This window comes from Pelodiscus sinensis, chromosome 27, assembly GCF_052426305.1.
Source record: "Pelodiscus sinensis isolate ZL-2025 chromosome 27, ASM5242630v1, whole genome shotgun sequence".
Classification (NCBI taxonomy): domain Eukaryota; kingdom Metazoa; phylum Chordata; order Testudines; family Trionychidae; genus Pelodiscus; species Pelodiscus sinensis.
Window position 1 is genome coordinate 10,900,894 of NC_143078.1, and position 123,088 is coordinate 11,023,981.

The window sequence follows — 123,088 nt, forward strand, 5'->3', positions numbered from 1 at the left end:
AAGAAATATCAGCCAGGATGTAAGTATGGTGCATCTGTGTGCGTACCCTGTGCATGTGAGTATGCAGCGAGTAGGAGGCTTGTACGAGAGTGCATGTGGTTGTGCACACACTTATATGGAATGAGTGTTATCGTAGAATCATAGCACACTAGAACTGGAAGGGACCTCGAGAGGTCATCGAGTCCAGGCCCCTGCCCTCGCAGCAGGACCAAGCACCATCTAGACCATCCCTGACAGGCGTCTGTCTAACCTTGCTCTTAAATATCTCCAGGGATGGAGATTCCACAACCTCCCTGGGCAATTTATTCCAATGTTCAAGCACCCTGAAAGTTAGGAAGTTTTTCCTAATGTCCAAGCTAAAACTCCCTTGCTGCAGTTTAAGTCCATTGCTTCTTGGCCTATCCTCAGAGGCCAAGGAGAACAATCTGTCTCCCTCCTCCTTGTAACACCCTTCTAGGAACTTGAAAACCACTATCATGTCCCCTCTCAGTCTTCTCCTTTCCGAACTAAACAAGCCCAGTTCTTTCAGTCTTCCCTCATAGCTTATGTTCTCTAGACCTTTAATCATTCTTGTGGCTCTTCTTTGGACCTTCTCCAATTTCTCCACATCTTTCTTGAAACGTGGTGCCCAGAACTGGACACAATACTCCAACTGAGGCCTAATCAGTGCTGAGTAGAGCGGAAAAATGACTTCTTGCATCTTGCTCACAACACTCCTATTAATGTTTTGAGTATATAACGTATACGTGTACTAGGGATGTTAAAAAGCAGTTAATTAAGTATGTGTGTAACCACTAAAATCTTAGCTGTTACACGGTGCAGGCTCTGCAGTATAAACCTTGTACTGCAGAGCCCACAGTGCAGGTGGCTCCTTGGCAGCCAGTGAGTGCCGGGAGCCGGCTGCCAGCCTCACTCTCGGGGAGCTGGTTGTGCTGCGGGCTCTGCAATATAAGTTTTATATTACACAGCCTGCTATGCAGGGTGGCAGCCAGCTCCCTGGGAGCCAGTGCGCTCTGGAAGCCAGCTTTTAAGCCAGCTCTCGGTACATTGTGGCTCCCATCTGCTAGCCCTGCTCCCTGGGAGCCTGCTGCTGCCTCTGACATAGAGGCAGCAGTCAGCTCCTGCCTGATATCCCGCTCCGGGCCCTGGATCTGGCTGCCAGCCCACACTGAGAGCTCTGATACAGAACCAGCAGCATGGAGTAGCAGCCAACTCCCCGGGAGTGGGGCCGGGAGCTGATGTGTAACCGTTATGATAAACAATAAGCTCGACTTATCGGTTAACCGTTTCAATGGTTATCCTATTACATACCTAACCTGTACCTGTCCTGTGGGTTGTGTCTATGGAGACAGGCGCAGATGTGTACAACTGCGTATTGTATCCCTGCCTGGGGATTGAGTTCGGTGCACAGTGTACGCCTGTGCATGGGTGAACGTGGATGCGCTGTGCGTGCACGCACGCCGAGGATGTGTAACTGTGTGTGTGCCTGTGTATGTAAACACAGCATCAGTGAGAGTGCTTGCAGCCCCCGACCGTGGCATTCCTGATGTAGTTCAGTTGCAAGGTTAAATAAATATCTGACTGCGCGTCGAGGAAATGAGTCAGAAACGTTGAGAAAGAAGAAACCCAGATCTCCGGAGAGACAGACTCCATGCACGGCCTGTCCCGGCTGTGGACGCACACTCCTGGCATGCCTCCGTCCCATGGGGCCCCCTCGACGTGATTCTTTTCAAACCCCCCACTGGCTCGCCGAGTGGAGTGGACGGGTCAAAAAAACCCTCCTGGCCGCACCTTGAGTGCGCTGGCTGCAAGTCCCTTTATGCTTCCTGGTCTCTGAGCTGCCTGGGGTGGTTGATGTCTCTTCCCACAGCGAAATGCTTAGCTGGGATGTGCCTTTTCTACCTGGGGAAATCCCCGAGACAGGGAAATGCAAATAGGTGATGACAATGGCCTCAAACTTTCTGACCACCCAACGGGAAGTGGGTGAGCAGCTAGTAACAGCCGAATGGCATCCAGGGAAGGAGACACAGCGCCCCAGGGAGGGCTAAAAAAAGACACTACATAAACCAAAACACCCACCAGGGAGGCCCCCAGGGAAGAGAATCGGATGCCAAATCCTTCTGGGGTCCCCGCCGAATCCAGCTGGCTTAGTTTCGCTAATTAGCAGTGTCAATCATGTGCCAAACCAGCTGGCTCCCACAGCCTCTCCTGCCCCAGTGAGGAAAGGGTTCTATTCTTCTGCCAAGCGTATGCCTGGTAGGGGGAAGCTTAGTAGGGGCTCCTTCCGCAGTGTGGGAAAGAAGGGGTTAAAGGTCTTTCTGAGCAGAAGATTGCTATTGCTACAAGCTCCCCAGCAGGATTAAGACTGGAGACGCACATGGCACATAGGATCTGGGTGCTGCTGCTGGTTGTCTCTGCGACCTTGGGCAAAGTCACTTCTGCTCCCTTTTCCGCACCTGTTTCCCCGTCGGTAACGGGAAGACAACACATAGCCTCCCAGTTTTGTCCTCCAGAAGCTCTTCCAGATGGACAGTTCCCCATTTGTGCAAAGGGGGGGGGAGAGAGATTTAGCTCCAGGACGTCACCTGAGAGTCCACGGGCTCTTTTCCCCCTAGAAAAGCGAGGGAAAAACCAGTTGCCAACTGAGCAAGCAAACTCTCCTGCTCTCCCTAGCCTGGCAAAGAAGGGGTTAATGGTGAGGTGCCGGCTGGGTAGGAGAAGACATTTCAAAGATGCTTTGCGAATGATCTCACTGTATAAACAGCTTCTCCCCCCACTCCCCAAATGCGATCTCTTCCCGATACACTAATTACCCAAAGCATAAACCAAAAGAAGAAAGAATGATTATGATGATTTCCCTGCGTGCTGATAGATGTGCAGCGTGGGGAGGGGACAGACACCCTCACTCTCTGCTTGCCTGAAAACAAAGGAGCAGAAGGTTATACTCGGATTTCGCCTTTATTTGTGGTGAGATGAAACCCCCCAGTGCTTTATTTTTGGCTTTCAAGTGGTGGGAGCCGCAGGCTTTGGAGGGTATGTGATCTACCTCCACACACATGCTGGGTGGGCTCATCCTTGGCTCTCAGGCTTCTGATCAACACTGTTCACTTGGCTTCTTTCATCGTGTTCTTAGGAGGGAGCAGCTAGGAGGTCCCTTTCACTGAGGGGGAAACTGAGGCACCGAGCAGTTCTGAGAGAGGCCCCTCTGCAGAAGTGGGGGAAAGGTGACCTGTGGGGATGGAGTTAACAGGGAGTGATGAGCTGAACAGAGTCAATGGAGTGAACTGGCAGGGAAGAGAGTTATTATTGCCCATCAGAGGAGGACGGTTGGGGTTTCATTTCCTGATAGTCGGGATTAAATAATTGGCTCACATCTATATAAGAGGACAACCGCCTTTGCAGGACTACTCTGAGCATTTACCAGCCCTGGCTTACGATTGCTCACCCACCTTTACCAGGGAGAGGATGGGAATGAAAAATCACAAACGAGCATTCACTTGTTCCGCAAAGCACAACCACCTGTCCCAGGAAGTCGAATTTTTGCATGGCAAAGCCCGTAGTGAATTTCAAAGAAAAGGTCCTAAAGAAACTCCCTCAGGATTTACAGAAATGATTCTAAATCCCTATACAGTTTAATGGGGCTGAAACCATGAGAACCTTATGAAGATTTCTCTACAACCCGATGCAATATAATAGAACTTATATTCCGGCTACAGAACCCAGAAAGTTGAGTTAGAAGTATTATCGAGATGCGCTCATGGTCTAGAGCAGTGTTTCTCAACCTTTTTCCAAAAAAGTACCCCTTTTTCAAAAAAAAATTATGAATACCCCCACAACCTACAGTTTTCAGACACACAAATTTTTTTCTACCATTGCAACACATTTGTTTAAATAATTTAATTGTAGCAGGGCAGGCCATGAAATTTTTGGGTGTAAAAAGTATAAAAATAATAAAGTGCTATAACATGTAAAACAAAAATTCAGTTCTCTCCAAATTTCAGTTGTGTTGACATACCCCCCAGACTTCTCTTGAGTACCCCTAAGGTACTCATATCACTGGATGAGAAACACTGGTCTAGAGGGGTTTTCCGTAAGAGAAAGCACGGATTATAATAATATTGTCTTTCATTATTGTATTTACAATCGAAGGCAGGAATAACTGAGGGTAGTGCCTTCCATCCCACACAGCAGAAAACCTCTTTCAGATAATTTAACTTCACACTCCATACAAACTGCGTTGGCAGCTACGGAGTTAAGAGCCCCCGCCAACCATGCTTATAGCCTGTAACTTCTCTCTTTCCCTCTGTGTTTTACAAAAAACACATTATCAAAAAACCTGCTCAGAATCCTCTCAGTCAGTGACACGGAAAATTCACGTCCACCGGAGCTGCCAGGGCAACAACAAATAGCAACAGTAAATACAGCTGCCTGAATTTCACTGGATGGCGCGTTGGCCCACAGGCTGGGGATCAGAGAGGGCATCATGCTTCAACAAGACACACACTGCTTCTAGATTTCAAGAGGACACTCGTCGCTTTCTTGTTACCCTCTTCTAGCCTCCGCAGAGACACTCATGCAACTCCTGTCTTTTCTTCCACTCTCCTCTCAAAGTAATTACATCGGCTTTATTGTTTCCCATCAGCTTTTCTGTTTTCCTTTGAACTACTTCTTCATCTCCTTCTCCTCCATTTAATTCATTCACTCCCGCCTGTTATTATTTACTTGTCAGGTGGGAGCAACTGGTGCCCCCTAAACCCTGTCTAACACCAAGAGGAACAATGATGGTCCCCTTTATAGAGAACTCCCCGTTTTAGTTACCTGGTGTACTCTACTGCAAGGTTAAGACAATGCAGGGCAGCTTGCATTGACCTAGTTGTGGGTGTGTTTATGACTGAATTTCACTCCCACCGATAACATTGTGATGACTACTTAAAAACACCACCTCCCTGCACAGTGTAGAGTCACGGCTGATGCAGTGAGGTTGATGAGGTGTTGGTGTAGATACTGCATTGCTTGTGTTGTTTGTTAGGGTACGTTAACACAGCAACACTATTTTGAAATACCGAGCGCTATTCCGAAATAACTTAGTCCAAGTCTACACAGCAAACAGTTATTGTGAAATAGTGTCAAAATACTGTCAAGCTGGAGGACTTCTTACTCCAACTCCTGTGATCCTCATTGTACAAGGAGTAAAGGAAGCTGGAGGAAGAGCGTTCCATTTCAAAATAAGTGCTGTGTTAGACGCTCCCTATTTCTCAATTGACGTAGCTCAATTTGCGTTGCATATTTCGAATCAAGTCCTGCTGTGTAGATGCACCCTTACTGGCCTTCAGGAGCTGTCCCACAATGCCCCACACACTCCTGGTGAGGACAAGAACTGCCGACACAAGGAACATAGTGTGCACATGCACAAATGATGTAATAACTCTAGCAGCTGCATGCTGATGTTTGGGGTAAGATCAGCCAGCTCCTCCAAGCAGGACAGCATGGAATTGCAAGTGGAGAAAGAACAGGAATGGAGAGCTAGAGGAGAGCATAAACACGGATGAGGTACTAAGGGGATTGTCATCTGGATGGCCAGGGTGCATTCTGCATAGAAAAGCAGGACTTGGAAGAGACTAATTTTGCTTATAACTTTCTCTGTTTAATGTAGACACTCAGAATATTGCTGGCCCAGTAGACACACAATAGTATTTAGCTCTTCTATAGCCCTTTTCATCTGTAGATCTCAAAGAATATTACAAGAGAGGTCTGTATTATTATCCCCATTTTATAGATGGAGAAACTGAGGTATATGAAGAAGCTGTACCTTGCTCAAGATCACTCAGCAGACCATGAAAGAGCTGGAATAGAAGACAGATCTCTTGAGGGCTAGTACAGTGATCTATCCACTAAGCAATGCTGCCAGACTATGCAGCACCTGAAAATTTGGGGCACCACTGGGTCTTAATATCCACCCAGCCATCTCTTCCAGTCTCTGTTCTGCGTCTCTGCTTCCCCCCTTCTCCCAGGGAGAAGATCTAGTTCACTTACAAGTGACAAAGCCTGCTAGACCTATTAGCAGAACATGGAAGCCATGAAACAGCCATTCACGTGATAACAAACCCATCTGACAGGCATTTGCCAGCCCCAGGTATTTAAGGTTCATTTCTGAACTCACTGTGCTAGTCGACAGGATCTTAGTTTAAATTTTGTTTTAAAAAATATTTCATTAGTGTGTTGCTGAAGATTACAGAATCAAGTCTCTAAAAAACCTCATCATTCTCACCCCCACCCTCTGGGCTGCCATTGGGCATAGAGGGTACCAATTTAATAGTACTGGTAGGACCCCATAAATCCTAAAGATGGCCCTGTCTCCCAACCTCACCCTTCAACGCACCTCAGTGCCCATCACACGCTCGTCTACAAGCTGTTGTAAAGCACTGGACAGACTAGGCATTGACAATAACACTGTGCACTTCAAGGGCATCTTTCATCCAAGGATCGCCAGGTGCTTTCCAACCCCTACTTAACTTGGTCTCCTCAGCCCTTTGTGAAGTAGGGACAGTAAATTTCGATAGTCCCAGTTTGCAGCTCAGGTCACTAAGAGAGAGGACGTTTAAGCAACTTCCCTGTGCTCACCTGGCAAATCTGGGACTCAGTTGGGAATAGAAAGTAACCCTTTCAAGTCAAGCTCTTGGGTTTTAAGTGGTTGTCTTCAGAGCAGGTGCAGTGCTGGCGAATTATCCCCCACTGTCCTCCCATCTGAGCTGCAGGGCTGGCTTTTAGCAGTGGAAAGGTTGCTCCATGGCCCGCTCAGATTTGACTTTTCCTTGGGGGCTGCTGTCAAGGGAAAATGTTACTGGCAGCTTTAGGAGAATGCTGAAGGTGCAGCCTGAGCCCTCTCCTCAGATACTAGAGCTTTATTTAAATGCACCCATTTCCCAGTCTGCCATGGAGCCCTAATTGGCAGTGTTAGTACATTTGGCAGGAGGGAAGAACCGCATCAGCCAGGATCCACTGTACTAATTTCTAGCTGTGCCCCTGTCTGCAAAATCGTGACATCACCCAGACAAATCCTTGCCCGTTTGCCACAGTACAGAGGAGACTAAATGGAAAGAGGACTAGGGAGGGAAGCAAAGATTGCAGATGGAACAACAGCACATGATGGGACTCACTTATCAGTACAAGGGGAGAGAGCTGGGATGCAGGACAGACAGAGGAACCCAGAAAATTTTCCAAGGGGCAGAACTTCTTATGCATTATCTGTACTGCAGTAGCATTCCAGGTCACGGAAGATAGCCCCATTGTGCTAACAGCTGTTCAGTCACAGAACCAAAAGATGCCCCCTTGCCTCAAACAGCTTCCAATCTAAGGCACTTCCTTCGGTCTTCCGCTGCATAATTCTCAGAACCACAAGGGGGGCCAACGCATAAGGTTTGCCTTTAGATCTGAACTTTCCAAAAAGGTTTTTTTGGGGGAAAGGGGAAGGGTTGTGTAATGGCCCTAGTGTAATGGTGGTGCACAAGAATCCCGGCTTCCCCTCTGCATCAAGGCTAGTATTTCAGCACACACTCTTGTTCTTCACTGTTTTATCATTAGCTCTTATTCTCTCTTTTGCTTTATTCTTTTCTCCTGTCTCTTGTCTTTATTTGTTTATTTATGTACTTTCCTGGCAAGTGAGTGCCTCTTCCTTTATTGCCTTCTCTTTTTCAGAATTTTACCTTGACACTCTGCCGTGGGGAATGAATTAACTTCTTCTCTACTAATACCGCGCCCCCACTCCCCATCCACTTCTTTAGGGGAAAAAGACAATGATGAGAGGCGCAGTAATCACAGTGGATTGCAAACAAACAAACAAAAACCTCCCTCTTAATGCAATGGAAAGGTACAGAATGCCATGGGCATAAGCAACAAATAACAATGGGCAAAGCGATTGGGTTCCAGATTGCTGATTCTCAATTGACCTGCATTCAATTCAGTGGTTATCTTGAATGGTTACCTGACGGTGATGCATGCCAGCAGAAAGGAAAGTGAGCGTTGGCATTAATTATTTATTATTTGCAGAGACGGCAGGTCACCCCCCAAATTAGGTCACTGTTTTATAGGTGCGGTACGTAAAGCTAATGGCTGCCTGGACGCACTTACAATACACAGGCAAGAACTGGGAGGGGAGACAGAAGCACAAAGAGCCGAAGTAACTTGTCCAAACTCATGCAGCCAATCAGTATCAGAACCAGTGATGGAGCTTAGGTCTCCCGACTCTCAGCCCATGTTCTGTGCCAGACTACTGTGTCTTTCCATGCCTTCCAGTGGAGGATGAGCTAGAAAGGCAGAGAAGGTGCTAAAAATTTGATGTTCGAGGCGATTTGGTAGCAGAGATTTATAAGCCGGTGTGTTAGAGAAGCTTCCAGGAGGGGAGGAAAAAAAGAATTCTTTCAGCTGCTGGGGGGTGTATCTTTCCCGTGAACAGCATAGAGGAGATCTCCTTTTTCCATGCATTAAGAGAGGGAGGGACTTCATCTTTCCAAAGGCATCACAGCGTCCCCATAAAAAGAGTTGTCGTGGTTATGAGGGGCAAGAAGGCAAAAGTTTGCAAAGTGGCTTTAGGCAACCAATCTGAGATGCTTTTACATGGGCCACATTTTCACCAGGGAGGGTGCTGAGCCCCATGTGACACTCAAGGCCCTTTAAGGCTTCTATCATAGAATCATAGAGCTGGAAGAGACCTCAGGAGGTCATCAAGTCCAACCTGCCCAAGGCAGGACCAATCCCAACTAAATCAACCCAGCCAGGGCTTTGTCAAGCCGACACTTAAACACCTCTAGGGATGGAGACTCCACTACTTCCCTAGGTAACCCATTCCAGTGCTTCACCACCCTCCTAGGGAAATAGTTTTTCTAATATCCAACCTGAACCTCTCCCACCACAACTTGAGACCATTGCTCCTTGTTCTGTCATCCGTCACCACTGAGAACAGCCTCTCTCCTTCCTCTTTGGAACCTCCCTTCAGGAAGTTGAAGGCTGCTCTCAAATCCCCCCTCACTCTTCGCTTCTGCAGACTAAACAAACCAAATTCCCTCAGTCTCTCCTCATAGGTTCAAGTGCTTCAGCCCCCTAATCATTTTGGTTTCCCTCTGCTGGACCCTCTCCAATGCGTCCACGTCCTTTCAATATTGAGGGGCCCAGAATTGGACATAATACTCCAGATGTGGCCTCACCAGAGCCCAATAAAGGGAAATAATCACTTCTCTAGATCTGCTGGCAATGCTCCTCTGAATGCAACCTTATATGCCATTAGCCTTCTTGGCTACAAGGGCGCCCTGTTGACTGATATCCAGCTTCTCATCCACTGTAATCCCCAGGTTCTTTTCTGCAGAACTGCTACTTAGCCCGTCGGTCCCCAGCCGGTAACAATGCTTGGAATTCTTCCATCCCAAGTGCAGGACTCTGCATTTGTCCTTCTTGAACCTCATCAGATTTCTTGTGGCCCAATCCTCCAATTTGTCTGTGTCACTCTGGACCCTATCTCTGCCCTTAAACATATCTACCTCTCCCGCTAGATTAGTGTCATCTGAAAACTTGCTGAGGTGCAATCCATCCCCTCATCCAGGTCATTAATAAAGATATTGAACAAAATCGGTCCTAGAACCGAACCTTGGGGCACTCCACTAGAAACTGACCACCATCCTGACATCGAGCCGTTGATCACTAACCGCTGGGCCTGACCTTCTAGCCAGCTTTCTATCCATCTTACCGTCCATTTATCCAATCCACATTTCCTTAACTTGCTGGCAAGAATATTGTGGGAGACCGTATCTAAAGCCTTTCTAAAGTCAAGGCATATCACATCCTTTGACTTTCCCATGTCTACAGAGCCAGTTTCCTCATCATAGAAGATAATCAGATTGGTCAGGCACGACTTGCCCTTTGTGAATCCATGCTGACTATTCCTGATCACTTTCCCGTCTTCCAAGTGCCTCAAAATGGATTCCTTAAGGATCCCTTCTGTGATTTTTCCAGGGATCAAGGTAAGACTGACTGGTCTATAATTCCCTGGATCGTTCTTCTTCCCTTTTTTGAAGATGGGCACTACATTTGCCTTTTTCCAATCATCCGGGATCTCTCCCAATCTCCATGACTTTTCAAAGATAATGGCCAAAGGCTCCTCAATGACATTTGCCAACTCTCTCAGTACCGTCAGATGCATTAAGTCTGGAACTTTTGCAGAGATGGGCCTCCGTGCTAGGCTGATCAAGTCATTGGTCACCTCCGAAAACCTTAACCCGGATTGTCTCTCTCTCTCTCAGTGAAGTGCGATGGCGGAAGTCAGTGCTGGAGAAGTCAGTCATCCCCTCCGAGACTCTAAGCGAACTGGAGGCTGTTTCTCCTTCAAAGAGCAAGCCACAGGTTGGCTAAGGGACATGTCAGGGGACTTACAAGCCGGACTCCCTGAGCAAGGAGAGGTTATCTTTACAGCTCAGTGGACAGGTACCCAAGATGCTAAGGCCTTTGGTACAAGTGAAGGCATCACGCCCTACTGTTGCATGGCAATACTTATCCACGAAAGGCACAGATATAAAATAATAACAGAGAATAGCCATGGGGAAGGGGCGGTGCCAGTCAACACCCCGCCTCTTTGCCCCAAGGGGCAGGAGAGGACCGAGTACCATGGAAGTCAAAGAGAGAGCAAAGCAGGGAAAACTCTGTCCTCATCATATTTACTGAACTGTGCTGAGTTATGACTGGAGGCCAAGCTCTGGCTTCAGGCGATTGCCTAAATCATTTAGGAGCTGACAAGGGAGGGAGGGGGAAGAATGTTCTTGTAATTCTTCAGTCTGAGGTACATTAAGGAGCCATAAGCCATGTCGAGAGCTTGAATTACATTAGAGAGATTATCCTGTTACAGTTCATAATCCTGGATAATATACCATCCTGCGGCACACCTGCCAATGATAAATCTCACCCCGTAATGGGGCAGTCGTGACCCTGGCGGCCCGGCGGACGCTGCTGGCATGGAATGGCAACACCATGCAGACAGATGGAGTCAGGAGGGAGAGTACATGGAAATAACAGCCAGCCAATGGCATCTCTGCCAGGGGAGAATTGGTACCCTCCCGGGCCCTAAATATGCTGAGCAGGCTGCAACTCCCCAAACCCCACAGAGATGCGGCTGCTACCTCCTTGGCCAGAGGGAGCTGTCAGGTGCCATTTTGCCAGGCTGGGCTGAAAGAGGACTCTAGCCATTACTTTCCGTGTGGGGCAGAGGAATACGAACATCACCTCCTCCCCAAACGGCAAGCAATGCTCTGCCCCCTTGCTGAGGGGCTCCGGGGCTCCATAGGTGGCATTGAGAAAGTGCCTCTTGCCCTGCCCTGAGTGAGATGGGGAGACGAGCCGTGAACGTTGACACAGTCTCACGGGGCGCACGAGGTGCCCGGCTTTGGAAAGAGGCACGCCCCGCCCACAGAGGTGCCTGTTCCTCAGGAATTGACCCCTAAATGTGGGGGGGAGGGCAGAATCCTGAATAAGAGGGATGTGCACCCTGAATTAGAACAGATTCCTGCCCTTTCTGAAGATACTAGCCGGGGCTAATCGGCTCCAGCCAAGGCAGGCCCTGAGCTCTCCCAAAATCCCTCCTTACAGCTCATCGGTGACAAAGCGTTGCAGGATCAGGCCCTCAGAGCTGGGCTTAATAGGTGGCACGACAACACTCAGGAGGACGTGGGGAGGGGGCGGCAGGGGGTTAAGAATTTAGTGGTTGCTTTATTGGTGGAGAGCCAAACGTCCCCCCACAGCAGTGACAGTAACGGTGAGACAGGCCAGATGCGTGTGGCGCCTTGGGAATGGGTATTTCCACTCCTCGCCGGCGCCCTAGAAACCAGGGATCGCCAAACTGGAGCCTTCGCCTTCCTGGAAGCCTGCAAGATTTGGATGCCACTGGTTAGTGCCCTGGCTCTCTCCTGTGTGCCCAGAGGGCTCCTGGCTGCCCTCTACTGCTCTGGCTTCCCATTTTCGTTTCTGGTGGATGTTTACGTCTTCCCCTCATTCCCTGGGCACCGTGGAGCAATACCGGATTCTGCCTTCTCATCCTCTGGGACCTCCTTCTGCCAGGCTTAACCCTGGCTGGGGCTCCTTTCCTGGGGGTCTCCATCTCCCTGGCACATTCTCTGACTCTGCCCTCTCCCATTTGCCTGCCTGGGCTCAGTCGTCTCTGGGCCGTGGCCCCATTTCCTAGGGACTGTCGCTTCCCCTGGGCTAACAAGCCGCCTTTGTTCCATGCCTCTCACTCTGCTCCACCCCAACCTGTACTTTGCCCTCATGGCTATAAATCCGGAGCTGCTCTTTGACCCTGGACTGACTGTGCCCACCTCACAGACGACAGATGGGAGTTGTCCCTCCTTTGGAGCCCACTTCTGCCTTTCCCATGTGTGGGCTCTTGCAATTCCTGCATGGACGGGCTCTCTAAACCTTGGCTCCACTGAAGGCAATGAAAGCTTGGCCGTTGACTTTAAAAGAGGCCAGAATTTCCCCTCTGCTCTTTAAACACTAGGGCTACGTCTAGACTGGCATGATTTTCCGGAAATGCTTTTAACGGAAAAGTTTTCTGTTAAAAGCATTTTCAGAAAAGAGCATCTAGATTGGCACGGACGCTTTTCCGCAAAAGCAGTTTTTGTGGAAAAGCATCTGGGGCCAATCTAGACGCGCTTTTGCGCAAAAAAGCCCCGATCGCCATTTTCCCGATTGGGGCTTTTTTGCGGAAAACAAATCTCAGCTGTCTACACTGGCCCTTTTGTGCAAAAGATTTGCGCAAAAGGGAATTTTGCCTGAACGGGAGCAGCATAGTATTTCCGTAGAAAGCACTGATTTCTTACAGTACGAAGTCAGTGCTTTTCCGGAAATTCAAGCGGCCAGTGTAGACAGCTGGCAAGTTTTTCCGGAAAAGTGGCTGATTTTCTGGAAAAACTGGCCAGTCTAGACACAGCCTAGAGGTTCAGCTGGTGTAAACAGGCTGTAACTCCACTGAAGTCGGTGGAGCTATGCTGGTTCAAACCAGCGTTTGAGCTGAAACTGGGGAAGGTGGGGGGGCTGAAAGACAGGGTCACTCAAAGGAATGGGACTCTGTTATCATCTTCATTAGCTCCCCAGTCGCTCTGCAAATCCACCACTTCAGCTCTCTCTGCGCTACACAACTGCACCCCTCTGCTTTTAGGGTTCTACGTGCGGCCAGCAAGACATGTTGTTTACTGTTTCCCATGCTCAGGGTTGCTGGATTCCGCTGGTTTCCACTCCCATAGTTTTCTCCTATCAGTATTACTCCAGTAACATAAAGGTAAAGCCAGGGCATGTTAAGGAAGGCGGGTGCTGATTGCACACAACATCGACCGTGAGATCTGCACACTCCCTTTGCATCCAAGGTGCTGCTACGGTTCAGTCAGCACCCCCCACAAATTCTAGGCACACAAGCTCAGTGAGCAAAATTACCCTGTCCTGGGAGACCGTCCTGGTCAGGGATGGCTTTAGGAAGTGTGGGGCCCAATTCGAACTGTTTTGATGGGGCCCCGGCAGCCGGGATTTTTTTGTTGACCAAAAAAAGAAAAAAAAACACAAAGAAACAAGTCACAGCCCCTTTAAATCCCGAGCTACGGGGGCCAAACCCAGGGGCCGACTCCCGCTCCTGTGGTGCATAGAAATCACCGCCCTCCTCCTCCGGGGCTACCGTCCCCTCCCGCAGCGCTCCCGGCACACTTCCGGGTTTAGGTCGCGGGGCCCTTTTAGGCGCGGGGCCTGATTCGGGGGAATCGGGCGAATCGGCCCAAAAGCTGGCCCTGGTCCTGGTTACGACAGTCTTAGTGGCCCACTGAGAGGAAGGAGGGCCCCTCATGCGGCCCATTCTCTAGCCTAGGTTGCCCATGGCTGTTTTATAATCACCCACTCCCATGCAATGTGGCTCATTTGAATTCTTGGCGGCTAGTAAGCCAGCTTCTGGCCCACACCTAGGTTAAATCCACGGTGCCCCAGTCTGTACCCCGCACTGGAGACAACATGCACCAGCCTGTGCGACCCTCCAGCATACTGATCTGTTTCCACTGATTCCTTACTACAAAGAAAGAGCCTTTATATTGTGTCGAGGATTTGCAGTTTCCCCTATGGCCATGGCGGATACTTGTCACAGCCGCTTCTCTCAGGCATGTGTGTTTTGTTTAAGTGCCTCCAGATAAAGCCCTTTTATCACTTGAAGAGTTCTGTTGCCCTGGTTTCTTACCCTGGCCTGAAGGCCATTTTCCCCCAACCTCTCGTCTTTGACCTCTGGTTCAAGAGAGCTGGACCTCCCTGGTTTAAAGTAGGTCCTGGCAGCAGGTGCTGCCGTGAATGTGGGAAAGACCCAGGCAAAGGGTCCTGCACCACATTTTCACAGGGGATGGTGGAACCCAAGGAAAATGAACTAGCTTGTCCGGGGTAGATTCTTAACCAATTAGGACAGTGGGAGAGGAAGAAATTTAAGGGCAGAGAAGAAACCCAGCCCCGCCTTTGCAATTCTGTTTCCTCCCTTATTTCTTCTGTCCTTCCGTTCCTTTTTGTCTCCCTTTGCTTCCCTTCTTTATCCCTTCCTCATTATTTTCTCTATCCTCCTTTCTCTCTCTTTCCCCCTCCTGTCTCACTCTGCATTTCCCGCCCCCCGCCAGCCTCTCTTCCCCTCTTTTTCTCACCCTTGGTTTGCTTTCCCGCTCCTCTCTCTTTCTCCCCCTGCGGCTTGCCAACTGCCAGCGGATGACATCTCCTTTCATGTTTGGGGCTGAGCAGAGGCTCTGAATGTTCGTTTGATTCCGTTAAGATAATAGCTGGTTCACTGTCAGATGCAGACTGATCAGTTAAAACCTTAATCACTGCCTGTCTACTCACATGGCACTTATTTTTTAAGAGATTAATCCCCTATGCACTGCACCAGCATACATTCAGGGTGGAAAAAAAAGGGTGAGTTTTTATTATTATTTGATGCATTTACTGTTCCTTTTCCTTTTTCATTTCTTTTTTTTTTTTATGGATCCCTTTTAAATCTGACTGCTGAGAAATGCCTGACCTCCCTCCACCCCCCCCCCCCCAATGCCTCCTTCTCGCCATTCCTCTCACCCCTCCCAACAGATGTAAGAGACACCAACGGAAGACCTTGGCTGAACCATTCCCATCCTTGGCTCGCCAAGTTGGAGAGTGGAAATTTGGGTAGGGAGGAAGTGTGGACTAGTGTCTAAGGCACTGGTCGGGACTCAGGAGACCAGGATTCTATTCCTGAGTCTTCCCCCTCTTTGCCTCGGTTTCCCTCCCATCCTTTGGCTTGTCTATTTAGATTCAGTGCAGGGGCTACCTTCTGCTATGTGTTTGTATGGGGCCCCACAAAATGGGGCCTCTAGGCCATACCATAATATTACTAACAACAGCCATGGCCTGCCAAATATCACTCTTTCCTCCAGAAAGCAGGTGAAGGGTGGGAGTCTAAGAGTTAGATGCCCAACTCCAAACCAGATTTGGATTAGGTGCCTTTAACAATTCCAATCTTAGCCCATAGCACAGGGTTGGGCGATAACCCAGAGGCAGTTAGCTCCTGGTGGGCTGCCGACCCTCTATTTATCAGCGCATCCACAGGGATGGCCACTTGCAAGTCCTATTGACTGCGGTTTGTTGTTCCCATCCAATGTGTCCCAGTCCACACCACTTCCTGCAGCTCCTATTGGCCAGGAACGGTAATCGGCAGCCAATGGGAGCAGCAAGCAGCCATACCTGCAGACATGCAGTTAAATAAAGTACCAGTGGCTTACTAACCTGGGGAAACTGCATCCAGCCCATGAATCGCTTATTGCCCACCCCTCCCCTAGCTGCATTAAACTACTTCCCCTAGGAAAGGAGTGTATTCCAGTTTCGGACTAGAACCCAATGGTCCTACGCTGTTGGCAAAGGTTGGTAAAGTAGCAGCCCTGAGTGCTGGGTTACTACAGTCCCAAATCCTGAGGATGGCATCAGACCAGAAATTCCAGTATCTCCCCAGGAATTACCAGGCTAATAACAAGCTTAGCTCTCCTACTGAATTAGGATTTGCGATTTTAATTAAGACCAAATGCCTCATCCGCAATATGGAGAGCGCCCCAGAGCCTCGCCCAGCGAGTTGGCTGCTTTTCAGAAGCCTCAACCCATTAGTAAGACTTTCCACCAGGAGCAAAGAGGAAGAAAATGTGTAAGCACCTGGAGGCAGGTGCAGTGTATTGAAAACTGGGGTGGAATGATAGGCTGCTGCATTCATTTGTAAGTGCTTGCAGGCTAGGAGGATCTGTAGGGAACAGCAGATCAGAGCCTGTCTGCAGCAAGTTAGGGTGAATTGCGCATCTCTGACATAGGGTGCAGCCTGCTTTCTCTCTCTCTGGTTTTAGTTCTTGTGTGTTAAAGGTCTGTATTTTAAGGAATAATAGTGTTGTTATGCTGCACCCTTCTAGCTCTGTTTACTTGCAAGAGTATTTTATGGTTTTATCCCTCATCTCTGTCGGGTATTCCATGAACTTCACAGTTTCAAATAAAATGTTTTTCACCTCTCAGCAAGTTGTGCGGACTGCCCATAGGGTCTGTGCGTCAAGCCAGTGCCTTTCTTTTTCTTGTATCATTGCCAGTAGAGCTCATCAACATTTTCTCAGTGTTGGGGCTTTGTTGAAAATTGTCATTACAAATTTTACTTTTGAGAAAAAGACAAAAAAAAAATCGTGAAAAGTCTGTTGGTTTTCACCTGTTTTTTTCAGCTCCACTCACCACTGAAGGCAAAAGGCTGCTGTTGGCAGGGTTTCAATTCTCACAGGGTATTTCCCGGAGCCCCTCACATTTCCCTCAACATGCTACAAAAACTCTGAAAATAGTTATCAGAGCTCCACTCTGGACAGCTCTGGCTGAATTAATTCTGTCTATCAGTAAATGAGTAAATATTTCAAATTTTCAACAAATCCGTCATACAACTACACATCCTCTAATGGGATATATGCCTTCAAGTGCCAACAATGCCCCTCTGCTATGTATACTGGCCAAACTGGACAGTCTCTGCACCAGAGGATAAATGGACACAAATTAGACATCAGGAATGGTAATACACACATTTTAACTGACCTGGTAACTCAGTCATGGATTTAAAAGTAGCCATTCTTGTACAAAGGAATTTCACCACCCAATTACAGAGAGAGACTGCGGAACTGGAATTCAGCTACAAATTTGACACTGTTACTCTTGGGCTTGAATAAAGACATTAACTGGTTAATGCATTACATAGCCAATTTCCCCTGCCTTTGAAATTTACATTTTCACATCAAAAGCTACATGGGCCACATCCAGCCCACCTAATTAGCTTCATTAACATGGGTCCACCAATTGACAGGTCACTGCTTTTGCTATTATAAACATCTTGGATGCTGTTATTTCCATTCCAACTCATCTGATGAAGTGGGTTTTGCCCACAAAAGCTCATGACCCTATATAGATTTGTTAATCTCGGAGGTGCCACAAAACTATTCATTCTTTTTAATGTTTTTATCCTCCCAGTACATTGGTGAGACAGGGTGCTATTATCTCCATTGCACAGCTGGGGAACTTTGGCACAGAGAGGCTAAATAACATCACCCTGTGAGCTTGGGGCAGAGCAGGTAATTGACCCCAAATCTCTCAAGCCTTAGGCCAGGTTTACAGTTACCCAGAGAGCAGCGCTCTGGAGATCGATCTTTCAGGGTTCCTGTAAGGACCTGCTGAATTAACTGTTGATGGCGCCCTTGCCAGCTCCGGTACTCCACAGGACTGTGAGGAGTAAGGGGAGAGTTTGATTGGAGCACTTAGTGAAGGATCCCTTTAGCTATTCTATAAGCAGTCTTGCTCATCCCCCAAACCTATGAAACATCTGACCAGTGGGAGCATTAATAGTGAGTATTGCAACGTGTTGATCCATAACCTACACATATAGGACTGCTTGGATCCCAGGTAAATTATTATTTTCCTACTGGGTTAGGTTGTTGCAACTAGTGTTTTAGTTTGTAATTCAGCTGAATTAATTGTTCTGGAGACTGGCTGTGCAGAAAAGTCAATTGAGCCTTCAGCTGAAGTCTTTAAATCAAGACTGGAGGTACTTCTAAAAGATGGTTTCACTCAGCCACAGGTACCAATGCAGAACTTCTCTGCTTTATGTTAGGCAAGGGACCAGATTAGAAAGATGCTCACAGTGGTTCCTTTGGGCCTTAAGTAGTCAAGGCTTTTTCTATCCTACACCACTTTTAGCGACAGCATAGTTTCTCTTTGTCAGCTCTTTTGCCGACAAAATACTTCCATTCGCAATGAGCGACATTTGTGCTGTTGGCAGGAGAGCACACCGGCTGACAGCACGCTGCTCATGGCAAAACTTTGGTCTTTTGGAGGCAGGAGGGTCGCATCTCTGAATGACAAAAGTTATATCATTCAATTGACAATGCAGAGGTAGCCAGGGAGAAGCTGGCGGATTTACAAAATGGTTAGCTCTTGCCCTTTTACGGAATTTCTTTTCTTTGTTTAATGATCGTTCATCTGTGTATTCTCCCAAGGAGACTTGAACAGCTGTTCTGTGATAAAAAACTACGCCCTCACCCCAAATATTTCTCCCTGCATGTGCTGGGTTGCTAAAGTCTGCATCAGTGCAGCCTGAAATCTTCTCGACTTCAGCATCCTGAAGAAACCAATCCCTCCCACTATCCCTGCTGCGATTATCTCTATCAAACAAACTGCAACAGGCTCTTCCTTTAGCTGACCATGAAAAACTCTCTAGAGGCATATCAGCTTGACATATGCAGGAAGATCTGCCTTCTAACAAGGTGCCTCTCCAGGCTGTGCTAAGAGACTCTTCAGCAATTAAATAGAGACAAAACCTAGATACCAGATTCAGTTCCCAAACTTCCCCCACTTTCTAGAGCTGCCAAAAGGCCTGGCACCCAAACTGTATCTGTATCTACCAACTCATGTTGTACTGATACAGATATATTCCCTCTCAGGAGTGTCCTTTTTTTTGAAAGTTCAAATATGGTAACCCTATCAAACTTCCCACATCGAAAGGAAGCACAAGCTAAGAAGGTAGCCTTTTATACTGTAGAGTTAGTGTCATGTGATCTCTAATCTCTTAAAACAGGGCAACTCAACACACAGCCCACAGGTGGGAGCCAAAACAAAAAAGTAGCCAATATAATGGCCTTCTGTTGAGATGCGTTTTAGCAGTTAAATTCCTGCAGTATCATTGCTCATTAAAAGTGCTGTCCTATGGGTGGAAATCAGGTAAATATTGCCTTTTATTAATATCAGCAGAACTGACTTAAATGGAGCCTGTATGTTGTGTAGTCTTGCCTTAATCTTTGTATTCATGCCCCTCATTGTGAAAGAAGCTATTTGCATATATTTACATATGTAGTTGCATGTATATGCACCCACGCTTAAGTTACAGCCCTTGGCATGTGTTGTGAGTATCATTGTGGGCCCAGAGGCTTCCAAAGTTGAGTAGTCCTACCTTAGAAGATATATACCCAGACTTCACTCAAGAAGAAAAATAGCAATTGCATCATCTTCATCTCTCTCTTTTAGTCAACCAACGAGGCACTGGTGGTGGCGGCAGAGTGGCAAGATGCTTTGCTACTCTCTTCATGGCTGTGAGCTTGAGTCTGGATCACTCTGGGTAGAGCTGGCAAATGATAATGCAATTAATTATTGATGTTATTGTAACTCAGGCTTTGGTCATAGTCCCACTGCTGGGGAGAAGCTGCATTTTGTATATAAAGCAGGAATTAATAAATAACAGTAACAAACGGGCAATATCTTAGCTGCTTATCTGGCCTCCGCTCCCACCTAACGATGCTTAATTTATTTATCCTTGTGCGCCTGCTATGAAGCAAGGCAGGGCTATTGTCCCTATGTTACAGATGGGAAACTGAGGCACAGAAAGAGTGAATGACTTTCCCCCAGGAGGCCAGTGACAGAGCAAGGAAGTAGACCCAGGACCCTAACCACTAGACAACTGTACTTCCTCTCCGAAGGATTGCAAAGTGCTTTACAAACATTAACAAATGACCCTTCACACAGTACAGTGGATCTCTATTCTATAGATAGATAACTGAAGCACAGAGGGAATAAAGAGCTTGGCTAAGATCATGCAGAGAATCAGCAGCACAGCCAAGATTTGAACCCACTTCTTTTGCACCCAGGATACGACTGCCTGCACTGCTACACCATGTTTCCACGTGCTGCAAAGAGAAATATACAGGGAGTGGCAGCTGAGCCCCCGCGGGTGACATTTCCCACAGGCTGTTGCTGAGGCAAACAATAAAAATGATAAATTCCCGGGTGGAAAATATATGGCACCTTGCTCTTCACTTGTGTAGCTGTGAAGAGCCGGGGGTACATTTTAAAAAGGCCCTTTCCCTCTCAGGGGATAAATCCTCCAGCAAGGAGCAGAGAACAACTAGAAACCTATTGACCCTGGCTGAAATCCCAGAGTCAACAAGTGGTCAAACAGAGGTCAAGAGGCCAGTAAGGACTTTATCTGCCCAGGCCCATCTGCTAGGGAGTAGTCTAGCAGTAAGCCCTGCTAGAAAGGTGCTGTATTGACCAAACTGCTGGCCTGCAGCGCTTCTTCCCCCAGACAGTAGCAATTATCATAATCAAGCAGTTGACTCCAATTACGCCTTCCTCTCATTACAGCGGATGGGGACGGATGCAGCCACAGCAGCACAGGGAAAGTTTGCAGCCACGTCGCCTTTGCAAATCTTAATCTAAAATGACAGGGTGTGACATGGGGGGGCTGGTGACCTTTCCAGCCTTCAGCTGTTCGTGTGGCAACAATTTCCAGCACCAAATTACACCCAGGCAGGGCTTGATTGGAGGCTCCAGCTAGCAGGAGAAGGAAAAGCCATTAAAGGATAGCAACATTCTTCACAACCCTATTTAAATACAATTTACATTCCAGCCTCTATTGTTTGCGCATTGTTAATTGCAGCTTGTACCTTAGTTCATGTTATATTGGAAGGGATTGTTTATTGATGATGATGATGATTATTGTTATTATTATTTTATTTTGCACTGTTGTTTTTCAGAGGGAGGTGTTTTTTCCCCTGGGGGGCTGTTGCTCTCAAAATACAGTTATATTTCCTGGGAGGGAAAACAGATTTAATAGAGTTTAAAGCCAGAAGGGGCCAAGAGATCATTTAGTCAGGCCTGTTGTCTAACACAGGCCAGAGAATTTTCCCAGCTATCCCTGAACTGAACCCAATAACTTGTGTTTGACTAAAGCAGCCTCCAGAAAGGCACCCAGACCCTCAAAAGTACCTTGGTGCCTAACTACTCTTGAGATCAATGGGTGTTAGGTATCCAAGTATTTTCAAGGCTCTGGGGCCTTGTCTTCATCTGATGACTTCAAGAAATGAAGGCTCAACCACTTCTGGCAGTTTAAGCCAATTGTTTATCAAGAACGAATCGTCCGTAATTGGATTTGGGGAGACTGACTGAGGCCAATCTGGATAGAAAGGGCAACTCTACATATTGGATCCAGATTATTCTTTGTATGACAGCAGCACTTCGAGGCCCCATCTGAAATCAGGGCCCCCATGTGCTAGGTACGGTGCATACACATAGTAAGAGATGGTCCCAGTCCTGAAGAATTCAAGCTCCAAATGGAGAGGACAAAGGAAGAATTACTATTCCCATTTTACAGGTGGGAAAACGGAGGCCCATAGAAGCTTTCATTTTGCTAGTGCCGGGGCTAATAGAGGGTTTCCTTCTCCACTGTTGTAGGTTTTGTGCTTACACCAAACTGATGCCCAACTATTCCTGAAAAGAAATAGGGCTTCAATCTCCATCTCTAATAGTGCCATACCTTCCCCCAGTCCTCTGCCAAGGATCTACACTACCCTTTGTGTAGCAATGCTAGCTGGGTAATTTGTGAAGGAAGTTACATTGCCTCTCTGGCTACGTCTACACTGCCTCTTTTTTGCAGAAGAGGCAATGCAAATGAAGCTCTTATTAGCAACTTCTCGTGCTTCCTTTGCATATTCTCTTCCTATGCTTTTTGCGGAGGAGGGTTTTGCGCAAAAAAAGCAGTGTAGATGGGTCCGTTTTGTGCAAAAAAAGCAGTGTAGATGGGTCCGTTTTGCGCAAAAAAAGCAGTGTAGATGGGTCCGTTTTGTGCAAAAAAACCTCTTTTGTGCAAGAACCCTTATTCCTTAAAAAATGAGGTTTACAGGTTCTTGCACAAAAGTGTTTTTTTGCGCAAAACGGACCCGTCTACACTGCTTTTTTTCCCCAAAAAAACTTCTTCTGCAAAAAGCATCGGAAGAGACTATGCAAATGAAGCCCGAGAAGTTGCTAATGAGTGCTTCATTTGCATCACCTCGTCTGCAAAAAAGAGGCAATGTAGATATAACGCCCCTTTCAAATCAGGGTAAAGTTGACTATAGACCTCACAAGGGAAAATTGCATCAGTGTAAGTTATGGTGTAAATGGAAACTGTTTCAAAGTGATGCAAATTGCAATGCAGACGTTCTTATTTCAGTTTAAGAGTAGCTTTGTTTGTTTAAGTTAAATCAAAATAAGCCACTAAAACTGAATTAAGGGCATCCACACAGCATGCTGCACTACTTTAAGTGGGTTTAAAGGCTGATTCCAGTTGTACTCCTGCAATGATCTCCTGGAGGAAAGCCCTAAATCCCATAGACATTATGGGAATAGAAAACAGAGCTATCTTTGCCTGGTGCCAAAGACTAGGCCAAATGAAAACCTGATGTAAGCAGATGCAACACAACTGACTTTAATAGCTGAAAAGCTTCAGAGGGGTAGCTGAGTTAGTCTAACAGGAAAAGCTTAAAAAACAACAGATAGTCTGGTAGCACCTTAAAGACTAACAAAACATGTAGATGGTATCATGAGCTTTCATGGGAACAACCCACTTCTTCAATAGCTGAATTTGGTTCATATCCTTACCTAGGAAGACACTTGGATAAATTAGAACACAAGGTACAAGATGAGAGAGAACGAAGCCCATGGTTTCTAAAGTCTTCTAAGACATAGTCTGCATTAGAAACCTTGCTCTGATGTAATTATATTGATTGAACATGTAGACATGCTCAATCTGTTTTAAATCATGCTTAAACAAGTTGAGCTTAATCCAGTAATTTATGGTATTAACCTGAATCAGTCTGAATATGATTTAAAAGTGTCTACGCTGGGGATTGCCATAGGTGCCCCTCCATTGATTTGTTGCACCAATGAGTGTTTCAGAATCTTTGTATCATTATTCCGATCTTACTGGGAAACTGAGGCACACAGAGACTAAGGGTATGCCTATACTACAAACACGGCAGCTAAACTGCTGCAGCCCTGCTGTGATGGGAGGCATTTTTCTATTTCTAGTAAATCCATTCCCCTCAAGAGGCAGTGGTTAGTTCAACACTGAAGTTTAGGATCACCTAACTATGTTACATAGGTTGTGATTTCCCCCCCCCCCCCCCCAACCCTGAGGGGTAAGACTAAGCCTACTTATATCTTTGGTGTAGACCAGGCTTAAGTGAGTTGCCCAAGGTCACAAATGAAATCTGTGGCAGAGGGGTGATCGAACCCAGATTTTCCTGGCCTGATTCTGACCTAAATGTTGACAATTCACACCATTTGTGATGTTTCTTCTTAAAGCCCTGGCTCCTGGAGTCAGGTGGTTACAAGACGGTCTCAGTTTCTACTTTTAAAAAAAGTTTCTCGCCTTTGTGGTTGTGAAGGAAAGCTTGAAAACATGCCTTCCTAAAGGCTCGAAAACAGAAAAGAATTGTCTTTAAATGTCATGATTTCTTAGAGCTTGGAGGGTCTGACTCGTGATTTCAGAACACGTGTGGCCTGGAAAAATTCAGTGGAGCCTGGCTCTCACGCTACAGCCTCTTTACGCTGCTCAGGCAGCACACAGTGGCTTTGATGGGGATGTGGTGTAAAGAGCCCGTAGTGTGAACAAGAGCAAGTCCCAGTTGACCCCGAGAGAAGGGGGGAAACTACTGCTCCTTCACTCCAGCACGAGGCAGGCCTGAATCAGGTGCAGGCTTGGTAACGCTGCTTGGACACGCTCCCTCAAAAGTGCACTGGTAACTCCTCAACCTGCTGCTGTTCCATAGCCCCCACCGCCAATTATCATGGTGCTCCGCTCCCTTCCCCTCCCCCCCCCCCCCCCCCCCAGCGCCCCTAGTGTCATGTGGGCTCCTCCTTCCCGGCCAATTCCCGTTCTTGTTCAACAAAAAGCAGCACCACAGAAGAATGCGGCGGGTTTGAAAGCCCCCGAGAGCAGGTAGAGCCATCTGTGCAAGGGCTCCTACCTCCTCCAAGAAGGGAAGGAATGGGGAGGGGGGAGGGGAGATCGGTTTACATAAGTACTTTGCCATATGAAGAAATAATTTAGTGGTATTAATAGAGGTTAAAGTTTCCCAGGAATCTAAAACAGGCCCCTCAGCCACAGGTGGGTTCTCTCACTCACAGGGACGGGGAGCCGTAACCTGATTCCCGCGAGCGAAGGAGAGACAGAGGGTGATGGGAGGCAGAGACCTCGCCATAATTTACATTGTGCAAAGAGGGTGTGGTGGGTCCCACTCGCATGCCAGCTGATTTATTGCCGCTGAAGACAGGCCTTGAAACAAAGGCTTTGTTGGAGGGCCAGCATGCTACCCCGGGTCCACAGTCAGGGGCAGAGAGTGGGAGATGTGAAGAAAGGGGATGCTGTTCATAAATGAGATGGAAGTTGGGTCCCCAGTTAGGACTGGGAACTAAAAGCCTGAAAAGAAAGGCTGAGGTTGGAAAGTGCTTTGTGCAAGTCTACACAGCAGAAATACACGTGCCCTGAGCACACGGAGAACACACGCACTGAGCAAATATGGGCACACTGAGTATGCCCACATCCGTGTCCTGAACATGCAAAAAACATATGACACTGAGTTTTCACATGCACAGCATGCACATCTGTTTATATATGCACAGAGCATAGCTCCAAACACTGAGCATGCACAAAACACACCCACATGCACTGAGTGTAACCAGAGCACACGACACCCAGTACACACTCATTTGCACACAGAAAGCCTGCCTGTAAACAGACTGAATAGCTGCAGAACAAATATCCAAACACTGAGGATGCTTAGAACACCCCCCTCCCACCACATGCTAAGCACACACACACTACAGCAAACTCATAGACCAAAATCCAGCTTTGCATTCTTTGGAAGAAGAGCAGGATTCTAAGACTGAACCCCTGCCATGGTTTGTACCCCTCATATTATCTCCCTGGACTTGATCACGATTTTATTAATAAAGTGGAAGGGAGAAAAATAGCTAGAAATTAATGATTATGAATCCTAAATCATATGGTTTAGAACCGTTTATAACACTGAGATTCTAGAACAGGGAGCCTTTTAGAAACACTATGAAGTCTGTAACTTTCAGAAATCTTTCAAAGTTACATGGTTTTCAGCACCTGCCCTCTAAAACCACACAAGGCCACAATTCTGAGCTGACAGCAACTGAGGCGCTCCACTAACTTTGTTTACACTAGCTGAAGATCTGGTCCCTTGACTTCAATGGACCAATACCAATTTAGACAGCTGAGAATCAGACCCTTGGGTTCTAGAACTTAGAACCTTTTTGAACTGGTGGGAATTCCATTCAGGAATTGAGCTAGAGAAAAACAAGAATAATTGCTCGTGTGCTTTTTTTTCCCCTCAGAAAACTTTTTTCCAGACACTTTTTCCAGACATCCAATATAAAATATTAAAAATATTCTTCAGACGCCATAAAACTTACATGTTTCCTGGGTTCTCCTATGACTTATTAAAAAATTGGAGTCTCTCCCTCATGGTCAGAAGAGTGGTTACATAAAAATGGCACCAGCTTATTCAACAGACTGGCTCCCTTTGCTTCTTCCGAGACCTACCTGTTAACTGTGGTGGGAAGAATAATATGCAACCACAGAGTCAGCCCAGCTAGGGAAGAGGGACCCACGATTTAGAAAAGTGACTAGTGACTAAGAGCTTGAGACTTTTCAAATGAGCCCGATTTTCCGAAGGGAGGGCACTCAGCACAGTCTATAAATCAGAGCCTTTTAAGGTGTCTCAATTTGGCAACCCAAAACTAGAAGTGCTTGAAAAATCACTGAAATGTTATTGGTTGTTTTCTGTGTTCCAATCAACCAGTTTTTAGAAAGTGGTACTAAACTTTAAGCATGCCTCAGCTTCACTGTTCGAGTGGGGCCCAGTTCACTCCAGTTCCTGTACGTGTAAATGATTAAGTAAGGTTAATCTGTATTATGGTAGTGCCTGGAAGCCCACTCCAATATCAGGGCCCCATTGGTCTAGGTGCTGCATAGACACAAAATGAAAGACATTCCCATCCCATAAAGCTTGCTGTCTAAATAGACAAGCCAGGCAAAGCGTGTGAGTGGCAAGAAGAAACAGAACACAGAGCAGAGCAAATAGTGTGCCGGTTTGCAAATGCCATGTCACTTCCGCATTTTTTGGGAAGGGGTGGTGTTTGCTCTTTCATTTCAAATACAAAAAGGCTTCTTCGGCTTGTGGTAAAAACCCAGCAAAATCAGACACCAGTTACCAAATAGAATGCCTCCGCAATGCCACCTGTCCATCTCCAGTCAAGGACCAAATGGAGAAGACGATATGTTGGACGGGAAGACAGAGGACAGACAAACACACAGGCAATCTAACAGGACGGTATAAAACCTGAGAAACACAGTCCAGTTGGCTGTCGACTTACCTACCCTTTTATCTATCCATATTTTGTACTTCACTCATCCCAGTGCTATTTTGGGGCCACCTCCTGCTGCAGAATCCACCCTAAGCATCTGCAGTCAGCGCTTTGCTATCAGTTTCACCTCTGATGCATGATGCAGAAGAGGCTCGTGCTCACTTTCCCAGAGCTGTGCTGGCTTTGCAGGACTGACAGGATCAAAACCTCGTCCGTGCTTGAGTAAAGCCAGCCGACGCAGCTCAAAGACATGCAGCGAGCTGGAGATCCTGCTAGTAAGAAGGGTGGCATTTTTACATAGCGGCTCTCCTAGCCTAGAACAGGGTTGGAATCAAAGGGACCTATAATACCCTCCTTGGTTTACTTAAACATCAGTTTGTCTGGGGCGTGAACTTTGCCGGCTGCAGCTTCTGCAAAATGCGTAGCTCTTTTCTTTTCCTCTTTATTTTAAAAAGCTCCCCTTCTCTCTCAGTGGCTGGCCTGCTCTCCAGAGCCTTCCAGAAGCACTGGCGTGTTCTTTAACCCAGGCATGAAACAATTCCACAGCCACCAATTGCGATGTTTCAGATAACATACGGAGAATGTAAATCCCGTCAGCAAGTGCAACAGCCATAAAAGGCTAAAATGGATTCCTGCGGATTAGAAATAAAACACAGAAAGGGCCCTGTTCTCTCCGTTTCCCCACCCCTCGCCCCCCCCCCCTTTCTCGCCCTCCCCACCACCTTCCCCGTTAAAAAATCTGTTGGAAATGTGAGGGTTATGGGTTTTTTTTCCATCAACTTAAAAGAAAAATAAAATACATTCCAGGAAAAGGACTGCTGCTAAGAAAACTAAAACCAGAAAATGCTTAAAGATGTTTTAATGACTTAAACACAGGGCCGGGATTGTGTCTAAAAGTTTCCACATTTAAAAAAAAACAAATTCAATATTAAATAACCCCCCCTCCCTACTAGCACCGCTGCTGGTTTTTTTCCCTCTAACCCTCTGATTTAAGGTGTGTGTTATTAACACAGCCGGTGCGAACAGACACAAGGTTGCATGCGGCAGAGTGTGCTCCCATTCCAAACCAGAAAGGTACCAGTGGAACTACTCCTGCAATGCATAAAGCCCATGTAAAAGCAAGTCTGTTAACAAGCAGCTGACAAGTTTTTACGCTAGGAATTAGGCCCTCATTTAGAGAGGGATTAGCTGAAATCTTCCCTCTAATTACAGAACCCGGCGAGCTCCCAGGTCCACATTTGCTTGAAATTAGGGGAGGTGTTCGAATTTACAAGGAGGGGTGTCAGAGCTGATGAGGGGTGCGACCGTAAGGGTGAAGGTGGGCTGTCTGGCACCATAGTTCACAAAACTGGGGGGGTGTTGTGGAAATTTTGGGGGGTATACACCCCTATGGGGGGGTCCAGGGAAATCCCAGGGATGGGTGCACAAGGCTGCTTGCCAGACAAAGACCCTGCACACAGCCAGAAGTGTGGCTGGAGTCCAGTTTCACAGCCCTGAGATGAGCCGAGTGGGGTCAGTTCTCAGCTCTACTCTGACACCACCTCGTGTAATTTGTCACGACTGGCAGCTTGTATGGCAGAGCGGCCCGACTGCTGATCCGGCATGAAGGCTGAATTGAATCCTTTCATGGACTAGACCGTGTGGTCCCTCTAGGTCAGGGCTGAGGTTAGGACAGGGCAAGGAATTGCAGCTGTCTGCACTGGAGGCCTTTGGATATGTTCAAAATATGGTGTGGGGAAAGCCCTGTGTTAAATGGTGGCTTTCCTAGCCATCCCGGGGAAACTCGCTTCCTTCTGTTAAAACCAACGGGGAAAAGTGAACACAGAGATACGCTGTTTTCCAGGAACGAAATTGAGAGGCACGGTTAAACCCGCACAATCGACAGTCTTCAGAATGAGGAGCAAAACCTGGTCTTTAAATTGCTGCTTTGAGGCCGTATAAATTATTACATTACAGCAGCATGCCAGCTCTGCTATAGCTAAGGTAGGTAGATTAGGAACAGATCTAATCTACCTACCTTACCTATAGCAGAGCTGGAATTCTATCGATCGATCGATCAATAGGGTATATGAGGATATATAGATCAATAGTTGGGGTGTATCAGGATAGACAGATAGATAGATAAAGAATTCAAAGCTAAATCTTCCTCAAAACTCCTTCAAAGTCAACATAACAACTACATGAGGGATAGGGTTGCCAGATGGTTTCAACAAAAATACTGGACACACTTGATATTACATCACAATCTACATTTCATCTTATTTAGAAAATACAGGACATTTATATTTTCTCAATTTGTTTCCCGAACAGAAAGCTCAAATACTGGACTGTCTGGTTCAAAACCGAACACCTGGCAACCCTAATGAGGAAACACACACACATACACACCACTACTCATGCACACTCACATATACAAGAGGCTGTTCAGCCAAGGTCATTCCTGCTCCTACATTCTGATCTTCAGTCCAGCAACTCCCCTGCTTATCCCTGCCCTGCCACATTACAGGAGCTCCCCTGCCTCTCCCTGTAAGGGCCTTGAATGGCCTCATTGCTGTAGTATCTGAACTCAGCATCATCTTCAACACATTTTCCTCCTCACTATCCTGGCAGGGAGGGCACCGAGTGGAGCTCACCTGGGAAACAAGTGACGGAGCAGGGAACGGAACGGCTAGCCCCTTAACAGCTGCTTTCCCCTCTTCCCCTGGGCTTAATGCCCCAGCTCAGCCCTGCCTTGCAACATGACAGGAGAAACGCTGCTCTCCCCTCTCCCCCAAGCGTTCTGCTCTCTGGTCAAGCAGCTTGGGGCAAGGTGAAGCGTGTGAGATGGGAAGCGAAAAGAGCCAAGAGGAGGGAAGGGTTAAACAATGCAAAGCGAGAACATCGCTTGGAATCTAGGACTCGTTGGTGCCATTTCCAAAGCTGGCCAGAATACAGCTCCTCCATTTTCCCTTCCCCACTCACAGGGTACATTAGCTGTTCCCACGGCCCTACAATGCAATAATCCGAACTTGCTTGGTGACAAGAGGCCATGGTCGTCCATGGGAGCTGAGGAAGATCCCTGGATCAGACCATAGCATAGCACCTAGGGCAAGATGAAATCTCATTATATCCACTGATATTCTCATTGAAATTTTGCTGGGCATGGGGGAAATACAAAGACATTGTCTCAAGACGCAGCCCTATTTTCCAATGGCTTCTAACAGGAGATGGGTCTAGAATTCTTCCTGCTATACCACAGCCCTTCAGGATCTTAATGGGAAGAATTCTAGAATAATCATCCCTACCTTTTCTAAGGGGAGTTTGTCCAGATTTTGAGCCAAATCCTCAACTGGCATAAATTAGTGCCTTCCATGGAGCAATATTGATTTACACCAGCTGAGAATGTGGCCCTTTCTTTTTATATGTAAACTGGCTGTTTGACAAACATTGGAGGAAAAAAAGCAAAAAACCTTTTAGCTTCTTTTTTTTCTTTTTCTTCTTAAGTCAGACCAGATGAGTCAAACCTTTTCTCACAGCATGCGGGAGATGGAAAGTGCCCTCCAGAGAAAGTTTGTGCAGTAAGCAAGGGTGGGAAGAATCCACTTGAAACTCAAACAAACGAGACTTTCATTCCTCTACATCTTTCTCTCCCCTACCGGAGGAATCACCTGGATTTCTGAGCGCCTGTTCTAGATCACTCCCCGAATTCCTCCTAACCAGCCTCTTGCTCTGTTTGAAGATTCATTTCTCTTGTAGAATTGTGTGTGTGTTTGTTTCAAATGTGGAGTTCTTTCCAAAAGAGTAGGAGGACTACCTCAGATCTCCCCAGACCTCAAAAGACACACACAGGCCACTCACTTTTCCAGCCATAGTTTCCATTGTATTCTTCCCAGATGAACTTTTAAAACGTGTGGGTTTTTTCCTTGTCTAAAACAAAAAACAAAACGAAAGAAAGAAAGAAAGAAAGAAAGAAAGAAAGAAAGAAAGAAAGAAAGAAAGAAAGAAAGAAAGAAAGAAAGAAAGAAAGAAAGAAAGAAAGAGGCTTTTAGTAGGTTCATAAACCAACCCGCTGCCAAGTGGGGTATGTGCATGGAAGGGGGAGCCGAGGGTCCTTAATCCGCCCAGCTTTTGATAAATAGAAGACATTCTAGTCATAATAAAATGTGTTTTACACTCAAAGGGGGAGGGGGTGACTTGGCCCGGCACTGCTGGCTTCTGAGCCCAAACAATGAGGTTAAGAAACATAACTGTAACGCATTAGTAAATTGACAATGAAATTGCAGTTACTTCACTGGCTCTTTATTAAATAAACACAGCCTGAAATGGACCTGTCTGCCCCGGAGGTATTTGTGTAGGGTTCATATTACTAACTCAACACTGCTGCTAACACACACTCCGGAGCTGCACACCCTGGAGTGCAAACACATTCCAGAACAGACCCTGCAAGGTGGGGCCGACCTCGCTTTTCCCCTTGTCACTTTTTCCCTTTCGGTTAGACCCCGGCTTTTATGGCTGTTGGCGGCTACTGCGACACCAGATCCCAGAGTCGCACTCCTTTTGGGGCTGAGAGAATGAGAAGTGTGCAAAAAAAGCTTGTGCCAGCAGTGCTCCCCTCTGCACATCCTGCATGAAACTTTTGCCATCTTCTCCTCCTACTCCCCTTCACCCACTCACAGGGCACATCTACACTATGGGGAAGATCGACACTGCCACTATCAATCTTCCAGGGTTCAATTTAGTGGGTCTAGTAAAGACCTGCTAAATCGAACTCAGAGGGCACCCCCATCGGCGCCAGAACGCTGGCTCCTCAGTAGGAGTAAGGGAAGCTGACAGGAGTGTTTTCTCCTCTCAAAGTCCCATGTGTGAACAGAGATTTAACATACATCCTCTCCAGCTATGCAGTTTACATAGCTGGAGTGGCATATCTTAGGTTAACCTTCCTTTCCAGTGTAGACCAAGCCAGAGAGACCTAACCAACAATCATTCACTGTACACTGAGACACACAGAGACCTAACCAACAACCACCCCCACTGTACAGGCACAGAGACCTAAGCAGGAACCATTCATCCTGCACCAACACACAGAGACTGACCACTGACCTTGTACCAACACATGTAGACCTAGCCAATACTCCACCCCACACTGAGACATACAGCCCTAACCAACAGCCATCCTCCATATACCAACACCAGAAACCTAATAGCCTCGCTCGTTGGCTTAACCAAGACCCATCCACCCTGCACCTTACACAGACACCTAATTAACAACCATCCACTGTACATCAACACACACTCAGTCCTAACCAACCATCCTGACCCCTGTAACTACACACACAACCTTAAGATGCAGCCATAACCATCACAATTAAAGACACAGCCCAAATCAACAACCACTGTCTCTATGTCTATATGCACAGTCCTAACCATCTTCTACCTGTATCCTTTCACACACAACCCTAGCTAAGTACCATCCATCCCAAACCAATATGCACTACCCCAACTATCTCCCATTCTTACCTGCAAGGACAAGATACAGTCATCCATCCCGGCACCCACCCTCACAACCGGGACCTAAGTGTGCTCAGGGGCTAACTGGCCCCAAATGGCTGCAGACGTCCTGTGGAGATGGGACGCACGTGTTCATTGCATGGGAATGATGGAGATTTTCAGCCACATGGGGAGTTTGCTTCCATCTCTGCTACCCCTGGTTTGCTTGGCACACTTGTCTCTTGGTTCCAAGTAATTCTGCCTGAAGTGTCACATCCACACTGATGAGTTCTGTTTCCCTCTGTTGCTGTAAAAGAGGGGACTGTGTTCCCTTTCCATGCACAACACAGAAGAGCAACTGTATAAGGGCCTCGTCTTGCTACCCATTGAAACCAAGGGGAGTTTTACCATTGTTGGGAGCAGAATCAGTGTCTGAGAGCAGATACAATAGAGAGCTATGAAATAGTGAATGTTTAGTTTGGAAAAGAGAAGACTGAGAGGGGACAGGACAGCAGTTTTCAAGTACCTAATAGGGTGTTACAAGGAGGAGGGAGAAAAATTGTTCTCCTTGGCCTCTAATGATCATGAGAGGACAAGAAGCAATGGGCTTAAATTGCAGCAAAGGAGGTTTTGGTTGGACATTAGGAAAAACTTCTTAACTGGCAGGGTGGTTAAACACTGAAATAAATTGCCTAGGGAGGTTGTGGAATCTCCATCACTAGAGATATTTCAGAGCAGGTTGGATAGACATCTATCAGGGATGATAAACGGGGCTTGGTCCTGCCGTGAGCGCAGGGGACTGCTCTTGATGTTCTCTTGAGGTCCCTTCCAGTTATAGTATTCTATGATTCTATAATGATAGAACAGAAGTTACCAAAATGTAGGTCGAGGGACAGCTGAGTGGTCAGATGGTGTTGGATTCTCATCCTTCCCAGGTGCCAGATTTAATTAAAATACATCTAAACACAATCCATATTAAATACTTTCTTCATAATGTAACATTTCTCTGGAAGCAAGTGGTGCAGTTGGCACTGATTAAATAACTCCCCGGAAAAAGGGGCGTGGTCAATTCTCCATCACTTGGTGTCTCTAGCCCAGGTTTGGATGTCTCTTTCTAGAAATGAAAGCTACACGTCACTGGATTCAGTGCAGGAAATGCTGGGTGACGCCCTATTGCTTGTGTTATGCAGCAGATCAGATGAGACAGTCCGCAGGTTCTGTCTGGCCTGAAAATGGAAGATGTAATCACGGGAAAGTGATGTCTTCTGGCTGGCCAAAAGGATTTTATATGTTAGAAGGAAGTGAAAGAGAGATTTCAATTCCGTTCATGACTTCATTTAAGTGTATAGGAATGCTAGAAGTGCTCACCCCTCTGTTGTATGCATCCTTGGCATAACTTTAAATACACCTTGAGTGCGGCTGCACAGTTTAGGGTAACAGAAAACTCAAAGAACGGCCCCTTCCACACCAACACGCCCTGAAGGTCATCAGAGAAGAGTTTATGATGGGGTGGGTAAAGGAGAGCAAATTCCAAAGCCTGAGGGTTTTCGTAGAGAACACCTGAGACAGGGAAGGGGGGGATGTCTCTCAAGCAGGAAAGTCTCAATTCCTTTGCATTGCTGCACTCACACTGGTCCTTTCGAAGAGATCCCGTTGGTGTAAAAACCATCCTAAGGGTAAAATGGTTGCTCACCTTAACAAATAGAATGTTTCAAATCACAATGCCTCTGCTGGTTTTGAAAGCCTCATCTTTCATCCCATGCCAGCTCTGACTATGCAGCTTTCCCTTAAGATTCAACAACAACCAACTCTCATGAAATGACACCAGTGCCCTCTAGTGGAGGAGTTCAGAACTGCTCTCCAGTGTGTCAGAGACCCCATACTTCCAATGAAGATTCTTCTTGAGTTGATGTGCTGCTTTGTGCTTTCTTAGCAGCAGGACCTGCTTTCTATCCTTGCCGGTCCCTTAGCCTTGATCTACACTAGGCTTTATTTCAAAATAACCCCCGTTAGGTCAAATTAATAAGTGGAGAGCCCTCCCGACCAAGCCTGTTATTTCAAAATAACGAGCTGCTTATTTCAAAATCTGTATCCCTGCTTCCCTCGAGGAATAATACTTATTTTGAAATAGTGGTAGTGAAGACTCTTTAGTGCCGCTATTTTGAAATAATGACTCCCCAGAGTTGTTCAAACTAATTGCTCCCCAGTGCTTCCTCTGAATCGAGGTAGTGTGTCCACATTCACAGAGCCTGCCTCAGACTACTTTCGAGGCTTCCCCATAGTGAGGACATGCTATTTCAGTTTTGTTATTTTGGGAGTTATTAAATCGATTTTAAAAGCTTCAGGGGGTAGCCGAGTTAGTCTGTACAGGATAAATTTTAAAAACAACAAATAGCCTGGTAGCACTTTAAAGACTAATAAAACATGTAGACTACATCTAGACTGCAAGCCTCTTTTGAAAGAGGCGTTTTTTCGGAAGATACTTTTGAAAAAGCCTCTTTCGAAAAAAAGCGTCTAGACTACAACCAGTACTTTTGAAAAAGCAAGCCACTTTTTTGAAAGAGAGCACCCAGGCAGTCTGGATGCTCTCTTTCGAAAAAGCACAGTTCACATTACATAGCGTCTTTTTTCAAAAGAGCACTTTCGGAAAAAAGGCATTCTTCCTTGTAAAATGAGGTTTTCTGCGGTTGAAAAAACTGCCACGTTCTTTCAATTTACTTTTGAAAGAATGCAGCAGCAGTCTAGGTGCAGGGGAAGTTTAGACACACCTGTAGATGGTATCAAGAGCTTTACCTGACTATTTGTTGTTTTTAAAATCAATGTTAGTTATTTTGAAATAGTTTCCTAGGCTGTGTCCAGACTCCATGCCTCCGTCGACGGAGGCATGTAGATTAGCCAGCTCGGAAGAGGGAAATGAAGCCGCGATTAAAATAATCGCGGCTTCATTTAAATTTAAATGGCTGCCCCGATCTGCCGATCAGCTGTTTGTCGGCAGATCGGGAGAGTCTGGACGCGATGCCCCGACAAAGAAGCCTTTCTTCATCGACACAGGTAAACCTGGTTTCACGAGGCTTACCTGTGTCGATGAAGAAAGGCTTCTTTGTCGGGGCATCGCGTCCAGATTCTCCCGATCTGCCGACAAACAGCTGATCGGCAGATCGGGGCAGCCATTTAAATTTAAATGAAGCCGCGATTATTTTAATCGCGGCTTCATTTCCCTCTTCCGAGCTGGCTAATCTACATGCCTCCGTCGACGGAGGCATGGAGTCTGGACACAGCCCTAGTGTTGACATGCCCATAATGTTCAACGCAACTGTGGTGAGCAGCAGAATGTCATGGATGTATGGGCCTCGGTTGTTCTTGCCCCATCCAGGGGCCAGCTTTGGCTGGGCTGACAGGCCGTGCTAAGGTAACATCCAAGGATTGAATTGGAGACGCCCAGCCATAAACCCATGAGTTGCTGGAGCTCAGGCTTTGCTCTTTATGCATCAAAAGATACCACAGGAGTGCAGTTGGGTCCCAAATATCTGTGTTCACTAAGTACACACAAGCATGGCAGGACTCGCTCTTCTACTTATCAGCCACGTCTAAAACACAGCACAGGGTGAGTACCACTAGAGGGTTCACCAACTACTTAAAGGGCCTCCATCCCATTCCTATAGGTGACAGCCAAAAAGCGAGAGTCAGCCAAGAGTTGACTCCCCTCCTCCGGGGCTCAGGTACAGAGGGAGATACGCAACGCACGCTGACCAGTAGGCTGCCTTTGTCACCTCCCACAGCACATTTTTTCTCTCTGCGATGGCTTCACACTCCCGTTCCCCATGCCTGGCATTTGTCCACCCTTCCCGTATTTCCTAGGCACTCACTTGACATCTGGTAGGGAGGGATAGAAGCAACCCAGTAATGAAACCTCAGCCTGTCTCTTTCCTGCTTGCTTGACAGAGAACAAGTCAGACCAGGGCCTCACCAATGAGTTTAAAACACACACACACATACACACAAAACCCACAACCCAGCAGGTCAGACCATTTTAGCATATGTACCTTTTATTTGTAGCAGACTGTTAATAATTAAGTGATGCCTTTCATACAGACATTTACAATAATTTAACCTTGCCCTCACTGTGTAATTTATTCTTTGCAGAAGCCAATAAAAATAAAGGCCCTGAGATTTCGTTTCTCTCTCTCCCTCTCTATACATATATATATGTATCCAGAATAGTGTAATAGATTTCACATATTGTACCGTAGGTATCATTAAGGTAACAGAGCCAAGTGTCTCAGTTCATATGACTTTCTTTATAGGTGCCTCATAATCCACATAAAATTGAGCTTATGTTTCCCCTCCAGCCCCTGATTCTAAAGCAAGAGGAAGGGCTCTCTCTCTCTCTCTCCTCTCTTTCTTCATTTTGGTCCTCGGTGAACTAAATTTAAAATTTGACATAGCTGGGAAGGCATACAAGAATTGCCAGACTGGAATAGATCTGCATAATGTTCCCTCTATTTTTTTTTCCATCCACGCGCAGAATAAATTTTGTTCTGTGCACCAAAGCACAGGCAGATGTGCACCACTAGTAGAAACAGATGCTGCTGATTGTGGGTGCTCTGCTAATCAGCTGGGTGGCATTTGAATCTCTCCTGCACGGCCACCTAAGTGCTTCGTTTACAGGGAACACTGATCAGGGTCCCTTCTGGTGCTGGACTCTCCCACAGCAGCAAGCATCAGATGTTTCAAAGAACAATGCAAGAGACATGCCCTAATGGCCAATTATAGAATAGGCTGCCCATAGAGGAAGAATCTTCCTTAGTTTGTGGGGGTTCTGCTATCCCCAGTTTCAAGGCTGCAGAGTAGAGAAGCAACACACAGCCATGCAAGGAGGGAAAGTGGAATATGTACAAGGGAAGGGACTGAACACACAGATTTATTTCTTCCCTCCCACTCCAAAAATAAAAAAAAAAGCTAAGGTTAGGACTGCTGGCTGTGCTCCCCCCGAAGTCATACTGAGGCAAAGCAGAAAAACAAAAGAAGAATATTTTTCCCCAAAGAAACACGAGCAACACACGTTCATTAAAGCACACACAAATTCCATAACCAGCCTGATGTGCTGGAAACCTTGGGGCTGCGTGGGGCCTGGGAGCCAGCTATGCTGGGGAAATGCACGTAGCTGTCCAGACAGCCTCGTTTCCCCATCAAGACATGATGTGAAAGGTTGGTTTGCCAGTCCATCCTCCCCCTTCTCCTGCCAGACACACAGTCCCATCATTTACACACTGGAAGAGCAGGCCTGCCCGACTTCAAGGATCATCATGGTTTTTTTCCAGCTTCCTTTGGAATAACAAGTTCCTAAGGGACAATGAAGCAAATTGTTCACCCAGTCTATATTTCGAGTCTTCTTCTTGCCCCGGCATGGGAGGGGGAAGGCAAAGAGCCATCGCTACCGCTCCCGCGTGCCTCTCTAATCGCAGCGTGGCGGCTGTTTGGTCCGCATGAGGTGATGGAAAACTTTCACCAGCATCAGGTGTCACTGGAGAGCGTGAGCTGCTCCGGTTACACTCTCGGCAAGTGTTATAAACACACAGGCACAATCTAAATATTTATTGCACATGAAATCTCCCGTCTGCTGTTCAACAGCAGAAAGAGAAGGCGGGGGGGGAGTGCAAGGTGATTGTTGTGCAGAATCAAATGCAAAATCAAGATGTATTTTGTACCCAGGAATGCTCATCACAGCGGAGTTTGAGCCAGTAGTCTGACACAGCTGCCAGGGTATTGTTTTTTTTCCTTCCCCGGCCTCTGTGCAAGAGATTTGCCGCAGCCAAAACTCAAAGGGGGAGAGCCATAGTTAATATAAAGTGATATAGTTCCACTGGATTCAACAGAACTAACAGAACAACAGAATGTCAGCTGGGAACCTGGCCTCGGATGTGATCTGCCTCTTATCTATCATCCCCTAGGAGACTGATCATTTCAGTTGGTTCGGCCCTTCTGGGATAGCAAACAGAGCGCAGAACAGCAGAGGAAATGGCGTTTTTTCCTTTTGCAAAAAATGTCGACACATTTTTGGTTGAAAATGTTCTTTAAAATGATTCAGATTTTCATCAATAATGGAAAGCGTTCTGGATTTTGGCAATCAAAATCAACCAGTATTAACTTTAACAAAAAATATATATTTTGGTTGCCAAAGGTGGCTGGCTTTCACTTTTTGCAAAAATTTCTGTTTAATCAAAAAGCCAGGTTCTATTAAAAAAAACCACCACATTTCTATGGAAAATGCATATTTTTCTAATAGCTTGGTAAATACTTTTAGGTATTCTGACTGGAAATTTAGACACAAATATACATGGTCTGGCAACATCCATGGTCCGGCATAATTTTATTTAGCCGGATGTCCACTTATAATAGGTGTGACCAAGTTTCCCGCAGTCCCATAAAGTTTGTTTAAAGCCAGTGGCTCTCAGTGTTCAGTGTGGTTATTTAGCTCTGATTTACCTTTAAATGTTTCCTAAGAGTCCAAAAGTTTCAGAGGGGTAGCCGTGTTAGTCTGTAACTGGAAAAGCTTAAAAAACAATAATTAGTCTTGCAGCACCTTAGAGACTAACAAAAACTGTAGATGGCATCATGAGCTGAAGAAGTGGGCGGTGCCCACAAAAGCTCATGATACCATCTACATTTTTGGTTAGTTCCTAGAGAGTCCAGGAAGCAGTGGACATGTTGGTAATGCTGCTAGACAATACTGATCTCCCATAGTTTGGCAAATTCTCTGGTTCGGCACCAATCAGCTCCTGAGGGTGCTGGAGTAGAGATATTCAACCAGGAGTACAAATATTATATACTGACTGTAATTTCCAGGACTCTGATCACCTTAGTATCTGGCTGCTAGATAATCAGGGAGGGTCAGAATATGTGAGCGTGTGCACAGCTGTTTGTGAATGTGTGAGCATGCGTTCAGAAAAGGCGGGGTTCCAAAAGTTGTTCTTAGCACAGCACCAAAATTGGAGCAGAAAAGCTGTTTTGATGTTTTCCCGGAGCTAACCCCAGGAGTGAATTCAAACAGCAAGGCAGTTGCAACTCAAAGCTAGAGTTTGCACAACCTTTAGCCTTGGCTAGTGGAGGAGCTGGCTAGCCCCAGCACAGGCTGGCTGAAACTGTGGGAAGGAGCAGGACAGGGAAACATACTAGGTGTCATTGGGATGTGCCAAGTCTATTGTGTTCTAGTTCGGATTTAACCAAAACAAGGGGTTCCGCTTCCAAGAGCTGTGCTCTGCTAAGATGCTGAGCAATTCTTGTCTCCGTGTTTAATTCCATTCAAATTGGAAGAGGGGCAGTGAATGCTGGCACGGGGACAAATGGATATAAACTGATCTTCAGCAAGATTAGTCTTGAAATTAGATAAAGGTTTCTAGCCATCAGAGGAGTGACGTTGTGGAACTCACTTCCAGGGGAAGTAGTGGGGGCAAAAAACAGCTTGTTTTGAGAGGAGTCTGGTAAATTTATGGAGGGGGCGATATGATGAGATTGCCTTCAGTGGTTTATGGCCCATCTGCAGCTGCTGTTTAGCGGGTGTCTCCACCAGCCGGAGACGGGACACAGGAGTGTGGAGAGTTCTGGATTAATACGGAGAGTTCTCTCCCAGGTGTTTGGTGCGGGGGTCTTGCCCACATGCTCTGGCTACATCTACACTGCCGGTTTTGCGGGTGGTGAGTATGCAAATGAGGCATGGATTAGCATCTCACCATGCCTCATTTGCATAATTTATGCTTGCTGTTTTTGCACAAAGGGTTTTTGCGGAAAAAAAGTAGTGTGGACGGGTTTTTTTGTGCAAAAACCCTTTTGCCTGCCAGATCGGTAAACCTCCTCTTCTGGGGCATAAGGATATGGCAGAAAACGGGGTTTTGCACAAAAAAACCCCATCCACACTATTTTTTTCTGCAAAAACCCTCTGCGCAAAACTGGCGAGCATAAATTATGCAAATGAGGCACAGTTATATGCTAATCTGTGCCTCATTTGCATACTCACCACCAGCAAAACCGCAGTGTAGACGTAGCCTCAGGGTCTATCTGATTGTTGCATTTGGAATGGAAATGAATTTTTCTCCAGGTCAAATTGGCAGAGTCCCTCAGAGCTTTTCCTTCCTTTGCAGTATGGGCAGGTCCACGGAAGCGGGGGGACAAGGGAGCAATTGCACAGGGGCTCAGACTTTCAAAGGAATCCAGCGCTCCTGGCTGGCGCCACTGCTACTTCAGCAGAGGTGATGACTGGAGTCCTGGCCCCTTTGAACTGGCATGGGAGTACTGCTCTGTGCTGTTTTGAGCACACTAAGGGCTGCCTGTCCTAGGCTCCGCCTCTTCCACCCTTGCCCCCCCCCCTTCTGGGGTGCAGAGCCAGGCTCCCCCCACCTTGCCCCAGGACCATGGTGGTCGTCGGCCCCTGAGCATGGGGTACAGGCCACGTGGTGGATTGAACCAGAGTGGGTGGTGGCGTATCCGTAACGTAAAGTCTCCAAAACAAGATTGGAAGATGTCAGTGACTCAGCCAGAGGCCATGGGGTATTCACAGGAGTGGATGGGTGACACTCTGTGTCCTGCAATGTGTAGGATGTATGAGTAAATGATCAAAATAATCCTGTCTGGCCTTTAAGTCTATGAAACTTCAAAGGATTGCTGCAGGACCTTGCAAGGCTGAACGCTTGCTGTTGCCAGATTAAAATAAACCGTCAAAATCTCAGTGTACCTAAATCAGGTCAGTAATTGCTCATGAGCAAGACAAAGCGGAGCCTGGATTTAGCAATAACAAAGTCAGGACATGTTATAGTTGGCACGTCCAGCTGTAAGTATAATTCAACCAGGCCTGATCCTCAGCTGGTGGAAATGGGTGGGGCTCTGCTGAGTTCAGTGCAGCTATGCCCGTCTACACCAGCGGTGGCACTGGTCCCACATCCCAAAGGTTTCTGAACAATGTTCCCTCTAATTTTTTCCATGCATATGCAGAATAAATTTGGTTGTGCACCAAGGCATGAATGGATGTGCACCACCAACACGTGCTGCCAGCTGTGGACACTCTGCTAATCTGCTTGGGCAGCATTTGAATCTCTTCTGGGTGGCTACCCAAGTGCCCATCTTCCAGAGAACACAGGTTCTGAGACTGTTACACGACCAGCCTGATCCTGCAGCGCTTCTGATGGCAGAACACACACATCAGCTAAGAGGAGTTTTGTTCCCCTGAGAAATAGAAGGCCAACGTCATTACAGACGGGAATCACATTGCCTGCCATTTAGATGCCACCTAAACGTGGCAGGGGGTTAGAACGTGGCAAGGGGTTCCACAGAGTGCAGCATCTCTATGCAAAACAGCTTCATACAGGAAGTGAAGAACGCTGTGTTTGATGGAAGTTTCAGGCAGGTGGATTTAGGAAGACAGAAGTACCTAAACTCCAGCATTAACTATGACCCTTACTCTTACAGAAAGCACCATGGAGTTATTCTTAGAACACAGCCATTAACTACTATCGCCTTTATAAACAATTCCCACGGTTGCAGCCAGCACTCGTTAGCGCTAGCCAGATTAAGTGTGCAATTGAGAATGGCAGTGCTTTTTTCCCACCGCAATAGAGAAGGTGATGCATACAACCCCATTGACTCTGCAGGCCAAACTCTACTCACAGTCCAGTGTAATCCTGCTGACTTTATTGGAGTTAACTCTGGATTGACTCCATTGTAACTGCAATCCACTCAGTTACTTCAGTCGGGTGGTTACGAGTAGCAAAATGGAAAAAGACAGGGCGAGGAAGACAAGATATTGGGCCTGGTTTGTGGATGGCACTAAGCTAAGGGGAGAGGTAGATACGCTGGCGGGCAGGGAGAGGGTCCAGAGTGACCTGGACACACTGGAGGATTGGGCCAAAAGAAATCTGATGAGGTTCAGCAAGGGCAAGTGCAGAGTCCTGCACTTGGGACGGAAGAATCCTAAGCGTTGTTACAGGCTGGGGACCGAATGGTTAAGTAGTAGTTCAGCAGAAAAGGACCTGGGGGTTACAGTGGATGACAAGCTGGATATGAGTCAACAGTGTGCCCATTTGGCCAAGAAGGCAAATGGCATATTGGGGTGCATTAGGAGGAGCATTGCCAGCAGGTCTAGAGAAGTGATTGTTCCCCTTTATTTGGCACTGGTGAGGCCACATCTGGGGTATTGCATCCAATACTGGGCCCCCCACTACAGAAAGGATGTGGATGCATTGGAGAAGGTCCAGAGGAGGGCAAAACAAATGATGAGGGGGCTGGAGCACTTGACCTATGAGGAGAGGTTGAGGGATGTGGGTTTGTTTAGTCTGCAGAAGAGAAGAGTGAGGGGGGATTTGATAGCAGCCTTCAACTTCCTGAAGGGAGGTTCCAGAGAGGATGGAGAGAGGCTGTTCACAGTAGTGATGGATGGCAGAACAAGGAGCAATAGGCTCAAGTTACAATGAGGAATGTCTAGGTTGGATATTAGGAAAAACTATTTCCCTAGGAGGATGGTGAAGCACTGGGATGGGTTCCCTAGGCAGGTGGTGGAATCTCCATCCCTAGAGGTTTTTAAGTCCTCGTCTGACAAAGCCCTGGCTGGGTTGATTGAGTTGGGGTTGGTCCTGCCTTGGGCAGGGGACTGGACTCAATAAACTCCTGAGGTCTCTTCCAGACCTAAAATTCCATGATTCTATGGTTCTGATCTCATCTGCTCTGATGTCAATCAGGAAGCACCCCGTTTATATTAACCTCAGGAGTGGCATCGGTGTGGCATTAAGCATATGGATGTTAGGGGGAGATAAATGACAAGAGCTACTTCCCAGTCAGTATCTGAGGGGCTACGAAACAATAGGAGTGATTCTATTGGTGTAAATCGGGAATAACTGAACTGATGTCAAGGCTGTTACAGGGGGGTAAAACTGATGCAAAGGAAACGCAGATTCAGGGCTGAAATTTCAGAAGAGCTCTGAAAAGAAAAGTCATTCAACTGGCTTGCTTGTTCTTCAGAGGCCATCTTCTGAAGTTGGAGTGGGGAGGAGACCTGTTTCCATTCACTTAAGTTCCATGTAAATCACTAGGACCATGAACCTCAGGCTCCGGCCCCTCCCCAAGCCTCAACTGAGTTCCACTAGAGCTAGTAGGGCTCTCTGCCTATTGGTACAAGTGGCACTCGAAGGGTCCATGGGCCTGTGCTCAGCGCGGAATCCCACCCTTCAACAGACTGAGATCTTGGGGGACACACTCTTTGCAGGCCTAACTCCTTTGAGTTCCCGCAGCAGATATGTTGTCTCTTGGTCTTTTCAACAATGCAAGAGAGCTCTTCCAAATGGTCATTGCCCTCAAGTGTTTGCAGCGATCTCTTTGTTAATCCGCCGCCATTGGTTTCTCTGTGATCTATCCTGAAACAGCGAGCACCTTCCTCTAGGTCTAATGCCCACGGCTTAGCTGCCAGCATTGTGAAGAAGTGGAAAGCTATTGGGGGCAGTAAAAAAACAAAACGATGCCTAGTGACTGAATCAAAGTCTCAAGGATTCCACTCAGAATGAAGGACACATCTGCCAGGAACCTGGTCTGGTTTTTGGAAAGTAACCATTGTACAAATTAATTCACTGCCAAGTGAGACAATAGGATGGTGGCACCAACTCAGCAAAGCCCTGAAATGCTAAGCTAGACCTCTGCAGGGGACATCCCCGATGTAGTCAATGGAACTCTGTCTTTTCCTACCAGCTGGGGGTCTGACATGCCCCCTTTAGTAACCGCCTTATCTACTGCTTTACAGATTGCTCATCAGGAGAACCTCTGAATGTTTCTCAGTCCTTCCTCTTTACTCTCTCGGCGGTCACTCAATAACTAGTGGTGTACCCCAAGGGTCAGTCCTGGGACCAATCCTTTTCAACTTCTTCATAAATGATCTGGAGAAAGGGGTAAGCAGTGAGGTAGTAAAGTTTGCAGATGATTCAAAACTGTTTAGGATAGTCAAGACAGAAGCAGATTGTGAGGGACTCCAAGAAGATCTCACCAAACTGAGTGATTGAGCAACAAAATGGCAAGTGAAATTTAATGTGGATAAGTGTAAAGTAATGCACATCGGGAATTATTAAGAAAGGGATAGAAAATAAGACCCAGAATATCTTACTGCCCCTGTATAAAACTATGGTACGCCCACATCTTGAATACTGTGTACAGATGTGATCTCCTCACCTCAAAAAAGATATTTTGGCTTTGGAAAGGGTTCAGAAAAGGGCAACTAAAATGATTAGGGGTTTGGAAAGGGTCCCATATGAGGAGAGGTTAAAGCGACTGGGACTTTTCAGTTTAGAAAAGAGGAGACTGAGGGGGGATATGATAGAGGTCTATAAAATCATGAGTGGTGTGTAGAGGGCTGATAAAGAAAAGGTATTTATTAGTTCCCTAAATAGAAGAACTAGAGGACACCAAATGAAATTAATGGGTAGCAGGTTTAAAACTAATAAAAGAAAGTTCTTCTTCACACAGCGTGTAGTCAACCTGTGGAACTCCTTGCCAGAGGAGGCTGTGAAGGCTAGGACTATAATAGAATTTAAAGAGAAGCTAGATAATTTCATGGAGGCTAGGTCCATAAAAGGCCATTCGCCAGGGGATAAAATGGTGTCCTTGGCCTCTGTTTGTCAGAGGCTGGAGAGGGATGGCAGGAGACAAATCGCTTGATCATTGTCTTCGGTCCACCCTCTCTGGGGCACCTGGTGCTGGCCACTGTCGGTAGACAGGATACTGGGTTAGATGGACCTTTGGTCTGACCCAGTACGGCCGTTCTTATGTTCTTATGAGTAGGACATCTTCCTGTCACCCTCCTATTTGTGGATCCATTGATGGCCTGATTCTGAAGCCGCAGGTCTTATCGCAGAAGGGGCAGGTGCTGGTGGTTATTAGAGGGACATGGGGCAGTTTTTGCTGCTCTTTTCTCCTTCTCCGTCTCACCTTGTCTGCGCTGTGGCGGGACCTCTCAGATTGCACCACCCCGTCCCGGATTACCACTGCCCACTGGGGACGGTCCTGGCAAGGTTCTCCCAAGTGTCAACACCAATGCCACATGTTTTCATGTGCTTCCTCTGGCCCCTCATCCTCCTCCGTCCTTCCTTCAGCTGAGAAAACAGAATCTGTTTTGGGAGGCACTGATCTGGCATCTGGACCATGTGACCAGTCCAGAAAAGTTGTTGGTACATGATGATAGCTTCAGTGCTGGTCATGTTCGACTCTTCCAGGACGCTAGTGTTCGTGTGCCTGTCCTCCCAAGGGATATTTAGGGTTCTCCTGAGGCAGTGTTGATGATATTGTTCAGGTGTCTTCAGGCGATACTTCTATGTTGGGAAAGGCCTACAGCACCCGCCAGGAGTAACGTGTTAGCAGCAGCCTTCAACTTACATGTGGCTGGCAGTAGTGGAACTGTTTGGAGAGCCCCCTTTAGCCATATGAAATCCCACTGAAAGCAGTGGGGTCCCCAGTTCAATAAAAGATCCGTGTTCAGGAAAGACAGGTTGCCCAGTGGCTGGCCCTTGGGAATCTGAGAACTACTGCTTGAGTTGCCACAGACTCCCTGTGTAGCCTTGAGCAAGTCACTTGGCCTCACTGTGCCTCAGTTTCCCATCTGCACCAGGGAGATAACAGCACTGCCCTACCTCATAGGGGGCTGGCAAGGGTCAATGCTGTAAAGGCTGCACAGTACTCAGATTCAAGGGCGAGGGGGGCCAGAGAAGGACCTTATGCATCTAGATAACATGAGCTTAACTTGAAGCAGGTGCTTAACTTAGCACCTGCTTAATGGGCCCGAGTGCTTTCCTGAATCAAGGCTGGGGGTTGTGTAGGGTTCCCCCATATGGTTTCAATTGCAGGATCGGGGCCCTATTTAGCATGCAGGGTGGTTTTTGGGTTTTTTTTTTCTGTCTGTCCATTCCTGTGTTTCATTAGGACTGGAAAACATCTTTCCTGGAAGGTTAGGAAATGTGTATGAAATAATGTCCTTTGCTTTTAAGCCTCTGGAATAAGGCACATACTCTGCCATTTGAAAATGCATATGTATTATCACTGGGATATAAATGCACAGATGTCGTCAGATGGGTGCCGAGTAATTGAGCAAATACCGAATTCTGGGCATGAAATCCTGCAGGAGAATAGCTGTAGTCATGTCAAGACCCATTGCCTTAAACTCGTCTGAATAAAGTTACTCACCCAAATAAGAGTTCTACAAGTTTGGGGCCCTGTGAATTCTACCGCGCATTGGTTATTTTCTTTTTAATTAAAATACATACAGGCAGTCCCCGGGTTACATGGATCCAACTTACATCGGATCCCTACTTACAAACGGGGTGAGGCAACCCTGCACTAGCTGCTTCCCCCCAGCAGACCAGGGAGACTCGGAGCGGCTTTTCTCAGCAGACACCTCAGCTTGAGAATAAAGGACTGAGGGAAGTGAGGTGTGGGAGAATAAAACTGAGCTCTGGAGAAATGTTTGGCTAGAGTTTCCCCTACAATATGTACCAGTTCCGACTTACATACAAATTCAACTTAAGAACAAACCTACAGTCCCTATCTTGTACGTAACCCGGGGACTGCCTGTATTTAATATTGCAGAACTTAAAAAAAAACAATTTTGATCTCTCAGCCCCCTGGTGACTTTAGTGGAAATGTTTGCCTACACAAAGAACAATTCCTTTGTTAGATCTCGACGCGCCAAATTTAATCTCAGAATGAATTTTTATGGCCATGGTGCGACCCACTGCCTGGCTTGAAAAGGAAGAGGGTTTGTTATGACACCACCTGAGTTAGAGAGCTATCCACGGCACCACTCTAATCATTTGATTAAAATGACCAACCACTTCTGACAAAAAGGGCGTGTGATCCAAAGCTTATTCACATTGACTTCAGTGGGTGTCAAACCAGGCACAGAATGCTCTAATTATCCAGCTCTGTTATGGCCACCGGGGCCCGGATTCAGCCAGATTTTTCAGAACATGCCCAACCTGATGCACATGTGTCATCCTAGACTATACACATGCTTAAAATTAGGTACATGCGTAAGTATCTTTGCTGCAGCGGGGCTATGAAGTTGAAGTTTGAATAGGCCTTTATTTTGCCGCTTGAATCCTATTCCATGACCCCTTTTGTATTTCCCTGATAGTTTTAATGCAGTTGTCACCTTCACAAAGCACACATTTAGACGATGAAGCATTTATTTTAATTGTGTGTTTTCTTTTGTTTTGTTTTACTTCTGATTAGTTTGGCTTTGATTTAAAAACGTCTTGAGGCGGGGGGGAGGAAGAATGATTTCTGGCAATGAAGATAACTGAAGAAACACACCCACACTGCCTACCTTAAAAAATAAAACAGTTAAACTCACCAAACAAACTAAAAAAAAAAAATCTGAACTGAGCTCTGAAACTTTACTTTCCTTTAATTATCCAGATGACATTTCAAGCATTTAGTCTGATTTTTTTTTGTATGTGCATATTGAAAACACTTTTTAAAAAATACTTTAAAAAATATCTGCTACAGAACATTTATTTAGTGAAAAGTAAATCTTATAAAAATTCAATTGCAAAGTAGTTAAGGTATTTGAATATTTTTTTTAAAAAGAAGAATCCCAAGAAAGAAAGTATTTGATGGCTAATAATCTCATTTCAATATAATAGGACCTTTCTTTTGCAAAGAGCAAGACAGGTTAAAAGATATAATTATGACTTTGCAAACTCTCCCAAGTGCTACGAGATCATCTGACAGTTTTGATCCCGGGCTCAGCTCTCAAAGGGGAAAAGTCTTTGTCTAGTTAGAGAGTTAAAGAGACAGGATCCCTATTCCACGCGCTGCCTACATTGCAATTTAACTGTCAAAAAAATCCAAGCTGCAAAATTGTCTTATTCCAACACAGCACAAGAAAAGAGAGAGAGGTTTGAAACTGACCTGTCAAAAGCACCCTGTTTAAAAATGTATAATATATTTTAAATACTTTTTTTCCGGAGGTACTTAAAGGTTAAAGATGTGCCAAAGAAGTAGGATGGATTTTTTTTCCCTTCTCGCTAAAGCTTTTAAAAACAATTAAAACAAAAAAACTCTTTTTCTTTTCAAAATTAGGGATAATCAGTGTAAAATCCCCTAAAGATCAAAAGGAAACACATTAGAATAACATTAATTCCAATGGAAAAAAAAGAATAAATCCCCTTTTTCAATGGGAAGAAAAACTTTGAGGACATTTAAATAATGTTTTCGTTGTCAGAATTTACAACAAGGTGGAGCGGGGTGTCTGGGAGAGACGAAGACCCAGGCAAACAGTCAGCAGCAAGGAAAGACAGAGAATGGGAAAGGCTACTGCTGACAATTCTTTCTCAATGCTGTTAGGCAGCTGGAATGTTGGCTTTTCAGAAAATGTTTCAAAATAGGAAAAGAGGGAGGGAAAAAAAGATATTTTTCTCCAGTAACAATGACATAAGCCAGGCAATTTCATTTTCTTGGTGGAGTTTTTAAGAAGTTAAAACGACGTTTAATCTAAAAAATGTTCGTCAGACAGACAGAGTTACCGTAGTTATTATGGGAGTAGATATATACTGTAGGTTTAAGAGAGAGTGATACTGTAGTTATGAGTAGAAAGATACTGTAGTTGTCAGCATAGGGGGAGAGATGGGAGAGCGGGGGAGTGTGTGTGTAGCAATAGATATATAGCTTGGGTACCTAGGCAGCTAGATGTAGTTAAAGGGATAGGTGGATGCAACCAAAGTCAATTTAAGAATGATGCTTGCTTGATTTCTGTACAACCTTGTGCCAATGCAAGTTCAGTGGACCTAATCCTGCTTTGTCCTCCCGCAACTAGTCCTTCAATTGCATGCATGAGTAAAGAGAGGAGAATATGGACTTCCCTGGATATCCCAGGGATCTGAGTCTCTGTTAGGCTACGTCTACATTGCACAGTTATTTCAGAATAAGCTGTTCCGGAATAGTTATTCCAAAATAGCTTATTTCAAAATAGCGTGTCTACACTGCTGGGAAGCCTCAAAATGAGCCTCAAAATGAAGCCTCAAAATGAGTCTCTAATGTAGACATGCTATCTCGAGTTAGAGCCCCAGGAGGAATAACTTAGAATGGTCCTGGTGAGGGGCTATTTCGAAATAGCAGAAGTGGAGCATCTACACACTCCTTATTTCAAAATAGCTATTTCGGAATAGGTGTTATTCTTCGTAGAATGAGGTTTACAGAAGTCGGAATAAGCCGTCTGTTATTTCGAAATTATTTCGGAATTGCTGCGTAGACTCTCACATAGTTACTTTGGAATAATGTTGCTGTGTAGACACACCCTTACATCAACAGAGCCATGTAGTTTAGACACACCCTTACTGTCCATCTCTCTCTCTCACCCACAATCTCTTGTTTTTCAGGAGAACATGCCTAGCTCCAAAGCCCATTGAAGACTCAATGGGAATTTTCCGATTGACTTCAGCAGGCTTTGATCAGATGTTTGTTAATCAGGAACTCAAACTAGGGACTCGATGCTCCACCGCTGAGATCAGGGGGCCCAATCCTGTTCCCTTTAGGTGCTTATTTAGGATATTACATATTTTAACTCCAGTCAGGCCATCCCTGGAGGATCATCTTTTTGGCTGAAGGAACCACGGAGATTAAGAAACATTTTACAGAGGCATTTTGGTACAAACCTTGCTGCTGGACAAGAAGAAATCCATCTTCCAGTCAGCACCCATGCCCAGTGCTCACAATGCTTGTTAGAACAGGACCGACACCCTGAGGGAGACAGAGGTCACCAAAGGTAAAAGAAATAATCAAAATGAAATGGAAAAAAGGAAAAGACCAGAAAGCTGCGGCCCAGCCCTGTAATTCCGATGCAGGCAAGCCCCCTCCACCCCCCTCTCCACCCCCGATGCAATGATTCAAGAGAAGCTAAGATAATATGGTGATGAGGGACAAAACTACCTATGCTAAATAAATGGACACAAATAATTCATCAGGAATAGTAACACACATAAACCTGTAGGCCCTAGGGGAACATTTTAACCTCCCTGGACATTCAGTAATGGATATAAAAGTAGCCATCCCTCTACAAAAAAAAAACCCTTCAAAACCCAATTACAAAGAGAGACGACTGAACTGGAGTTCATTTGCAAATTCAATACTATCAATTTAGGACTAAGGATCTTCACTGGTTAATGCACTACAAAGGCAATTTCCCCTCTCTTGATAGCCACATCAATGGCTGTGAATGAGCCACTTCCACCCTGACTTGATTAGCCTAATTTACACAAGTATCCTCTTTCTTTTGTTGTCTTTCTATATACCGATGCTTCTGTAACTTCCACTCCAATCCATCTGATGAAGTGGGTTTTACCCATGAACGCTTATGCCCTAATAAATCTGTTAGCCTTTATCTGCCACTGCGATACCCTATGTTGGGATGGATTCGTCGGGAAAATCTTATGTTTCCTTAGGAATTCCAGGGACACCGAGCCCAGAATTATTAATCATTACAAATTAAAGCCACAGGACTCCTCATTGTTAAAACTACCTACAGTCATTGATAATAATATCTACCTCTCAAACAGCATGGGGATCTCAAAGTGCTTCGCAAAGGAGGTTGGTAATTCAGCTTTACAGGTTGGGAACCACAGGCAAAGTGACTTGCCCAAGGTCACCCAGCACTAGCAGAGTAAGGAACAGTCCTCAGATCTCCCAAGTCCCAGGCTAGAACTTTATCTACCACGCAAATGAATAGACTCACTCACACTGTCAACCTGAGGACTGCAGGGTCAAGCCATTGCTGGAGAACTTTCCTCTTTTAAATGTATGCATCTTTATTTATATATTTAAATTGTTGCAAATGCCTGGAAGGGCACCTGCCTAGTTATAGTCTCCAGGATCCCTTGGACACCCCTAAGTGGCATCAGTTCAATTAAAGATTCCCTGCCACCAGAGAGCCAGACACTTAAAAACTCAACCCATCCTCCCTCACCCAAATCCCCCATGCGTACACTCCCCTCCTCCCTGCCATTGCCAAATGGGCTGGAGAAACACGAGCTCCACAGCCTGCCCTGCCTGGAGGTTATCAGATGCGGGGTACTGGAACAACGGGTTACAGGGACATGTGGGCATTGTTGTTCCTATTAAGAAGCATTTGTTGTTTGTTTGAACAATGGAAAACTGGCTCCAGGGCCTCCCACCAGAAAACGAGTTTCACTTTTAAGCATCTTTGCAAATCCATTTGAAAAATGTCAAGCGCTTCTTCTGCCACTGCAATACCCTACGTTGGGATGGATTCGTCGGGAAAGTCTTGTGTTTCCTTAGGAATTGCAGGGCCACCGAGCCCAGAATTATTAATCATTACAAATTAAAGCCGAACTGGAATCCTGCTGTGGGAAACGTGCCAGCTTTAGGCTCCTACAGGAATGCTAAGCCTCTGGGATGCTGCTGTTCTAACAGTGCCAAATAAGGGTCAAGTCTGGGATAAGATGGTGTTAAAAGGGCCCTATCCGGCTCCCACAGAACTCAGGGGCAAAACTTCCACTGCGATCATTGCAGGACGGGGCCCAAAATATATCCCAGGTCAACAAAGAATAGCTCCTGACAACACAAATGAGTTGGCATGGCAGCGGGGAAAAGGAGCTGTGGGTTTTAAGACCAGGAAGTTTTCCTCACCTTTTTTTAAAACGCTGTGGCCCCAGATCTGCTCACCGTTGCCTCAAACTTTAATGGGGCTTGCAACAGTGTAACTGAGATCAGGATTTAATCACCTTTGTCAAAAGCCTTTGATTTTCTCTGGCCCTGGTCAGGTTCTCCTGGGAACACACCGTACCAAAGCACACCGACGCTGCATGCAACCGCTGTACACACCTTGCACACACACACTCGGTTCTCCTGGACATTTTCCTTTCTTTGTGCCCACTTTGGCAATATCTGAGTCAGCCCACCTGGCCTTGGCTGGGACACAGAGCCATCCCCAAGCACAGAGAGAGATGCCTGAGGTGAAGGGGTCTGAGGAGACCGCCTCAGGACCAAATTCAAAGGTGATGCAAATATTGGTGAAAGTGACCCCATAGGTATCCACAGGCGAACAATCAGGGAACGGTGTAGCCAAGTTTGCCCTGATTTGGCATTCGGTGAGTGTGCGATGCAAGTGTGACTTCCATACCAAGGGAGAAAACAGGCCACAGGGAGAGTAACCAATAAATATAACAATGTGAGATAACATAGAGGGCCCCTGCTTAATTACAGTCCCCCGTGTGTGCTGCTTTACCAGATGAAGTTTTCTCCCCCTCTCCCCTGATGTGTTAGTCACACCTGCTTTGCACACGGGTTCCGTTTATGCCATTTACATCTGCTCTTCTGACCAGCATCAGCTAAGGGCCTGACCCTCGCCTCAGGGCTAATCTAGCGCCCAGCCATGGCTTCCCCTGAGAGAGAGGGCAGAGAGTGGGTGCTGCCCAGGCAGAGGGGAAATTCTGAGCAGGCCAACGGCAGAGGATGGCAGAGCTCCAGCAATTCGTAACTAGCACAAACGGCTCCTACGGGACTCCTGCCGCCAGTGAAAATTAGGCTTTCCCATAGAGCCAGTTCATCCCTCAGTTCTAAGTCATTTTGGGGCTGAGGCTCAGGCGGTCAAAGAGGCAGGATGGTCCAGTGGTTACCATGGAAGCCCTAAGACTTCGGAGACATAGGTCACATTCCATGCTGTGGGGACGCTCCTTGGGTGACCATGGGCAAGTTGCTGAATCGACCCCCTGCCTGTTCCACTTCTGTGGCCTGTGGATATTCACTCTGCTCTGCCTCACACTGCCCCAGAGAGCATGCGGGGTGCTGATACTCTCGTAACAGGGCCATATAAGTACCTGCCAGAGCTCAGACACACCACCCTGGAACCCACAAACACAGCTCAGCTGGACCCCCAGATCTGCCCTCTATGATGTAACTTCCCTACCGAGGGTCAGATGATTTCAGCAGCGCTGGGAGTTTAGTTCCCTTCAGACTGGGCACGCTCCTGGGACACACTCTCAGGCTACGTCTAGATTGCAGGCTTCTTTCGGAAGAAGCTTTTCCAGAAGAGATCTTCCGGAAAGATTCTTTCGAAAGAGAGCATCTACACAGCAAAAGCGCAACAAAAAAGCGATGTGCTTCTTTGAAAGAGAGCATCCACATTAATTGGACACTCTCTCGCATTTCAGTGGCGATTACTGTGGAAGGAGTGGCCACCAGGGCACCTGGAGGCCTTTTCTTTTGAAAAAACACTCTCTTCCGTGTCCACAGACGCTTTTTTCCAAAAAAGCTTTTTTGGAAAAAGCCTTCTTCCGCGTAGAATAAGGTTTACCGCCATTGGAAAAACCCATCCATTCTTTTGACTTTCTGTCAAAAGAACGCAATAGCAGTGTGGATGTAAGTATTGTTTTTCTGGAAAAACTCTACAGGATAGACATACCCTCAGTGCCATGGGCTTCCCCTCCATTCAGGAGGCCAGTTTGGACTGTTACTTATTTTGTAGCAGTGCTTTTCTTTTCACAGTTACAGCAACCTCGATGGAAAAAGGTGGTGGGCTGGGAATGGAACGGGTGACGTTCTTCTTTCATCCCGAGATGGAGAAATTGAGGCACAGAGGGGAGGTGGCAGCTCTGAGGAGGAGGGTTAACAACAGGCTGGGAAAGAAAGGCAGAACAACGAGAGGTGGGTTTGAAGCTGTGGCAAGGCTAAGGTGTCCAAGGGGGCTGCTTGACCCTTGGCTAACTTTTTCCCACTGCGGGCTGAGGAGCAAAGCGGTGTGAGGTTGGGGAGGGGGTGTCTATGCAAGAGAGGTGGGAGAAGCTGTGTGGGTGTGTGAATATGAGAAGGGGTGTGTACTAAGAAGGTTGTGTGGGAAGATGTCTCTATAGCAAAGATGTGAGAGGAAGTGTGAAGAGAAAGCGAAGGAAGCTGTTTGGGAGGGTCTGAGGGGATATGTAGAAGGTGCGCGAGCTGGCCTGTGTGTGAGGGTGCAAGGGTGTGTAAGAAGTGCATTCATAGCAGATGCTTGTGGGATGTGTGTATCTGGCCCAGTGTGTCAGAGCAGTGTGTGCATGCCCGTGTGCGCAGCGCTGTGGTGAGTGTGCATCTGGCCAGGCAGCGTCCTGCGCGCTCCATGGGTGTGTGTCAGGAAAAGGACATGCAGAGCAGACGAGGTCAGGGGGGAAGGGGCACTCAGAGGCCATGGTGCTTTGCAGCTCCAAAGCGAAGGAGATCAGGTTTCAGGAGAGCTGAAGCCAGGACTGGAAGGGGACAGGAGGTGGGCTCTCCTGTTTGCATTTCCCTGGCAGGCAGCAGAAGTCGGGTTTCAAGAGAATATCCTTCCATTTAGTCGTTTGTTTATTGTTCTTAACTAAGCCGCCCAGACAGGCGACCCGGCAGCACCGCATCCACATGGGCTTCCCAGGAAGGCAGGGAGAGGAAGGAAGGCAGCTCTCCAGGCTAGGGGACAAAGGGATTTGTGGTTGGAGAGGGAGCACAGCTACCTCGAGACCCCTTCCAAAGGGAGGATGTGTGGAACGCACCTTTGGCCTCTGGAGCCCGAGGCGGCTGGAGGAGCCAGGCCAGGGAACTTCCTTTGCAGGCCTGGGATTGACAGCTGCTCAGAAATACAGCACCATCAGGCGCGCTTCTCTAGATCCAGCGCTCTTCACGGAAACCCCACGCCGCTCGCCTTGCATGGTCATTCCTAGAGGCATGTCCATTGCCTGGCTGTGAGCCTGGGTCTGCAGCCTCACGCGTCTGGATGAATGACCAGGCGGCAGGCGCGCACCTATTATGGCAAAAGGCAACTGTATGGAAACCTAGAGAGATGGAAAGAAGTCACATGGGTGTGGCCCCTGGGGAAACCTGCCATGCAAGATTGAGTCCCTCCACGCATGTCTCTACATAGCTAGGGACAAATGGCTGATCCAGGGGAAAAAAAGTAGAACTGTGTGTGTACATGAATGTCTGTGCACACGTACACATGCTCCAGAAGTGATGGACATTTCCCTGTACAGTATTTATGTGTACTTATGTGTCTGCCCAACTATGTGCATGTCTGTGTGGGCATGTCTATTTGCATCAGCATCTTCCATGGAAAGAGACAGCCTCCCCGGGTCCCTAGGAAAGGCATAGAGGGGAGCTTGCTCCGTGCCACCAGAAGGGGCATGGCCTCGGGTGGAAGGGGTGGAACTGGAGCTAGGCAGAGCTTAGCATCACTCATATAGCACCACGCCTCCCCAAGGCAGCCACCTGTGTTGCTTGGAGCATGCCACACGGTGCACGGGCAGTGATTTAAAAGGCCCGAGGCTCCAGCTGCTGCAGCAGCAGCTGGAAATTCCAGGCCTCTTTGTATCGCTGGACCCTGGAGCAATTTCCCTCTTGCTCAGCCCCCTCTCTTCCCCCATCAGTGAGCCTGTCCATGAATATAAACTGTACTGTGTACGGGCATACATCTGTGTATGTGTGGGTGCATACCTCCCCAGCCTGCACAAATGTGTAGCAATGTGTGCTGTCTGCATGTGAGTATGCATGTGTTAGCTAGGGTTGCCAGACACTTTCACAAAAAATACCGAACATGGTGGGGAAAAAAATTGGTTGAGCCAAAAAAAAACCAACCGAAAAACAGGGGACCAAAAAAAAACGAGTCACTGCGCCTTTAAATCCCCACTCTCTCCCCTGCCCCCATCAGACGCGGGAGGGGAAGAACGTTCCAAGCAGCCTTCCATCCTAGAAAAACATAAAATACCGGACATTTTACCTGTCTGGTATTTTCTGTTGTTTTTTTTTACTGGACAGAGGCCGCAAATACCGGACATCTAGCAACCCTAGTGTCAGTATACTGCTGTGTGTGCCCACGCCTCCTTGCTGCTGTGTGGGCATGGGTATGGATGCCCTGCAAACCTGTGTCTTGTGTGGACCAATGTGCGTGCACTCACTCTGTCACAAAAATGAGGGCAAGGAAGGTCGGTCTTCTCGACAATATAAATCCGGGAGAAAAGCAGAGTGGCAGTAAGAAAAATTCTCAGGCGATCTCAATGGTAGTAAGTCTGAGAAAGGGGGGTGCAAGGAGTCCTTGTGTGACTCAAAAATCCATGTGAAGGCAAAGAGAAAATAGTGGTAAATGGAAGCAGCCAGATTGCTCCAGCCAAGAACAGAAGGCAGGAAACGCCAGCCACGGATTATTTATCCTACAGTAGAACCGAAACTCCACTGTTAACTCGTGGGATTATTTCACCAGCGCTGGGAGAAGGCTCCCCCACCTCTAGACGTGACCCGCCGACAGGAAACCTTTCGCTGGAACCTCGCTTGCTTTCAGTACGAGATTTCTCACTTCTGTTAGCAATTTGTTCCCCATCACAAACATTCCTGGAAGAAGTTTGGGGCGGGGGGCTGCTGGGGAGGAGGGGTGGAAATATGGTAGGAGAATCATTTGGTTGCTGTGTGTGGGGAGCTCCCACCTGGTGACCTGGTTAATAACACAATAGAGCAGGCAGCGGTCCTTTCACCACCTCTCTTTCTCCTCCATTTCTCTCATTCCCCCTTTCACCACCTCCCCCTCCATTCCTCTCCACCTCTGCTCCTGTCGCCACCTCCCCTTCTCCGGTTCCATCCTCCCTCTTTTCTCCCCTTTCTGTTTCTCCCCCTCTTTGCCTCCTACTGTCTCCTGTGTGTGTGCGCCCTTCTCTCTCCCATTCCTTGTTCTATCTTTCACAAGTTGAGGCCTTCCAAACTCATCTCACCGGTGTCTCTCCGTCGTCATGTGCAATGATGGGGTTCAGGGCTGAGCTCCAGCTCTTCTGGGTTGGGGCTGCATTTCCGCCAGTGCTGTGCCCGGTAAACGGCCCCTGTGCTTTGGGTAGCATACGCTCACCCTCTCCTCCTCTCCCCCCGCATAATATTTTCCATATGAAGAAGCCTTCCTGAGGCCGCACGCTGCTGCCCTGCCGGCGAGTCTTAGGCGGGTTAGAGGAGACCCTGGGAGCCTTTAATCCTCTCTCTCACTTTCATCCTTTGCCACAGCTGGACGCCCCATTGATGTGGAACAGACCAAACATCAGGCCTCTTGCTAAGCCGCTGCCGCGGCTGTGGGGCCTCTCCTCCTTTACAGCACACTGGCCGCGTCCTGCTGCAAATTGCTTCTCCTCTACTCTGTACCCATGGCGCTCCTGCCTGGACATTGCCTGTGCTTAGTCCCAGGTCCTACTTGCCCTTCCCTGCTACCCATCTCCCCTATAACTTCCCTGTCCCCTGGTACCCATCCTGTTCCCATGTCTCCCAGCAGCCTGTTCCAAGCTCTTATTGGCCCTTCTGCTGCCTCTCTCCCACCCTTCTGCCCCACCCAACAACTACCATAAAGTGATTCGCTTCCATCCCCCTCCCCACCTCACCGCTGAGCTCTAGGCCTGGCAGAAGATACCAGAAACCCGGCTGTGTTTCTAGGGTGCTCTGGTCTAGCAGGGAAACAACCAGCGGCTGTTCCACAGCAGAAGCCAGCGTGATGGAGACAGGCTGCAGAAGCCTCATAGGGGAGGGCTGGCACTAGGTTTGAGGGGGCAGGTCCTGAGGTAAGGTTGCCGACTTTCCTGACAGGACAGTCCCGATGCTACTGCTGGCAGTGGTGTCTGGTCTGTTCGGTTGGGAACGTTGGCGTCTGAGGGGCAGCGGTGTTTGTTCAGGGCCCTCCAAAGCTGGCTGGGGGGCATGGCCAGTCAAAGGTCTCTCCAAGGGCTAGTTACTAGCTACAGGCATGCAGCAGAATGTACACGCGGACTCTCCGCGCACTGCTGGGAAGTGACGTCGGGTAAAGGCATTTTAAGAGAGGGGCTTTTCCTCCAGAGCCACTGCAGCTACCACAGCCCAAATCCTGGAGCACGACACAGGCTTCCCACCACAGAAGCTGCGCTTGCCCTGACCTTGCTGTAGAAGCCCCGCCAGCCTACTTTGCTTCTGAGTCCTGACCTACAATCCCCATTCACATCCTCTAGACTGGTGCAGACAGCGTGATCTCAGACTGTCATCAGGTGGCCGCAGGCGGTACTGCAGGCCTCTCCTGGGCTGGGCAAAGGCAGAAAGTTACAGGAGAGAGCTCTGTAGGGCCTGTCTACACAGCAGCGTTATTTCAAAATAACTCTCATTCTTTTGAAACAACAGGGTGCGCGTCTACACAGCAAGCCCGTTATTTCAAAATAATTTCCAAATAACGGGCTTCTTCCTGCGACTTCTGTAAACTCTCATTTCACAAGGAGTGAAACAAAAGACAGGACTATGCGGCACTTTAAAGACTAACAAGATGGTTTATTAGGTAGTTAATCTTGTTAGTCTTTAAAGTGCCACATAGTCCTGTCTTTTGTTTCAGCAAGACCAAACTAACACGGCTACATGTCTATTACTATTTCACAAGGAGTGAGGGAAATCGGAGGAAGAGTGTTCTTCCTTTGACTTCCTGTTGTGTGACAGTGCCAAAAGCCGAGTTAATGTAGTTCGACTTCAGCGATGCAATTAACGTGGCTGAAGTTGCGTAGCTTGCTTCAACTTTAGCCTGCAGTATAGACATACCCTTTGTGAGCTAGTTTCTCGCACCAACACAAGTTGGTCCAGTAGCCATCTTGTCTCTCTGAGGCTGTGTCTACACAGCGGGGCTTAATTCGAAATAAGCTACGCAAACTGAGCTACACCAATTGCGTAACTTATTTCAAAATAGCTTATTTCGAAATTGGGAGCGTCTATAGAGCACTCATTTCAAAACAGAGTACTCTTCTTCCAAATTCCCTTACTCCTCGAACAATGAGGGTTACAGGAGTTGGAGTAGCTTGACAGTATTACAAAATAACTGCCTGCTGTGTAGAAGCAGACTAAGTTATTTCGAAATAACACTAGTTATTTCAAAATAACGTTGCTGTGTAGACGTACCCTAAAAGACTTTTTTGGGGCCTCTCATCTAATGGCCTTGCAATCACACTACAACCCATCAACAAAGCAGCGCCTTTCACCCAGCCCGACAGGAGGGAGAAACATTAGCTTGTGTACCGGCCAATGCTTTAAAGCTGGGCTCCCCGATCTAAAGGCAGCTCTTCAGCTGTTTGTGAGCAAAGGCTGGACCTCTAAAAGCATTTCCCTCTGTCCCATCTCCCAGGAAAGAACCATATCACTTTGCATGAGGCTCTGGGCCCCCATTCCTGATCCTCCTCTGCCCTCTAGTGACTGCAAAGCCTCATACACCACTGAAAGCCAACATCTCTTCTCCTGCCTCTTGCTCCCCCTTTGCCTACCCCTTCTCTTCTGCGTCTTCCCTTGCTGCCATTCCACAACTGGGCCAGCTGCTTCTGGGAACTCTGCTCTAGACTGCCCTCCACACTGTGGAGGATTTGGTTTGTGCCGGTAGTAGTGGGGATAGGACAGGGGCTAATGATGAATCAGCTAAGCAGGAAACTACCATCATCCCCTTCCCCAGTAATTTATCACCCGCCAGGGTGCACACACAGGCACATTCCCCTGCCTCTGGCCAAGTGAGGGGGAGGAGGCCAAAACTGTAGGCAGACCTGACCTAGGGCATCACCTGGGCACATGGTTGCCATGGCCAGTATGCCATGTGACTGCTGGGCATTGCAGATAGGTGCAAAAATTTTGCTCCACCCTGTGGAGAGACATTGGAGATCATGCAGGAAGCTAGCGGAGAGGGACCCCAATAAGACATACAGCTAAGTGAGCCTGTATGGAAACCTGTAAGCTCTAATAGGGACTGGACTGGGGCGGGCAACCCAGGAGCAGTGGGGGAGGTCTAGGTTGGATATTAGGAAAAACTATGTCCCTAGAAGGGTGGGGAAGCACTGGGATGGGTTCCCTAGGGAGGGGGTGGAATCTCCATCCCTAAAAGTTTTTAAGCACAGCTTTAAAAAGTCCTGGCTGGGATAATTTAATTAGGACTGGTCTTACAGGGTGTTGGACTCAATGACATCCTGAGGTTTCTTCCAACCCTATGACTCTATGATTCTATGAGCTAGATCTGGAAAGTTGTAACCCTCATCTGGGCTAATTACCTGAGACCCGGATAAGAACTGCATTGAGTTTCACTTTGAGCAGTAAGTCACTGTACTGAGGCTATTTGCAAAGTTCCTTTTTCTTGTCAGCCCTAGTAAAATACCCCTTCACTTTCGCCAAGTGTCTGAGTGGTGACTGGAACTTGCCAGTGCTTGCCTCTTAGTTGCACTGCTTGTACTTTCGAGGGTAGACATGTCCCAACATTGTACAGCTATAACAATTACACTAGTGTTAGCAATGGAATCACAACTTCCAAATTTGTCCGGCAAAGTTTAGAGGGTCAGTGCTATAGGAATGAGGTATCAAACAACCCCTTGTGAGGCAGGGTAGAGCTATCCCCATTGCATAGTTGAGCCTTTGAGGCCCAGAAAGTGCAAGGGACTTGGCCAAGATCACATAGACAGTCTGTGGCAAAACAAGGACTTTAACACAGGTCTCCCAAGCTCTAGGCTACTGCCCCAACCACTGAATCATCCTCCTCCACAATGCTGCTGAGAAGAGGTGCTGCTATTCTTGGAGAGGACTAGGAAGCCCATGGTACTTCCCCCACCTGACAGGGGAAGGGATCACTGCCAGTCCGGGTGGAGGGATAGCTATGGGGGGGATATGATAGAGGTCTATAAAATCATGACTGGTGTGGAAAAAGTGAGTAAAGAAAAGTAATTTACTTATTCCTACAATATAAGAACTAGGGGTCACCTGCTGAAATTGATGGGCAGCAGGTTTAAAACAAACAGAAGGAAGTTTTTCTTCACTCAGCACAGACAACCTGTGGAACTCCTTGACAGAGAACGTGGTGAAGGCTAGGACGTTAACAGGGTTCAAAAAAGAGCTAGATAAATTCATGGAGGTTAGGTCCATCAATGGCTATTAGCCAGGATGGGAGGAGTAGTGTCCCTAGCCTCTGTTTCTCTGGAGGTGAATCATGGGAGGGATCATGTGAGGATTACTTGTTGTGTCCCCTCCCTCTGGGGCATCTGGTATTGGCCCCGGTCAGCAGACAGGATACTGGACTGGATGGACCACTGGTCTGACCCAGTATAGCCATTCTTATGTTCTTAAGCTTAGCACTCCAGTCTGCCTTGATCCAGCCCTGCCTTAGATAAATGTTTTCATTGATTTGTATGCCATCCATTCATTATCATAATGACAGGGGGAAAGGTCAGGCAAGAGGGTGGGAGTGGAGGATAGCACTGGAAGGCTAGCGTGACATGGTCCGGAGCTTGAGCAGGGTGTGGGGAGCACAGAAAGGAGACTACCACACTATCACCATGCCTTGCCGGCTCTTTGGAACCCAACACAGACAGCCCTTTCCCCTTTTACTGACAGGCTGGGAGCGGGTGACATTTGGAATCTAAGATACTGAATTTTCAGCAGTGCCTCTGTCGCATTCCCAAAGCTTCTTGATCAACTGGCCAGAGCATGTAAAATAGTGTGTGTGTGTGTGTGTGTGTGTGTGTGTGTGTGTGTGTGTGTGTGTGTACGCGCACATACATGTCTGAAAGTAGACTCAGACCACAGCGACTTTCAATTCTTCAGTACGGCTGGCAAAGTTCCCTAAAACTGAGTCTCACAAGTAAACAATCATCCATAGTTCTGATCTAGTGCTTTTCATCAGTAAATTTCAAACCTCTTTGCAAAGGAGGTCTGTATCATCAGCCCTGTTTTTCAATGGGGAAACTGAGGCAGAGAGCGGGCAAGCGTCTTGTCCAAGATCACCCAGCAGGCCAGCAACAGAGCGAAGATTAGAAGCCAAGTCTCTGGCGTGCCAGTCCAGGGCTCTACACCTTGAACTCCAGAGCTGTCTCTGTGGCAACTCTCATTAGTGCTACATCAGTTCAATTTTTTTAAAACATCCTTTGCTTTGGAGTCTCGGGGAGAGGCGTCTCAGCAACATCGTCTAAACCTGCCTGCTCGTGGGCACCAAAATCAATATTTCTAACCATAGGAATGAGAGGCCTTTTAATGATCCATCCGCCTTTCTGCCTAAGGGAGCAGCCCCTTCGCTTTGGTCACACAAGGATGCGGGCAAAGCGAATACACTGGCCAGCCTGTGAAAGGTGAGCCTGTGACCATGCCCTTGGACTGATCTGGCTCTGTCCGTGCTACCCACTTCCCTAAATACACCGTTATATATCACACTGTCAGCCACAAGCACAACTTGGGGAAGAATTTCTGGGCTTTGCCAACACCTCAGTCACTTCCTCCTCCCAGTGCAGCTAGGAGTGAGCTCAGACAGAAGACATGTCCTGAAACTCCACATCACTTTCCACGCGATGTGTTCCAGCCGTGCGAGAGGCATGGAGCTGGGATTCCTGCTGCTGCTGCTGCTGCTGCTGCTCTGCATCGCAGGTAGGCGGAGGAGCATCATGATCCTTTGAGGATCACAGGGATGCTCCATGTCGGGGCAGGTGGGATCTGGGGCTGTGTTTTTTCTCCATGGTTTGTCAACAGCGCCGTCGAGTGAGACGTGGTGCAAGAAGCAGCATGCAAAGCCAGCCGGGCACGCCAGCCAGAACCCCTGCTGGCGTAAATCACCAGAGCTGCAGCCAATCTGGCAGGGAGGGAAAAACGCCTCCCCAGATCCCCAAAGAAGAAGGCAACTAGCATAATGCCAGCAGCGGTTCAAGAGGAAGCCTGTTGTTTTGAGTACCACTGTGAGACTGGGGGGGAAATTGTCCATCAAAACTGTTTTTAAGGGGAAAATTGCATGTTTGGCTCCAAAAAGATCCTGCTTTCTGTGGCACAGTCCCTTCCTTGGGAATCGATCACTGCAGGAGACCCTCTTTCTCTGCACTTTCACGCTGTGGTTCCCTCCCCACAGAAGGTCCCTACCTGCTGCCTTTTATATTGGAATCACTTGATTCCTCTGAGATGCAGCTCATGTTGCACTCAGGGCTGGGTTAGCCCCAGGCAGTCCAGTCCATAGACAATCCACCCTGTGACTGTGGCCCATGGCCCACATAGCTCCAATGAGGGTAGCATTTGAGCATCTCAGTCTCCCCTGCTTGTTCCTAATGCTGTTCCTTCCAGGCGGGGCTCTGCACACCCGCTATCATTCATGATCTGCATGTTAAGAACCACGGTGGACTTCACATCATTGACTCTGCTTGCATATTCTCTCTCTTTCTTCTACTTTTTGTTGGGGTTGGCTTACTTACATAAGAACATAAGAATGGCCATACTGGGTCAGACCAAAGGTCCATCTAGCCCAGTATCCGGTCTGCCGACAGTGGCCAGTGCCAGGTGCCCCAGAGGGGGTGGACCGAAGACAATGATCAAGCAAATTGTCTCCTGCCATCCATCTCCAGCTTCTGATAAACAGAGGCCAAGGGCACCATTCCTTACTCCCTGGCTAATAGCCTTTTTTGGACCTAACCTCCATGAAATTATCTAGCTCATTTTTAAACTCTGTTATAGTCCTAGCCTTCACAGCCTCCTCTGGCAAGGAGTTCCACAGGTTGACTGTGCGCTGTGTGAAGAAGAACTTTTTTTTATTAGTTTTAAACCTGCTACCTATTAATTTCATTTGGTGTCCTCTAGTTCTTATATTATGGGAACAAGTAAATAACTTTTCTTTATGCACCCTCTCCACACCACTCATGATTTTATAGACTTCTATCATACCCCCCCTTAGTTGCCTCTTTTCTAAACTGAAAAGTCCCAGTCTCTTTAGCTTCACCTCATATGGGACCTGTTCCAAACCCCTAATCATTTTAGTTGCTAAATGATACTAAAATGATACTTAAACTGCATGCTTCTTGGAGCACCACTAATCTCTTCCTTTATGTCTGGACAGTGCCTTGCGCAATGGAGGCCCTGTTAGAATCATAGAACCATAGATGTTCTTGCCATCCCCATAATAAATATTATTCACATTAGTTGATACAACACAGAGATGGGCAGGAACTGTCTGGCCAGTTTCATTTTCTTCAGTTACAGCACAGCATGGTTCACTAGGTAGAGCTCTAGGTCCCTAAATCCTGAACTTGTAACGGTGCTTTCTGCAATACATTTGCAAAGGATGTGGCATTGCAAAGTTGGATCTTACAGGCGAGAGCAATATTCCTAGACTGATAAAAATGAGAGACTGAAATGTTCATCCAGTCCATCTCCATGCTAGTGCAGAGATCTGCCTGCTGAACGAGAGCTCATTCACTGAGCAGAGATTTTAAGGTACTGGGATTCACTGGTTCTGCTTACACTCACCACAAGTTTGTTTTGCTTTGCTTTAAAACCAAAGGTAAATCTTCTGAGAAGCCAATGTGACTTAACACTAGGGCTGTGTCTAGACTGGCCAGTTTTTCCAGAAAATCAGCCGCTTTTCCGGAAAAACTTGCCAGCTGTCTATACTGGCTGCTTGAATTTCTGCAAAAGCACTGACTTCCTACTGTAAGAAATCAGTGCTTTTTGCGGAAATACTATGCTGCTCCCGTTTGGGCAAAAGTCCGTGCCAATCTAGACGCTCTGCTTTTCCGTTAAAAGCATTTCCGGAAAATCATGCCAGTCTAGACATAGCCTAGTATTATTATTAGTGATGATATTGCAATGGGTGAAGATTTGGGCTGGTTTACAGTAGGGATGTTAGATATCATTTTATCCAATAATTGTGTAATCACCCAAAATCTTAGCAGTTATAGATCATTCGATAGTCTCCGGAGGCAGGGCCAGCAGCCAGCGCACTCCCAATCCCACTTCTGGGGAATGCCCTGCCTCCCGGCACTGTTGCCTCTGTTTCAGAGGTAGCAGCAAGGGGTGGCAGGCAAGAGCCAGACCGCAAAGGGAGCCAGTTTAAAAACCAGCTCCCTGCACAGACCGGCTCCCGCCTGCCGCCCCACACCACAGAGGCAGCAGCGCGGGATGACAGCAGCCTCTGTCTGCTTGCTCTGCTATCCCATGGGGGCAGCCTCTATCCATGATGAGCCTGAATCCACCGCAGACAGAGGCTGCAATGGCATCCCACCTGACTCTTCCCCCATGCCACTGCCTGTGATACAGTGGAAGTGGTATGGGAGAAGAAGGTAGCTCCACAAAGCTGGTGTGCGTGGGAAGCCGACTTTTAAGCCAGCTCCCTTTGAGCAATGGCTCCCGCCTGCACGCCCTCCCTCCCCCCCGTTGGAGGCAGCAAGTGGGGAAGAGATAGCTCCATGGAGCCGGCACACATGGAGAGCCAGCGTAAAAGCTGGATCCTGTCATGTACCAGCTCTCACCTCCCCTCCTTACCCTCTGCGCTGCTGCCTCTCTCAGATGGGGATGGGGAAGCAGCTGGTTCCATGGGATTGGGTGCTCGTGGGGAGCCACCTCCCGGCTTCCCATCCTTACTGTCTTTGATACAGATACAACAAGGGGTGGGGGGAGTGCGAGTAGTTCGTAGGATTAACCAATAAGACCAGGATTATTGGTCGATCGTTTACATGACTCTACGCTAACATTCCTAGTTTACTGACAGCTACAAACATGTTAATAACATTGGATAAGAAGGAGTAGTGATGTGGGGGAACTATCTCTTTAAACCCCAAGAGAGACTGAAATGCTATAATAAACAGATAACACAGGTACACATACTGAGGTAACGTGCCGTGTGCAGGGGACACATGCCGGAGATACTCCAGGGTCTGTTTAGGGTTAGAATCATACAATCATAGAGCTGGAAGAGACCTCAGGACATCAAGTCCAGCCCCCTGCCCAAGGCAGGACCAATCCCAACTAAATCAACCCAGCCAGGGCCTTGTCAAGCCGAGACTTAAAAACCTCTAGGGATGGAGATTCCACCCCCTCCCTAGGGAACCCATCCCAGTGCTTCCCCACCCTCCTAGTGAAATAGTTTTTCCTAATATCCAACCTAGACCTCCCCCACTGTAACTTGAGACCATTGCTCCTTGTTCTGCCACCCGTCACTACTGAGAACAGCCTCTCTCCATCCTCTTTGGAACCTCCCTTCAGGAAGTTGAAGGCTGCTATCAAATCCCCCCTCACTCTTCGCTTCTGCAGACTAAAAAAACCCAAATCCCTCAGCCTCTCCTCATAGTTCATATGCTCCAGCCCCCCCCCCCCCCCATTATTTTGGTTGCCCTCCGCTGGACCTTCTCCAATGCGTCCACATCCTTTCTCTAGCGGGGGGCCCAAAACTGGACACAACACTCCAGATGTGGCCTCATCAGAGCCGAATAAAGGGGAATAATCACATGTCTGGATCTGCTGGCAGTGGTCCTCCTAATGCACCCTAATATGCCATTAGCTTTCTTGACTACTAGGGCACCCTGTTGACTCATATCCAGCTTCTCATCCACTGTAACCCCCAGGTCCTTTTCTACAGAACTGCTACTTAGCCATTCGGTCCCCAGCCTGTAACAATGCTTGGAATCCTTCTGTCCCAAGTGCAGGACTCTGCACTTGTCCTTGTTGAACCTCATCGGATTTCTTTTGGCCCAATCCTCCAATTTGTCCAGGTTACTCTGGCCCCTATCCCTGTTCTCCGGTGTATCTATCTCTCCCCCTACCTTAGTGTCAGCTGTGAACTTGCTGAGGGCGCAATCCATCCCCTCATCCAGGTCATTAATAAAGATGTTGAACAAAACTGGTCCTAGAACAGATCCTGGGGGCACTCCACTAGAAACCGACCACCAACCTGACATTGAGCTATTGATAACTACCTGTTGGGCCCAATAGTCTAGCCAGCTTTCTATCCATTTTACAGTCCATTTATCCAATCCATATTCCCTTAACTTGCTGGCAAGAATATTGTGGGAGACCATATAAAAAGCTTTGCTAACGTCAAGGTATATCACATCCACTGACTTTCCCATGTCCACAGAGCCAGTTACCTCATCACAGAAGCTAATCAGATTGGTCAGGCACAACTTGTCCTTCATGAATCCATGTTGACTATTCCTGACCACTTTCCCCTCTTCCAAGTGCCTCAAAATGGATTCCTTGAGGATCCCCTCCATGATTTTTCTGGGGACTGAGGTAAGGCTGACTGGTCTGTAGTTCGCTGGATTGTCCTTCTTCCCTTTTTTAAAGATGGACACTACATTTGCCTTTTTACAATCATCCAGGATCATATGATTGCCCCATCTCAAAAAAGATATATTGGCATTGGAAAAGGTTCTGAAAAGGTTCAACAAAAATGATTAGGGGTTTGGAACGGATCCCATATGAAGAGATTAAAAAGACTTGGACTTTTCATCTTAGAAAAGAGGAGACTAAGAGAGGATAATATAAAGATCTATACAATCATGACTCGTGGAAAAAGTGAATAAGGAACAGTTATCTGCTTGTTCCCATAATATAAGAACTAGGGCTCACCAAATGAAATTAATAGGTAGCAGGTTTAAAACAAACAAAAGGAAATTTTTCTTCACACAGCACATAGTCAATCTGTGGAACTCCTTTCCTGAGGATGTTGTGAAGATTAGTACTTTAACAGAGTTTAAAAAAGAGCTAAATAAATTCATGGAGGATAGGTCTATCACTGGCTATTTGCCAGGATGGGTAGGAATGGTGTCTTTAGCTTCTGTTTGTCTGGAAATGGGTGACAGGAGAGGGATCACATGATGAGTACCTGTTCTGTTCACTCCTTCCAGGGTCATTGTTGGAAGGCAGAATACTGGTCTAGATGGACCTTTGGTCTGACCCAAGTTGGCCGTTCTTATGAAATCTGCACCCCTGCTTTTCATCAGAAGTAACACTAATTCCAAAATAGTTATTTTGAAATCACAGTGGTGTGGACGCTCTGGGGCCTCTATGCTGAATTAACTACTCCCTAGAGTAACGTGAACTAATTACTCTCCAGTACTTCCTGGAGCTCTAATCCGAGGGAGTGTACACATTATCAGAGCCTGCCTTGGACTGATTTCGAAGAGTCCCCATAGTGTGGACACACTATTTCAATTTGTTAAATCAGGAGTTAAGTCGAATTTGGTCATTTCAAAATAATTTCCTAGTGTAGACATGGCCTGGCTGTGTTCCGTCCAAGCGCTGGAGTTCGGGGCTTTCAGGACTCAGCAGGCCACCCTGCTCCAATCCCAGCTCTTACTGATCAGGGCTGCTGTTTTCCAGGATCCCAGGCACAAAACGCCATGGAGAGCAGAGTGGAGGGGCAGAGTCTCGTCATTCAGTGTCCCTACAGTGCACAGCAATACAGTGAAATGGGGAAAACCTGGTGCCAACTAAGAGAGAAGAGCTGCTTTCTCTTAGTGAGCACCTCTTACACATCACCAGGCAGATACAAAAACAAGGTTACGGCTGGAAGAGCCACGATTCAGGATGACACCAGCAAGGGGACTGTGACCATCACCATGGAGAAGCTGGAGGTGCAGGACTCCGGAGTGTACTGGTGTGCAGTCCTTGGCTCTTCTAATACAGTGCAGCAACTAAAGGCCATTACACTGGATGTTTACAAGGGTGAGTATCCCACTGAGTATCATCCCATTCCTTCCCCCACCTTCTCATTTCTGCATTGCCTGTATCCATTCTTCCTGCATTCCCCGAGAATCTGTCACTTTCCACACAACCTTATCTCCTCTTTCCTGTCTCACATTGGAAACTGCTGTAAATCTCCAGCTAAGCTCAGCAATTCAGCCAACCGACCAGTCCAGCTTTTCCTGCTTTCCCCTCTCATGGCTTCTATAGGGGGATTGTCAATTTGTGTTGTGAAGTGTATTCATGAAAGGAGCAGACTCTGAGGGTCACATCTGAAAGTGCTCGGTGCCAATCACAGATCTCCAAGAGCTCAGGACCCGAAGTGCGCCCCACACACTGAGCTCTGTGCAGAATCTGGCCCGGAAAAGGTCAATCACTTACCTCACTCTGTGAGATGTTGGGATGATAAAGTGCAAAGGGAACAGCCCACACAGTTGTTTTTCGAGGCAAACGAGACCAAATTCACCAGCTCCCATTCACCCCTCCTGTAACTCAACTGAAGCTGGTGAATGGAGCTACCCCAGGGAAGAATTTGGCCGCTTGCGCATATGTCACTCCTGGGAAGTGTATGTCACCGGATCATACTGACCTGTTTTTGTGTTTTCCAGTCCAGGAGTACAATGCCTTGGAGGGGCAGAGTCTCTCTGTCCAGTGTCCGTACAACACAGAACTTTACAAAAAGGCACAGAAAGCCTGGTGCCAAAGGACAGCTCAGAGTACATGTGCTGACTTGGTCAGCATTGATGATGGGCTCGTCACGTACCATAACAGGGCTCAGAATGGCAAAGCCATGATCTATGACAACACCCAGACCGGGACTGTTACTGTCACCATGGAGAAGCTACAGACAGACGATGCCGGGGTGTACTGGTGCACGCTCTACGAGCCTCCCAATCTTTACCTACTAATTGAAGTTAAACTGACTGTTACCAAGGGTGAGTATTAACTGGTAGGGAAAACGTGTCGGGGGGGGGGGGTGTATTTCATTTTGCAGTTTCAGCCCCACCATCCCTGTTCCCTCTTTCCTCTTTCTGCCATTGAATCTGTATCACCTCCTCCCAATATTATTCCTGAATTGCCTCCCATTGCCAAAAACACCTTGTGTCCTTTCTTAAGGCTCACACTAGCAACTGATGTAGAACGATAGCTGAGATGAGCACTTTGCCCAGATGGATATTTCTGGTTTTAATGACCTATTTAAATGTCAGTTTTCTCCCATTCATTTGAGAACACTTTCAGTCTTTTCTATCTAGGCACTTCTCTGGCCCAAACCCTGACAGCATCTAGGCATCTCCCTAGCAGCTGAGCATTTGAAATCCAGTCCAGCTAACAGGAATATTACTTAATTCACCAAAGTGCATTTCAGCCATAAAATGGTAGCATGTCAATGGAATGGATCCGTATTTTAACCAGCTTAAGAAACTATCATCCAGGACCATGGTGCCAGGCACTGCACAAATATGACACACCCATGATCCTTGTGGCTGAAGAGAATCCAAATATAGGAGCAGTGGTGGCACATCCATAGGTGCGAACTAGGCGGTTGCCTAGGGCACCAAATTAAACAGCCATTGAGGGGTGTGGAGGCGGAGGCGCCGATCGCGCACCGATCACGCATTTCGCCTAGGGTGCCAGTTGCCAGCAACTCGTCTAGGGCCTCTACTGTATAGGAGGGTTCAAAAGTGGACACGACGGACAGATAAGGGACATGAGGCGACAAAAAGATGGAGTTTGGAAACATTATATTTGCTACACCCTTGTGTGCCAGGGTCGGAGTCACCACTATAGCGGCTCCTGCTGGCTGTCATGGGAACTAGCGCCATTCATCAGGGCTCTGTCTAGCCACGTCCTCAGTGGATACTTCAGGTCTATGTCCCAGGTCCGCTTCTCAAGTGGCTCCAGCATCCTTTTCTGCCCTCATCTCTGGGCCTCAGCACTGCTCTGTCCCAGGTATTGGCGCTTCTTCCTGCTAGGAGCCTGGTCTTCTCCTCTCAAGCTCCAGTCAGCTACTGAGCTCTGGTCTGCCCTGCAGCCCTTCTTATATGAACCTACTGGGCCATGATTGGTTGCTGCTCTCAGTTGCTTTCTATTGGCTGCTTTTAACCCCTTTCTACCAGTTGGGGTAGCTGCTACATCACACATTGTAATATGGTTTTTAGTGTATCAATCATCAGTGGTGGGTAACATAGGCACAAGAAGGCGTTGCCTTCCCAAACTGCCCAAGGAGACCCTGCTCATGCTCTGCCTCTAGGTCCCCTCCTACCTACTCCTGGAGGCAGATAGGTTGGGGGACCCAGTGTGCCCCAGGATCCGCTCCAGCTGTCCAGCACTGGAGCTGGTGACTCGGCTGGGGCGGGGAGAGCTTCATTGGAAGAAGGGCCACTGAGGTGGTGCAACCTAGATGGCTAGGGTCATGCCACCCACCTGTTGCTCTGGGGCAGCTGGGCCCACGCCACCCATCCAGCTCTCCAGTCTCCCTCTGCTCCTTGCAACCCCGGGCTCTGAGGTTGGGAAGGAGAGGCCAAGGGCCACTGTGGGTGGGGAGGCTTGGGGCATAGACAGGATGGGGCTTCAGGTGAAAGGGGCAGGACTAGAGCTGCCTCCCCGAGCCACGGGTTTGCCCATGGTACCCATTAATGCTCATGTGAAACATACTGAATTTAATTTAGACTCAAGAGGAAAAAAAATCTCTAAAAAAACCAAATCTCTAATGCTGAACCACCATGACTAGTTCTGCACTCCAGACTTCAGAGCTGCACCATTTTTTAAAGCTCTGAAGCCGGAATTATAGAACTTCATGGCTTTTATTTTATTCCTTATATACCATCCCTTGCTGTAAATAGGAAACACCATTATACTTTTGTGTAACTCAGTAGCTTTACCTGTAAGAGCCATTGTGCGAGTCACTTTCCTTTGGGTTTTAATATCAGAAAAAAAATCCTTTAAAACTTCAGCCTTTGAAAAACCAGTGTAGGCTTTAGCTTCCTTTTGAACACAGAGTAAATGGGAACAGATCCAGGTCTATTTATAGAGCGTCTAGCCCAATGGGGTCTTGAACCTGATCAAGGGCTCTGGTGGAGAAAAGTCTTCCCATATAGCTACTAAGATGTATATTTTATGCTCTGATGTGTTGTATGAGGTAAGGGCACAATAAAGTGCTATAAACTCATCCATGTTCAAATCTCAGGAGAAATGTGGATAGTAGAGGAACAATCTAGTCCCCCTTCATGAACTTTTAAAGTGTCAGAATCCTCATTGTACCCATCACCGCCACATAGCTGCTCGCAAATCTGCTTACATCGGGGAGAGGATGTGCAGTGAATGCGAGAAGGAGAGCTGGGTGAAAATTCTCCATCAAAACTTAGTTCCAAGAGAAAATACTTTTTCAACCAAAATAAAACCTTCCATTTGGTTGGAAAATGTTCTTTTTTAAAATATGGAAAATCCTTTACAGATAGTCCCCGATTTACGAACGAGTTACATTCCAAGCACTTGGACGTAACTCGATATGTTGGTAAGTTGGACCCCATTCATTTCAATGGGACTGAGCTGTTCATAAGCATGGATTGCCGTTCATAAGTCAGGGCTGCGCTTAATGGGAGGCTGGTCGTAAGTGCGGCTGGTCGTACGTCGATGTGTTTGTAAGTCGGGGACTACCTATAATTATGCAAAACAGCGTCCTGAAATGTATTTATTCTAAGACCTGAAGTGACCACTGTGAGCATCTAGTCTGACTTCATGTGTAACAGATCACACAACTTCCCTGAACTCATTCCAAGAACAGATGCTTTAGACAACCATGGAAGCCCCAAGCCGTATCAGTGGGTGTTGCCCAGAGCAGTGCCCTGCACCACTGTACAGGTACAGAATGGTACCACAAAGCAGCTCAGGGTCCTAGGGCGTTCTGACAGTGTGCTGGGGTGAGTAGGTGGACTAGCTAGTTCAATTCTGGCCCATCACCAGGAAGTTGAAAGAGAAAGATTATCCCAGCTTCTCCAAGTGTCTGGAATAGAGTTCGCTGTAGTCATCCCCAGGTCATGCATCATAACTCTGACGGAAGGTCTACGCTACACACTTATCTTGCATCGGTGCAGCTGTTGCACTGTAGCTCTTCCGATGAAGCTGGTATTAGCCGATGGGAGAGAGCTCTCCCATCAGCTCAATAACTCCACTCCATGTGGGAGGCTGTTGGTATGTCAGTAGAAGAAGTCCTTCCACTGCCAGAGCCTGTCTACATGGAGGTTTAGGATCAGTATAATTATGTCACTTGGGCTGTGGAATTTTCATACCCCTGAAAGACTTAGTTATACTGCAGTATGTGTGTAGAGGAGAGATAGGCTGAGTGTGACATGAACAGATACTGAGGTCCATGTCTTATCTCTGAAACAGGATGATTGTTCCTCTCCGTGGCTACGTCTACACTGGCCCCTTTTCCGGAAGGGGCATGTAAATTTCACGAGTCGTCGTAGGGAAATCCGCGGGGGATTTAAATATCCCCCGCGGCATTTAAATAAAAATGTCCGCCGCTTTTTTCCGGCTTTTAAAAAAGCCGGAAAAGAGCGTCTAGACTGGCCCCGATCCTCCGGAAAAAGTGCCCTTTTCCGGAGGCTCTTATTCTTACTTTGAAGTAGGAATAAGAGCCTCCGGAAAAGGGCACTTTTTCCGGAGGATCGGGGCCAGTCTAGACGCTCTTTTCCGGCTTTTTTAAAAGCCGGAAAAAAGCGGCGGACATTTTTATTTAAATGCCGCGGGGGATATTTAAATCCCCCGCGGATTTCCCTAAGACGACTCGTGAAATTTACATGCCCCTTCCGGAAAAGGGGCCAGTGTAGACGTAGCCCATGTGTTTTATTTGCAGGTTTAGCAAGGACTCTCTTCCCAAGTACTGAGTACACAACACCTGTTCTTCACTCCAACTCCACAAACTTCAGCTACAGCCAAGAATCGCAGAATATCAAGTGAGTGTCCCTTCAGCGCCAGTTCAGCTGGTTGAAATAAAAAGATATAAAACACCTGTGTTTCTAGAACAGGGTTTTTCTGAAAAATCTTCCCCTGCATCTAGACTGCTGCTGCACTCTTTTGAAAGTAAATCGAAAGAACACAGCAGTTTTTTCAACTGCGGAAAACCTCGTTTTACGAGGAATAATGCCTTTTTTCAAAAGTGTTCTTTCGAAAAAAGGTTCTATGTAATGCAAACTGTGCTTTTTCGAAAGAGAGCATCCAGACTGCCTGTGCGCTGTCTTTCAAAAAAGTGGCTTGCTTTTTCTAAAGTACTGGTTGTAGTCTAGACGCTCTTTTTCGAAAGAGGCGTGCAGTCTACAGGTAGCCTAGTGAACAGGATAGGATAGGAACAAAGCAGCATTTCCCATCCGGAAAACTCTCTCCTCACTAATCTACCAGAGTTCTTTCAGCATATCAACACCGTAGGGGACAGAAGATAACTGACAGATCTAATTTAAAGTTTCAGAAAGCCTTGTCACAATCCTTCATAAGAAGTAATTAAGGAAACTAAGCCATGCTGAGGGCGAGAGGCCAAGTACTGTCTTTGATCAGAAACTGGCAAACAGAAAGAGTAGAAATAAATAGACATTTTAAAACATGGCTCAAGATCAGTGTCTCTGGCAATGTCACATAAGCACGGCCCTACTGTGTCAGACCAAAGGTCCATTTAGCCAGAAGCATGCCGAGCCTTTGGCAAGGTGGGGAGAGACCAGCTCTGCCCTGTGTTCTGACAGTGGCCAATTCCAGGTGCTCCAGAGGGAATGAACAGAACAGGTGATACATTCCTTGTCACCCATTCCCAGTTTCTGACACCATTCCTGCCCATCCTGGCCACCAGCCATTGATGGACCCATCTTCCAGGAATTTATTTATTGAACCCTGTTATACTCTTGGGCTGTGTCCAGACTGCATCCCTTTTCCATAAAAGGGATGCAAATTAGACACATTGCAACTGCAAATGAAGCGGGGATTTAAATCCCCCCGCTTCATTTGCATAAACATGGCTGCCGCTTTTTTTCGGCTCGGAGCTTTGCCGGAAAAAAGTGCCAGTCTAGACGGGGATCTTTCAGAAAATAAAACCTTTTCCGAAAGATCCCTTATTCCTTATTTTAGCTCTGCCCTGTATTCTGACAGTGGCCAATGCCAGATGTTCCAGAGGAAATTAACAGAACAGGTGATCCGTCCCATCTTCCAGGAATTTATTTAACTCATTTTTGAACCCTGTTATACTCTTGGGCTGTGTCTACACTGGCCACATAACCCATAATAGCTATGGAAATGAGAGAAGTCAGAATAGGGAAATGCGTGGGGGATTTAAATATCCCCCGTGGGATTTAAATAAACATGGCTGCCGCTTTTTTCCGGCTTGGGGAAAAGCCGGAAAAGAGTGTCCAGACTGGCGCGATCCTCCGGAATAAAGCCCTATTCCACAGGAGGAATAAGAGATAGTAGGAATAAGAGATCCTCCGGAATAGGGCTTTATTCTGGAGGATCGCGCCAGTCTGTACGCTCTTTTCCGGCTTTTCCCCAAGCCGGAAAAAAGCGGTGGCCATGTTTATTTAAATCCCGCGGGGGATATTTAAATCCCCCGTGCATTTCCCTATTCTGACTTCTCTCATTTCCATAGCTATTACGGGTTACGTGGCCAGTGTAGACATAGCCTTGGAGTTCACAACATGCTCCGGCAAGGAATTCCACGTCCCTGTGAACTGATGGCTTCTCTCCCTTTTCTCATTTCTTTACCAGCTCCCTGGACTTGAGATCTGCCTTCCTTTGGCTGGGAGTCAGTGCCCTGATCAACAAGGTCCTGATAGCTGTGGTAATGGGTCTCCTAGTGAGAAGAAGAAATCACCGCAGAGAAGGTGCCCAGATTCCTGTAAACCTTGAGTTACAAAAGGTCAGCTGTCTGTCAGATGGGCCCTTTAGCAATGAGGGAACTCCTCATGGGACATTACTGACGCTGTCAGATAGGAAACGGGCCAAACCAACTGATGATAGCTAATAAGTCTCAAACTTTTAATCACCACGTCTTGCCCACCGAGATCAGTGGGCAAAGATGGAAACTACCCCAGGGCCTAGAAATTCAAAATAGCTGGAGGCTTCTGGCTGCTGCTGCCTCTCCTGCAGCAGCATCCAGAGCCCTGGGCCCTCTAGATCACCACTTGAACCTTGGGCAGCACGCGCCAAGTGGTGCTAAGGGCAGGATGGGAGAGGGGGGCATGGCGTAGTCTGGGTGGCACTCAGAATAGTCGCCCATCTGCCTGCGGCCCCACCCATCTCTCTGAGGCCCCTTCCCTTCCAGAAGCACCAAGCTGGCCTTTCCCCATCTTTCCCAGAGGCTCGGCATTTCTGTAGCCCACCCGACACCACATCACCTATTCCTGCTGCAAGCAGGGTTAGACAACACTGGCAAAAGGCTCCCCTCTAGTGTCAGTTCTGGCTGGCACCAGAGCAGCGCCATCACTGGTGAATTGCAAATCCCATTTCTGACAATGTAGATATGGCCCAGGGCAACTAACTTGGAAGGAAAGTCCTGCTCATGACACGAAATCTGGGAGATCAAGGTACTTCCTAAACCAGGGCTTGATAAAAAAGTGGGGTCTAGACCAAATTCCAGGGATCAGTAGCCCTAGAAAGAAAAGGAAACCATATCTCACCAGAAAGCTGAAGGAGTTTGTCCTGCAACTTAGAGGAAAGTGTTCAAAGGTCCCCAAGTCACCTGGGTTTTTAAATCCCAATTTCAAAGCTTACTTCAGTACTTAAAAGTGCCATTGACTTTTGCTTAGACATATGCTCCTAAAGGCCCAAGTCAGTTTTGAGACTAAAATTTAGGCTTAGAACTTACTACTTTTGAAAATTGAATATTGTTCTCTCTCTCAGACCATGGAAAACTGAGTTTTCTCTTTGATGTGCAGTCAGCAGAACAGATCTGATAAAGGGACGCAAACAAGAACTGGGTGGACCTTGAAAAAGGACATAATTTTCCCATGAGCTGTAAAGCTGGTTAAAGAGTGACCATTTTCTCAACAAATTTTGTCTTTATAGTGAGAAAAATAAAAAACACAAACAACATTTCCATATTGTTCAACCAGATCTGTTTCAAATGCCAAGGCACCTCACTCCCAGAGAGCCTTGAAGTAGCCCAACCTTGTAGCATTTCATGTTCATGCTCTTTAGCACCTAGAGGACCTGCCTCCAGACCTAAGACTGCAATCCAGGCACACTCTGTTTCTCTCTAGAAGCAAGACGCCTCTCCTATGCCTCCAAACATTTTGGGTGGCCACCTCAGTACCTTTTTCCAATTTTAATATATTTCATTGAGATGGAGCAATCAAAACTGCAGGCCACATTCAAACTGTAGTTGTAATGGATTTTTATAGGGGCATTATCCTAACGTTCAGTCTCATTTTCCCTTTCCTAAAGGTTCCTGACATTGTTAGCTTTTTTGGCCGAGTAGGCACACGGAGCAGAAATTTTCTGGATCCTGTCCACAATGACTAGAGGCTCTCTTCCTTGAGTGCTATCAAATAATTTAGTCCCCATCATTTTGCATGTATGGTTAGGGTTATATTTCCCACTCTCCATTACTTCGCATTGATCAACATTGATTTTCACCTGCCATTTTGTTGCCCGCACACCCAGTTTGTGGAAACCACTTTCCTACTCTTTCCAGTCAGCTCATACATGGGTGAGATTCTAAGAAAACTGTTTGTTCATTTCAGGGCCACGTGGCAGCTGAAGGAAGCACTAGAGACCGCTCCAAAGCGTGACGAGCCGACACATTTCTCCTCCTCCAGAAGTGCCTTTGTACATGAATTTACCCCATGCTCTGAGCAGAAGCAAGTGCCCATCCCCACACTGTATCTAATCCAGCGGTTCCCAACCTTTTCCAGATGAAGTCCCATTTTGACAATTCAGGAAGACTTGGTGACCCAAGGCAATTAAAAAACGGGGGGACGAGAGGGGGCAAAGTCACCTGGGGAGACACTTGGCGACCCTTTTTAAATGTAATGATGACTCATATTTGGGTCCCAAACCATAGGTTGGAAAACCCTGATCTAAGCCTTCATTGTAATATAGACCCCCCCTCCCCCCACACTGCATACCCCAGGCTTTATACATGATAGCATGAAGAGGTTGCCCCTTACCTAAGCTTCCCTTCCACTTACCCCGAGCCGGCATGAGCAGGGTTCTCTGCCCCCTCAGCAGTTTAACAATCAATAAAGCAGCAGGTCTCCTTCCATGGTTCCCTGATACCCAAGAGAAGAGAACAACCCACCACTTCCTTTCCCAGCAGCTCTTCCAGCTGGGTCACAACACCCTCTCCTTCTGTACAAACGTGAGCACTATTGCTTCACTTTGGAGGCCAGAATCTGTTCCTGGTCAGCTTTCCCAGTGTGATTTTATGAATGGCCTGTACCCTGGTGTGTTACGACTGCCTCTGACAGCGCTCTGCTTTGTGCTACCTTGTGCTAAGAGGAGAAGGGCACCAGCTTGTTCACCCACAGCTGGATCCTTCTAACTATCAAGGCCAGAACTTGCTTGGCTGCATCATAGATCAAGCTTATTCTCTCCCATTTCTCTGCATGGGGCACTGAGGGCTGAAGGAAGGGAATTTTCCCAGTAGAGCACAGAGATCCAGTGTTAACATGGGGATTTAAGACCCGCAGCAGTGGAGGATTCCTGAGAAACCCGGGGAGGACTCAAAAGCAGCGTGGACAGCAGAGAAGAAAAGAGGGGCTTGTTTTCATAGCGGGGAGGAGCCTTTAGAACTGTGAGACCAGCTGGGGAATAAGGAAGTTGGCTGAAGGAGAGATGTTGTGTTGCAGAGAAGTAGAGAAGTTACATGCAGGAGAGCGGATGGTTAGGAACCTGAAGTAGGGAAATGCACACAGGTGTCATTTCTCGGACTAGGGCCGTGTCCACACTCAGGGGTTCTTTCGAAAAAAGTACCCTTTTTTCGAAAGAACTTCCCCTGCGTCCAGACTCAAGCCGCGTTCTTTCGAAATTAAATCGAAAGAACGCGGCTTTTCTTTCGACGGCGGTAAACCTCGTTTCACGAGGAAGAACGCCTTTTTCGAGGGAGATCCATCGAAAGAACGTGAGTCTGGACGGGGGGAGCCCTTTCTTTCGAAAGAATTGGCCTCCAGGAACAAGCCCTGGTGGACAATCTGGGCCATGGGTTGCACGTCTGTGGTTCCTGGCTGCAGCCATTCCTTAAAGGGACAGGCGCACCCTCACAGCCACTTGTTGCAGACAAGGAGCCAGAGCACACGGCGACCTTGCTGCAGCATGTCACAGCCCCAAGAGCGTCCTGGCCCTTCCTCCGAGCCTTCTGGGGACCCAGCCAAGGGCTCCAAGCGCCGGGCACCATCCTGGTCCGGCGCAGAGATCAAGAGCCTGCTGGAGCTGTGGGGAGAGGAGGAGGCCTTACAGGCCCTCAAAAGCCGGCGGCGAAATGCCGACATTTATGGCCGCATGGCTGAAGCCCTGGCCCAGAAGGGCCACTACCCCCGCACCCAGGACCAGGTGCGCTCCAAAGTGAAGGAGCTGCGGCAGGGCTACGCCAAAGCCAGGGAGGAGAGCTCCCGGTCTGGGGCAGCCCCCCACTACTGCCCCTACTACCCAGAGCTGGACCAGATCCTGGGTGGCAGTGCAGAAGCACGCACACCACGAAGGTTCGTGCAGTCCGGACTGGCAGACCCGGTGGTGGACGCTCCAGAGCGGGAGCTACAGCACTCTGGAGACGGGGACATGGGCCCAGAGGAGGAGGACACCGAGGAGACGGCAACCCTCACCCTGGAGCCAGTGACCCAGACCTCTGAGGCCTCCCAGGCGTCATCTGGCGCGGGAGAGGAAGCAGCAGGTGAGTACAGTGAGGTTGTGTCACACCCGGGGGGGGGGGAGGTAGGTGGGTGGGTGCACAGTGGGTGATGCACAAGGGAAACCTGTCATGCTCAGGCTGATGCCCAGGTCACACACACACACACACACACACACACAGTGTGACCTTCAGAATGTGTGCTTCCCCTGTCTCAAGGGAGAGGGCATGCCCTTTTGGACAGCTGTTGCACACATGACTGATTGTGATAGAAATGTAGCCGTGTCACTCTGATCTGAAGAAGTGGGTCTGGCCCTGGAAAGCTCATCCCCTAATAAACCATCCTGTTAGTATTGTAAGTGCTACAGAGTCCAGTTTATAGGACTGATTGTGTCTTCTTCTTTTCCTCCACAGCCGGACCAGCCGTGGAAGAGGGCCGCAGCACCCCAGCCCCACCTCCATCTCCATCTCCACCTCAGAGACATGGGAGCCGCAGACACAGGCGTGTCTACGCCGACATCCTCCGGCAGCACGTCGAGGCTGTGCAGGAGCAGAATGCCATCCTGCTACGGAGGGCGGAGGCAGAGGAGCGGTGGCGTGATCGGCTCATGAATGAGCTGGTCCTGCAGCGCACGGTGCTGTACGCCACCCTGAGGGAGGTCAGCGGCTTGCCTGCTGCTGTGCCAGGTCCTGCTCCTCCAGCACCCCATGACCCCACCCCACCAAACCCCCCTTCCACAACAGCAGCCCTTTCCCCCCTTGGACCTCCCTCTCCCCCAGCCCCCCCAGCTCCCCAGCCCCTCTCTCCCCCTGGCCCTCCTCTCCCCCAGGCTTCCACGTCCCAAGAGCCCCCCAGCAGCCAGCCAACCGACAGGTACATCACCCGATCCCGTAGCCGGGGAGCACCCCAAACACGAGGCCCAGGCAGGAAAGGGAAATCTGCCAAGCCCCGTTCAACCTGATCCCCTTCCCCCCTCCAGGTTTCCAGTCCCCTTCCCCCCTCCAGGTTTCAATGACCCCCATCACCCCACTTATTAAGCACACACAAAGGGTTAAAGGAACTGTTTGTTTATTGTATATAGTTTGGCAACAACAAAAATGAAAAAAATTTTTGTTCTTTTGCCACATTGTTGGATAATATGTACAAAATTTTAAATAAGTAAAGAGAACATTTTATTTTGAAACACACCCTGGTGTAAGTGATGTGTCCAAACTGGGTCAGGAGATGGGTTGTGGAGGGAAGCTTCTATTGGGGGCCAGGGCCCAGTCCCCAGGCAGAAGCCCCTCAGTGCACTCAGTGGCCTCCACTGGAGAATTGCTCCCGGAGGGCCTCCCGGATGCCAACTGCAGACCGGTGAGCCTGGCGGATGGCAGCTGTCCGGGGCTGGGCAAAGAGCCTCTCCTGGCCATCAGCAGCTCTCCCCCACCCTGGTAGGAAGGCCTCCCCTTTCCTCTCCACGAGGTTATGGAGGACGCAACACGCGGCCACCACCTCGGGGATGTTGGTCTCCCCCATGTCGAGGCGTGTGAGCAAGCACCGGAATCTGCCCTTTAAACGTCCAAACGCACATTCCACCTGGTTGCGAGCCCGGTTAAGGCGAGCATTAAACTGCTCCTTGCTCACATCCAGGTGGCCGGTGTAGGGCTTCATCAGCCACGGCATCAGGGGATAGGCGGCATCGGCCACTATGCACACCGGCATGTGCACATCCCCAACCGCAAACTGGCGATGGGGGAAAAGTGTTCCTGCCTGAAGCCTCCGGTACAGGTACGAGTTTCTGAAGATGCGGGCATCGTGTGCCCGCCCTGACCACCCAACACAAATGTCTGAAAACTGTCCACGATGGTCGACCAGGGCCTGGAGGACCATAGAAAAGTAGCCCTTTCGATTGATGAATTGGGCTGCTCGATGGGGCGGTGCACGGATGGCAATGTGTGTCCCATCGAGCGCTCCTCCGCAATTGGGGAAGCCGAGGGCAGCAAAGCCGGCCATGACGCTGTCCAGATCCGGTAGACAGATGAGCCTGTTGAGCAGCTCCGAATTGATGGCCCTCACCACCTGCAGAACGAGACAGACAACAAAGTGTTAGAAGGGGTGCCTTATGTCTTAGGAGGAGAACCCACCGCCCACCTTCCCTCTCAAACAGCCCGGGAATCCCCTCCTCAGAACCCCCCCCCCCACAATTCAGGGTGAGTGGAGGAGCTCCCTCCCACTCCCACTCCCACTCCACTTGGCCCTTCCTGACAGTCTCCCTTCCCCCCACCCCAAACTGTGACTGTCCCCAGACATTGACTTACCTCCATCAAGACGGCCCCGACAGTAGATCTCCCCACGCCAAATTGGTGTCCCACGGAGCGGTAGCTGTCGGGGGTTGCCAGCTTCCAGAGGGCAATGGCGACCCTCTTTTCCAGGGGGATGGCGGGCCGCAGGTGGGTGTCTTGCCGTTGCAGAGCAGGGGCGAGCCAGGTACAGAGCTCCTGGAAAGTGGTCTTTCTCATGCGGAAGTTCCGTAGCCAGTCTTGGTCATCCCAGATCTCCATCACGAGCCGGTCCCACCATTCAGAGCTGGTGTCAAACCTCCAAACACGCCTGTCCACGAAAAAGTTCGGAGGCAAGGGCAGTGTGGCTGCTGGACGGGGGAACCCCTCGTCCCTCTGGTCTGGGTCCAGCTCGGGAAGGAGCCTCATGATTGTCTCACGAAGATGCAGCAACAGCTGCAGTATGGTGGTGTGGGGCCATCGCCTGCCCAGGGGCAGCTCTGGCTCCATGCCACAAATAAGGGTCTGCAAGCAGAAAAACCTCAAAAGAAAAAAGCTGCTGGGGTGTCCCAGGAAGCTGAGCACTCCAAACAAGCACTGCAATGCCTTGCAAAATTCCTCAAGGGACAGCAAAGGCAGCTGCAGGAGCAGAGCAACGGGTGTTCAGGAGTGTCCCTCTCACCACGCGTCTCTGCAAAGGGCAGGCAGGCAGCACCCGGAAGGAAATGCTGCCCCCATGCCCTGGCAGAAGCAGTTCCGGGTGGCTTTCAATTTCGAAAGAGCGTCCGGCAGTCTGGACGCTCTTTTTCGAAATAGCGGATCGATCTTTCGATCCGCGCATTGTAGTCTAGACGCGCTCTTTCGAAAGAGCCTCTTTCGAAAGATGCTTTCGAAAGAGGCTCTTTCGAAAGAAGCCTGCAGTCTAGACACAGCCTAGGTCTCTACATGCCTTGGGTGACCTAGAGCAGAGTGGCTGGTTTGGAAACTTTTCCCAAGTCGGTGTTAGGTGATTCCTCGCTCGTGTGTATCCAGACAGGTAACCTCTAACCTACAGTGCCCCAAAAATGGAGTCTCAGAAAGGTTCAGCTTAAGCTGTGGGGTCCTGGTGGCCTAGGGCAGCTGGACCCCTAGCTCCCATCTCCACAAAGGGGAACAGAGAGCCCGTGCCCAAGAGCTGTGCCAGGGATGCCAAGGAAACAGATTGAGCTGGAGACTTCTCAGCCTGGGAAAGCTGAAGGCCCGTGTCTCTGCTGTGATGGACGCAAGCGCAGACACCTGAGGAATGTCCAGCAGGCGGAGCGTCATGCGGGCTGGGACAGATAGCCATGGAAACTCCCTGCTTTGCTGGCTACAGACTGGCCAGTTTCACAGGCTTGCCAACAGCTAATAAAAAAGTGTCCTGTCCTGCAGTAAATCAGCACCCAGTGCCTCTTGTCATCCCTTGCAATGCAGAACGTTGCTGGAGCTGTCCAGAGCATGGGTCTGGCTGTGGGTTTGAATGTCCCTCTAATGGTGGCCTGGCTTCCCCTCTGTCACGCCCGGAGCGGCTGCCAGGCCTAGTCTGACTTGTACTGACAGAGGGACACTACCAGGAAACTGGTCCTGTATTTTTGAAATACAATATTGCAAACAGCCAGCATCCGCTTTAAAAGTCAAGGCAGCCGGCAGAATTACTGGATCGGTGGGAAAGGTCGGGGAAGGCCTTCACACTCCTGGAAGGGGCGGGACCTCAGGCAGAAGGGGAGGAGCTGTGGTTCATTTCCTCCCCATCAGCCCTTCTGTGCTGTCTGAAGTTCGCTTCCCAGCATCTGGCGGCAATTTAAAGGCCCATGGTTCTGGTCACGGCCGCAGTGTTGGTGAGTGATAGCCCGAGGCTCTTTTGAATCGCCAGGCTTCGGGGCACTTTTCCCGTTTGCTCCCTCCGTCCCCCACCTATCCACGGGCCTGTGTGCTGCTCTGTTCCACTGAAAATACAAAGAGTGAGCACTGAAGGGTGTGAGTTTGATTTCTCCATGCCAGTTTCTTGTGATGTCTGTCCTACAGGCTTTGGACTTTTTAGATTGCATGAAACATGTTAGGTGCATTGGGAGCAACTGGGCGGCTAGTTTGCTTGACTGCAGTAGCTCAGCTGCAAAGTTCAGTCCGACTCACTGGCGGACTCAAAGTATTTACCAAACTGCTTAACGAGCAATGAGGTTGTGGGATCTCAGTCATGGTCTCAGGAGGTAGGTCCCTCAACATGGCCCACGTCCTGAATCCACCATCCCAGGGACAAGTAGGTGGCAATCCCAGCAGAGTTGCTAGGGACTGAGAGGATCATGGGTACAGACTCTGCTTTCACCAACACACATGGTCCCAAGAGTTCAGGTTCAATGCATGCTGGCAAGGGGTGGAATGAGGCAAGTTTGCACTGCAGCTCTCCATGCTGTTTCTGCCCAGGAGATACATAAAGGGCATATTTTCCCCCAAAATAAATTATAATGTGCCCTTCTCCAAAGAAATGTGTGTGTCCCATATGTGGAATATCAAGGTTTAAAAGGGAACTGGGAAGCCTCTCACTATGAATCCTCAATTTCCAGGGCACAGGTGAGAACAAGGAGCTATGGAGTTATGAATAGAGTGGAAAAGATTTGCACATTCTCAGAGGAACTGCACAATAAACTGCACACAAAAAGACCAAGATGAGCCATTTTCTTTCCTGTTGCCCAAGATCTTTATGCAGGATTAGGAAGACTTGAGTAGGAGACTTTGATTGCAAGAAGTGTCTCTCTGGCTTTCTTCCCCAGCACTGTCCAACCACTGCAAGAGGTGGGCTTCCTGAGCACGGAAATGGGATGCAAATAAAGGGCTCCATTTTGCTGTGGGGTTGGATCTGAGCCTGAGGCACCACCTGGTTCCTCTTTCTCTCATTAACAAAATGATCAGTTAGCCATGCCAGCTTCTGAAAGATCAGCCAGTGACTGTGCCTGGGAAGGGGGGAGGAGACAGGGCAGGGGAAAGGAGGCATGTAAAGGTCCCCTCCCGCTGGACTGACCTCTTTTGTTGCCATCCACTTCCCTAAATATACAAATGATCTTAATACCAGTTTCATTGCAAAACATGGTGAAGAATTTCCGTGTGAAGGCAAGACCTCAGCCACTTCCTCATGCAGCTTCAGTGTCAACAGGGGAGAGCGCGGAGAGAAGGCGAGTTCTAAACCTCCATTGCCCCTTCCAAAGTGAAATCCATTTCACTGTATTCCAACAATGCCCCTTCTAGGGGCTTGACAAGAGGCATGGAGCTGGGATTCCTGCTGCTGCTGCTCTGCATCGCAGGTAGGCGGAGTGATGTGATACTTTGGGGTTACATGGACATTCCATGGCAGAGGCAGGTGGGATCGGGGGCTGTTTTCTCTGCCTCGGTTCTCAAATGCACTGTGGAGCGTATGAGAAACAGCACAATACGGCACATGAGAACCCATGCCAGATCAGTACCTCAAGGGCAGTAAATTGCCACCCCAGCTGTACTGAAGGCAATGGGGCAACATCAATTTACTCCGAACACTGGGAACTCCAGTCTCAAAGGGCAAATATTTTTGAGCACACACTAAACACCACACAAATGTGCCCCTGAAAAAATGTGGGTGGAGCTCTCTATCTTCTTATTAACTTGCTATTCTCAGAGAGACATTCTGGAACAGGTCCTCAGATGGCATAATCTGGCCTCCCAAATTGGCATCGTTTAAAGTCAATAGCTTTTTGCTGATTTACTGCAGCTGAGTACTTGGCCCATGTATGTCCTGTTGCCATTAGAAGCCAAATGTTGATGTGATAGATCAAGGTCTCTAATTATTTATTTTAGAGCCACTAAAATTTCTTCTTGGATTAAATTCTGATAAAAGGCATGTGTGGGTTTGTGAGGATTATGTGATATGCACCGTAGGGAGTGCACAGCACTTTATCAATAGTGAGGCACAAGAGGAGCCTTATAAAGATTTGAAGGAAGTTCTCCCATCAAAGCAAAAGGAGAGGTAGTGGGAATTCCTTTGGGAGACACTAGGGAATTCCCAATTTATTTCCAGTGCCAGCAGTTTTATAATATTTCAAAGCAATCCTCAGGAAGTGCTCTAGAGAAAGCGTTGTTATTGTGTAAGTGTGACTGTATCTCTCTTCTCAGCCCTCTCCTCTTTTCTTGTTTCACTTGCCTTGTGAATCCTCAGCTACAATTCACTGCAGGATCAGACTCTTAACTGTTTTTGAATAGTTAAGCCTCTAAATCTCTGGACAAGTGCATAATGCCAATAGGAAGCAACAACTATAAGAGTTCTCCTCAGGGGTGTGTCTGGTTTTAACCACTACTCACGCCTTCCTTTTCTTTGGGGTACTAGTTTGTTCCTCAGTACACAATTCCCCCTTCTCTCTCACAAACATTCATGTGCACACACATCCAAAGAACCTCACAGCAGCCACCCTGGCCTCTTTGCCACCCTGCAATAAATAGGATGGATAGGGATGCACATAATAAAGAAATTTTCTGACTAGTTTCATTGCCCTTCCGTTGTGGAGCAGCGGGCTTCATCCATCGAGAGGTGCGTCCTACATGACTAGACATTAAAATAGGAGAGATTTTAAGGAAACAGCCTGAGCTTGTTTTCACTTATGCCAGCGTATATCAAGTATATGCCATAACTTTTATAAGGAGCAAACCTCTAATGTGACTTAACACTATCATGCTGCCTGATGGTGCAGTGGGTTAAGATTTGGGCTGATTTGCTGCCATTTACCTACATGTAAATACACAGGGATGGCACAGGGATTTTTACCACCAGAGAGACTGTAATGCTGCAAATAAACAAAGAACACAAGAACACACACTGAGAAAACGTGCCGTGCGCAGTGGATACGTGCTGGAGATACCCCAGGGTCTGTTGCTGTCTTTGAACATGCACCAGGTAGGCGTTAGGAGAATGATTTGTAATTGTTAATTGCACCGATTCATCTCCATTGTCCACAGCCTCTAATTCTCCAAGCCCTGGTCTACACTAGAACTTTATTTCGAAATACCCCTCCTCCAGGTTGAATTTATAAGCAGAGCATCCACACTAGTAAGCCCATTATTTCAAAATAACAGGCCACAGAATTTGAAATCTGGTCTCTTGCTTTTCATCAGGAATGACACTAATTCCAAAATAGTTATTTTGAAATCACAGTCGTGTGGATGCTCCGGGGCCTCTATTTCAAAATAAGGACTCCCTATAGTAATTGGAACTAATTACTCCCCAGTGCTTTCTGGGACTCTAAGTCCAATGTAGCGCATCCACATTAATGGAGCCTGACTCAGATTAATTTTGAACAGTCCACACAGTGTGCGCACACTATTCCAGTTTTGTTAAATCAGGAGTAATTTAGTCAAATTTAGTCATTTCAAAATAATTTCCTAGTGTAGACATGGCCTGGCTGTGTTTAGTCCAAGCGCTGGAGTTCGGGGCTTACAGGGCTCAGTGGGTCGCCCTGCTCCAATCCCAGCTCTTACTGATCAGGGCTGCTGTTTTCCAGGATCCCAGGCACAAGTGTATGACGCCATGGAGAGCAGAGTGGAGGGGCAGAGTCTCGTCATTCAGTGTCCCTACAATGCATGGCAATACAGTAGAATGGGGAAAACCTGGTGCCGACTGAGAGAGAAGAGCTGCTTTCTCTTAGTGAGCACCATTTACCCATCACAAGGTAGATACCAAAACAAGGTTACGGCTGGAAGAGCCACGATACAGGATGACACCAGAAAGGGGACTGTGACCATCACCATGGAAAAGCTGCAGGTGCAGGACTCCGGAGAGTACTTGTGTGCAGTCCTTGGCTCTTCTAAGACAGTGAGTCGACTAAAGGCAATTAAACTGAATGTTTACAAAGGTGAGTTGATTTCCCTCCAGGAGATAATTTCCCTCCCATTCCTTCCCCCACCTTCTCATTTCTGCATTGCCTGTATCCATTCTTCCTGCATTTCCCGAGAATCAGTCACTGTCCACTCAACGTTATCGCCTCTTTCCTGTCTCACATTGGAAACTGCTGTAAATCTCCAGCTAAGCTCAGCAATTCAGCGAACTGACCAGTCCAGCTTTTCCTGCTTTCCCCTCTACTGGCTTCTTTAGGAGGTTTGTCACTTTGTGAAGCTTATTGATGAAAGGAGCAGACTGAGGGTCACATCTGATAGTGCTCAGTGCCAATGACTGGGGCAGATCTCCAAGAGCTCAGGACCCAAACTGCGCCCCACACACTGAGCTCTGTGCAAAATCTGGTCCGGAAAGGGTCAGTCACTCCCCTCGCTCTGCGAGGCATCGAGGTGATAAAGTGCAAAGGGAACAGCCCACACAGTTGCTTTTTGAGGCAAACGAGACCAAAAACATCAGCTCCCATTCACCCCTTCCGTAACTCAACTGAGGCTGGTGAATGGAGCTACTCCGGGGAAGAATTTGGCTCCTTGTGAATATGTCACTCATGGGAAACGTATGTCACTGATCATACTGGCCTGCTTTTGTGTTTTCCAGAAGTGCAAGAACATGATACCTTGGAGGGGCAGAGTCTCTCTGTCCAGTGTCCGTACAACAGAGAACTTTACAAAAGGGCAGAGAAAGCCTGGTGCCGAAGCACAACTCAGAGTACATGTGCTATCTTAGTCAGCACTGATACCGGGATCATCACTTACCATAATGGGGCTCAGAACAGCAGAGCCACGATCCATGACAACCCCCAAACCGGGATTGTTACTGTCACCATGGAGAAGCTGCAGACAGACGATGCCGGGGTGTACTGGTGCGTACGCTACGAGCCTCCCAATCTTTACCGATTCATTGAAGTTAAACTGACTGTTACCAAGGGTGAGTATTTACTGGTAGGGAAAATGTGTGTGTGGGAGGGGGGATTAGCAACACCACCTGAGGTCAGGATTTCAGCCATGTGGACATTTCTGCCCAGGTCCTTAACTCAAATAAGTTTTGATTTTCTTCTTTTAAATTATTGTTCTGGCGTGGGGTTGGGGGTGAGGGGTTCAGGATGCAGGCTGTCCCTGGGAGAGAGGACAACCTCAGCCCTCTATCTCCGCAGCAGCTTGGGGCCAGGCAAGAAGTGCCTCTTCATGGCCACTTCAGCTCCAGCAGGCACAGCTGGGGGAGGGATGCATGTCCCCTGGCTGGGGGCAGACAGACACACAAACAGATGAACTCTTTGAAATACAGAGTAGACAGCTATTCCTTTCTGCACCCCACCCCCTACTTCCCCAGTGGGGTTATTGCTGTCCCGGTCCCCATCTCTGGTCCCTTGCTGATCTCCCAGTCGCCTCCCTTTCCATTTTATAAGAAACATTCAAAGTCCAGGCATAGCCCGTTGTCCTGGCACAACCAGACCCTGACCTTAAGCTCTGGTAAGAGGAAATTGCACAACAAGTTTGGTGGTCCTAGCTCTTAGTGTTTAGGAGGAGTTCTTGAACAGACAGACTTCAGACTGGGGATGGTCTGCGGGCCAGATTCAGCCGGCCACGCTGTTTGATCTGGCCTGCAGACGCCCTGCCTCTCCGCTGCCCACAGGACAACTGAGACCTGCGGTCGGGGGAGCACACACAGTGTCCTCCCCTGCCAGAGGCGGGTGGCACCAGAGGGAACCGCCAGCTGTTCAAAATGGCTGGTGGTTCCCTCTTGGCACTGCATGCCCCTAGCAGGATGGGAGCAGGGGAGGGCAGGAAGACTTTGCGCACTCCCCTTCCTCCAGGCCCTGATTGGCTACACCTAGTGGGAACAGACTCCTTTTGATCCACCCCCTTCCACCCAAGGTTCGTGATCACAGCCAAAATTCATGAAGTGTCCCCACCCCCGCCAAAATTATTGCCCACCCCTGCTCCAGAGGGATGGACGGACAGATGGACAACACATATTTCTAAAATATATAATACAGTAAGTTGTTTCTTGCTTCCCCTTTATTTGAGAGCTGGTTAAATCCTCTCTATCTAGCTACTTTTAGCCTTGTAGCATTAAGTACCTGCATAGCAGCTGAGCACTTGAGTTCCAGCATAGCTACTGGATCTATTAATAAATTCAAATTTTATATTTTGATGGAGAAAATATGATGTTTTAAAAATTCTAACTCATATTTTAACCAACTCCAGTTTCTAGCTATTACCTCAAATTGCTTTTATTTTTTTTTAAGTCGATGAAATGTAACAGACTATCTATAGGAGGCCAGTAACTTTCTATGCTCTGTTCTTGACCATGTCAGTAGCAAAATTGCCAGGTGGGGATAGTCATGTACAAGTGAAGCCATTGGACATCAAGTCCCAATCAGAATTATATTTTTCTAGCTAGAAGTTCCCAAGACTCAAAACCATTTCATTGACAATGAAATATTCTGTTACCATCCTGAGATACTTTTTTTAATATTAAAAATAGAATTAAATGTAATTTAAAAACAAAAAGATTTTATTTTGAATCAGAAAAGTTACTTTTTCAAAATCGTCTTAAAGATTCTGAAAAAGCCAAAATATTGTGTTAAGTTGGTCTTGGGGTGTTTTTGCCACAATTTGACAAAATACGCCATCAATGTATTAAATATTTCAGTCAACCCAAAGCTGCTTTTTTCACCAAAAATAATTCAGTGCAAAAATTTCATCCTGCTGTAATCACAACATGTAGTCTGAGAGTCCTGGCACCTGATGGGAAAGTTGCTGTGATGTGCAGTAATGACCCTAAAAGCTATGACTGTAGCAGTCTTTTCCATGTTTCTAAAGCTTTGTTTCTTTTGGTTTGGTTTCCTTGTTGCTACCGAGAGACATTGCACAGATGATGCTAATGGACAGCTTGTCACATGCTCCTGGCGGGTTTTGTGTAGAACTGTCGCATGCTTTGCTTTACAAGAGAAGCTTTGCGAGAAAGAGCCACCTCCCAGTCATACCCCATGCTTCTCCCAGCAGCTTCAGTGGGAACATTAGCATAGACAAGGTTCAAGAGAATTGGCCAACCCGCTTTTTAACCACTGTTTTGTAACCAGCTCCAAGCAGGCCTGCAGGACGCAATGTTTACAGCACGGCCAGCTTGTCTCCATTAGCCCGGCAGATATGGTGAGAAATTTTATGGGATAAAGTCTGGTGTAGACAAGGCCTGAGGTATTGAAACAGTGTTTGTACTTGCAGCCACGACCACAAGCAACACCCCAGTTACCTCAAGCACAGATCACCTCAACCTAATCCTTAGCACAAGTAATGCTGGGGCCACCCCACTAGACAGCAGGTAAGGCTGCAACCCCTTCCTCCGAGACTGTCTCTGTGCTCGCCTGCCACCCAAAGGTTCTCAGTGCCTGATCCCACCTGCTCGTTTTTCAGAGGGAGAGTAGCAGCCTTTCACAGTGGCTCTGAATACAGCAGACCTCCTTTAAAAGGTGCCAAATGAGGGCCCTCTTCCGAGGTGCCACTCAGTATTAAATGGCCTGTGAGAAAACGAGCAGATAAAATCCAGGCCTCACCTCAGCCATTTGTGAATGGTCGAGTCACGTGACTGTGGTGTCATTAACCGTCTGAGCAGCTGCTCTTTGGAGAAATGGCGTTAAATCTGCACGGTATTGAAACCAAACGGTTCCCTGCAGCAGCCATTATGAAAGCAGAGACCCTCTCTCATTCCTGGTGCCAGCCAGTGGCCATTGTGCTCAGCTGAAGCTGCAGAAGGTCCAGGAGGGGATCGTCTTATTCTGTTTACTTGTTTTGTTCAATTGAGGCTGCTTTTTCTTGTCAAGGTCTGTGACTTGTAGGCACCATGAACCCCGTTACTCTAGGCACTTACAAAACAGAACAATAAAAAAAGACATTCCCTGTCCCCAAAGAGTTCACAGTTGGGCTTCAGGAAGTGGTTTGCTCTTGCCAGGCCACAGAACAAAGTTCAGGGCTCCACTCCATATGCCAACGGGCACACACAGGGGTTAGCATTAAAGGAGGTAGGACGTGATGAGAAAAAGCCTCCTAGGTAAGTGAGCTATTCCAGCTGTGGCCTGACTGCCCATTGGGTGTGTGTGAGGGGCTCTGTGAGTCATTCCTCTGCATTGTGTAGGTCTGTCTAATGCAGAGTGCCCTTGCTCCTTCAGCCTCTCGAATGAGAGAACTTTCATCATCCTCGGAGTGGTCCTGGGTGTCCTCTTCATCCTGGCGCTGATCGGCGTGGTGATATTGTGCACCAGAAAATCCAGGCGGCTGAAGAGCAAAGGTAAATGAGGAGTCGATGAGACCTCACATGGCCCCGGCTTTCACCTGGCTTCTCTAGTCTTCCTGGCTTTAACTTCGAGGGAATTCAGCTCCACTGCCGAGAAGGGGGAGAGTAGGACCAGCCAGGAAAGCAGCCGGCTGGCTTCCTACCACGTGTCCGAACTGTACAGGAAGCACATTTAGACTTAAACTGTGTCTGTGGCCCAGTCACGGCTTGGTCTGTTTATGATCTTTGTTTCCTTCTTTCCATCACATTCAAGCTCACACTAGCCTAGTCGTTTTCATTTTTGTCTGTAGCTGGTTCCTTTTGCTAGTGCCTGTGCACTTGCCCATGGCTGCACATCTGGATTAATGATGTTAAAGACTAGCCCGCTATCTGATAAGCAAAGTTGACTAGTCGATTGGTCGATTTCACACACACACCCCTTGCTGCCTCTATCAGAGGCAGCAAAGGGGGGGAGAAGGGGGTACTTCAAAGTGGCAGTGCTACACAGAGCTATACCCAGGCTCTGTGCAGCACTGCCCCTTTGAAATGCCGCCGAGACATTTCAAAGCAGCACTGCAAAGAGCTGATCCTGGGCTCCATCCGGCGCTGCCCTTTTAAGGGGGATATTTCAAAGGAGCAGCACTGCATGAAGCACTGCACAGCTGATCACTGCCACGGCATTTCAAAGCGGCAGTGCTGCATGGAGCCCACTCCCCAGCTGACTCCAGACTCTATGCTGGCGCTTCCATTCCCATAAATTTCAAAACTGGCACACGCGTGCAGCCCAGAGTCAGCAGAACTTCCCATTGGCTCCAGGCTACATGCGGAGTTCTGCATTCCTCCTTTGAAATGTACAAGAGCCCCAGTGGGGACTCTTGTACATTTCAAAGGAGGAATGCAGAAGTGCCTATCGACTAGTCGAGTAGTCAATGGAAATTCCATTGACTACTCGACTAGTAAATTAATCGTTAGTTAACATCCCTAATCTGGATTACAAACACTACAGGAGAATGTTTGCATCAGGCACACTATTTTGATCCAAATTAAAAGAAAATCTTCCTAAAAATGCCCTGTTAATTTTAGCTTAAGAAAACCAAAACGTTGATCCTGAACTACTTCATCATCCCTCAATCTCTGTGAAAGGCTTTGAGATCCTTGGATAAAAAGGATCTCTTTTTATCCAGACCCACATGCATCTGACAAAGTAGGTCTTTGCCCACGAAAGCTTATGCTCCAATACATCTGTTAGTCTATAAGGTGCCACAGGACTCCTTGTCGCTTTTGGATAAAAAGGACTATGTATACCACAGCATTATTAGGCACACAAGCAACAAGCCAAGTAATCAAATCTCATGTGTCTAGGCACAGCCTGACTGTGCCAGGGATTTGGAAGTTCTTTCCTCTAAATACACACCGGGAAACTGGCCAGGTGCACCCTGGATTTTTACAAACATCTTCCAAAGCATGAGACCGCAATCACTGCCACAGAAACTACCAGACTGGAAATAATCTGACACATGAGATCAGACCTGCATTCCCAAAACTTCTCACAGGACATTTCATAAACTCTGCCATGCTACAGGTTGAAGCTCTCTGCTCCGGTACTCTCTGGGCTGGTGACATCTGTGGTCTGGCAAGACCATGGATGTTGCTGGACCACAGAGACCTGGCGGTTAGGCTTGGAGGTCATCTAGGAGTCTGGTGGCAGAGGGGAGCCCAGCTGGGAATGGAGCCATTCCAGCTGCTGGTCCCCAGCAACCGGGAGCCCTGTCGGTGGCTAGGAGTGGAGAGTCTAGACAAGGCTGGGAGCAGAACCTGGTTTTGGGGATTGGGAGCAGCTGCCAGTAGCTGGGGCCAGGAGTGGGGTTGGCGGTTGTGAAGGGAGCCCGGAATCCGGGGCCAGCAGCCAGGAGGGGAACCCAGTCAGGAGACTGGCAGTCCCCTGGGAGAGCCTGGAAGCTGGCAGCAGAGGGACCGGAATCGATCTCCCCTGGTCCAGCAAACTCCCTCTTTTGGGATTGGTCAGGTCCCATGGGTGCCGGACCAGGGACGTCCAGCCTGTATAATTCCCTTGGGATCTTGTCTTGTCTTTGTTAAAAGGTCATGGACAAGGTGACTGCGTCTACGAAGAGCCCAGGAACACCGCAGTGGTGAGTGAAGCTATCGGAAACATAACAGAGGTTCTCAAACTGCAGTCCGTGGAGAACTGGGTGACTGTGAGAAGCGTCTCATTTTCAGCTGCTAAACTGCATTCAGGGAAACTTGAAATATTGTCCTAATGTGACTTTCCTCAGAGGCAGCAGGGCTGGCTTTAGGCCAATTTTCCCCAGAATGGGGCCTCGCGCCCTGAGTGCGCGGCACACACGCAGTGCCGTCCCAGGTACACGACGCCTCAGGCGCACGGCACATGCACAGTGCCATCCTGGGCGCACGACGCATGCACAGTGCCTCCAGCACGCGACGCATGTGCCGTGCTGCCCGGGGGCCCCGCGCATGCGCAGCCCCACCCCCGGAATCGGGCCCCACACTTGCTAAAGCTGGCCCTGGATGCTGTCATTTTAGCAACCCCGAGGATTTTATGTGAATAGGAGGGGTGGTTTGTTTAATTGTGAACAAGAGAGGAAGTGTTAATGAGACAAGCTCCATACTGAAATGTGAGCCGTGCGCTGGCGAAGTTTGGGAACCCCTGCAGTGTTTAATGCAGTGCAGAGAGGCTTTTTAGTACCAGCTTGACACAGCCCTGCATGGGTTGATTTAGTTGGGGCTGGTTCTGCTTTGGGCAGGGGGATGGACTCGATGATTCCTGAGGTCTCTTCCAGCCCTAGGGTTCTATTTAAGAACAGTCTCTGCAGTCCTAATGGGGCATTTGCTGTAAAATTGAAAGGGATGGGCAGTTGTCAGGCAGAGCAGCCAGAGAGGATGTGAGAGTGACTCCGTACTGTACCCTGCGCTACCGCTTGCTTACATCAACTCTTCCCCCATGCTGACGAGAGCGCCGTGGGAGAATGGAAATGTCACTTCACAAAGGATTTTGAGATTTCAGAATTTTCCCAATGGAACGCAGAAGATTTCAAAATTCTCCGTGAAGGCAAAATTTTAAAAAAACCAAACACATTTCAGGTCATCAGAAATGTTTCATTTCATTGTTCACTGTTTAAAACGTCACATTATAAATACAAAATCAAACATTGCCAATGAAAAGCCTTTTCGGAAAAGATGATGTGAAACGTTCTGTTCTGAAAACGTTAAAACAAACCATTTTGATAGAATTCCTCCTCCCCATCCCTTGCAAAACGCCAACATTTTGGCAAAACAGACATGATTTCACAAAGCTATTTGATTAAACAGGAACTGCATTTTCCAATGGGAAATTATTCTATTGACTTTTTCCAGCCAATTGATTGCAATACCTATTTATTATAGGTTTGCAGGGTAAATGCTGAGACTGTGTGTATGCAAAACAGCATCAGATTGGTGGTAATGGTGTGAACTGGAATAGATCAGGCTAGTTTGGATTGGATGGTACCAGACTAGGCAGAACTGGACTGGAATGGATTGGATCAGTCATTATTCATATAGGGTTTTGTGCTATATGCTTTGCAGACAAAGGATGAGTTTGCTCTGAAGAGTGTGCACTGAAAGAGGGTTGAAATTGGATTTGAATTGGGATTGATTGAAAAGGGAACCAGATTAAAAACTGGATTAGATTTGACTAGAACAAACACACAGGAAAAGGCTGAAATGGATCAGGCTTACAAAGAACGAACTGGACAGTTCAACAGAGACTAGAAGCTACAAAACTCAGGTGTCCTATGAGCTATTTGAGTCCTTCTGACTTGCCAGCACTTGGCTATGGTCCCTGAACTGTTTGTGTTCTCTTCACTGTAAAACCCCTAAGGCTAACTTTCTTCAGGGGGCTTTGAAACACAGGGTGAGTGATGGAAAAGCTGCTGGAATTGCAGGGAAGCAGAGAGATTCTAGGAGCATTTCAGAGACCAGAGGGTTAGAAGTCGGTGTCGAGAGGATGGGGTCAGAGAGGGTCTCTGGGAAGGAGATGGGTGAACAACTCTCCTATCAGCTTTTCCACAACAGAGTGTGACATTTTATGTTGGCCTTTTCCTCTCTCCCTGAGCCAGTCTTGTCCTTTCATGATCAGCTCTGAGAAATGTTTCTTTTCTGTGCACAGTCTCAGGACTACAGCATCATGAACAATCCCAAGGACGACAAACAGGAGAGGCCACAAGACCTGAAATATGCTACCTTGACCTTTAAAGCCCAACCCAGTCCCAAGGAATCCATCTATGCCAATGTCGTGCCAAGTCAAGTGCTGGAGACACCCCACACCATGTTCCCTACTGAGTCTGTGGAATACTCCAGCATTTTGCTCAAGCCATTAGCCTCCGGTGTCAAACCGTGATCTAAAGACCCCTGGCTAGCCCAGCAGTGGGAGAGAAGACACTGAGCTGGAGCACTGCTGGAGGTGAATGAAGTGTGTATGTGTGCTAGAGAAGATGATTAAGTCTTCACTGTGTTTATAGTTAACATGTCTACTTAAAGACTTGCCAGACACTTGCAGAGAAATTTTTCAGCAGCAATTGTGCAAAATGCAGCTGCTTTTGGAGGACAGTGATGGAGGATTAAGCAATAAAGGAGAATCCTCAGGAAGCAGGCAAGGCACCCTTTGCATTGTCATCCCAAACCCACCCCTGCACTGTATTCTAAAAGCCCGACTCAGATGTTACAAGGTTCATCTTCCCCGCGGGGGAGTGAAACACAATGACGAGCAGCGGAAGGAGAGGAGTAAATATGCGGATGATGTGTGAACTGAATCATGTTTTGCTGAATCTACCACAGTATATTGCCTGGAGAGCAATTGCAAGGGGGCAACCATGTAACCATGTTGCAATAGGGACAGCTAATGATTAACCACTATCTTCAACCTAGAATGATTATACTATACAAACCAAGGCACCAGAACAGCCTTTCATCTGAAAAAATGATAGAAAGCCTGCACAGACACATGTTAGTGAAGAATAGGGCATGCAAAGGCCAGTGTAGCGACCTGCGTGTGTGTGAGGGTGATGAAGACAACAGGGTTTGGGAATAAAATTACACATTTGTTAACTTGGTGAGGCATACGACCAGGAGCGTCTATTTAGAATGAAAAAATACAGGTTGAACGTTGTTAATCTGGCACTTTCTGGTCCATCAATATCCATGGTTCGACATGATTTTAGTTAGTCCACCTACCATGGGTATGACCTAGTTTCCCACGGTCCCATAAGTTTGTTTACAGTACCAGTCTTGGTGCTCAGTGTTCTGTGCTGTTCTTTAGCTCTAATTGACCCCTCAATGTCTTCTCAGAGCCCAGGAAGCAGTGGAAGTGTTGGTGATGCTGCTAGACAATATTGACCTGTCGTGGTTTAGCAAAATCTCTGGTTCAGTACTGGTCCCCGAGGGTGCCGGACTGGAGAGGTGCAGCTTGTAGAGCAGTGTTTCTTAAACTTTTTAAGACCAAGGAACACCAAACAATGAGGGGGGGAAGGGGAAAATGTTGGGGAGGGGAAGTTATTGAGGGAAAAAAAAGGTCGCCTTCCTATTTAAGGGCGGCTATTTTGAACTCTGTTGTTCTCCGTGGCACACGACTGCGTCGCAGCACACCGGTGTGTCGCAGAACACAGTTTAAGAAACACTGCTATAGAGAGTACAGGCATATGGGCAGGGGGTCTTGGAGCTGCCTGCGTGTTGGGTGCATGTGCCTCTTCCTTTATGTGGGTGAGCAGGGAGGGTAAGCAGGGCTGACTTGGTTAATGAGAGTGGAGAGTGTCAAAAGCTGAATCCTGTGGCATTCCCAGCTTTAGTGCTGTCCTTGGGCTCAGGTTAACCACAGGCTCATGATGTACACACAGTCTCCAGGGCCAGCTCACTGAAAACAGATGAGCCTGCCACACACAAAGCATTTAGAGACACTGCTTCCAGCCTGCTAGGTTGGCCGGGTCCTCTGACTCATCGTCCCTCCCTGAATGCCCCCAAGGAGGGCCCAGTCACTCTCCTGCTGTGAAAACCTCTGTTATTCAGTGCCTCTGGCAGCACTGCTGACCTACCCAGGCTAGCTCCTTAAACCAAGGCAATGGGGAATAGAGACCAGGAAAGGAGTGTTTGAGGGAAAGAGATGGGACCACACCCATTCACCCAGGAGCAAGAAGGGCAGCGAAGAATGAGGGAGCTTTCTGAACAGAAGGGAAAGTCTGCATTGCCCCAGCTGCGAGGGCAGGCAGCAGAGAAGGCGTGGGGCACATCTATCCAGAAGCAGCAGAGAGGAAGGAAGTGCTAAACGCAGCAGCAGGATTGCCAGGAGCATGACCAAGAGAACAGAGGAAGTAGAAGGATGAGCTCAGAGGGCAGATTTCAACACAGGCCTGAAATGGAGAGGAAGTGATGCCAATCACGAAGGCTAAGTAGCGAAGGACTCAGGTGCACGCGGTGACTCAGAGGGTCACGCTGAGACTCAGAGGATTTTAATTTACAGATCAGAGGTGCAACTCTGGGCTAAGTCGGCCATGTCCAAGAGCAGATAGCGAGTGCTGTGAACTGAGTTTGCTGGATCTTAGCCCAGTTCCTAGTGGACAGAGGTGTCCGTGTCCCAAAAGGTAACACAGTCTGGTAACCAAACTACCCCCACCTTAGGTCCCTGCTCTCCTGCAGTGGGGAAGCCTTCTGAGGATACATAATTGACTTTGGTTTTCTGGCTAACAAGCAATCAGGCACCTTGTGCCAGCAATAAAGTAAATGAAAAAGAAAGCAGATCCTGAGATCCGGGGCCTGATTCTCCACCATGATGCTCCTTTGGGCAGCCATTTACACTAATAAAATGTGGGTGGAAAATGCTACTCAAGTTGCAATACAGTATGTAATCCTTTTGCATGCACAAGGAAGGGTCAGAAATATAACCAAGGCAGGAAGCTCTGTAGGGCCAAGACATGGGCAGGATTTTCGATGACCGGGAATGAAGGGAGTCTCTCTATGCCCTGTTACCTGCCTCATGCCAGGAATTTGCTGTAAATAGAGCAAGTCAAATATTTTTATGGTGGAACACAGTCATTATTGGTTGAGAACTGGCGTGTTTGTGAAAAAATGTCCAATTTTGTTGCAAATGTTCATGTTTTTATTGCAAAACTGGATAGCAGCTGGGGGGAGGCAATCAAAGAGAACGTTCAACCATTTTTTGTTGTTCTCACAGAGGAAAATAGACATCGTTTCCTGACCCACTACAGTTGTAATTCACATTGTGATTAGGAGGGTGGGGAGTTTACAAAAGAAAATACAAAACCATTTCTTAACAAAACTAAACTCGACAATAATAGAAGGCTCTGAACTAGAACGAACGTGGGGCTAAATTCATAGAATCATAGACTCCTAGGCCTGGAAGAGACCTCAGGAGTCATTGAGTCCAACCCCCTGCCCAACGCAGGACCAACCCCAACTAAATCATCTCAGCCAGGGCTTTGTCAAGTCGGGACTTAAAAATCTCTAGGGATGGAGATTCCACCCCCTCCCTAGGGAACCCATCCCAGTGCTTCACCACCCTCCTAGGGAAATAGTTTTTCCTAATATCCAACCTAGACTTCCCCCACTAACTTAAAACTATTGCTCCTCATTCTGCCATCTGTCACTACTGAGAACAGAACAGCCTCTCTCCATCCTCTTTGGAACTTTCACTTCAGGAAGCTGTAGGCTGCTATCAAATCCCCCCTCACTCTTCTCTTCTGCAGACTAAATAAGGCCAACTCCCTCAGCCGCTCCTTGTAGGTCATGTGCTCCAGCCCCCTAATCATTTTGGTTGCCCGCCGCCGGACCCTCTCCAATGTGTCCACATCCTTTCTGTAGTGGGGGGCCCAGAACTAGATGCAGTACCCCAGATGTGACCTCACCAGTGCCAAATAAAGGTGAATCATCCCTTCCCTTGTTCTGCTGGCAATGCTCCTCCTAATGCACCTAAATATGCCATTAGCCTTCTTGGCTACAAGGACACCCCGTTGACTCATATCCAGCTTCTCATCCATTGTTATCCCCAGATCCTTTTCTGCCGAACTGCTGCTTAGCCACTGGGTATGTCTAAACTACATCCTTTTTTCGATAAAGGGATGTAAATTAGGCATATCGAAATTGCAAATGAAGCCAGGATTTGAATTTCCCGTGCTTCATTTGCATAATGGCGGCCGCAGCTTTTTTTCGAAAAGCCACTTTGAGAAAAGAAAAAAACATGGCCAAGACAGGGATCTTTCGACAGAAATGCCCCATTTCAAAAGATCCTGTAACCCTCAAAAAGTGGGATTGCAGGATCTTTTGAAACGGGGCATTTCTGTTGGAAGATCCCCATCATGGCCAGGGTTTTTTTTTTTTTTTTTTTTTCCCCAAAAAGCAGCTTTTCGGGGGAAAAAAAGCCGCAGCCGCCATTATGCAAAAAGTCAAATCCCGGCTTTATTTGCAATTTCGATATGTCTAATTTACATCCCTTTATCAAAAAAGGGATGTAGTTTAGACATACCCACACTGTCCCCAGCCTGTAACAGTGCTTGGGATTCCTGATTGGTGCACTGAAAATGGATCTCTACATGGAAAGAATTAATCCTATAACATTCTTGTGGTCATGGCAGAGGAGTGTTTATATCCTATCTAGAAAGGAAAGGGAAACAAAGAAAAATGCTTGTGCATGGAGAACATATCTGCAGTCCTATCACCACTGGGTGTAATGCTATGGGCTCCTATAAGCTAACTAGCCTAGAGCTGAATCAGTACTTGGAGGATAACCTCCAGAGAAAAGTGAGGAAGGAGCTCAGATACCATGGTGAGGGGCACCATGTGAATACCTAGCTCATTAGATTAGTTAACTAACTCTATGGGTGGTTATTTTCCAAGTCACTACTGACACAATGCCCTAGCATGGCTGTGATGGGCCCTGTACCTGCTGGAGGTGCTGGTCTTTCAGATGAAACATAAAACTCAACTCCTGGTCCCCTGACTTCATTAAAATCTCGCAGCACTTTTTGCAAGAGTACAGAATGAAAGTGTTAACTCTTACAATCTGGGCAAATTACACTGTGCTGGTCCAAACACCCAGCCATTTAAACCAATACAATATTCTTAAAGGGTGTGTCTAGACTACAGGGTTTTGTCAACAAAAGTGGACTTTTGTCAACAAAACTATACCGGCGTCTACACTGCCGCTGAGTTCTGTCAACATAACATCGACAGAACTCAGCAGTTTTGTCGACAACTGTAAACCTCATTCTACGAGGAATAACGCCTTTTGCATCTACACTGTCTTTTGTGTCTACACTGTCGTGTCGACAAAGCAGCTTGCTTTGTCGACAGAACTGGACATAGTCTAGACGCTCTTTGTCGACAGAAGCTTTGTCGACAGATGCTGTCGACAAAACTTCTGTCGACAAAAGCCTGCAGTCTAGACGACAGTCATGCAGAATTGTTGTGACAAGCTTCTCTGTAGTTTTTTGCTCATCCCTAGTAGCACAACTGAAAAGAGTCTGGCTACCATCCTAGGGTTCTCCATGCAGATCTCCGAGGCTGTATATCAGGCCCCCATTCCATCTTTCGGGGTGGCTTGGTGAGCTGCCTGGCAGAGCCCACCCTGCAATAGCCCAGACACGCTCTCCAGCCGTGCCCAGGAAGCAAACACCATGCAGAACCTTGTCTAGCAAGCCTGCTCAGTGTGAAAAGCATCATCCCTCGGTCTCAAAGCGCCTACGCATCGCATGGTTTCCTTATCACATGATAGTTCTTCTTGGCTCTTCTGTCTAGACCAAAGCCTGGTTTACAGTGGGCATTGCTGATGCCCCAATTTTCAGCCAGTCAGAGAAGCATCTGTCCCTGGTATGTTGCTCAATCCCCTCCAAGTTCCTGTTCTCATTCCTTCCTGCAGAACAGGGAGAAAAAAAGCCGCTCTTAGGCAAGAATCCTGTTTTATTTGTGTTCAGACTCCCCCTGCAGTACTGGGCAGCAGGAGGAGGAGACATGGAAAAGCTCCTGCACCTCATCTTCTTGGTCACCTTCTCAGGTAAGAAAGCATCTGACTCCTTTTGTGTGGGGAGGAGGGGCAGGGGAAAGTCTGGAGCAATAGCTGGCATTGTCCAATATCTCGCAGGAGTCATAGCAGGGGCTGTGAAGTGATTGTCACGCAGGACATGAGCCTCCGCGGCTTGTTCTGGAGAAGAGAGGATTCCATTGTGAATATTTGGAAACACGCAGTTATTCATGGGAGCGCCAATAGAAATCAAAGCAGGAAGCGACCTTCGAAGGGCAAGATTAAGGGGAACGGAAGGTGGCCTGCAACCTGCAGGATCCAGCCTAAGCAGCTCAAGACTGAAGAGCTGTAGATTCTCTGGGCTTGATTCTCCGCCGGCTGGTGCCCCATGCAAATATTTGCACCAGTGCAAAAGAGACCGTCACGCGTACCTGTGTTGCTTTGATGCCATGTCCCACCCACTTCACATTCACTGTGTGCAGACGCGGACAACAACGTAAGGCGCAAGGCAGTGGAGAAGGAGCCCAACCCTCCCAATCCCAGAATTTGTCTGGCAAAGAAGCCACAAAAGCCTGGAAGCAGCAAACTGAGAAATGGAGCCAGGGTCACATATTCAGGGACTGATTATCCAAACCGCAGAGACTATACAGAGCAGGAGAAGGAGCTATTAAATGTTTGTAGCCAGGGAGCAGCTAGCTTGGGGAGGGAGGTGAGAAGGGTTCCTCTCTGAATATAAATTGCAGTGATCAGTCAAGGTGCAAACCAGAAGCAGCCAGTCTCTTCAGCAGCTGCACTTCTGGTATCATTCCCTTCCAGGTTTTTTGTTCTTTACTCTTGATTTTTTTTCCAGAGGTCTATGGAGATCCCACCACTCAGCTGCTTCCGGGGTGGTGGGCTGAGGGCTGTCAGGGAACCTGTGAGTCAGGTCAAGGAACCTGTGAGTCAGAACAGGAAGCACGTTGGAAGAAATAAGAAAAGCCCTTAACTGCACTCCCAGCAAACTAAGATTGCAAAATCCAGCTTGTGTGAGCACTTAATGGATCAGAGCTGCCTCCCGGCAATCAAATGCCCCACCCTTAAATGTGTAAACTCAGGGTCTCTCTCTCCCCAGAGATTCCTGGGGAGAGAAGGCATGAAGATATCAGGCTTATCAGACACTGGAGATCACCTGATACATCTAGGCAAAATGGGAAAAATATAGAAAAAAAATCTTCCTCATTGCTTATCTGGCTTCCATTACAACTGAGCGTCTTGCAACACTCCCCAGAGGCAGGGAAACATTATCCCCATTTTATAGACAGGGGTCTAAGGCACAGAAATGTTAAATGTCTTCCCCACGGGCATGAAGGGGACAGTGTAGCAAAGCTGAGAATAAAGCCAAAGCCTGAGTCCCATTCCACTGCCTTAACATCATGCCCATCCTTCCTCCAGTCCCATGAGGTCAGCTGCTGGCCTTTCCTTTTTCTGCAGAGGCCAACAAACAAAAATTCCAGCTCTGGAATGGACTTCTCTTTCTGGAACCCTCTGGAACAACCAAGGACCACACTACTGTGAGACAGAATCTTCCACCCCACTTTTCTATGATAGCCACCCATTCAACACCCCTGTGCCTGGGAGATGGCCAGCGGGAAGCCAAGAACCTATCCATTATGAGTGTCATCTAGCTAGTGGTTCTATGAGGACTTCCCATGGGAAATCAGACACGGGAGTAGATTCACATTGAAAAAGAACAGCTTTTCCTTTCCACCCAGACAGTTAGACCTCTCATCCACATTCTCAATCTCCTCTTCTCTAGTCTCGGCACATTTGCCATCTGTCTGTTCCACCCTGTTTGTTTTCCTCGAGGTGTACCGGTAGTTCGGAATAGGAATCCTAGTCCGAACTACCTAGTTCAAGCCCCGTATAGCCGCGCTGCACGGGGTTCGAACCAGCGGGGTTTTAAAAATGGTGGCTCCCCGCTTATGCAAATGAAGCCCGGGAAATTCAAATCCCGGGCTTCATTTGCAAGTGCGGTATGCCTACATTACCCTCCTAGTTCGAACTAGGAGGGTAGTGTAGACATACCCTGAGGGAGTGGCAGGACTTTGAACCTTATGGGGTGTTTGCAACCAACATTGTGGCGTGGGCTTATTTGCATCTTCAGTAATAAAGACTGAGGGAGAAAGAACAGAGATAATCTATGATCTGTCAGCAGAATGGTGGTGAAAGATAATGGCTCAGAGTTTTGCATGGAGCATGAGCAAATCTTAAACTAGCAGCCTCTGACCAAGCATGAAATAACAAGGGCTGCTTTGGGTCAAGACTGAGGTGCACTAGGGAGGGGGCTGGAACCCCAAATCTACAATAGCAGGTCAGGACTGAAGTGTATTGGCAAAGCAGTATATGTGACACTTGCAGAACACTGATCTGTCCTGATGTCGTTTTTCTGAGTTTAACATTGACTCTGAATTTTTACAAACAAGAGAAGAGGGCAGCAGAGGGCAACAAAAATGATTAGGGGGCTGGAGCACATGACTTATGAGGAAAGGCTGAGGGATTTGGGCTTATTTAGTCTGCAGAAGAGAAGAGTGAGGGGGGATTTGATAGCAGCCTTCAGCTTCCTGAAGGAAACCTCCAAAGAGAATGGAGAGAGGCTGTTCTCAGCAGTGATGGATGGTAGAACAAGGAGCAATGGTCTCAAGTTACAGTGGGGGAGATCTAGATTGGATATTAGGAAAAACTGTTTCCCTAGGAGGGTGAGGAAGCACTGGGATGGGTTCCCTAGGGAGGTGGTGGAATCTCCATCTCTAGAGGTGGTTCAGCCCTGGCTTGACAAAACCCTGGATGGGTTGATTTAGTTGGGATTAGTCCTGCGTTTAGCAGGGGGTTGGACTTAACCTCCTGAGGTCTCTTCTCTTCTGAGTCCTAAGATTCTAAGATGGTGCAATTTTATTATTCCCAAACTTCTCAGCCCAGACAGACCTGCAAAGCCCTTATAACATCCATTCCCTATTTATTGCCATCTTTAGTTCCACTTAGACTTCTGCAGTAGTTGCTAGCAATTGAAAAACTTTCACCTAAAACATACTGATTCCCCAAAATAACACAGTTTCCCTCCACAACAGGGGTGGGAAACTTATCCGGCCTCCCGGGTTGCCAGGATCCAGACCCCGAGGTTCAACATCGGGGAGACTGCACCGGAACTCCAGCTATAGGGCCGGAGCACACAAAATCTACTAGCTTGGCCCCCCCCAAGCTCTGGTGTGCAAGGGGGATGTGAGGAATGTCTTTCTCCTCAGTCAGGGACTTCTCATTTGTGTGCAGCCCCCGACTGATTCTTCTGGGAGCCCGTGGCCCCTGACCCAAAAAACGGTTCCCCGCCCCTGCTCTCCAAGTATAAATAGCTCAGACAATGTGATTCTGTTGCTCAAAGAGAAATATAGAAATCAGAAGTAGGGAATTAAAGAGAAACAGCAAAAGAGTCGGTTGCTCATAGGGCAGAACTAGAATTAGCAAAATCCCAGGAAACAGAGCAAAAGGAGATTTCTCAAAACCACAGGGGTTAAAAGGTCAGTATCAAGAGGACTAAGAATTAACCCTCCAACCATGCAACTGGAGACTGGCTTGTGGCTGTGGATTTGATTCCTTGATATCAAGACCCCTTCACCTCACTCTGGCCACACAAAGAGACCCTGCTGTAGGTGTGATTTGTATTTACACACTATCAGAGCAGGGCTAAGGGGCACTGGTGTAACTGCCGAGTGTAATGCTCCTCGGTGTCCTTGGAAAGACCCAGGTTCAGTTTTTGCAAGTTTCTTGCTCCCTGGACCACAACACTCAGCCCCTGGAGGAGGGAAGTGCCTCGCATCACTGGGCTCAGACTGGAATATCTGGCTGTCCCTTCTGGCCTTGAATGCCATCACTATGGAGGAAGCCACGTGAACAGGCAAGGTGAGGTGTGGATCTCCAATTGGAGTCCCAGCTAGGCCCTGGAACAACATCATGCAAGGAAGGAAGTGTGGAAGGAGAAGGCTTTAGCAGTGTTTCAGGAGACACATCCTTCACTGGGGGGACAATCTCTGGTCCCCAAAGAAAACCCAGCTGATGGGAGCACTAGTGGGGGGTCAATAGGTAAAGAATTAGAGAAGGCCTGGACCAAAATTCTGAACCTGTCCAAACCTGGGGACTGAGACAGGAGGATGGGTAGGTGACACAATGGTAAATGGTTAGATCATCCCTATCTTTTACACCAATGGCTCTCAACTGGGCAGACAAGTACCCGATATGCAGAGATCTTTTAGGATACACATTAACTTTCCTGAACATTTGTCTAGTTTTGTAAGAGGCTACATAAAAAGCACGAGGCAACTAAAAAACTATAATTTCATACAGACATTGACTTGTTTATACAGGTGAACCCTGTATTTACGACTTAATTGGTTCCTGGGGAACTGTTGTAAGTCAAGCCGTCATAAGTCAAGATGAACCCTTATTTCTCGTAGGCGCAAGCTGAACCCTTATTTTCCATTCCTGGAAACCCATTTCATACCCTAAAAATACCAAAATTGACTAAGGAAATGGAGGAAAACTAAACTAAATAGTTCAAATAATGCACAAAAATAACTAAAAAGTGAAGACCGATGTGGTGGAGATGTGCGTAGGTCAGGCAGCAGCTGCAGACTGGTGAGTCTGACTGACCTTTTGAATTTCCTGTTTTGGGATGACGTGTGGAATTTGCGTTGTACACCGTCGTAAACACGAGCAGCGGACATAAATTGGGGGTGGGTGGGTTAGGAGCTATCTTGCATGAAAAAAATGGTTGTAAATGGGGGAGGGTTGTAAGTCGGGGGTTGCCTGTACTGCTATATATCACATACACTGTGATGGAAGAAAAGCATTTATATTCCAATGGATTTCGTCGATATATTTATTTGGTAAAAAGGAGAATGTCCGCCATTTGTCAGTACTAGTGTGTCTGTGACACTTTTTATGGTTTCTCTCTGATTTTGTAAACAAGCAGTTTTTAAGCGAGGGGAAACGGGTGGGTGCGGACATATCTCCCTGCAGAAGTAGATACTCGCAGATAGAAATCAGCATCAGCTGAGCTTCGGGGCTGCGCTCCCAGGAGATGCTGCGACCAAAAGAAAGGAGCCAGTGTCCGACGCCGGCCACTCCTCCCGGCCATGCAGCTGCCCTGCCTGCAGCTGCATCTCCCCTCTGGGGTTGTACAGCCCTGTTGGGGCGGGCCTGGAGCTGGTACAACCGCTCTGTGGGGAGCGAATTCCGATTGTATCCGTGCAGGGCTCTAACGACTGAAACCCACGTTGCGTTTTCCTTTCTCTCCCCTCAGCACTATGCGGGGCAGACAACGTCACGGTGGTGACCGGCCTGGAGGGAGAGACCATTTCCATCAGGTGCGCCTACAGCCCCCAGGAGAACAAGTGGCGAGAGAAGAGCTGGTGCAAGCACGTCAACCAGACCGAGTGCCAGCACGTGGTGAGCGCCCACCGCTTCTGGCTCCAGTTCCTGAGGAAGAGGAGCGGCAACACTTCCATTGCTGACGATGTCTACAACGGGGTCCTCACGGTGACCATGAAGGGGCTCCAGAAGCAGGACGCGGGGCTGTACCAGTGCAGGACAGACTTCCTAGGAGAAGCCAGGACCTTACAGAGGGTGAAAGTGCAAGTGTTGGGAGGTAGGTCCCCAGGCTGTGGATTCAATACAACTGTACTTCAGGCATTGATTCTTTGTTGCATTACACTAGTATGTGCAGACCCCCACCGGGATCTGGGCCCCACTGTGCCTGGTACTGTACATACACAGGGGCAGGAGACACGCCCTCTCCAAGGGCCTTAAAATCTAAGACCAAGGAAGTGCTTTTATCTTCATTGGTAGGTGGGGAACTAAGGCACAGGGAGATTAAGTGCTTTGCCCAGGGTCACCCAGGAAGAGTCAGTGGGCAGAGCTAGGGGCTGAACCCAGCTCTCCTCCTTCCCAGTCCAGTGGTTTTATCACAAGCCCATCCTTCCCCTTCTGCGGTCCGACTGCTAGCGCAGCAGAGGTAAGCTAAGGGGCAGAGCGCAGCCTGTAAAGTTTGGCTTGCAGCCATCCGCTTCTGTAAGAGGAAGGCAAGGACATAACCAGAGTGTTTCTTCACTAGTGAAATTCAGCGGGCCATTGCTATTCCCCCTTTCAGGGAAAACACAAGCACAAAGCGGGGAGTTGCAAGCTCTTTGGAGGACAGGAGTAGAATTCAAAACAACCTTGACTAACTGACGCATTAGCCTGAAAGCAACAAGATGAAATTCAAGACGGACAAGCACAAAGTACTTCACCGAGGAAGGAAAAAACAGCGAATGCACAATGAGGAACAACTGTCTAGGGTAGGGGGTAGGCAATAAGAGGCCCACAGGGGGAATGCAGTTTGCCAGGGTCAGCCGTGAGTTGGCTGCCAGATGCTTTATTTACCTGAGCATCTGTAGGTACAGCCACCTGCTGCTCCCAGTGGCCATGGTTCATCATTCCTGGCCAATGGGAGCTGCAGAAAGCAGCATAGTCTGTGCCACCACTCCCGCAGCTCCCATTGGCTTGGAACAGTGAACCGCAGCCAATGGGAGAGGCGAGTGTCCATAGCCGTGGGTGCTCAGGTATATAAAGTTTCGGTGGCCCACCAGGGGCTAACCACACCCGGCCTGCTAACAACACCCAGTCCCAAACGCTGCTGATTGCTCACCCTGGGCTAGAGGGTAGTACCACTGAAAAGGATCTGGGGCTTTTTGTGCATCCAACATTGAATATGAATCAGTGTGCTGCAATTGTGAAACAGGCTAATGTCATCCTGGATGCACCCACAGAAGCACTGTACACGAGACATGGGAAGGAATGGTCCTGCCCTACATGGCACGAGATGAGGCCTCAGCTGGAGTATGTTTAGAGCTCTGCACATCCATGGACAGCATAACAGATACTCAAGGGCTCTCACCCGTCCCCTCCCCCCAGCTGCCAGGCAGAGGGCGGGGATGGAGAGGACCTAGGCAGGCGCCTGCACGGTTCTTAATGCAATGAAGTTTGGGCATCCTTGGATCCATGCAGTGAGTGACGCCAGTGTAATGAGGGGCCCAAAGTTCTGTGGTACCAGCATCAAGCTCTTTGGATACAGTCGTACGTGTGGTGAGGCCCCCTCGAGTTTCGAGAATGTTTCTCCTTTCGCTCAGTGACGCAGAGGAATAAAAAGCTTTAGTCCCTGCCCTGGCAGAGTAGACATGTTTTATTCATGGACTAGGGATGTCAAATCCCGATTAACTGGTTAACCAGTTAAGTGGGATCCCATTCCTCCAGCATGTGGGAGGGCCAGTTTCGCTCCTGCCCCCCATCCACGTGCAGGGCTGCCACTGCTGTTCCTCCATGGGGCGGGGGACGGGGGAACTTCTGCTCCCTCCCCACCCCATAAGCAGGCAGCCAGCTCCTGCTCCCGGCCTTCCTGTGCAATGGGGACCACCTCCTGACCCACTGGGGGCTGCTCCCAGGTACCAGTTAACTAATTAGGGTGATGCTTACCAGATAACCCATTAATCGATTACCTGTTCACATCCCTATCATGGTCTCTGTAGGCTAATAAGCCTTCGCTATTCAGATTACAAGTATCCTCAGAACCCATGTGCATTACTAGTCTTTAGAACACAGCCAGAGTACCCATGCCCAGAGCTGCCCTGCTGGGCTGTAGCTATCATGCAAATGTCTAATAGGCTGGCAAGCCTGGAGGTTCTGGCCTCGATTCTTCTCTTATTCCCTCCTGCTTTACAGTAGAGGAACTTGGCTGCAGCCATGACACCAGAGCACGAGAGAGTCCCAAACCTCTCCGCACCTACGAGGGGCCAGAACAGTCACCTCTAGCTATGAACACACATTGCAAGGGAAGCTAAACTGCTCTGTTTCCATCAGCAGGTCTCATGGAGACCCAGGCACCAGAAGAGCCCAGAGCTGAGCACAGCATCTCCAGGTAAGCCTACCCTTGTTTTCAAGGGTCCTACAGCCACTCTCTCAGTTTGGGAGCTGTTCATATTCTGTGGTTTTATATTTACTTCAATATAACATTATTTATTATGATTTCATGCTGGGTTAAAGGTTCAGCTCTCTATGAATGTATTGCAACCTCACTTTTGGATGAGGCACAAAAAAAAAAATCAAGGTGCTGCTCATCTATTGTCAGCACAAGATTAAGAGAGGTGTCCTACTTCAGTTTCTGTTTTAGGTTCATGCTGCCTTCCTGCATTTTCCAAGAAATTCTACGTTTCTTCCTGACCCAAAATTATCCTTGCCGGTGTTGTGTGTCTAACAAAGAGTTGCTGCATTTCTGTCCGGAGAGGGCTGCACTTCAGCAGTTCCTGCATTTCATATGTTTAGCCATTGATGAGATTCTTCAAATTAATGCTTTTGGTTAGAATGACTCATCTTTGTAGCCTCCCGTGTGCCCCAGAGAATGTCCCATAGAGACAGTGGCTGTCTTTGGTTTTCTGTGTTACCAAAATGCAAGAGTCATGTTAAAAGGTGGAAAACTTTTTTCCCGGTTAAACCTAAATCATTGTACATGTGGTTTCCTGAAACAGCCTTCCTGAGACCCATTTCAACGTCTTCTACATCTTTGCGGGATTCCTGGCTGCTAAATTACTGACAGCCATACTCATCTTTAATGTCGCCAGAAATCGGGGGACCAGAGCCACAAGGGAAGAGAGCCCGGAGGAAAGCCACAACCTGAACCAACACCAGCTCCTCCCACTCACAGGTGAGCTCATGAGCATATGTTCAGTTGATAGGATAGATTCCAGTTGGGCCACAGATCTAGGGTGACAAGAGGGGAAAGCACACCGGGGAACTGGAATACAGCCCAAGGGCAGCTTGCCAAGGAAGAGGAGAAATGTGGCAGCTCAATAGATGTGCAATGAACCCGCCCTCCCTATGGGAGGCTGTCACCAATCGACTCCACCTCTCATCTCTTGCCCCATTTGTAATCAATGTTCCTCTTCCGCTTCCAGCACAAGAGAACTGAAAGGATGGTGCAGGCAACCCTTGAACTTGAGAAGAGGATGGGAGGAAAAATAAAGGACCCCAAAAGTCCCAGATTCCCCAGCACCAACGCACATGCAGGTAGCAATGCTGCAAAGACACAGACAGGAGGAGAAATCCCTCTTTGGCGGGGACCCTTTGCTTGCGACGCCTGGTTTTGTCTGCAAGGCTAACGGAAAGTGCTTCCCTGCAAAAGAACCCAAAGATGCCACATTTGACAGCGCGTTCGCCTCATGCACGAGGGGCACATTCTCTGGCGTATCTTCGAAGCCACCGTGTGTCTCGGGGGCAAGGCACAGAGGGTGCAACAGGCTGTGTGAATTATGCACCCAGGTGATGCTCAATAAAGAGCGTTGCCGTCTCTCAGCTCTGTCTTGTCCCGATTTACTGACACTCAGTGAGGTAATGGAAAAAATAGCAATTTTATTAAGTGTGTCATGTCACCGAGGTGTGCGAAGTCACTGGGCCCTGCATCCGCAGCCAGTCAGCAGGTAGAACAGAAGGCTTATTAGTTCCCCAGGAATGGGGCAGCACAGAACAGACTTGTTAGCAGAGGAACCAGAAGCAGTCAGTATAATCCATCCAAGGGGTTAGGCCCCCTCCTGTATCCTAAGCCAGCTGAGACTGACTCACACACTCAGCAACCGGTCCTGGCCCTACAAGCAGCCCCAACTCCTCCTTTGTCCAGCTTCCCGGGCAAAAGGTGTCACCTCCTTGCACCCCCTTCCCAGGCTCAGAAAGCCTCAGCTGTTGTGTATGTGCTGGGGCAGGGGCAGCCTCCCTTGGTGAGAGTCACAGCCAAAATTCCCATTCCCATCTAGGTACTGGTGCAGTGCCCAGGGAAACTGAGGCACGCACCCAGGGTTACTACGGGATAATCGAAATCACATGAAACAAAGTGAATAGAATCCCCTCTTCGTCCCATTTCCAACTTGGCTGGATGTCTCCAGAAATCTGACTGACTGCTCCCCACGCGTCCAGGCCAGTACCCTACCTAGGGATGGACCAAAACGGGGCAGTCGGGCACTGGATCAGTCTCACTCCCAGGCATGAAGCAAGCCCACAAATCCATGGCAGGACTGAGTTGGTGTTCAGCAACACAGAGAAAGAGCAGAGGGACAGGCTAACTCTGTGCTTTGCTCAGTTATATTCTGCAGCTAGGGTATGTCTACACTACCCTCCTAGTTCGAACTAGCGGGGTAATGTAGGCATACCACACTTGCAAATGAAGCCCAGGATTTGAATTTCCCGGGCTTCATTTGCATAAACTGGGCACCGCCATTTTTAAATCCCTGCTCGTTCGAACCCCGTGCCGCGCAGCTACACGCGGCACGAAGTAGGTAGTTCGAACTACCGTTACTCCTCGTGGAATGAGGAGTAACGGTTGTTTGGACTAGGAAGCCTAGTCCGAACTACCTAGTTCGTGCCGCGTGTAGCCGCGCGGCACTGGGTTCGAACGAGCAGGGATTTAAAAATGGCGGCGCCCAGTTTATGCAAATGAAGCCTGGGAAATTCAAATCCCGGGCTTCATTTGCAAGTGCGGTATGCCTACATTACCCTCCTAGTTCGAACTAGGAGGGTAGTGTAGACATACCCCTAGGAACTTGTGACAGCCAAATCCTGTGAGTGCCTCTCTGTTTCCCCACAAAGCACAAAGGTGGTCAGTGCTTGAAGGTTCGAACCGAGTCTGTAGGAGAGAGTTAAAGGAGGATTTTCTCTTGCCTTGTGTCTACACTGCAGTCAGAGATGTGATCTGCTGTTTGGGCACACATACCCATGCATGCTTTCATATAGTTAACTAAGGTTGCCAACCCTGCCTCTTTCGCTGGGAGTCTCCCAGAATCACGTCGTATCTTCCAGAGGCTACCTCAGCCACATCGGGAGCTTTTGGGTGCTAACAATTCGGCGTGGCAGCAGAGCAAAAGCAGGCTCCCTTATCTGCTTTCATTCTGGGCAGCTCCCAGAAGTGGCCAGCACCATCCTTATGGCCCTGGGGATGGGAGAGACAGGGGCTCTCCACACACACTGAGGTTTGTTCAGCGTGGCAGCCATCTCCAGTCCCACAGCTTCCCCACTGGATGGAGACAAGAAGTGCAGCTCAAGGCTCTCTCCAAGCTCTTGCCACCTGGTGAAGTTTAAAGCAGCCTCTAGACCATTTGACTCACCTTCATCCCCTTGATACCTCCTGCCCCAGCCTAGCAGAGATGGGGCACAGGAGAGGAACTGTCCCACTCCATGCAATACAGAAATGAAGAGCTAACAAAATAACAGACTGAGGCTTACAACATTATTTGAAGCGATAGTAGAACCTCAGTGTTCTAGACACTAGAGTTACGAACTGGCCAGGCAACCACACACCTCATTTGGCACTGGAAGTACATGATCAGGCCACAGCAAACACACACAAATAGCAAATACAGTACAGTGTTACATGGAAACTACTAAAAAAAAATTAAAAATCAGCTTTTTCCTTCTGCCTCATAATATTTCAGAGCTGCATTAAGTCCATGTTTGTGTGTAAGCTTTTGAAAGAACAACCACACCATTTCATTCAGCGTGACGAACATTTCAGAGTCAAACAACCTCCATTCCCGAGGTGTTTGTAACTCCAAGGTTCTGCTCCAAAATACACACCATCCTCTTTCCCAACTCCTTATTTTCAAGTATCCATGGCTAAGCTGTTGTGGTTTTTTAAAATGAGAAGCAACTGGGAGTTCCTACACTGTTGAACACAGGCACCCTCCCCAAAGGCTAAATTTAGGAGCATTGCTCCGGTTAAAGACTGTTCCCAACAAATTGCAAATCGACACTGTCATGCCAGTGCAACACGTGACAGAGAGTGGCTAGGGGCATTCACTTCCTACCCATGAGGGGAAATTCATCTTCACAGCACGGAAGATGCCTGAGGCTGCAGTCCAGTTCTCTAAGATCTAAGCTCATTCCCTCTACAGGATGGGTCCCTTCCCAGCCCTGCTGTTCTTGCTGGCACTAACAGGTAAGGCACTGAGATATCATCCTTCCCTTGCCGTAGACACGGAATATTCCGTTTGTTCTTGCGTTAGTGGCACACTCGGCTTATCACGTTGGCAGCTGTGACCGGGCATAGGACTAGGCTCCCAGCTATTTGTGATGGCAGGAAATGCTCCATCTACCGAGTCACCACATTTCCCCCTCTCTGTAATTGCATATGTAATAGTGGAATGAAAACCATAAAGTGGAGGCTTTGGACATCCCACATTGTGAAAACAGGAACCTCTCCTGCTAGAAGGAATTCCTTATCCTAATGCACCTAAGGACTGTGTAGAGTCTGGAGAAAACAGCAGAGAATACAGCGTAGGGAACAATCCTACACTGAAAAGGGGAATGGATTAGTGTTTCTTAAACTTTTTAAGACTGAGGAACACCAAACAATAATTTTTTTTTGAGGAACACCAAGGATTTTTTGTTGACCAAAAAAAAAAAAAAAAAAGTATGGGGGAGGGGGAAGTTATTGAGGGGGAAAAACAAAAAAGGTCACCTGCCACTTTAAGGGTGGCCATTTTGAACTCTGTTGTTCTCCATGGCGCACAAGTGTGCAGCGGAACACAGTTTAAGAAACACTGGATTAGACGGTCAGATAGGTTCCTGTTTACCAGTCTGTACCAGAGAGCACTAGCCTAACTCCTGATGACATGTTCACACTGTAACCCACTTTGAAGACTGGGTGATGTGAGTTCCAAAGTGGAGCAGCATAAATGGGAAGAAGGCAGCTGCAATGCATTGAGGCTCATTTAGGCAGATACAAGGAGCTTAAACTAACAATCCCAGCAGCCTGAAGTAGAGGGAAGGTTGTTAAGAGCCAGTGACCCCACATTCAACTCACGTTTGTTCTTTCCTTGAAAGGGCTCTGCATGGCAGGAAAGGACCCAGATATGGTGAGAAGAGTGCAGGGAGATACTTTCATCACAGGGTGTCAATACGACAAGAGCAAGTATTCCCAGACGGAGAAATTCTGGTGCAAGGCGCTGTCAGACTTGGAATGCAATATCCTAGCCCGGAGCTCCCCTGGAAGGAATTACCAAAATACTCCTCCAAAGGCAAAAATCAGCCTAAAAGACTCAGGAACTGGCTGGATTTCTGTGTCCATGACGGAGCTCCGGATAGAGGATTCGGGAATATACTGGTGTGGGGTTTCCGATAATCTGAAGATTATTCCATTGATAAAGATAAAACTGGCAGTGTCTTATGAGGGTGAGCTACAGATCAGTGACCAGCAAGCTGGGACACATATCAACTCATAGCTGGATATTTCAAATGTTCTATTCCCAATCCTGCTTCTAAATAAAAGGAATAGAACAATCCGTGCATATAAACACCCCTATAACATTACAGAGAGATGGTTAATACATTTTAAACCCCAATGCATATCTAGTTATAGAAACAAAATGTTTATTAGATGCATGTATGTATATAAATGTGTATCCATAGATGCATACCCCTATAGATCATGTGCTAACACATAATATATAGGTAAACCACAGTAGGTTGGGAATTTCCCCCCCCCCCCCATGAAAACTTTTGAGAAACAAAAAATCATTTCCCATTGTTGCTTAAAAGACTACAAAAAATATTCCGGAACCCCTTAAAAATAAATGGCTTTGGTTTAAGACTCAATATTTGGAGTTCTGTTTATTTTTTTAAATCATTTATTTCTATGAATGTGAGCATTTTTGTACATATTTTATATTTGGACAGACAGGCATTTTCTGTTAAAAACAAATATCCCTTTGACACAGAAAAATTTTGACCAACTCTAATAGAAACTCCATGGCATGGAGAAACCCCACTGTGAATTTGAAGCCCTGGTTATCTGTTGAAATGGCCAATAAGGAAGATGGCCAGACCTGCAGATAAATATCCCAGGTACTTTCTACCACCCGGTTCCATTTTAGTGCTATTTGTTGTTACTGCTTGTGAAAGGTTTGATCTTTTGTCTCTCCATATAGATGCAGGTAGCATTTATACACAGGCAGGACAGGCCCCTTTCCTTCCCTCTCCCACAATAACCCCTCCCCCGTCTCTCTCTCCAGCTCCTGTCAGGCTATCTGCAAAAAAAGGAAACTCCATCTCCCTAACTTGTTCCTATTTTGTAATGGATGACAGCAAGCAACCTAAAAATTTCACCTGGTGCAAGATGGTAACTGCAATCAAGTGTCAACCTGTCATCAGTGTCGAGTTCCATCAGATTGTTAATACACAAGGAAGGACCAGGATACAGATTGATTTGAGGAAACGAGAGATTACCGTGACGCTGGTGGAGCTCCAGCTGCGTGACTCGGGGGAGTATCAGTGTGAGGCCAACCTCCCGGGAAGTACCGAGCTACTGAAGATGATCGGACTGAATGTTTTGGGTGAGTTACTCAAAGAGAAGTGGCCTTCCCTTAGCAGTTGGCAAATTCTCATTTCCCAGTGGATGTGGTGAGAGGCAGAGCTCACAGGGGCACCTCAGAGCAAGGAAGCAGGAGACAAGTGAAGAATTCCTGAAGTTCCCTGCACAGCTTTGGTATCTATTAGTACTAGCTACAGATTATCTCACCATGTGTAGTGGGGCTTGGGTAAAAATCCATAAGAGCTATTAATGGGCTGGGCTTCACCTCGTAATTTCAACTTTTTGAGGTTTAGAGAAAGATCTTGTGCTGTTTGAGTTCTTGCTTGAATTAATTGCAGTGTGGATCCCATCCACACTGGGGTGGATAAAACAAGAACTGAGCTGAATCTGGACCCAGTCTTAGAGTGAACGCAGTGGGTGAGAATATTCCACTTTTCTGTGATACTAATAGTCCTCCTCTCTTGCCCTTCTCACTTTCAGCCAGTGCAAGAAGCAGAAATACAGAATAGGCCATAGGAAAAAGCATTCTTGTGGCGTGTCCAACTTGGGTGGAAACAGACTCCTCACCAGAAAATGCCCTTCCCCATAAAATATCCACCCTAACAACAACAAAGAGGCTCAAATGAGCTTGTGGATCCTTACCTGAGTGGGACCTCCAGTTTCTCTCAGGTTTAACCAGCAACTCAAAATTTGCTTCCTCGTCATGCCCATGCTTTTATTTGTCATACCATACGATTCTGCAAGGCTCTGAGGCTCAGACCTTCAAATGACTTTAGATGCCTTATTCCTTTGTAAAACCCTGGAGATGAGGGACCTCTTAAGAGGTTCTTTGAGGAGCTGCTACCAATTCTCTTGAAGACTGTTCCAACGATCAAGAGACTTCACTCATAGAAATAATTTTAGCTGGTAAATGGCAATGGTATAGGATAGATTTTCATGCTCACTGCTAACAAACAAGCTAATTCTAGTCTCGCTATTCCTCATGACGAGGGCAGAACTAAAGGGAAAGGTTCACTCATACTAACTTCATGCCTGTGGTTTTACAGAATCTTATTATGGGACGGATGTTGTGGCTACATCCCATCTCACTGATGACAAGGGGGCCACCCTCCCCACTGCAGCCAGGAACGATGAGCAGAGGTAAAGAAAGAAAAAAGAATCGGGCTGAGCTAAATACAAGCTGCAAGCCAGTGTTCCCAGTTGTCCCTAATGGTTATACATGTGGTTTCCCACAGCTGGAATCCTGAGGCCAGAGTCAATGCCCTCTATATCATGGTGGCGTGGCTGGGCACTAAGTTCATAGCCGCACTACTGATCTTTACCATCGCCTTCAGGAGGAGCAGCAGAGCCATGGGGCAGGTGACCCACGGCAAGAACAAACACCAGCTCCTTCCACTCACAGGTAACCTTCCTGAGCAGAATGAGCCCCAACTGGGAGAGCATTCCCCTGTGCTGAGCCCCAGACATAAGCAAGAGAGAGGAATCTGGCCGGGGAGGAAGAGCAGTGAGAAACAGGAGCAAGGCTGAAGGACAGATCAGCATTTTTCTTACTCTGACTATCTGTACATTTAGATGATCATTGATAGAATTATTTTTTGCACTGGTTTGTGCGTGTATAATGAAGCCGACATTAATAAATAGAAAGTTTTGTAATGATCCGACTTCTAAGTGCATAGTGCAAACATGTGATACCAAGATAGAATCCATTCTTGTGTTTCAAATCTCCAAGGCTAATTACGGTAAGAAGAGTAGAACACAACCAGGAACGTGAGTGTCCCATGAGCCACACCAGGGTAACCCAGTTAATCACAATTAGAGCTATGTACTACAAACGCACCCAGGACCCAGACATGGATCAGATCGCTGTAGTGCAAGTTGCTGTACAAACACAAACCAGAAAGATTTTTCCCTGCCCCAAAGAGCTTCCAATCAGAGTAGAAGACAGTAGACAAGAAGTGGGTGCAACAGACTTTAGAAACAGAGTAACAGTGAGACCCTACTGACCAGCCCGATAAGCAGCGGCCACAGTCCTGATGTACACTGGCACTAATGGACTCTCAGGCTTCAAATGTGGGGTGAGAAAGAGGCGTGTTTAGGTCTATGAGGAGGGCCAGCAGGAAAGCAGACAGCTCTTGAAACCAGCGTGGATTCCTCATCTCTTACTCCATTTTGTATTTTGTTTCCAGAATCAAAGAAAGGACAGGAAAGCTCTAGTAAGACAAAGATGTGGTGAAAGGAGGAAGAGAAAGAGGCCAAGAAAAAGAATTCCAAGAGAGTATTTCCAGCCACACCCCCAACTCCTCCAGCATGGATACACATACCTGCAAAGATGCTCTCACAGACATTCACAGCTGTAAACACTCACATGCTTCAAATGAGAAAGTTCTGCTCAGTTTTTCCACCGTCCCCAACCATGACAGATAAACCAGAGCTGCTCTACACATGGCCCGTGAGCCACATGCGGCCCATGGCCCATTTGTTTGCAGCCTGAGGTGCAGTTTGGGTTTACACAGGAGCTCAACACACTCCACAATGGCAAAGCGTCTCCCAGGCAGGGTGAGCATTGAAAGACGCGAGAGGACGGCCTGGCTGAAACAGACAGGTACAGGGTGTTGGCATTTCTAGCTTCCAGGGAGGTGGTGCGGGAAGCTCAGAGGCATTGTGAGAAGTGCTTTGTATTCATGCCTGTCAGTGTAAAAGAAGCTATTTACATATATATTTGCATGGATATGCAACCACATTTAAGTTGTGGCCCTTGGCATGTGCTGTGAGTATCATTGTGGCCCATGGGGCTTCCAAAGTTGAGTAGCCTTGGGATAAATCCTTACTAACTAAGCCACGTTTTGCCTGCAAACCTAATGGAAAATGCCAAGGTGCAAAAGGAGCTAAGGACAGTATTTGGCAATGCACATTCCTAATTCCCAAGAGAGTCTTGGAGTATTGTATTAGAGGCAGTGTCTACACTGGGACGGTTTGGTGACAAAAGTGCTGTCGACATGCAAAAGTCGCTAAAAGTGAAAACCGGTTAAACCAGTTTTTCTGCCTCCCATTGTCAACAGTGGATGGCCACATGCCTGAAAACAGATAAGAGCAAAGCAATGAGGTGAGTGTAGTGGGAAGGCAGAGCTGATCCCTGCATGTCTTGGGTAGCTCTGTTAGTTCTCCAAGCTGAGGAATGTCAAAGCAGCACAGCCGTCTCTCCAGCCCTCCCCCTGCAGCAGCAATCTGCCTGCCACTGTGTTTCTAGTGCAGAGCAGAACAGGAGCATGCCAATGATTTGTTCTTTGTTCTCCAAAGGGAGCAGCTCACTCAGCTGTCAGATACTTCCCAGAGCTTTGAGAGGAGAGAAGCGCATACCTGCAGGACAGCAGAGATCACAGAACACTGAGCACAGCCATTAGGGATACTGGTGGAAGCTAGTTCTCTCAACAAAATAAACAGCAGAGTCCACATTGGCTCTTCGTTAACAATAAGGGAAGGAGAAAGGACAAAAGTTTCTCACAGGCTGGAAGTTTTGTTGCCAAAACAGAGTGATTTCCCAACAAAACTTGCATTGTAGCGTAAATGCTTTCACTGTTTTGTCAACAAAAGGCAGTTTGTGGCGACAAAACATGCCAGTGTAAATAAGGCCTGAGCCATCGAGATATCAGGAGCAATCTCCAGGGGCCGCAGTGGGATATGTATATTACACACAGAGAGGATGCTAAAATGAGAGGCATTGTTGCATCTCAGATTGTCAGGGAGTCCCTCTACCCAGACAGGGAACCAATACAGGGCAGTATTGAGTTGGGTTTTTGCCAGAGGAACCCCAGGTCTGCAAACTCATGTCAGCTCCACCGGCCATGTCTGGTACAAGCAATGGTGTCAAACAAACTTTACTCCCAAACTGGATGCTCAGGGATTCTGATGCAATGGAACAGATGCCCTGCTAGGTGGGGCCGCTGGACAGTGAGCTACGGTTAGCACTGGGTTTGAGGGACATAGAACTATTCACGCCAGCAGATATTAGGGGACTGATTGTCCTGCAGGCTTCATTTCTTTCCATGCTTCAGCAATTTCCTTTCCCAGCATGAAAACTGTACAGGGAGTCGCCACCTGTTAGAGCTGCTTACCTGTGTTGCCTCAGGCAAGTGAGCTGAGGTCCCCCAAACTCATGCCACTTCAGAGAGCAGCGCCCACAGTGCCAGGGAGACACCACTGTTTATAGCCAGTGGTACCAGACAGATGAGTACAAACCACAACCGATGCCACACAAAGAGGTTGAGCTGTAGATCCACTATCTGCTGGGTACCTGACACACTGGTCCTTGTGGTGTGGCTTGTATTAGATACAACAAAGGCACACACTAGGTAACCAGCTGCAGCCACTTCCTGTCCATTGTACTTTGTTTCCAAGGGCCTGAGGGTTATACAGGGCCACCACGAGCAGACGGTGGCCTATTCAGCCAGAAGACATCCACTTTCTACCCACGAAGTGATGAGACAGGAGGAGCAAGGGCTCCCTTTTAAAGGGGCTGTGATGGATAGGAGGGGCACTAACTACCTTTTTCTAGACATTCCAGATTTCAGTAACAAAAGGGTTAACCCCAGAACAGTAGGTATTCAGGAAGTGTTGGCAGGAGAGCCAATGGGAAGAGAGAGGGAGAAGTTTGAAATGAAACAAGGCAGTTTTCCCTTTATGTGTGAGTTTAGCGCACGAGCTGAGCAGATAGAGATGGACCAAACCAGGAATAAATGCACGGATTTTTCACTAAAAATAGCTAGGCCCAAGAAAAGTCTGAACCTTGGAACAAAGGATATGTAAGTGAACAGAGAATATTTAGAGTTAGACACGATCAGGTTATTTTCTTTGTTTTTTCGTTTGGTTAAACTCCTCTGTGATAACCCCCCCACCCTCCCTCCCCTGGGAACTGAATCCCAGAGAAGTAATTTTCTGTGCTTTAATTTTTTTTTCTTGCTGCTCTGTAACACCTTGCAACCAATTTGCTTCACCAAGTAAGTCTCCTTTGCTTTGTTAATAAAGTCACCTTTTTAAAACTATGATCTGATTCCTGTGTCCTAAAAAAGCAGCAGGTTCTATGGGTACGGGCCTGAGACTGAAGGTCCACTATTAAGAAATTTCAGTTTGTTTTCAAGCTCTCTCCTAAGGGAGGGTGTCATGGAGTCTACTCACCACTGCGGCACCTCTGGTGAATTAATCCTTTCATCAGCAGGGTGCCTTCCTCGGGCTGGTATCTCCCCCATCCACGCTCCTAAACTCGATCTGTGTTGCTCCCCGACCACAGCATCCTCTTCAGGACACCACCTTCCATCAGCGTCCCCTGCAATGGTCTCTTGTCCTTCCAGGGGTTTATTGGCACTCTTGTGTCTCCACTGCCACTGTGGCCAACTGTGGCCTGCAGGAGTAGCCTCTCTCTCTCAGGGGCCAGCCAAAGTCTGTATCTGCCAAGCCTTGGTGGCAAAGTGTGGTGCCACGGAGGGAAGAGGGGGGCCCAGGCTTGCCCACTACTCTGGGTCCCAACCCAGAGATTATCTGGTGGCAGACTTGTCCTGCCCTTCTGTACTCCCCTCTACTGCCTCTAGTTCCCTGGGCCACTTCCCTTGTGTTGCTTTAGGGCATCTGGCATTGGAAGACAGGATTCTGGGCTAGATGGATCTTTGGTCTGACCCAGTGTGGCAAGGCCATTAGCCTGGCAGGTATCAGGCTAGCACCTTCCTCTCTAGACTCCCTGAGCCTGCCCAGTACTGCCCTCCCAAAGGTGGTTCTCTGGGAACCAGCTTGTGCACCTTCCCTGATCTGGACCTAACTGACCTTCTCTTTGCTGAGCAGCTCCTTTTATACCGGGCTGCCTCAGCAAGCCACTCTCTGATTGGCTCTTTAAAAGCCTCTTTCTGGTTGGCCAGAGTTCTGCGCAGGCTCCCTTCTGCCTGCTTTTACTCCCTTTAGCCAATATGGGGCAATCACCCCACCACAGAGGGTTACAAAGCTTGGAGGTACCCCACGGGAAGGAGGTCCCCAAATGCTCTTTCCTGGCTTCAAGAGGCTTGTGCATTTGGGTGGTGGCAGCGTACCGCCCGCGGCCAAGGAGTCTGTGACCTTGAGGACTTTTTAAACAGACACCTTTGTGGCAAGGTATTTTAAGGACTCTCGTGGGTCCCCACCGTGGAAGTGCCAAACTGGGGAACAGCCTTGACGGGGCAAGATGCAAGCCACGCTTGCAGGGCTTATTTCCCTGCACTGGATGGGGAATCCCCCTACATCCCACACTGGGCAGAACTGATGGAAACTTGGATGTGGGGAGAAGACAGATCTGAGGACAGCAGAAGCCAAAAATCACCTTATTCCTTCTATTTGGGAGCATTTGGCAACTCTGCATCTCTCACACACACCAGGAGTGGGCAGGGGAAGTTCAACACCCAAGGACAGATCAAAAAGGCATATCATCTTTCTATTTAAAGCTCATGATTTTGGGACCATGGTGGGGTTCTGAGCCTGTCAGTACAGCTCAGAAAAGCTGGGGACTATTTGTATAATCTAAATTCAAATCCTCAGCTCATTTCACATGGGCTTGAGTTTCTGATTCTCTCCTTTGCTGTCATGAACCAGGAATCAGGGCCAGGCTGGGGGCGTGAAGGGGGTTGTTTGCTTACAGGC

General features: G+C 47.9%; 4 protein-coding genes across 7 annotated transcripts; all 4 read left to right on the forward strand.

Moving 5' to 3' along the window:
* The first annotated feature begins 68,348 nt into the window (after positions 1 to 68,348).
* On the forward strand, positions 68,349 to 98,783 carry LOC102449115 (polymeric immunoglobulin receptor-like). Its single transcript, XM_089773566.1, has 11 exons — positions 68,349 to 68,688; positions 69,315 to 69,641; positions 73,565 to 73,664; positions 75,454 to 75,706; positions 84,999 to 85,101; positions 87,322 to 87,672; positions 88,308 to 88,637; positions 90,938 to 91,034; positions 91,879 to 91,997; positions 94,083 to 94,132; positions 96,169 to 98,783. Exons 1-11 carry the CDS (start codon positions 68,364 to 68,366, stop codon positions 96,397 to 96,399), a joined length of 2,286 nt encoding a protein of 761 aa, XP_089629692.1. The 5' UTR covers positions 68,349 to 68,363; the 3' UTR covers positions 96,400 to 98,783.
* LOC149521399 (uncharacterized) lies at positions 78,662 to 80,540 on the forward strand. Its single transcript, XM_089773648.1, has 2 exons — positions 78,662 to 79,573; positions 79,943 to 80,540. Exons 1-2 carry the CDS (start codon positions 78,886 to 78,888, stop codon positions 80,488 to 80,490), a joined length of 1,236 nt encoding a protein of 411 aa, XP_089629774.1. The 5' UTR covers positions 78,662 to 78,885; the 3' UTR covers positions 80,491 to 80,540.
* A 3,067-nt stretch (positions 98,784 to 101,850) lies between the features above and the next one.
* On the forward strand, positions 101,851 to 112,194 carry LOC102444600 (triggering receptor expressed on myeloid cells 2-like). 4 transcript variants are annotated; one of them, XM_075910304.2, is made up of 5 exons: positions 101,851 to 102,057; positions 107,354 to 107,698; positions 109,948 to 110,002; positions 110,703 to 110,785; positions 111,036 to 112,194. In XM_075910304.2, the coding sequence occupies exons 1-5, from the start codon at positions 102,015 to 102,017 to the stop codon at positions 111,047 to 111,049; spliced, it is 540 nt and encodes a 179-aa protein (XP_075766419.1). In that variant the 5' UTR covers positions 101,851 to 102,014; the 3' UTR covers positions 111,050 to 112,194. The 4 variants fall into 4 exon arrangements, with proteins under 4 accessions (XP_075766419.1, XP_075766418.1, XP_006119390.3 ...); XM_075910303.2 differs by having other exon boundaries at positions 101,853 to 102,057; positions 109,945 to 110,002; positions 111,036 to 112,192; XM_006119328.5 differs by having other exon boundaries at positions 101,855 to 102,057; positions 110,610 to 110,785; positions 111,036 to 112,188.
* A 1,151-nt stretch (positions 112,195 to 113,345) lies between these two features.
* Positions 113,346 to 121,478, forward strand: LOC102444823 (polymeric immunoglobulin receptor). Its single transcript, XM_006119329.5, has 6 exons — positions 113,346 to 114,061; positions 114,949 to 115,296; positions 116,136 to 116,456; positions 117,481 to 117,574; positions 117,670 to 117,836; positions 118,621 to 121,478. Exons 1-6 carry the CDS (start codon positions 114,019 to 114,021, stop codon positions 118,665 to 118,667), a joined length of 1,020 nt encoding a protein of 339 aa, XP_006119391.4. The 5' UTR covers positions 113,346 to 114,018; the 3' UTR covers positions 118,668 to 121,478.
* Positions 121,479 to 123,088: the final 1,610 nt, after the last annotated feature.

What these genes read in the sequence shown, in the direction of transcription:
- LOC102449115 (XM_089773566.1), top strand. Translation starts at nt 68,364, where the DNA reads ATGGAGAGCAGAGTGGAGGGGCAGAGTCTCGTCATTCAGTGTCCCTAC. An exon ending in CAAGAATCGCAGAATATCAA is followed by an intron (nt 73,665 to 75,453) that starts GTGAGTGTCCCT and finishes TTTCTTTACCAG; the next exon opens with CTCCCTGGACTTGAGATCTG. An exon ending in CAGGCGGCTGAAGAGCAAAG is followed by an intron (nt 91,998 to 94,082) that starts GTAAATGAGGAG and finishes CTTTGTTAAAAG; the next exon opens with GTCATGGACAAGGTGACTGC.
- LOC149521399 (XM_089773648.1), top strand. Translation starts at nt 78,886, where the DNA reads ATGGGTTGCACGTCTGTGGTTCCTGGCTGCAGCCATTCCTTAAAGGGA. An exon ending in CGCGGGAGAGGAAGCAGCAG is followed by an intron (nt 79,574 to 79,942) that starts GTGAGTACAGTG and finishes TTTCCTCCACAG; the next exon opens with CCGGACCAGCCGTGGAAGAG.
- LOC102444600 (XM_014571631.4), top strand. Translation starts at nt 102,015, where the DNA reads ATGGAAAAGCTCCTGCACCTCATCTTCTTGGTCACCTTCTCAG. An exon ending in GAAAGTGCAAGTGTTGGGAG is followed by an intron (nt 107,699 to 109,944) that starts GTAGGTCCCCAG and finishes TGTTTCCATCAG; the next exon opens with CAGGTCTCATGGAGACCCAG. An exon ending in GCTGAGCACAGCATCTCCAG is followed by an intron (nt 110,003 to 110,609) that starts GTAAGCCTACCC and finishes TTCCTGAAACAG; the next exon opens with CCTTCCTGAGACCCATTTCA.
- LOC102444823 (XM_006119329.5), top strand. Translation starts at nt 114,019, where the DNA reads ATGGGTCCCTTCCCAGCCCTGCTGTTCTTGCTGGCACTAACAG. An exon ending in GTTCTTGCTGGCACTAACAG is followed by an intron (nt 114,062 to 114,948) that starts GTAAGGCACTGA and finishes TTTCCTTGAAAG; the next exon opens with GGCTCTGCATGGCAGGAAAG. An exon ending in CCAGCTCCTTCCACTCACAG is followed by an intron (nt 117,837 to 118,620) that starts GTAACCTTCCTG and finishes TTTTGTTTCCAG; the next exon opens with AATCAAAGAAAGGACAGGAA.